This window comes from Pecten maximus, chromosome 15 (genome assembly GCF_902652985.1).
Source record: "Pecten maximus chromosome 15, xPecMax1.1, whole genome shotgun sequence".
NCBI lineage: Eukaryota > Metazoa > Mollusca > Bivalvia > Pectinida > Pectinidae > Pecten > Pecten maximus.
In genome coordinates, this window is record NC_047029.1 from 36,499,571 (window position 1) to 36,622,304 (window position 122,734).

A 122,734-nucleotide genomic window follows, 5' to 3' on the forward strand; every position below is an offset into this window, starting at 1 on the left:
TAAAAAAAAAAAGTTTATAAAAAAAAAAAATTTTTTCAATACATACAGTAACTACACAAAACCTACAATTAATAACAATGTATACTCATTACTATTATAACAAGTAACGTTCAAGATGATGAACGAAATCATCTACAAAAGTATTGGCATGCCATTCTGATTAAAGATATTCGGTGATGTCATTCATAGTCATTCCCATTTCTCGGTGAACCAAGTAATAGATACAATGTTGACCACACACTAGAGAGTTCAAATGCTGTACTGCAATGGGATTATAAATCCATGTTTTACATTGCTGGTTTAAGAAATTGATACAATCTAATTGAAAGGCAGACAATCATAAGGATCATAATATTCTCCACGTTTTTCTTCATCTATATACATAGCAATCCAATGTTGCCCTTGTTTATTATCTGGGTCAGTATTACAAACCATGAGACTAGGAACACTTAAAGGACATGAAGGTAATGTATTTCTAGCATACACTCCTGCAAAATGAGGAGAAAACGGCTTGTAGGATCAGTTCTATTTCTGAAGTATTCATCATGCACTATAATCAAAAAGAATTTGCCTGTTACGATCTATTTCTATGATGTTTTCAAAGTCAGCATACACCACAATGTTGATGGTATTGGGTAGGGCTGTCCCGAAATGCATTTCCAAAGACAAGTTTCCCTTTTTCATAAGATGAAATATGCCCACTTCTGAAAGGTCAGGTGTCAGATCGAATCGAAACAGGATAAAACCAGTGCCATATTCATTCTTTGAGATGTTATTACCCTCGTCACGAGACGTTTTGCCGGTAGTGTTAAACAGACACATGTAGCTTCTTACGCAATGTTTCTGAGTGAAATTTGGCTGCAAAGGCTTGGTGAGGACTTGTTTGCCATCCACGTTCAGGACAATAAAATTAACATCAAAATCTTTAAAATGAAAAGGATTCTTGGTGATGAGTTCACTATAGACATCAATGTCTACACATCCAATGACCAATCTCGTAGGCATTTGTCCTTTACAAAATTGTGATTTCCTCTTGGAACAGAAAATACTTTCATTACAATTCTTCTGATTGGGTATTTGGCAGGTGATATTTCCAAAGCTTTTGTATGGGCTAGTCTCACTGATTTTGAATTTTTATCACGTTTAGATAGACGTCCTTGATGACAATTTTGAATTCTTTGTCTTGCATTATTGACAAGATATCTTTCCTGATGCTGTTGACAATTTCCTATGTAGCCAGGGTTATCGTTTTCTGCAGTGTCCATTTGCGCAGCTGTGTCCTTATACCACATTCCACTGGTCAACTGAAATTCTTTAGCTGCAGAACCATAGCTGAGTAGCGTTCCCAGGTAAGCTCTGAATGGATACATATTGTTGGGTGATGAGACTAGTTTTTCTTTGAGACAAACGCTGACATCTCCAAAGAGAGAATGCAACCAAAGATTAACAGGTGCAACGTTTGCATCAGTTTGGTTGTTGCTATCATTATTGAGGATCTGTGCTTTCACGTAGAGGGAAGTATTTGCTAGATCCAAGTAATCATCTCCAGCTCCTGATACGTCAAAGACATAAGGGCCACCATCATTGACAGATGTGACCGTTCCAATTTGATGTCAGTATCCATCTTCCACACTGGTTTGAGTGGGTGGTGTATCAAATAAATCTAATTCTGACTGGACACATTCACAGGAGTTCTGATGAACTAAAGACATTTTTCAATGCCACTCTGTATAAACTACGCAAATGTTACACATACACACACATATATGCCTTTTTGGGTGTGTGTGTGGGGTGGGGTGGGGGTAATCATACACCAAAAATATCTTTTGCTCTATGCTGATTGGATGATTCTTTTCTTTTCTTTTACTTTTTCTCCTTCTCCTTCCAGCTTAAGCTGATCTCTAGCTTCAATGGCATATTTTCTTACATCAGTTTTGATGTATTTCCCTTTTAGCAAATCACTAGTCAATTTTATGCCAGAATCAATTGATTGTTTCCTACAAGTATCACTCCTTTCTTCACAATTGGAGTGATGCTCTTCATTCCAGAATGAAGTAAAGGCTTAATGGTTTTAAATAAACCTCTATACAGACCTCCTATACCATGACCTCCCTGCATTCTTGATCCTCTAAGGACATTTCCACTACCACCTTCCCCAGCTTCATTCAAGTAATACCTGTCAAATAGGTTTCTATCACTTTGGTGAGCAGCTTTCATATTGATTGCTTTTCTTAAGTTTGAACCTAATAATAGTTTCTTATATAGACCTTTTAGTTCTGATAAATTGAACCTAGAGAATGCCTCTCAAAATGCAGGGTGACGACAACTTTCCACTCTCAAATGGAATTGGTTTACCTGTATCGTCTCTCAAAATTATTTCTATTTCTTGACATTGACGTTGTTGTAATGGTACATAATGAATTGGTTGGAATTTATTACTGATGCCATGTCCTGAAATATCCTCAATTGGAACTATTCTGACAAATGGAACCCTGGAATCACCCACCATCTGTGGTTAAACCAAAGGACAGTAGACATAAATGGAATAAAAACCTTGACGAACGTCAGCCATGCTCCTGCCAGTGTGTTTTCCTTCAGAAAACCGTGAAGACTTAAATCCTAACAATTTCGTCAGCATAGGACAGAGATTTAAAAGTGTAAAAGTTCTGAGGAGTTACGGCACTACTGTATTAGTTCCGACTCCTGAGACCAGTGTATCCTCGTATAGTGATTTTCAAGCTCGTCAACTCTGTGGTTCTGTCTCGAAATTTACAGCTGGCTACAGTTCAATGGAATGACAACACAGTTTATAAAGTTCAACATTTTATTATATGAAGATTAGAAGTGATGAAACATGATGACTGAATATATACACAATGCTCACGTAACCTAACTGTGCGTCCGGTCCATATCTCGTATGAAAAATATCCACCCCTGTCCCTCCCTGGGGATAAATGTACCCAAAAATACAACGACTAAAACATGCCTACAACGGGAAAAGACCACCCGAAATAACGACGGAATTACTGACTATATCATGCCTATAATTGAGAGAAAAATACCACCCAACCCGGGATAATTTAGAGGTTTAAGTCCGAAATCTACTGCATACCTGACTCTGTGAAGGAGAAAGACGAGCCGGCCAGCTACATGTAATTATAAGCTTCTGCCAGACTGTCGTATAATACTAAAATTCCCAGCTATATAGCTGTGGGAGAACAGGTCACTATAGCCTTACTATGACTTATCAGTATCAGTTGTTATACCGTTATCACTGTGAGTCCCTTTAATAGTACTATCCTTTAATTGCAACCAAACGGACTAAGACCACAATTAGCTTCGCTATATGTTTCATTGTAACATTAAAATTCATAATAAATTCCCAACATCTCATATGCAACTTTCCATCTCACCTGGCAAAGACCAACATCTGATAATTCTACATACAGCTACTATGTATATTTCTGATATCATGTGATAGATAAAATGAAACAGTTTTTTCAATAATTGAGATATTTCAATTCTGTAAACTGGTTTAGAAACTTTGATATTCCCTGAATATAACTATATATAGTTTGCTCCCAATTTCAAATTTTAACTTTAATTTTTAAAGAATTTAAAATTTTGCTTTAAAATATTTTAATTTTGTTATCAGACTGATTCATAACTGTTTCAAAGCATTAATCAGGTCTCATAAGGACATGAAATAATCTAAATGCAACAATAAAGACTTGCAGTGACCAACCACAGTTACTAACTAATTACAAATATAACTGTCAACAAGCATGTCAAATTTTAAGAGAATCGGCCAAAAAATGTGGATTTGTCAAATAAAAACATGTATTTCAGGGCCTATCATATAAGGACTAAGACCACAATTAGCTTCGCTATATGTTTCATTGTAAGTTGTAACATTAAAATTCATAATAAATTCCCAACATCTCATATGCAACTTTCCATCTCACCTGGCAAAGACCAACATCTGAGAAGCAAAATATAAAAGTTTCAACCCAGCATGTTGGGCATTTTCTGGAGATAGCTGTCAAAATGTGTCACCAACGTGGATTATATACATCCGGGTCAGGGGTAGAGGTCAAATCAGGACTCATCACACAGGGTCCTGGAGCACATAATAAATGATCAATATTATTATTTTACATCACAAAACATAGATTGACATCTCTGCTATGAATCCACATTAAATTCATCAACAGAAATCAAGTTCAAAGAGGCATTTGATTGGTTTTCCTGAAATACATACATTTTTGAGGGGACTTCATTCGTGGGGGCCTGAACCCGGAAGTACTTAATTGTGGTCTTAGTCCTATTATAGGACACTATTTTTGTCAAAAACTTAAAATAATTATTTTCATAAACTTTGAGCTATTTGAAATCATGCTGTGAAAACAGAATTACTCTATGACACATAAAACAGGAATTACAGAGATCTAAAAACACCCTATTGACACTGAAAATCAAGACACAATTCTACATACAGCTACTATGTATATTTCTGATATCATCTGATAGATAAAATGAAACAGTTTTTTTCAATAATTGAGATATTTCAATTCTGTAAACTGGTTTAGAAACTTTGATATTCCCTGCATATAATTATATATAGTTTGCTCCCAATTTCAAATTTTAACTTTAATTTTTAAAGAATTTAAAATTTTGCTTTAAAATATTTTAATTTTGTTATCAGACTGATATCATAACTGTTTCAAAGCATTAATCAGGTCTCATAAGGACATGAAATAATCTAAATGCAACAATAAAGACTTGCAGTGACCAACCACAGTGAGTTATCACCAATAGACACACTAGCCAGCACTTGTTTACAATTACTGTTATGCTGTCCAGCCATAGGCAGAGAAGAGGGGTGGAGGGAAGTGAAGCATAAGCTGGTTCAACTGAGCTCAGAAGAACTATACAGCAAAGTATAAACCTAAAATGAAAAAGAGAACTCTATCGCTACTAGTAGAACAGCACAAAGATCATGCGAGAGGTCCAAGTCTGCTCGGAAGTCTAACTACAGGAGTGGACAGCTAGATCCAGCAAATGCAGGGGAGACAATCAGCTTCAGGATCATCTATGTCGAGAAGCCAAAACAAACTGTTTAAGATACAGTGGGAAACCTGAAAATAAGACATTGAATTCAAAATTCAAAAACAAATGTGTAACAACAACAAAAAAGTTACATATACAAATATATATGACTACCTAAAGAGGGAGCCTCCCCGTGGCGGTGGTCGGGAATGTTGTGTCTCTGGATACAATAGCCAATACCCTCAAATCAATTAAAAATATTAAAATAAATATGTTTTAAATTTTCAAATCTAACAATCAGTCCCTATAGAATACATGACCATGTCAAATATTTAAATAAAAAACAATACAAAAATAATTAAAAAATTCTAAAAAAATAACATAAAAAATCATTTTAAAATCTAATTTGAAGTTAAATTCATGTTAAATTTGAAAAATAGCTTTACTAACTAATCACAAATATAACTGTCAACAAGCATGTCAAATTTTAAGAGAATCGGCCAAAAAATGTGGATTTGTCAAATAAAAACATGTATTTCAGGGCCTATCATATAAGGACTAAGACCACAATTAGCTTCGCTATATGTTTCATTGTAAGTTGTAACATTAAAATTCATAATAAATTCCCAACATCTCATATGCAACTTTCCATCTCACCTGGCAAAGACCAACATCTGAGAAGCAAAATATAAAAGTTTCAACCCAGCATGTTGGGCATTTTCTGGAGATAGCTGTCAAAATGTGTCACCAACGTGGATTATATACATCCGGGTCAGGGGTAGAGGTCAAATCAGGACTCATCACACAGGGTCCTGGAGCACATAATAAATGATCAATATTATTATTTTACATCACAAAACATAGATTGACATCTCTGCTATGAATCCACATTAAATTCATCAACAGAAATCAAGTTCAAAGAGGCATTTGATTGGTTTTCCTGAAATACATACATTTTTGAGCGGACTTCATTCGTGGGGGCCTGAACCCGGAAGTACTTAATTGTGGTCTTAGTCCTATTATAGGACACTATTTTTGTCAAAAACTTAAAATAATTATTTTCATAAACTTTGAGCTATTTGAAATCATGCTGTGAAAACAGAATTACTCTATGACACATAAAACAGGAATTACAGAGATCTAAAAACACCCTATTGACACTGAAAATCAAGACACAATTCTACATACAGCTACTATGTATATTTCTGATATCATGTGATAGATAAAATGAAACAGTTTTTTTCAATAATTGAGATATTTCAATTCTGTAAACTGGTTTAGAAACTTTGATATTCCCTGCATATAACTATATATAGTTTGCTCCCAATTTCAAATTTTAACTTTAATTTTTAAAGAATTTAAAATTTTGCTTTAAAATATTCTAATTTTGTTATCAGACTGATATCATAACTGTTTCAAAGCATTAATCAGGTCTCATAAGGACATGAAATAATCTAAATGCAACAATAAAGACTTGCAGTGACCAACCACAGTGAGTTATCACCAATAGACACACTGGCCAGCACTTGTTTACAATTACTGTTATGCTGTCCAGCCATAGGCAGAGAAGAGGGGTGGAGGGAAGTGAAGCATAAGCTGGTTCAACTGAGCTCAGAAGAACTATACAGCAAAGTATAAACCTAAAATGAAAAAGAGAACTCTATCGCTACTAGTAGAACAGCACAAAGATCATGCGAGAGGTCCAAGTCTGCTCGGAAGTCTAACTACAGGAGTGGACAGCTAGATCCAGCAAATGCAGGGGAGACAATCAGCTTCAGGATCATCTATGTCGAGAAGCCAAAACAAACTGTTTAAGATACAGTGGGAAACCTGAAAATAAGACATTGAATTCAAAATTCAAAAACAAATGTGTAACAACAACAAAAAAGTTACATATACAAATATATATGACTACCTAAAGAGGGAGCCTCCCCGTGGCGGTGGTCGGGAATGTTGTGTCTCTGGATACAATAGCCAATACCCTCAAATCAATTAAAAATATTAAAATAAATATGTTTTAAATTTTCAAATCTAACAATCAGTCCCTATAGAATACATGACCATGTCAAATATTTAAATAAAAAACAATACAAAAATAATTAAAAAATTCTAAAAAAATAACATAAAAAATCATTTTAAAATCTAATTTGAAGTTAAATTCATGTTAAATTTGAAAAATAGCTTTACTAACTAATCACAAATATAACTGTCAACAAGCATGTCAAATTTTAAGAGAATCGGCCAAAAAATGTGGATTTGTCAAATAAAAACATGTATTTCAGGGCCTATCATATAAGGACTAAGACCACAATTAGCTTCGCTATATGTTTCATTGTAAGTTGTAACATTAAAATTCATAATAAATTCCCAACATCTCATATGCAACTTTCCATCTCACCTGGCAAAGACCAACATCTGAGAAGCAAAATATAAAAGTTTCAACCCAGCATGTTGGGCATTTTCTGGAGATAGCTGTCAAAATGTGTCACCAACGTGGATTATATACATCCGGGTCAGGGGTAGAGGTCAAATCAGGACTCATCACACAGGGTCCTGGAGCACATAATAAATGATCAATATTATTATTTTACATCACAAAACATAGATTGACATCTCTGCTATGAATCCACATTAAATTCATCAACAGAAATCAAGTTCAAAGAGGCATTTGATTGGTTTTCCTGAAATACATACATTTTTGAGCGGACTTCATTCGTGGGGGCCTGAACCCGGAAGTACTTAATTGTGGTCTTAGTCCTATTATAGGACACTATTTTTGTCAAAAACTTAAAATAATTATTTTCATAAACTTTGAGCTATTTGAAATCATGCTGTGAAAACAGAATTACTCTATGACACATAAAACAGGAATTACAGAGATCTAAAAACACCCTATTGACACTGAAAATCAAGACACAATTCTACATACAGCTACTATGTATATTTCTGATATCATGCGATAGATAAAATGAAACAGTTTTTTCAATAATTGAGATATTTCAATTCTGTAAACTGGTTTAGAAACTTTGATATTCCCTGCATATAACTATATATAGTTTGCTCCCAATTTCAAATTTTAACTTTAATTTTTAAAGAATTTAAAATTTTGCTTTAAAATATTTTAATTTTGTTATCAGACTGATATCATAACTGTTTCAAAGCATTAATCAGGTCTCATAAGGACATGAAATAATCTAAATGCAACAATAAAGACTTGCAGTGACCAACCACAGTGAGTTATCACCAATAGACACACTAGCCAGCACTTGTTTACAATTACTGTTATGCTGTCCAGCCATAGGCAGAGAAGAGGGGTGGAGGGAAGTGAAGCATAAGCTGGTTCAACTGAGCTCAGAAGAACTATACAGCAAAGTATAAACCTAAAATGAAAAAGAGAACTCTATCGCTACTAGTAGAACAGCACAAAGATCATGCGAGAGGTCCAAGTCTGCTCGGAAGTCTAACTACAGGAGATGGACAGCTAGATCCAGCAAATGCAGGGGAGACAATCAGCTTCAGGATCATCTATGTTGAGAAGCCAAAACAAACTGTTTAAGATACAGTGGGAAACCTGAAAATAAGACATTGAATTCAAAATTCAAAAACAAATGTGTAACAACAACAAAAAAGTTACATATACAAATATATATGACTACCTAAAGAGGGAGCCTCCCCGTGGCGGTGGTCGGGAATGTTGTGTCTCTGGATACAATAGCCAATACCCTCAAATCAATTAAAAATATTAAAATAAATATGTTTTAAATTTTCAAATCTAACAATCAGTCCCTATAGAATACATGACCATGTCAAATATTTAAATAAAAAACAATACAAAAATAATTAAAAAATTCTAAAAAAATAACATAAAAAATCATTTTAAAATCTAATTTGAAGTTAAATTCATGTTAAATTTGAAAAATAGCTTTACTAACTAATCACAAATATAACTGTCAACAAGCATGTCAAATTTTAAGAGAATCGGCCAAAAAATGTGGATTTGTCAAATAAAAACATGTATTTCAGGGCCTATCATATAAGGACTAAGACCACAATTAGCTTCGCTATATGTTTCATTGTAAGTTGTAACATTAAAATTCATAATAAATTCCCAACATCTCATATGCAACTTTCCATCTCACCTGGCAAAGACCAACATCTGAGAAGCAAAATATAAAAGTTTCAACCCAGCATGTTGGGCATTTTCTGGAGATAGCTGTCAAAATGTGTCACCAACGTGGATTATATACATCCGGGTCAGGGGTAGAGGTCAAATCAGGACTCATCACACAGGGTCCTGGAGCACATAATAAATGATCAATATTATTATTTTACATCACAAAACATAGATTGACATCTCTGCTATGAATCCACATTAAATTCATCAACAGAAATCAAGTTCAAAGAGGCATTTGATTGGTTTTCCTGAAATACATACATTTTTGAGCGGACTTCATTCGTGGGGGCCTGAACCCGGAAGTACTTAATTGTGGTCTTAGTCCTATTATAGGACACTATTTTTGTCAAAAACTTAAAATAATTATTTTCATAAACTTTGAGCTATTTGAAATCATGCTGTGAAAACAGAATTACTCTATGACACATAAAACAGGAATTACAGAGATCTAAAAACACCCTATTGACACTGAAAATCAAGACACAATTCTACATACAGCTACTATGTATATTTCTGATATCATGCGATAGATAAAATGAAACAGTTTTTTCAATAATTGAGATATTTCAATTCTGTAAACTGGTTTAGAAACTTTGATATTCCCTGCATATAACTATATATAGTTTGCTCCCAATTTCAAATTTTAACTTTAATTTTTAAAGAATTTAAAATTTTGCTTTAAAATATTTTAATTTTGTTATCAGACTGATATCATAACTGTTTCAAAGCATTAATCAGGTCTCATAAGGACATGAAATAATCTAAATGCAACAATAAAGACTTGCAGTGACCAACCACAGTGAGTTATCACCAATAGACACACTAGCCAGCACTTGTTTACAATTACTGTTATGCTGTCCAGCCATAGGCAGAGAAGAGGGGTGGAGGGAAGTGAAGCATAAGCTGGTTCAACTGAGCTCAGAAGAACTATACAGCAAAGTATAAACCTAAAATGAAAAAGAGAACTCTATCGCTACTAGTAGAACAGCACAAAGGTCATGCGAGAGGTCCAAGTCTGCTTGGAAGTCTAACTACAGGAGAGGACAGCTAGATCCAGCAAATGCAGGGGAGACAATCAGCTTCAGGATCATCTATGTTGAGAAGCCAAAACAAACTGTTTAAGATACAGTGGGAAACCTGAAAATAAGACATTGAATTCAAAATTCAAAAACAAATGTGTAACAACAACAAAAAAGTTACATATACAAATATATATGACTACCTAAAGAGGGAGCCTCCCCGTGGCGGTGGTCGGGAATGTTGTGTCTCTGGATACAATAGCCAATACCCTCAAATCAATTAAAAATATTAAAATAAATATGTTTTAAATTTTCAAATCTAACAATCAGTCCCTATAGAATACATGACCATGTCAAATATTTAAATAAAAAACAATACAAAAATAATTAAAAAATTCTAAAAAAATAACATAAAAAATCATTTTAAAATCTAATTTGAAGTTAAATTCATGTTAAATTTGAAAAATAGCTTTACTAACTAATCACAAATATAACTGTCAACAAGCATGTCAAATTTTAAGAGAATCGGCCAAAAAATGTGGATTTGTCAAATAAAAACATGTATTTCAGGGCCTATCATATAGGACTAATTATATGACCACAATTAGCTTCGCTATATGTTTTATTGTAAGTTGTAACATTAAAATTCATAATAAATTCCCAACATCTCATATGCAACTTTCCATCTCACCTGGCAAAGACCAACATCTGAGAAGCAAAATATAAAAGTTTCAACCCAGCATGTTGGGCATTTTCTGGAGATAGCTGTCAAAATGTGTCACCAACGTGGATTATATACATCCGGGTCAGGGGTAGAGGTCAAATCAGGACTCATCACACAGGGTCCTGGAGCACATAATAAATGATCAATATTATTATTTCACATCACAAAATATAGATTGACATCTCTGCTATAAATCCACATTAAATTCATCAACAGAAATCAAGTTCAAAGAGGCATTTGATTGGTTTTCCTGAAATACATACATTTTTGAGGGGACTTCATTCGTGGGGGCCTGAACCCGGAAGTACTTAATTGTGGTCTTAGTCCTATAAACGGTACGGTAGGGCTATACATTCCGCGTATACTTCCGGTTGTGTATTAGTCGCTATCACCGGTGCTGTCTAGGTTTACAGGGGTGTTTACTTTGGAGACGACCGGATCTTGGTGAGTTGCCGGAAGAGGTTCCGACCTTACTACGCATATGCCATAGATTTGTCCAATCAGAATGGGTATGCGATGCAGGGATGCAGGCTGCATGTAGGACCAGGGGGCTGGGGTATAAAAGGGGCTGCACAGTGATAATCGGGGACTTGCATGGGCAGATAACCGGCCAACCTACCAGGAGGGGATACCCTCTCCACAAACCAGGCTTCGACAACGTTGCCACAAGGTGCTGAACAGCAGTGCCACACATGTGCTGACAACAGCACACCTACGTTAGGGGACGATAGGGTGTAGGTCACGTTAAGGGCTAGCCGGGGGATACTGGTAGGGCGTTGTTGGCTGGGTATATTAGTGCTCTACATTGTAGATTAGGCTCATTTGTTACCACGTGGGAGGCTACTGGGGCAATGATTTCTAACCATTTACTATCTGTCTACTCTACATATGTACATACTTAGCCTATATCTTTTAATATGTTTACTTAAATAAATCTTAGTTAACGTTATACAAAGTGTTGATTGTGTAGTGAAAACGGACTCAAGCGCGCCGGTGACACGGGTCAGCGTGCGCGAGCGGCTCACGTGCGCACTGAAAAAGAAGAGACTAGAAATTAGACAACGCAATCTACACCACGAGGTAAATTCGTAAACAGAAAAGCTTATCTAGCAAGACATCCCGGTAAAACGGTGCATACGTCGCTAGAACCCCCCTACCCACGGTTAACCCCGGTATAGGAAGTAGGGAACTGACCACCTGTAACAAGGTAAACGGTAAGCTGTCCTCGTGAACCACGCGTTGACACTTCAATGGCGACGAGGTAAAACTCGACTGACGGGGCCACTCTCCATCTCGGAAGTTCTGTCAGCAGGCGTGCAGGATTAGAAACCCTGTCATACGCTAAGTTTAATTGTTGTGATTTTAGTATTGGATTTGTATATCTTTTAAGAACTTTGGGGATAGTTTTTATAACCCTATCACTATTTTTTGTTTGTTTCTTCAGCGAACTTTGTCGATATTTTTTTTTTTTTTTTTAGGGGTAGCTGCGTGCGCCACGTATGTGACGTTATATCCCCTGCAGCATTGTCTTCCGGTTTTTCGGCAGATATGTAAACAAACATCCCCACGTGTTTCTAAATTGATACTTAGGTTTGATTCGTTGGTTTAATATATCAACCTGATTTTGTGAGCAGCTCTCATCGGAAGACACTGTGTGTTACATTGTTTGTGTGTTCATTTATTAATTTTGTGGCCGGTTGCTGGCTAGAATTTTGATACATCATTTCAATACACAGGTGTCAACTGTGTGTTACATTGTTTGTGTGTTCATTTATTAATTTTGTAGCCGGTTGCTGGCTAGAATTTTGATACATTATTTTAATACACAGGTGTCAACTGTGTGTTACATTGTTGACCGGTCTCGGTTTACAATTTATGTACCAAGATAATATCTTACCAAGATTTAATATTGTTTTCCGGTTTTCGGAGATATTTAATGTTGACCCAATTACATGTCCAGGTTCTTGGATATGTGTTATGTTGATGCTGTTATAATTATTTGGGGATTTAATTCATTTCTACTTGCCTCACGTCTGCATCTCCAATAATATTAAGATTCCCCGCTGCATTTACGTTTCCTTCAGTACCTTACCTTATTTGCCCTGGTACAGCAAATATGGCTCTTAAGATCAATTGGTGTAAGGAACGTGAATTACTTTCATTGCCGGATGTTGGAAAGAAAGTAGCTGCCAATATCATGGACTACCGGTATACATACGGTAATATTACCAGCCATAATATTGGGGATATACCTAGAATCCGTCTCACGGACAGGTTAATGGAAGCGATTGATTTGGCCCCCAATCCACATTTGTCCAATGACCAGGATTCAGGTCAACCATCAAGTAATGTAGGGAGGGATCCGTGCAAGACTGTTGAGCAGCAGCCTGCAGACCAAGCGGCATGTACTCAGGAAGCTATTAAGGAAGTGCTTCGGCTGATAGAGGAACGACAAGGTGCCCTCTTACCTGAGTCATTCCGAGCGCAGGGAGCTAGTGCTCAACCGGATTACAGGGAGTCAGAGGAGGAATGTGTTACTCCACGCCGGTCAATGAGGAAAACTGAGCCCAAACATAGGTACGGTACACGGTCCCGAGGTCGCCTTAGTGAGGATTCAGATGAGGACTATGCCCACACCCGGCGAAGGCGTGGCAGGCAATCCCGACCCCCAAGTAAACACCGTAAATACTTTCGCGATGAGGAAAGTGACGACGATTTGTCATTTACTGCCCCATTACGAAGCAGCAAGGGGAGACCACCCATCCTGCCCAAACATCTGGAGTTTGATGGTCGGTCAAACTGGTCCCTTTTTAAGCAAAAATTTACACGGTATGCTGATGCGGCGGGCTGGACGATTGAGGAACGGAGAGATGCCTTATGCTGGGGGTTGACAGGGAAGGCTGGTGATTTCTACCACCTGTTGACGGAGATGAATTCCTCAATGTCCTATCGCAAACTGATTGCTGAGTTCGACAAGCGCTTCCAGGCCTCAGAGCTTCAGGAAACTTTGCAAGCCAAGTTTCAAATGGCTAACCAGGACCTGGATGAGACACTGCACGATTGGGCAGACCGGGTACTCGGTCTAGCTGTCAAGGCTTACAAGGACTTACCAGAATCCTGGATTAGGAAGCATGCCATAATGCGGTTTTGTCTGGGCTGTAAGGAGAGGGAAGCCGGAAAGCATGCCTGCATGCAAAAACACAAAACCCTTGAAGATGCTATTGAAGAGATCGAGTGGTATAGGTGTATCCATCATCCACAAGATTCTAAAAAGAAGTCCCGCTCGGAAGCACTACCAATATATAGGACGCAGCATTATGAAGACTCGTCAGCGTCATCGGATGAGGAAATAGAGGTACGGGAGGTGCGCCGGTTTGCGGGTGCACCACGTAAGGAAAAGAGGACTCCCTCACAGACAAAAACGCCTCCGATCTCTTCCATCTTGAAGAAATCAAGCAATTCTCCTACGCTGGAGCAGAGGGTAGCTTCTTTGGAGGGAGGTGTTTCATCCTTGCAGTCTCAACTATCCCAGCTCACCCTCAGGATGGATGCACAAAACAAGGACATTGGAAGCAAGTTTGACATGCTTCTCACGGAATTCAAATCCCGGGGACGGAGTCGTAGCCCATCACCTAAGCATAGCAATTGCTTCAAGTGCAATCAACCTGGGCATTATATGCGAGACTGTCCAGAGGCTAAGAAGGAGGTTACCTTTAAAGAGGAGGGATCTTTAAACATTGTGGGGTTGGAGAAGAAGGACGATTCCTCAACCCAATAAAGCACCAAAGTCCTTCCAGCACTGTCCCAACTCAACAGCCAGATACAACAGTCTCTTGGGCTCAGGAGAATCTACCCATACAAGGGGTGCAGTCCATGGAGTCAGCTGTCTCATCGGATAAAGAGGACAACGGCAGAGATGAAGATTTGGATGTCATGAGAATAAACAAGGTTAAGTCCAATTCCCTGTACCATACCACAGTGCGGGTAGGAAATGTGACGGTGGATGCTATTGTGGATACAGCAGCAGAGTCAACCATCCTTTCAGACAGGATTTATCAAATGATGGACCCCAAGCCTCCAACACTGTGCAAAATGAAATTCCTCACGGCAGCGCGGGATATGTCTATGACAGGACTTAAGATAGGACCGGTAAAACTCCAGATTGGGGCTTCTGTGTATAATGAGGTCATTCACGTTGCTCCTATTGAGGATGATATGCTCCTAGGGTTTGACTTTCTAATTCGTCAAGGAGCTCATATTGACATGGAGAATCATTTGTTAAAGGTTGGTTCCACCACTACCTCTCTCAGGGTTGGTAACAGCGAGGGTTTACCCAGAGTGAGTAGGGTCTCTGTAGCAAAGAGACGAATGATACCCCCACGTTCAGTGGCACGGATAAAATGCCAGCTGGATAAGGTCCTCCCAGATTATGTTGTGGAGGCAGAGGAAAATCCCCGATGGGTTATTCCCAGGTCAGTGCACCGGAGCTCGGATAGCCCAACAATCTGTGTGGTTAACTTCTCGGATAAATTTACTGTGCTCAAGAAGGGTAAAGTAGTCGGAATGGCTACAGGAGTAGATATTCTCCCGGAATATGACGCGGAGAAACCCACTCTGGACATTAGTGAGGTGGAGGACCCTAAAGGCCATGATGACAAAGCAATTCCGGAGCATGTGAAGGATATGTTGACCCGGTCGCGGGAAAACTTATCTGAGGAGCAATGTCAGAAATTGACATCGGTAATCTGCGAGTTCCAGGATGTGTTCGCTTCCCACATGTTCGACATAGGGACCTTTAAGGAAATTGAACATCGAATCGATACCCAGGGAGCACCGTCGGTGAAACAGCGGATGAGGAGGACCCCTATCCACTTTGTGAAAGAGGAGGAGGAGGAGTTAAACAAGATGCTGCAGGCAGGGGTTATCCAACCATCTGTCTCTGAATGGGCGTCAGCTCCAGTCTTAGTCCGGAAACGTGATGGGTCGGTTCGGTATTGCATCGACTACAGAGCTCTAAATAATTTGACGTTGAAAGATGTATACCCTTTGCCTCTAGTTGAAGACTGTGTGGATACACTATCCGGAAATCGGTGGTTCTCCAAGCTCGATGCAGTATGGGGCTATTGGCAAGTGAAAATTGCAGAGGAAGACCGAAAGAAAACTGCCTTTATTACCAAATATGGACTGTTTGAATTTGTGAAGATGCCATTCGGTCTATGTAACTCACCAGCAACTTTCTCTAGAGTCATCAACTTAGTGCTGTGTGGCCTTAATTGGAAGACTGCCCTGGCCTTTCTAGATGACATAGTGATTCTAGGCAAAGATTTCGGAGATCATCTTAAGAATTTGGTAGAGGCTTTGAGCAGGTTCCGGTATTACGGAATAAAACTCAAACCCAAGAAGTGTGTCTTCTGTCAGAGAAAGGTGGAATTTCTTGGCCGGATTGTTGGGGAGGACACCTTAGCCATGTCTGAGAGCGACATAGAGGCCATTAAGAACTGGCCAGTACCCTCTACTACCAAGGAAGTAGAGAGATTTCTGGGTTTGGCGAATTACCACCGGTTGTTTATACAGAGTTTCGCAGCGGTTGCTATTCCCTTGTATAACATAACGGGAAAGAAGCCTTTCAGATGGGAGAGGGAACAACAGCAGGCATTCGAGACGCTAAAGGCTAAGCTAATGCAACCACCAGTACTAGCCTTGCCCAACCAGAATGATGATTTCGTATTGGATACCGATGCATCGGACGAGGCTATAGGAGGGGAACTTCTGCAAATAGTAGATGGGGAGGAAAGAGTGATAGCATATGCCAGCTTTGCTTTAACCCCGGAACAGAAGCGGTACTGTACTACACGGAAAGAGCTGCTGGCCATTGTCCGGTTAACACGGCAATTTCGACATTACCTCTTAGGCAGACCTTTTAAGGTAAGAACCGATCATAATAGTCTTACTTGGCTGTTACGGTTTAAGCAGCCTCAGGGTCAGTTGGCACGATGGATAGAGGAGTTGAGCCAGTACAACATGGTTCTGGAACACAGAAAAGGTAGTTTGCACACAAATGCAGATGCATTGTCCAGGATGTCTGCAGAGGTCAGCCATTACATCCATGGGTCCCGGCTTGAGGATCTGCCTTGTGGTGGTTGCCTTTATTGCCAACGAGCTCATGATCGATGGGGCGAATTTATAGAAAATGTGGATGATGTGGTCCCCATTGCAGCAAAGGGTCCGGTAAATCAAGGCCAGGAAAAGATTTCCCCGTCAAAGACCTGGGACCCTGGTGGAACAGAAGATAAAACTCCCATATACATTGAGGTGTGCTCACGGTTGTGTCAGGTGCACACACTGACCGAAGAGGGGGAGGTGGTGTCCTTTGTGCAATCCGCGGAGGATAGAGAGATGTGCTGGGGTTTTTCCCGAGAGGAAATCAGACGGGAACAAAGCACGGATCCTGATTTGACGCTGGTGCTGAATTGGATCCTAAAACAGGCGACACCGGCTAACGAAGAGCTATTTCTTTCGAGCCCTGCGTCCAAGTTTTATTGGATAAACAAGGAACGATTGAGAGTGAGGGAAGACATCTTATTTTTGAAAGAAAAGGATTGCGGGATCCAGAAGCTTGTAGTGCCAAAAGGTCTGCGGGGTACTGTGCTGCATCTTCACCATGATCTGCCATCTGCCGGGCACCAAGGTATCACACGGACACGAGAAAGAGTGAAGGAGAAGTTCGCCTGGTATGGTCTTAGTCAGGATGTTGAGAGGTTTGTTACTACCTGTGAGGTCTGTAATAGGAGTAAGAAGCCAAATCGACATGGCCGATATCCTCTAGTGAGACACCATGCGGGAGCTCCGATGGAAAGGGTTCATATCGACTTCCTGGGGCCGTTACCAAGAACAGAAAATGGGAACGAGAACATTTTGATGATGGTGGACCAGTTTACGAAATGGGTGGAAATTATTCCTACGTCCTCTCAGACAGCTGAAGTCACAGCCAAAGCGGCGGTAAACTCTTTCTTCTCGAGGTTTGGGATGCCATTCCAGTTGTTTTCTGACCAAGGACGAAATTTCGAAAGTGATCTTTTTACTGCCATATGCGATATTCTGCGCATCCATAAGGCCCGAACCACTCCATATCGACCATCCTCCAACGGACAAGTCGAACGTTACAATCGGACTCTGATGGACGCAGTCAGGTGTTTCGTTGGTAACCGACAAAAAGACTGGGACGTCTTACTTCCTCAGCTTGCGGGAGCAATGAGATCGACAGTAAACCGGAGCACGGGGCAGACACCAAATATGATGATGTTGGGCAGGGAGGTTAATCTCCCAGCAGATCTTATGTTCGAGTCCTGTAATACTCCCCTTCAACAGGGGGTTGCACCCTATATTCATCGATTAGTAGGCGCTTTGCAGGAAGCTCATCATATAGCTAGACAGAAATTGAAGGAGACACAGCGCCGGATGAAGAGGAACTATGACCTCAGGGTATTGAAGCGGTCTTATCAGAAAGGAGATATTGTCTACATCCTGGATAGTGGGGCAACTAAAGGCAGATGCAAGAAGTTGTGCCCTCCCTGGAAAGGGCCCGGTATAATTGTGGAAAAGATCACACCATACTTGTTTCGGGTTCAGCTTAACAACAAGGTCTTGGTCTTAAACCACGATAAGCTCAAGCCTTGCAGGGACCGCCAAATGCCTGCATGGATAAACAATTTCACATCCAATCTTCTGGTGGGTAACGAGGCAGAGGGTGAAGTTGATACGGAGGCAGATGATGAGGCTTATTGTATTTGTAGAAAGCCATGGAATGGTCAATTTATGATACAGTGCGACTACTGCGGGGAATGGTACCATGGGTCATGCATCAATATAGCCCCTTCCGATGCCCTGGATATTGACCGGTTCAAGTGTTCTTCTTGTAAGAACAATGTGGTCACTCAAGCATAGTTTCTCTCTTTCTGTTCTTCACAGGTGAAGGCATGGCGTACGGAGGCAGATGGACTGAGGTGATGTCTAAACACCTCAAGACAGTAGAGGATGCCACCCGAAAAGGTGACACCCTGGACCCTCGAGATGTCATGAGCCACCTGTATAGGACCAACATCTCCGATCGTAGGATGAAGGAAGCGGTAATGGGGCAGGTCAAGATCGCCATCAAGAAAGGCAGGCGGGGTTGGCTAAGGCGCATGGCAGAGGAGGCTCGCAGCGCTGGATTGTTTACAGACGAATGGATTGAAGGTAACATCTTCAAATTACAGGGTCGCCATCATCGTCGTGACAATCGCCGAGAATCCATCGCGGAGCAGGCGGTGTTCGAGCCTGTGAGGGACTATCGGCTTCAACAGGACCCGACACTCCCAAAATATGTTGAAGAGGTTAGCGCTCAAGATGGCCCGACTAGGTTGGATCAGCGCTCCTACAGAGATGCCTTAATGGACTGCCCTAGAGAAGAGAAGAGATCGTCTCCGGAAAAGTATTCGTCGGACGTGTCCAATCATTCGGGAGGGGAATACCAGGAGGAGTTGGCCGGCGAATCTTCAAGGGAGGACCTTTATGTTGACAATCAGTCAACCGGTGAGGGTCAGGATTCCCAGTTACGGGGAGGAAGCTCGGAAGGCAAGGATTCCCGGTTCTCGGGAAACACAGACACGCAACGTGTCGTTGTATTAATGCCTGCAGAGAGGGACATGCCGGATCAGGGCAAGTCGCAGAGGGGTAGCCCCCGTTATCAGCGACAGTCTAGCTCACGGCTGAGGGGCTCGGATTCGAGCAGGGGGAGGAGTATGGCACGTTTCTCACAAAAACGGAGACCCTCCCCGAGGAGTTATCAACGGAACAAAGGAACCTATTCTACAAGAGAGGCAAGGTCTCCGACCCCACGTATACAGAGTACGAGGGGAGCCGGACCAAAGGTTCATTCAGTCCGGGTACGGACAGATCATCAGCAAAGTTCGGGGGTTGGACAAGTACCAGTACGAACTAGGGAAATATGGAATTCGTCTTATTCCCGTAAGAAGGAGTCTTCCAAGCCGGAAGAACAGCCCACTCCAACAAGGCACCGGAAACGGAAAGCTAAGTTGCAAGGTCAGGAGGGTCAGCCACCTGAGAAGAAGTCTCACAGAGGTCATCGGAAGGGGGAGATTTGCAAGATAGGCGGTTGTGGCAAGGAAACTTGGTATCCCAAGCGTCATCTAGTCGAGGCTCACCTCCCCAATGTCTTAGAAGAGCGTCATCCGTTGACAGTGGACCTACACCGGACCCGGTATTCGTGTCTGGCCATGTTTGCTGTATGCACTGTGGGGCCAACAGCAGGGCTGCAAGACCTCTGTGATTGGATCAACCGATACAGGTTCATTGAGCCAGGTTGGAAGATCACCGATAGACAGAGGGAGTTGATGGTAGGACTGTGTGAGGAGCAAGGCTGGGAAGTTCCACAGGATTTCAGCTTGTCCCCAATAAACTCTCCCGCTGCACTCCTGCATTGGAGGTGCCTGAAAGCTATTGCCAATCAGATAGCTAGGGGGACGATGAACGAGCTGAGGGAAAGGTTCACCTTTACCTCTGAACAGGTTCTTGTGGAGCCGGAAGCTGAGGTCCAGGATACGGCTGGTGTCGACGTGAAGGATCCGATAGAGGCCATGGAGATGTCATCAGGACTTCGGGTATCCACCGGTAGATCGGCAGAGGACCCGGGGTTAGAGCATCAGAATCCTGCTGGGGATTCGTTGGAGGACATATCAGTACCAGAGTCCAAGCGAATGGAGGAGTCCAAACCGACGATGAGCGCTTCGATAGCCATTTCCATCTGGATAGGATACGAAGGTACCTGAAGCTTCACCATGATGCGTCAGTGCATGATGTACTAGCAGCGGTGCCAACAACACCAGGGGAGTACCAGCTAGAAGTCTCGGGAGGTGTCGCGGTATACTGCGACCCCGAAACCTACCCATCAGTCGACGAAATATCTCGATTAGTGGAGGAAGGCTTTAAGGCGGTGATTGGAGTCCATCCTAAGCACTGCATTTCCAAGGTTGACAAACAACGCCTGGTGGACTTGCTGGTGGTACCTGGAGTGGCTGGACTCGGTGAGGTCGGTCTCGATCACACCTGTCGGCCTGATACTTGGTATCCTCAGGAGCAGCTACTCAAGGATCTCCTGTCCTATCTGTGTCCAGGCATGGTACTGGTGCTGCACATCAGGGGAATGAAGAGGGATGCTGCAGGAGTGGAGGCCTTCATGCGCTGCCTGGATATCCTGCAATTGCAGGGAGTATCATCACGCCAGAAGATTCAACTCCACTGTTTCTCCGGTACAGCGAGAGTAGTGGAAAGTTGGTTGGAAGTCTATCCAAACACCTACTTTAGTGTGTCGGGCCTGGTGTTTCACTTCAATGATGCCCAGAGAAAGGCTATCAAGTCAATTCCCCTAGATCGGCTCCTTTTAGAGACAGATGCCCCTTACTTTCCGGTAAGTGCGGAAAGTTCGTGCAGTGCCCCCCACTTAATTGATATTACAGCCAGGAAAGTGGCAGAGATACGGGGAGGCATTACCGTCAGAGAGGTCCTTGGAGCCACAGAGGAGAACGCCCGGACCTTCTTCTGTTAAGCTTGAGTGTGGACCGGTAGCAGGGCCCCCATCTTGATTAGGCCATGCCGGTGTGAGGGTTAGTGCCCGTTCGGAGATGGCTATGGACTTTCCCAAAAAGAAAACGGGGGGGGAATGTAGTGAAAACGGACTCAAGCGCGCCGGTGACACGGGTCAGCGTGCGCGAGCGGCTCACGTGCGCACTGAAAAAGAAGAGACTAGAAATTAGACAACGCAATCTACACCACGAGGTAAATTCGTAAACAGAAAAGCTTATCTAGCAAGACATCCCGGTAAAACGGTGCATACGTCGCTAGAACCCCCCTACCCACGGTTAACCCCGGTATAGGAAGTAGGGAACTGACCACCTGTAACAAGGTAAACGGTAAGCTGTCCTCGTGAACCACGCGTTGACACTTCAATTGGTTTGTGACTTGTAAACTCCTCCACATCCGAGGGACTTGGGTTAGGATTGAAGCTAACTGTAACAGCAGGGGTAGTTCACCGGACATGTCCGCTGGCTACTCCTATACGTATATGAGGTCTTATTCCACCTGATTACATTGGTGGATATTGCGACCTCATATCCCCTCAGCGTGTTTTTCTTGTAGCTGCCAGCGCCCTGATTCTGGGGCGCGACGAAAAAGTGTCATAAACCATCTAAAACGATAATTCATGTTAACAAATATGTGTACGCTTACTTGTTGATGAAGTATCAATCCATTTATGCACAAACTGTTGATGGAAACCTCTTAAATATAATTATATCCACAATAATTCACTTGCAACCTACTGTGTTCAAATACTGGGTCACTAAAACAACTTTGCCGTTCCGGTTATTATAAAATACGGAATACAAATAAAACGGAAAGCGTAACGTAATATTTTCACAGCGTTTCGTTTGTTTCGTCTATTTCATTTCCAAATTTGGATAAACCGGAAATAACCTCGAGAGGTCACAATCAAAACAAGTATGGCGGTATATACAAATGGGACCTTCGCTTAAACGACAAAAGAGGCTAATAATCACTGATCTTGGATATAGATATGGACACACGTTGTGTAACTTTGTGTATTTATGATAGATAAATAGAATAAGGTAGGTCAGATCATATGAAATGTGAGTAAAGATAACTTTTAAACGACTTTAATTAGGTGGGTCACAGCAACAGGTTTTATGTGCGGTGGTGCACGTGATTAGAGGTTACATGACAGCCTGTCAAAAGTTTCCTGTCGTGTAAACTTCTAATATTATTGGAGTAGTCCGCTGGCCAGTGTCGGTAGATTTGGTAATTTAAACACTATACGATCACTTGGTTTTGTCTCGCCGATGCTGGCCCGGAACGGTCGGTCCGGGCGGACCCACCCTAGATCTATTACATAGCTAAATTTAATTGTATGCCTCGAAATACACGTGCAGTTTGTCCCAAGACTATAGATAGACCGATACCTGAGCGTAGAGTAATGTACAGGTAAGGTGATTATAAATAAACACATACCCCGAACATTAGCCAATCAGAAACGTCGACAATACAATCGGAAGGGATTTCCCAAAGGGAATACCCCGTATAAACAATATGGACCGACGATCACAACAACACGCGCTCTGATTTACAGGATGTAAATATGGTACTATATACAACAGGTAAGTGTTCAAAACCCAAATCTTTTACAAAAGTAAGCCAGTCGATATAGTCAAAGATACTCTCTGATCAATTTTATAAGTAGAAATCCTGACCATATCTCCATGTGATACCATTGTTTGCCCCCCCCCCCCCTAGGTATTCCAAGATATCAATAACATTTGGATAATGACCTGGTTTAACGTGAAGTTTTAATGCAGCTCCAGGATCAAATTCAGCATTAGCAACATTTTCACTGCCACCAACGATCATCTCCAACCACAATTTACCTTCATGTACGTTGAACCGAGAGTGGGGTTATTGAATTTCAGCTAAACCCATCTCCCAGGAAATCTAGAGGTTGAGGCAAACGTGTCTTGTAAGTTGTTAATACTACGAAGGGTTATGTAAAACATCTTTCATTTTCAGCGTAGGACTAGGTATAAGATAGCCGATGCCACTGTTCAACAAAGACACCCACAGAGGCTCTAGTGGATGACCTATGCTGAGATGATAGATGCTACAGCAGATGATGATATAGATGATGCACACTTGACAAAAGAAAACTTTTTTTTTCTCTTGGCAGTTTGGTATAAAACAATAACCAATTAGAGTTTCCACTGGTATTGTCAGTCATTTTATTATGACTTAACTGGAGTGTATCGATGACTTTTATACTTTTTCTGTGCTCTAATCTGTAGGCTTAATTTTTTTCCATTTCTTTAGCATGTCTGAAACTGGTTTTCTAGGTAACGTTGATCGTGAAGTTGGTGTAGAAAAAGTGTTGTAGCCACTTTCATTACTGTATTGCGTTTTATCAAGGTAAGTTTACTTATTATACAGACTGGAGATTCTAATGAGTTTTATTAAGGTCAGGTTTACCTACAGTTTATGTCATCCGGGGATCAAATATATTAGACTCTTGGGAGTTGTTCTGTTCAATAGTTTTATTTACATTCAAGACAAAGACCTGTAAGACAAAAACAAACATGTTACTCAAATATTAACTAAGATACACACACTCACCGACTTCGTACCCATACACAAGTATACACTAGATCGAGCACACCCTCACTCCCATTCGCACCAACACTATGCTTACCAGGCTTCCCGATCCCCTCAGCTGGATGATATATATATATATTGCTAAAGTGCTGACCATCAGGGTGTTACAACTGATCCTCACGGATAGCAGTTATAGAATGACCAGTATATACAGGGTAAATTATTTACCAAGAAAGCTCAGTGCGCAGTGAAAGTAAAGAGAGAAAGTCGTGCCGCTCGGCGAGTGTCGTGTCCACGCTCATCTGTCAGATGAAGCGTGCATGTCCGAGGTCAGAGTTAACATCACAATACAATACATGAGTACAACTCATAACAGGTAACAAGTATGGATATAACACCACAATACGATTCACAGGTACAAAAGTACAGGTCACGAGTATATTGCACAGGGACCTGACACATACAACGTACAACAATTACCCTGGGTTACACCTATTATACAGACTGGAGATTCTAACGAGTTTTATCAAGGTTAGGGTTTACCTATTACACAGACTGGAGATTCTAATGAGTTTTATCTTCATTAGTCCTGCCCCACTGGACACTGATCATGATTACATAAAACATCTGTCTGTCTCGCAGAAATAAAAGACGATTTGGCTCCAGTGTTAAGCTTAAAATTTGGTATCAATTTTCGCAGGATCTTCTAGCTCGACAGATTAAACTTTAACTGTATTTCTCCCTCGCTCACTTCATTGTTATTTCTCCCTACAGAACCTACAGCGCATCCTTATCCCGTGTTTCTACCTCGCTCACTTTATATTTATTTCTCCCTACAGATCCTACAGTGCATCCTTATCCCGTGTTTCTACCTCGCTCACTTTGTATTTATTTCTCCCTACAGATCCTACAGTGCATCCTTATCCCGTGTTTCTACCTCGCTCACTTTGTATTTATTTCTCCCTACAGATCCTACAGCACATCCTTATCTCGTGTTTCCATCAGGTGTTTGAGGGTGGTGATGGTGAGAAACTGATTGGCGGGCCCCCAGCTCCAGACCAGGACAACATGGAGAACATCATCAGTGTCTTTATCAACAAAATCATTGCCCCCGACAACCCGTCGCTACTGGTGGAGCAGGCGTCATCTCACATACACGACGCTGCTAATAAGTATGGGATTCTACATGTAACTTAATACAATATAACTACTGGTAGAGCTGGCGTCGTCTCACATACACGACGCTGCTAATAAGTATGGGATTCTACATGTAACTTAATACAATATAACTACTGGTAGAGCTGGCATCATCTCACATACACGACGCTGCTAATAATTATGGGATTCTACATGTAACTTAATACAATATAACTACTGGTGGAGCAGGCGTCATCTCACATACACGACGCTGCTAATAAGTATGGGATTCTACATGTAACTTAATACAATATAACTACTGGTGGAGCTGGCGTCATCTCACATACACGACGCTGCTAATAAGTATGGGATTCTACATGTAACTTAATACAATATTACTACTGGTAGAGCTGGCGTCGTCTCACATACACGACGCTGCTAATAAGTATGGGATTCTACATGTAACTTAATACAATATAACTACTGGTAGAGCAGGCGTCATCTCACATACACGACGCTGCTATTAAGTATGGGATTCTACATGTAACTTAATACAATATAACTACTGGTAGAGCTGGCGTCGTCTCACATACACGACGCTGCTATTAAATATCAGATTTAAAGGTCATTAATTCTTATTTAATTGTTCCAATTTTTTTCTGACTATTTACTTCATTCATTAAGTCTTCGTAGGATATAGGATATCCATGATACACATAAAAAATCAGTCTACATTAGGATGGATTGAGGCTTTATCAATCCTTCAACTCTCCAAGAGATTTGTGTCTGCTGGGGTAAGAGTATACATATAAAATGATAAATGAGGATGTAATAGGTATAGAAAATTGCTTTAAAGAGATTGTTTCCAATATTCATTTAAGGGTTTGTATACCCACACCTCTTTCATTTAGATAGAGTTTTAAGTATTTCTTATGTTTCAAACAAAAATTTAAAGTAGGAGTTACATTATTGACTTTTCTAGTGCTATTAACTTACATTTATACCTGTTTGGTAGACAAGAGTATTTGTTTTATTTTTTTGCTATTTTATCTTATCCTCCCAGGAAACAAGGGAACAAACTCCGCCGACTGATGACCTTCGCCTGGCCTTGTCTGCTGTCCAAGAACTGTGTCGACCCGGCCACAAAGTACCATGGCCACCTTCTACTGTCGCATATCATTGCTAAGTTTGCCATCCACAAGCGAATCGTTCTTCAGGTGTTCCACAGTTTACTAAAGGCTAATGCTGTGGAAGCACGCACTGTTGTGAGACAGGCCCTGGAGATCCTCACACCAGCCATGCTAGGACGTATGGAGGATGGAAATGTATGTATCAGGTGATGATAGGTCGTTTGTAGGTCAGGGTTTGGGCTTTGTCTTAATAGAATCAGGCAGGATATCTGAAATGATTGCCACTGTCCGAGACTAACTGAAAAGGGCCCAATATGTTTGAATTATTTAATTGACAGTGTGTAGAGGTATTGAAAAGCTTTGATGTTTAATTGTATCATTAGATATTGTACTTGTGTTTTTGTTAATATTTTCTTGAATATGGTACCTGTGTTTTAAAATGGAAAATTTAAAAGAAATGATAAAGTTTTACAGTATTGTATGATAGTGGGATGTATGTAGATTTCCTGTAGGTTGTATGGTTTGTAAGGATATTACATATACATGTGGCTGTTGTACTTTACAGGGAATGTTGACTCACTGCACTAAGAAGATCATCGTAGAGGAAGGACACACAGTAGCTCAGCTTGTCCACATACTGTACGTAAACTAACCTTCACTTCTGGAGATTTTCTTTGAGATGTGCATTGATTTCTACCATATTGTCAATGAAAACAAAAAAGTTCATATCGGATGATAAAAAAAGAAAAAAGAAAAAAAATGGTTACTCTAAGCTAAAATAATTTTGTAAACACCTCCCGATATTGATATTTCTCTGCATTGAAGTTAATAGGTATATTAGACACATAATAATTCATCTGTCTATCTGTATGGATGAATTTATTGAGTATACTAGACACATTACAATTCACATTCTGTATGGATGAAGTTATGGGGTATATTAGACACATTGTATTTCATCTATCCATCTGTATGGATGAAGTTAAGGGGTATATTATACACATCATAATTCATCTTATTGTCTGTATGGATTAGACACATAATAATTCATGTGTCTATCTGTATGGTGAAGTTATGGGGTATATTAGACACATTATATTCCATCTGTCTATCTGTATGGATGAAGTTATGGGGTATGTTAGACACATAATAATTCATCTGTCTATCTGTATGGATGAAGTTATGGGGTATGTTAGACACATTATATTCCATCTGTCTATCTGTATGGATGAAGTTATGGGGTATGTTAGACACATTATATTCCATCTGTCTATCTGTATGGATGAAGTTATGGGGTATATTAGACACATTATATTCCATCTGTCCATCTGTATGGATGAAGTTAAGGGATATATTATATGCATTATAATTCATCTGATCGTCTGTATGGATTAGACACATAATAATTCATCTGTCTGTTCATCTATATGGTTGAAGTTAGGTGGTACATTAAATTGTGGGACAACTATGAGACGTCCAATCTTTAATTCTTATATCTAATGTCCACACTATATGTTGTGATATTAAAGTATGGCATGTTTTCTTTCAGACAATTAGTGGTACGTCATTTTAAGTTACTGCTCAAACTGGTATTATACAAGTTAACCTTTGTGACCTCTATAATTACTGTTTAAGGTCTTTGATCAGACATTATGGATGATATTATTTTGGTGTTCTTTTTGGTTTAATATCAGAACTAATGATGAAAATGTCATGAACAGGTGTGTTTTATTCAGTTTACCTCTGTTGACCTTTGGCACCATATTAGTGGTTGACCTTTTATTGGTTCCCCTCTGACCCCTCTGTCAACCTATGACCCCATAACTGTTGACCTGTTGTGTTTTTCTATGACCTCTAACCTGTAGTCATTTTAGCTCGTCTCTTCGAAGAAGAATGAGAGATTATGTTGTCACTCTGGCGTCGGCATTGGTTTTCCAAATGTTAAATTTTTGGTGCAAGTGTTGAAAGGCATAGTAATTTATGGTAATATGGTCCCTTTGGAGGCCAAACTATCCCCTGCCGGAGTTAAACTAAAAGATTTTTTGGAAAAAAAAACATATTTTTGAAAATTTTTGGGCTTAGAAAATGTTTGCGTTAAGTTTTTGGTGCAAGTGTTGAAAGGTATTAATACATCACTTCATAATTGTACTAGGGTGCTGATAATTGGTAATATAGTTCCTCTGGGGTTAAACTATCCCCTGCCAGAGTTAAACTAAACGATTTTTTTGGGAAAAAAAACAGAATTTTCAAATGTTTGGACTTAGAATATTTCTGCGTTCAGTTTTTGGTGCAAGTGTTGAAAGGTTTTAATACATCACTTTATAATTGTACAAGGGTGCTGATATTTGTCAATGGAATCCCTATGGAGTAAGACAATCCCTTCCTGGAGTAAAACTTTTAAAAAAATTTGGATTTTTTCTTTTTAAATCTTTGTTTTTTGTTTTTGTTTTTAAATCTTTGGATTTTGTGTTAAGTTTATATTGTGAGTGTTGAAAGGCATAGTGATACATGGTATTGGGTTCCCTGTGGGGGTTAAACTATCCCTTGCCGGAGTTAAAATTAAAATACTTTTGGGGAAAAATCACATTTAAAAAAAAAAATTGTGCAAATGTTGAATGCTATCTAACACATCACTTTATGATTGTACTAGGGTGCTGATATTTGGTAAAAGAGTCCCTATGGAGTTACACTATCCCTTCTTGGGGTGAAACTGAATATAAAACAATATGAAAACGTCACAATAGACAATTTATACCGGTCTACATTTTTCAAGGGAGACAACTCATTAGGATAATATGTTGTCAAAAAAATTGAAGAAATATGTCCAAAAGCAATTAAATTTGTATTTAATATCTTCATTTAAACTACAACAGCATAGCTTGTCTCCCGAATGTTTGTCAATAAATAATTCATATATATATAAATTGGTATGGTTTTGAAATTGGATGAATTCACAAAACATAATCTGATCAATTAAACAACATAAATATTATTAATGCAATTTGCGAAACCATTCCAATTAATATTTTAATTATTTATTAACAAACATTTGCGAGACGAGCTATGCTGTTCTCCAACCGCTCTTGTTGCTTATGACCCCTGAACCATGATTGGTTTATTAAGGGTTAACCTATAACCCCTGACCTATGATTGAACTATTGTGTGTATACCTGTGACCCCTGAACCATGATTGGTCTATTGTGTGTTAACCTGTGACCCCTGAACCATGATTGGTCTATTGTGTGTTTACCTGTGACCCCTGAACCATGATTGGTCTATTGTGTGTTTACCTGTGACCCCTGAACCATGATTGGTCTATTGAGGGTTAACCTATAACCCCTGACTTTTGATTGATCTATTGTGTGTTTATCTATGACCCCTGACTTGTGATTGATCTATTGAGTGTTTACCTATGACCCCTGACCTATAATTAACCTGTTGTGTGTTTCCTTTTGACCTCAGGCATCTATTGAGCACCGTAAGCTGGCAGTAGACTTGGCTGAGGTAGTCATTAAGTGGGAGATACAGAGGATCAAGGACAACCAGGATCCGTCGTTTGTAGAACCAGCCGGACAGGAACTGAGTCAAGCTCTAACCCAGAACCTCCCAGTTAAACGATCGACATCTGTTGATTCACCTCAGGAGGCCAAGAGATCACGTCACTCCTCAGGAGCGGTGAGTAACCTCAGTACCTCGGAAAAGGGAGATAACTCAGTATCTCAAGTAAAGGGAGATAACCCAGTATCTTGGGTTAAGGGAGACAACTAAGTACCTCTGGTGAGGGGAGCTAGATAACTCAGTACCTCGGGTGAAGGGAGGTTACTCAGTTCCTCATGTGAAGGGAGATAACTCAGTACCTCAGGTAAAGGGAGATAACTCAGGTGAAGGGAGATAACTCAGTACCTCAGGTAAAGGGAGATAACTCAGGTGAAGGGAGATAACTCTAGCCTCTACTAGAGTCATTTTACAAGTATCATATATTACTAGCGAGGTCAAAGGACAAAGAGGTAACACACTCTCCTGTCACAAAGACAGCCACCGTTCAATTCCCAGGTCAGACATGAAATGGGATCACCTGGCCATATGGGATTTCTCTTGGTATTCCAGTCAACTCTCGTAGTAAGACCTCATGCACCCAGGCCAACAAGAATGGTTAATTTGAAGTTGATTCACAGTTGTCTTAAAATAGATAATGTTTACGTAACAGGGGTAACATATACATATTGTGTAACAATTCTAAGAGTGAAAATGTGGACACAGCTTTAATACAATTAAACACACATTTTCTCAGTGCCTAATTCGGATATTTAACTAAGTATTTGGTGTTACAGAGTACACGGAGTCAGTCGGACCTTACTAAGCCCATTGAGAAGAATTACTGTGATGCTGTTGTGAATTTCTTACTGCGAATAGCATGTCAGGTAAAGTCTCCAACAACACCCACTGGTAACTGTAAAAGTCTGAATTTTGGCGAAAAATCTGAGTTTTAAAATACATATCTGAATTTCAGCCGAAAAGTCTTAGTTTTTCAGATATACATTTTATATTCTGATAAGTTGGGGGAAACTCAGATAAGTATTATGAAATTCCGATTTGCATGCTGGAATTCAGATATGTTGGGTAAAATTCAGATGTTTTCTTATTTGTGCCCTCGGGCACCCCTTCTGGCCGGCGAGAGCAGCACGGGGTTTCACACCTCCCGCGGAGCCGGGTGTTCATGGTCCACCGGCACCAGCTTATATTACCTTTACCTGTGCTGTATAAATCATCCGCGTGCGACTCGATCGGTCACCAATATAGACTATCCTACATCGGTCGCTGTAAACTTCAACATTACGGCCGGTAAAGTGTTTTAATTTGTGATTATCTTCGTCTGTTTTTAGTGTAATGACCAGTGTCGTTGTTCCGTGTGTTGCGTGTGTTTGATACTTTTCTACCTCCGATAAGAAAAGATCTGACTGGTGCGGTGATGCAATCGGACCGACGACGTTTTGTACAAGGGCATATCACAATCGACAACCAATATCTCTTATTTCCAATTGGTATCTAAGCTTAATTAAAATGATATTCTCAATAAATCTGTTCACGTGTTGTGATCTGTTGAAACAGTCGGTTCGTAACGTAAGTAGCCGCCCATATGTTCAGTACTGTGCAGTGCGTAATTAATAAAAATCGTGTGTTGATACCGATATTCACACTGTTATAGACCTAATGTTAACTATATATGCGCTGATCAGCATACATTTAACGTAAAAAACGGACCCAAACCCACATTGTATCTTTATTTTTGTGTGTATTTTTCACCCGTTCGATAGCTTGTTGTCACATGACTAGTTATACGTCTGGCCGAACACAGCGCCAGCAGGCGGTCTATTTTAAGACCGATCAAAATGCATACTTACGCAGTGTGTCGCCGTAAGTGTCCTGTTCTCTTTGATATTTTCATAATTGTCTTAGGGAGCAGGTTCGTTATATCATAATTGTTTTTACGTTACTATAACACTATTGCCATTTTCTTGTTTCAGGTGTCCGAGAACTGAAAACATCAAACCAACTTTCTTACCAGTTGCCTTTCCTGTATCTAGCCCTGGCAATTCTGACTATCTTTGTTCAGTTCAAACACGCTCTTAGAATTTGATCATTTTTAAATAAGTTGATATGTGCATCGTGTAAAATTTTGACAAATTTCTTGATATACTGGGACGTATATTCTAAATAAATGGTATACGTAAATATTATACCGACACATATAATGTATCATGCTAATTTTCTGAATAGAACTTGCATGTGTATCGTTTATCGTAATGTTAATACTTTTGTGAAATGTAACAGGACGGGATATATTGTTCATCAGGATAACTTTCTATTAATAATGGGCCGTATTTTACCATATTGGGTCACATTTTGATAATTCATTAAGCAGAACAGGACGAAGCGCACAGCGTACGACTATTAGATTATTTCTTTTATATACATGTATTTATATAACAGGATATGTGTTGCATAACATTTTGACAATTTTCTTCATATACAACAATTTGATAAAGCTCCACATGCTAACGATGTAATGTAATTGGTCTCTAGGCCAATATAAAGGAATGAAAACCAAAACATTATTTTATGTAATGATTCGTCGATGCACAGGACTTAGAATATGCCGGTCAAGCTGATGTCCATCAGAATATGCCGGTCAAGCTGATGTCCATCTTCCTCAAAACCATTCTTGAAGTGGAAATATTTATCAATTTATGACCAGCAAGAGGGCATCTTCGTCATTTCGTCAGCTGAAAGACCGTAAGGTCGTAATACAGCGGACGTAACACCTGTTAAGTAAGTAAGTAGAACGAGTGGAAGCAGTCAATGCAAATTCTGGCAACTTGCAACCACATTACTGTATGATATCGACTGCACATGCATCATTTAAACCAGCTATTTGACAACTTCGTTAAAGCTGAAATAAATGCATCTTCCAAATCCGAAAATAATTAAGGAACGACTTAACCAAATGTTGGTATTTTTTGTGAGTAGAGTAAACCACATCTGTATAGATTTACGGATACGAGTCGGAATGGGTACGTGTCGTCTGATAAATTAGTCTTATGGGATTTGAATAGGTTTTTAAACGAACATTAATGTTCGGTTATTGCCATCAAGAACTGGGCTGAGAAATATGACCATATTTGGTAACCACATTCACCAATACGCCATCTACTGTCTGTTTCAATGAAATATGACTGCCCCCATTGCCTTACGCTTCAAATAATTTACCTGCAAAAACATCTTCGTTTTATATTGTAGTTTTACCGAAAATGTTTAAATATATTCAGTAGATGTTTTCAAGATGCATACGATTTGAGAAATGCATAACGCTAGCGAAATGTTAAGACTAAATGAACCTGAACTTTGCGAATAACTCCAGGTCAATATATTTATGTAAACAACTATTGCGCAGGCGCATTCGTCTCCGGATGTTTAGAAAGTTTTGCTCTTCCGTGTTCATTCCAAAACGGCTGACAGTATAGCATAGGTCAGCAAATATGTCTGCAATTTACTTAAATGTGTAATATGTATATTCTAGAATGTTACATCATTATCACCTAGGTGTGTATTTCTATAATTTAGAGAAAGAAATATATCAATAACGGCATACGAGACGATACATTGTATCATACTATAGGTTACTGTACGTGTTAACGGTGTTTGCGAGAAAGAACTGTACATATGTATAGACTTACAATTAGGTGGCATTTGTGATCAGGGTGACTGGTCATAGCGTTAACGTTGTCATCGATTTCCATATACACTGTACCATTTTCCTTTGACGAAAATGACCAATAAATCAAATGCAAATGAAAATATCTTGTTGTTATGTGCACGGGATTGCTTGTTAAAGGCGATACTTGGAACGTATTTACTGTTGTAAGGGAGGTAACTGCAAGATTACGGAAATCAAAAGTTAAACCAATTTGATTGGTCGATTCTTCCATGACTTTGGCAGGGGGGTTTACAATCGAAGTGACAGATAATTACGGCAATATTCAGATGATATCAACAATAACATATTTGGATACGTGTGGTTGGCAGTTGTCATGTTTAAAATGAACAATTATATAGCTTGTTTTTATTTCGGCAAAGACGAGAATATTTACTAAAACGGACCACACGTGAAGCGGACTTGGAAATACCGAAACGAAAAAAAATGGGGCTTAATTATAATATAAACTGGCATTATTTTCAGAGGATTGACCAAAATATATGTTCTGCAATGCCAGATTGTATCATATATAAAATATTAGAGGTTTATTTGACCGAATTTTAAATCAATTATTCATTTGCGAATCGCGGCCCGATGGTCGTTAGAGTTGAATTACCGAAATGGCCGATAGTGGACCCAAAATCGATATTTTTACGAGAATTGTTTTTTCATTTACCTTGAAGTATTTTGAAATAATTTGCAAAATACCGAATTCACGACCAAATTTTCGATTGTGACGAACTACTGAGACGGTGTTAAATTCATGTTAAGTCAATCTGATTAAAATCAGCTGTTACATGGCTACGTTTACTATGCACTACGTCTACTAGGTAAATTTTTTCTAAAGACGGAAATCCGCATTATCTAAAAACAAATGCAAAAATACTTGTGATATTCACTTAATTTGATATTCGGCCGTTAATTATTATCTGTAGTTTTATAACTTCTGATATATTGTGATTGATACTCTATATAATATTGCTGTGGAACTTGTGTTATTTTTCAAACAAATTCATTTTAATAATTTGTTAATTTAGAATTTTCATCAAGTCATGATCAAGACTTGAAATTCTCACTACACCATACTTCAAACACGGAGTAATCAATGGATTGATAAACTGAAAATTGAAGTCAAGCAAATGAGTTAATAAAATGTATTTACCTTAAATATTTTTTCAATATACAACAAATGTTCAGATGACTATTTGTGCCATGCTGTTACAAGATTCAGTTACAATTCTAAAATTGAATTAGTATGTAAATATATGTTATCCTGTCAATATCCACAAAGCGAGTGTAGTCTACTGTACTCAAAGTCATGCCAGTAGATAACGGTACATATACTTACTGCTTACATCTAGTGCTTACTTGTGTGAATTATAAATCAATAATAAAATTGTTCATATATTTCTATATATGACTTCACAAATTATGTTGTGTCTGAAGATCTGAATGAAGTGAATAAACGATGTATTAAATTATTTTTATCAAATATTCAAGTCACAGATCATTCTCTTTTTAAAATATTGTTTTCAGGTCCATTTTGGTAATTCAACTATGACGGCAATCAGGCCTCGAATGGCGAATAATTACAAAACATTTAAATATGTCTCGGTCAAATAAACCCCTAATATTTTACATATTATTTATTTTGACATTGGAGAACATATAATTGTGTCCATTCTCTAATATAAGCACTGGTAGAAAGTACAGAATAGAGCTTCATAAATATATTATCAAAATTACTAATTACCCCAATAAATATAACATTTTACATAAACCTCCTATGACTGATGGTGAACTTAAACTTGCAAATCTCCTGTGTCATTCCAATTTTGATATGTGTAAATATATACACGTACGGTATATATATAGATATAGATATGGAATGATTCACAAATTTGCACACAGTTATGGAATCTTATAACACCCCCGAAAACTGTTCTCTCCACATAAAGGATGTGATTTGTGCAATAACATTGCTGAACTGTGTGGTTCACTATGATTGGATGGTCAACATTGGAAAGGGACAATAAATAGGGAATGTGTCATCCCATCGAATGGACTGTATCCGTTATCAGCTTTGAAGTTGAAAATGAAGCTTGAAGTTTTCTTTTCCTGTTTGCTGAATTATTTGATGAAGATAGTCTTTGTATGGTTGTTATTCTTTATCACATTGTGTACAATACTGTAATTATACCAGAAGTATATCTTTTCATATAAAGATTTATTAACATCAAATGATTCCTGAACAAAAGGAGTCAAGTTTTTTGTTTTGAAGTACCATACATGCTTGAGTACAGTTTCAATAGGATACATTCCTAATCCGAGCCTTGATTAGCAGCTCTGGTTTTGGTTTTCAGTAGTTCTTTATGTGTGTTTCATCATATTAAGTTGAAATATGCTAAACTAACGATGGAACTAGCCTAAATTTAGTGCATATTAGAAGTTGGCATCAATAAGGTCACAGAGTCCTGGCTGTATTATAACTGATGATGCCTTCCCGAAAGAAAGACATATTTTAATTTCATCCATCCAAGATAGATCAACAAACTTCCAATTTCAATTAGGACCTTACAGAAACATGCATGTGTTCAATCATATCAGAACAGCTGCAAACATTTCAAATTATTTGCAATTAATTCCTAAACCAATATCAGTAAATTTACCGACTTTAAACTTAGAAGATTACTGATTTTGCATTAAACAATAATGTTCGTTTACAGTACTTCCAGTACTTTGATTGAATGCCTTTATTTATCACCGTTAGTTGTTACGTCAGTTGTTCCACGGACTTTTGATTAGATACGTGTCCGTAATAGAACATAAAACATTAGAAACACAAATTAACTTGCCGAACTTGTTGAATTATTATAGTGTTCCATTTTGCAAGTATTATATGATCGATGTCGCAAATGTCCACTTTTTATTAGTGTGAAGGGCTTTCGTCCTAGGGGCTAATGCCCCGGGGGCTAATGTCAAGTGCGGGCTTTTGTCCGTACCCCGTTTGTGTACATAGCAGGGAGCGGTAAAACGGCTGTGAAACGTCAACATTGAATCGTCTGATATATGTGAAAATATCCCGTTTCACAAATGATGTAAAACTAACAAAAATATGTTATTTTCGTGGTTATATAAATAACTCTTGCTGCAGTTACGAAAGCGCCAACGCTATCAAAAATTACGTTTACATCAGGTCAGAAAAGAATGTCTACCGGACGTACCTGACACCTGCACATGGAAAAGAAAAGGTTAGAATTATTACTTCAATGCAAGTGCTCATGTGTACACATACTTTTTAACATGTAATTACATAATCATAAATATATGAAACTTTGATGAAACGAATATAAAAATACACTCTCCAATCATCGTTGTTTATCAGCCGTTCCACGGTTGAACCTGTATATATATGATTTTGTGAATTATGTTAAATAATATGTCTGTACTCTAAACTGATGAGCTAATTCGCTCAAAGTCCTAAAGAACTTGAACTGGATGTACCTGACACCTGCACATGGCTAATGTGGCCACCCGTGGATAGCGCTTTGACAGGTAGGTAGAGTACCTTTCTAAAGGACGCCTCAAGTCTGTTTGATCTGATTCGAGTACAGGTAAGGGACATAGCTTGGAGCAATCAGATAATCAAGATGCTTATTGATTAAACACAGCAGTTGTTATTGATGATACGCAGGTGAGTTAAGCAGCTCGATATCAGCATCTCGTTTTCTTCTTATGTAACATTGATCAAAATATATAATCCACACATGCATATACATGACCCCTCCCCGGGTCCTAGATTTCGTTTGTCGATAATTAACAGTCGATTCAATTTACGTTAAAACATACTATTTTCAGTCAGGAGTATGGAATTTGCCATGGGGACTGTGGAGAAAAACAGAAACATTTGCTTCGTAGTAAACTTTTTATTTGGCTATTTAGATATATCATTTTTACACCACCTAAGATGTTTTCTAATTAATTACAAATTACAATAGGCAAATTAATAATCGACCGAAGAGTTCATAAACATAAGCAACAATAATGTTCCGTTGTTTATCTACTAAACTTGTGTAACTATTCCGTGTTTTATGTCTATATGTCATCGTTTATAATTTTAATTGTGTCAAGACAGAGACGCGTTATCTGATATTCACGTCTCGGGTCCAGGTAAATTCGTGCAAAATACAAGTCTTCATACACGCACTCTTTCTTATTCCATCACTGTCCCTAAAAAAAATAAAAGATAATACTAAATACTGTTTAATCACTTTAACAGTTCGCATTTATCTTAAGTATTTATCTCGGTTAAATACTTACTGTAGATTATCGTAACGAATGTTTGATCAAAGTATTACAATGGGTCCTTGCTATGGGAATCCACGATACATCCTTAATTTGTACCGGTTTGGATATCGGTCGTCAATCCATAATTCGTTTTACCAATTTTGCGAACTTTATTGTTAAGGTGAGGAGTTTTCATAAGCAAAACGTTCATGTACTAGATCATTGTTTCAAATATGGTGTGGTCACTGCCCTAGTCAGTTACAATACACAACCTCTGCTAGTCCAGATGACACTTATTACAGGTCAATTATCTTGTTCACTGGACCGTTGAGAAGTCGGCGTGCCATCGACAATGTCGCGGTGTCGAGTTCTACAATAATATAAATATAGGGACAATTGTATAGGCAGGAACTCATTACACACCCATGACATAGGAATGCATATTTAAACAAATTTCAAGACCATGAGCTGTGACAAGACTACTATATTCTGTATGTATCCTGGAATCCTTCATACTGTGTTGCTTTTGGAAATGAATTGAATTACGTAATATTATATCTCGAAGGTAAAATACAGAAGAGTCCTTGTTGAGCTACGGGGAGAAATGGGTACTTGCTGTGGCGACATCCCGTAGGGAATGGAGACCCATATTTTATCAACTAAATCAGTATCCCAGGGTTAAGATGAAATGTTCGTTCATGTAGTGTATGAATAAAAAGATAATCTACACGTAACGTTTCGGATTTTATTAGAAGATTTGATATCGGTAAAATGATTCCGGCTATGATTTTATGAGTTTAACTTTATGAGGGTCGGGAGTAAAACACGTAAAATGAAAGCAAAATGACGCTTATAAATCCAGATACATTTAGAAAATTATATATAAAAAAAAACGTTAAACAATTTATACGTCCCATTCTATTTAGAAAATTATCGAAATGTTGCAGGATATATCAAGAACAAAATCTACATGGCACACCATTTACGTCTGTCCAATTATCTTAAGAAAATGATCAAATTTTCACCACTCTCTACCCTCGATTATATTAAAAATACAAAAACAAAACAAACAAAAAAAACGCCCAGCTATAAATCACGAAGAATTATCAAAATGTTGCCGATATATATTCGTACCGATACATTAAGAAACTTTGATGCTCGAGTTCTATTCAGAACATCATCAAAATGTTACACGATATATACGTGCGATTCAGAAAATTATCGAAATATTTTTCCACGATCTAAAATATATATTTAAATGTGTATCTCTGTTGTATTCGGCAAAGTATAAAACATATTGTACGACATACATGTCGTGAAATGAGTCCTTATATGCCCCATTATTTTATAAGCAGAGACGTATATAAAGGTCACATGTATGCGATATATACGTCTACGTATTTAGGAAATTATTAAAATGCGACAGAGTAAATATGTCAAATAATGTTAACGGATATAGGTATACAGTATATATCAAAGTCAATAAATAGCAAGCATCGTTCAGGCCAGGCACAAAGAAGAAAACTGCAACTGGTTAGAAATTTGGTCTAATTTTTCTGCAACCGTATTACAGCCATGGGATACCTGAAACAAGAATATAGTAACTGTGTTATATATACGTCAAAACAAATATACGATTAAGTTGTTCACAAAGACTAACATTTTCCAATCTCGCCAAATAATCATTAACAAAACGATGGTTCTGTAAGAAATATAAAGGAAAGCAGCGACACTTACGGTAGGTGATTCTTTTTGTACTGGTAGCTAGCTGGTAGCCCATGACAGACGTACGGCTTTTGATCGGTCCTAAAATAGACCGCCTGCTGGCGCTGCGTACGGCCAGACGTATGACTATCATGCGACCACAAGCCATCGAAAGTGTGCGAACAATTTATACACAGTAGGCTAGTAATGTTGATTTGGGTCCGATTTTTCGTCAAGTGCACATAAATAATGTTTGGTCTGTAACAGTGTGAATATCGGTATCAACACACGATTTTTATTAATTACGCACTGCACAGTACTGAACATATGGGCGGCTACTTACGTTACGAACCGACTGTTTCAACAGATCACAACACGTGAACAGATTTATTGAGAATATCATTTTAATTAAGCTTAGATACCAATTGGAAATAAGAGATATTGGTTGTCGATTGTGATATGCCCTTGTACAAAACGTCGTCGGTCCGATTGCATCACCGCACCAGTCAGATCTTTTCTTATCGGAGGTAGAAAAGTATCAAACACACGCAACACATGGAACAACGACACTGGTCATTACACTAAAAACAGACGAAGATAATCACAAATTAAAACACTTTACCGGCCGTAATGTTGAAGTTTACAGCGACCGATGTAGGATAGTCTATATTGGTGACCGATCGAGTCGCACGCGGATGATTTATACAGCACAGGTAAAGGTAATATAAGCTGGTGCCGGTGGACCATGAACACCCGGCTCCGCGGGAGGTGTGAAACCCCGTGCTGCTCTCGCCGGCCAGAAGGGGTGCCCGAGGGCACAAATAAGAAAACATCTGAATTTTACCCAACATATCTGAATTCCAGCATGCAAATCGGAATTTCATAATACTTATCTGAGTTTCCCCCAACTTATCAGAATATAAAATGTATATCTGAAAAACTAAGACTTTTCGGCTGAAATTCAGATATGTATTTTAAAACTCAGATTTTTCGCCAAAATTCAGACTTTTACAGTTACCAGTGACCGATGTCATCCTCTAGAGGTCATTAAATTAACATACATTGATGATTGGTTGAAATATCATAGATTTTATAGCTTGGTTTTATTTTCTTAATATAGATTTATTTTTTACATAATTTTGCATTTCAAGTAAAATTCAAATAATTCAGTTCCTATAGATATACCGTTTCAATATAGAATGCAGATATATCTTGATAAAAGTTAGGTCATGGCGACAATATTTGACTTCCAACCCTGAACAAAACACTTAATCCATTTAATTTTTTTGCCTCATCAAATTATTTTTATGGCTGTAGGTAAATGAGACACCAGGATCCCCGGAAGAAATTTTATCTCGGCGATGTGTTGGATTACTGAAGATGGCACTACGCCCTGATATCTGGTCGAGCACCGAGCTGAAACTTGTCTGGTTTGATAAGTTACTGACGACCGTTGAGAACCCTCTACCCAATTTTAACAATATCTGTACCGCCCTGGAGCTGTTGAGTTTTCTTCTCACAATACTGGTATGTGATGGCTTGTTGGAAAGGGAGAAAGGGAACTTATTATATAAGCTTCAAACGTCTTAGTTTTTAATTACTAAATCTTGCGCCATATGGCTTTCCGATTTCAAATAGAATTTCGTCAGAAAAAGATTCTGATTTTTATCATCAGTTGGGGGGGGGGGGGGGGGGGGGGGGGATGTCCATTCACAATAACACAAATTTCTCTTTTGTTTTAAGCTTAAGCTGGGGATTTTTCAACGTCATTCATTGTACCAAATATGACAAATTCCAATTTTTGTTAAGCAAATACTTTCATAATCCAGAGTGTTAGTAAAAACAGGTTTATGATCTATCAGTTAGTTTTTCTTTTTGTTTTGTTTACAGAAAAAGGAGACAATTCTGACAAGCTTTAAACCCCTCCAGCGTGGGATAGCTGCCTGTATGACGTGTCCTAACACCAAAGTTATACGGGGTGTACACAGTCTACTGTCCCGTCTCATGAGCTTTTTCCCCACAGAGCCTGTCACCTCCAATGTGGCCTCCAAGTATGAAGAACTAGAATGTTTATATGCCTGTGTCAGCAAGGTTGTGTACGAGGGACTCACGAATTACGAAAAGTAAGTTACAATTTCGTCAGTTATGAAAAGTAGGTCACACGTCTCGGCTATGAAAAGTAGGTCACATTTTAGTTAGTTTGTGTCAGTGATGTGAAATGTTTCCTTCTATTCTCTGAATAAGTTAAATCTGTTTAATGTTAGATCATTATTATATACATCTAACTACAGAGGTTGAAATTTTTTTTTATCAGGGCGTCAACTGGCTCTCCGTCTCAGCTGTTCAGTACCCTGATGATCCTGAAGGCGGCCTGTATGCACAATCACTGTTACATAGACAGACTCATCACAACATTCATGAAGGTTCTACACAAGATGGCGCGAGAACACCTGGTCCCCACCTCCCCCGAATCTAGTCCAGGTATAGCCATAACAATTGTTTTGTTCAATGAAGTTTTCTTTCGAAGAGGTTTTAAAGTTTTAAACTTTTTACATTTAAATTATTAAATTATTGGGATATATATTTCTATCAGTATTTAATAAGTACAACAAGGTATCAGTTCCATTAACAGTAAATTTATTCTCCCAACATTGACTACAGTTATTAGCTATATATGCTAACCATTCTCTGGTTGCTCTGTTGACAAGTTATAAATCATTAGCTATGTTAACCATTCTGTGTTGCTCTGTTGACAGTTGCCAGTGAGCTGATGATTCTGAGTCTTGACCTGGTGAAGAACAGGGTCGGGGTGATGAGTCTGGAGATGAGAAAGAGCTTCATCGGACAAATCCTTGTTGGTCTCATTGAGAAGACGACTGATGCCAAAGTGATGAAAGCTATTACTAAAATGGTGGAGGACTGGGTCAAAACCAAGGTATGGGTTTCAGAGGTCAGCTGTCAAAATAAGGGTATGGATATCAGGGGTCAGAGGTCAAAATAAAGGTATGGATATCAGGTCAAAATAAGGGTATGGATGTCAGAGGTCAAATTAAGGGTATGGATATCAGAATACAAAAAAGTCAACATACCTTATAGAAAGACTACCATGTGTTTTTGTCATTTTCAGAACTTGTACTGAAAGATATTAAGTGTCGTTATCCATAGTGATGTCATAACCAATAATAATGTTATAACCCATATTAATGCTATTTTTTTTTCCCTTTAGACACCTATAGCTATTAACCAGTCGCCCAGTATCCGAGAAAAAGCCATACTGTTGGTGAAACTTATGCAGCATGTGGAGAAACGGTTCCCTGACGAACAAGAACTGAACGCCCAATTCCTGGAACTAGTCAACTATATCTACCGTGACGAAAGCCTCAGCGGCACAGAGCTAACATCCAAACTGGAGTCCGCCTTTCTCAGTGGTCTACGCTGTAACCAACCCACTATCAGGCACAAATTTGTTGAGGTAAATAAAGAATTGAGATGAATAAATATTGAATTGTCTTTTCTTTGTGAATCAGGGGATGACTTCCTTTGAACTTTATTGATATAAACAATGGGTGCAATTTTTTAATGCTAATATTTTATGTTATATATAGGTATTTGTGAATTTGATTCCACGTTTGATGGTTATAACAATATTTTGTGTTATACAGGTATTTGAGAATTTGATTCCACATCAGATGTTTATATATTATTTTGTGTTATACAGGTATTTGAGAATTCAATTCCACGCCGGATTTTTGACCGTCTCCTCTATATCACCTGTACACAAAACTGGGAGGCCATGGGCACTCACTTCTGGATCAAACAGTGTGTGGAGGTGAGACATTTTATACCCCACTGACAGGAATAGACTATCAGTATTATACTACTGTAAACCTTTACCATTAATTATAAGTTAATTAGTTGTTAATTAGACAGTATATTATATTTATATTTACATACATGCCATACCTCCCGGCGTGAGACAAAATCTCCCTTATTTTCAAGTCATTTATTTCCTCCCGGGAGGAGAGCCCAAATTCCCGTATTTTGTAATTCCCTCCGGTATTTTGCCGACGCCATTTTTGTTTACAATTCAGTAGTTTTCTCGCGAGATTTGGCTAAATTTAGCGATCACGTGATCCATCTGTTCACGTGATCACTCAATCAAAATGGCGCCTGTTGGACACGGCTTTCACACAAAGCTCTGGCTAGTGTAATGTTTGCGCTAGAATATCTATCACCATGAAATAAAGGCAAGTCGCTTGCAAACAACTTTAACCCCCTTAGCTAACAGACTTGAATTATTGTTTGTTTTCTTTTAGGACCATACTTTGATGATGGTAATTGATACCGAGTCTGGTCAGACGCAAAATCACACGTGTTTTTCATTTACTATGTGTATCGTTGATCAGTGATAGCAAGATGAAATCCGATATTTTTCTTTTAGAAAACTATCAAAATTAGCACATCTGTTGGTCGTTACAAAGTGGTCAATCATGGTGTTTACAATGACTGTACAGTCCATGACAGAGACAATATACAAAATCTAGAATGATCGTGATAAGATTTACTGCAGTCTCCGGGATCCTAACATGAACATCTTCCGTTCTCATGATTTCATGTATACACTTGCACACTTGGAATATTTTTATATCTAATTGGTCCAACATAAGGTATCCCATAGAACATTTCATGGTGATTTTTACAACTGATGTGTTCCCTCAGAGTGGATCAAGCTTTCTAATTTTAAAAAAATCCCAACTGATAAATGAATAACTTGCTTGTCTTAATCTTTAGCTACATGTAATTATAATATACCCTTTTCAAATGCTGTTATGCAATATGCATAAAGCTGTAAAACTTTTTGTGTTGCATAAAAAAAAATCGAAAAAAAATTTCATATCATGAGAATCTGAATGTATACTTATTGCATTTTTTACCTTATACAACTTTTTGTGGTTTGCATATACAATATGATTAATATCCAAAATAAATATAAATATTCTTTATCACTTTCAAAATGAGTTAATTGCTTAAAAATTGAGTAAAAATGATGATATTCATGCCGCGCACAAATCTCCCTTATTTTAGGCAAAACTCCCTTAAAATAATCATCAATCTCCCTTATTGGTCTCCCAAAAATATGGCATGTATGTATTTAAATTGAGTTCTTTGATTGAATTCTATCCCCAAAAGCAATGAAAACAGAGCCCCTGGAAATAACAACACCTACTTAATTAATAGATATAATAAATCACATCACTCACTCAGTCAGTATAGAAAAACCAACAGAAGTATGTAGATTGCAAACATTTTTTTCTGTTTAGTCGAAAAATGTTAGACAAAAAAAATATTTTTTGAGATTTTTAGTCAATTTCTTTCTTGAAAATATCAAATCTTTGGTATTGGTATTTTATAGTAATGACAGGAGTTGATTAATTGCTATCATCAATACAATTTCTCATAGTTGTGAATGCCATGATTGTTTTGCAACACATAATCTGATTGGTTTTTTCCCAGTTACTTCTGTCGGTGGCTATGAATGGCCACAGCATCCAGAGCTCCTCGTCCCTGAACCTGTTACCATCAGCCAGCTCCATTGTGAATTTAGCAGACAGCCAGGACCGCGCGGCCTTCCAGACCATCATGAAGATGAAGGAAGAACCGATGGATGTGGAATCCGTGGACTCCAACAAAGAGGAGGTAACTCTATACAAAGTTTTGGTTTGAAGAGATTATTTCATGAATAATTACACTGGTTTCTCGGACTACAGAATCTGATATTTCTCTACAATTAGAGAACATTTGGTTCAGACCTGATTATTTCATGCTCACTTTGATATCAAAGGGAAAAGTTCTATTTGTCCATGTAATTTGTTTACACATGCAAAGGTTAGGAAGGAACAAGGCCATTGTCCAATATAATTAAAATTAGACTTGTAATTTCCACTCCTCTAATTATATAAGCTCAAAGGTCATGCTGAGATGACCTACGGGGTATCATTAGATCTTGTATTGAAGTGTATCGTAGAGGAGCGGAAATTACAAATCTAATTTTAATTAGATTAGGCCATTGTCTACATGAACCTAAATGTTTTAAAGGGCCAAAGAAAATTTTAAATATCTTTTCTGGACAAAGAACAAAGGTCGATACCATTACTTACCCATCCTCTAAACCTTATTTTATCCACAAATTGATACCAGAAACAAAAACAGTTTTTATATTAATTACAGTTAATTCTAGAAAAGTTCAAACATACCAAACTCAACAGAAATAATCTGACACGCTCAAGTTGTGAATGTCCACTTTTTTTACTTTTCTGAATATTTCTGTAACCCAGACATTGTAGGACATACACTGTTGCCATGTCTAAATTTCTGTTTGAAAAAAAAATTCTTTATCCAAGCTTTACTGAGTATGATTTTCTTCCATCAGGAGGAGATAGACATGGAGTTAAGTGGGGTGTCATCAGACGAGAGTATTCCCAAGGAACCGCCCAAAAAGGAGAACCTGGACCCTCGTCAGAACATCAATACTCTGTTACAACGTCAGGCGAAGTTCTTAGAGAGTTGTCGAGAGGTCAAGGTTAGTTATGACCGGTCAGAACATCAATACTCTGTTACAACGTCAGGCGAAGTTCCTAGAGAGTTGTCGGGAGGCCAATGTTAGTTAGTTATCACCGGTCAGAACATCAATACCCTGTTACAACGCCAGGCGAAGTTCCTGGAGAGTTGTCGCGAGGTCAAGGTTAGTTATGACCGGTCAGAACATCAATACGCTGTTATAACATCAGGCCAAGTTCTTTGAGAGTTGTCGCGAGGTCAAGGTTAGTTTCCACCGGTCAGAACATCTGTGTCCTGGTACGCCAGACCAAGTTCTTGAAGAGTTGTTGCCACTAGACAGAATTTTCAGGTGTTATGATAAACGACAAACTTCTTATATAAACTCAGCACTTTACTTTGGTTTTGTTTGACGTCCTTTACACAGCTGTTGATATTGAGGACAGCACCTTATATACACCTGGTGTGTAAACATTTCATCAATTGGATTGTTTATACCATTTATGCATTCATGTTAATTTACATTTTATATGATTTATATTTTTATATAACTCAGGTGACCGTTAAGGCCCATGGGCCTCTTGTATGATTTATATATTCCCATGTGTACTAAAAGGATTATTAAAAATAAAATGATAGCATTCATATATATGTCACGTGACTCCGGGGATTTCATTCACGAAACAAGTCTTGAATATATTTCATCATACATTTATTCATTCTTTCCTCCCGACAACCTATAACAATAATACAAATAATAAGACAATGACAAACTCTAAATACAGAAATACATACGACGACTAACACTAGGTATATCGCGGTACATGTACAAAATCACGCGGACAAAGTATTAACAACTTACAGTACGACAACGAAACTTATCATAGCACTCTACTTAGCTTATATTCTGAATATATTTGTAAAGACTATCACTTACCCCAGCACAGCTGGATAATCTCATCTTGCGCGAGCATAGATATGAGTTGACTGTATTTGTGACTACGGTGTAAGAACGTCCGTACAGGTCAGTCCCAGGCTTCAAAGTGACAGGGAAAGGACAGGTAACATGCATGCACGCACACTTACATTAACAACCAATCAAAACTCATTCCCAATATGGACAAATATACAACCATACCCAATCATCACCCATACATGGACACACGTCACACCTAAGACTGGACACTGCGACAAGACTGCGACAGGACACTGTACACGTACATAACATACAATATATATAGACACGGGTCACTACACACGATACCCGATACGAACTCTATACGCACATTCATTATGCCACACGGTGTTTATAATAATAAACAACCTGGTGACATCCTCCCCCTCCTAGAGTAAATGCCTCCTGGCATCTAACCTGGAATCTAAAAATGTTCGGTAATCAAGCACAAACATGATTTTGTACCAAAGTTGAACCTGTGAGTAAACAAAAATAAATGTTTATTTGATTAATATAATCAAACTTTACTGGCTCTGAAATGAAAACAAGAAACCGTCATTAATGCAATTACTAACAAACACACCCTGTAAATGAAAATGGAGAATTAGTTAGAATCGAAAATTAGTGTTGTCACATAACAAGGATGAACTTAAATCACACCCAACTGAGTACAGTAGATTCCTAGCATCTACGCTGAAAAGGAATTATCTATACCTCACTTAAACACTGTTACATTCAATTAAGGAGTTTGCTGTGGAATTCATCATACAAATCCACCACATCATAATCATATCCACAAGATATAAATGTACCTGCCTGCTTCCCTAGAAAAAGAAACAGCAAAATGCTTAAAACCTCGACATCGTCACTTAAATAAAACAACAAGTACTCTTGTACTCTTATACTACAGGAAGCCTATTTACACAAATATCTCCTCATTGTCAGACACGTTACTCTGACCAACAAGTTGTTGTACCCAACTTCCAAGTCTGTCTGGCTGACGAGTATGCCGTACTGGTCTTACCCGTAAATTTCCAGTTTCCCTCGCAAGTGATCTCCGTCGGGCCGGAATGACATATCGGGGTATATCAATTTCGTACTCACCATCTGTTGTGTCCTCCGTTGACTCGCTGCTATCCACTTGAATAGTTTGTTCTCGTCGCGTCTGCAATCTGGACTCAGATTCCCCATCACTCTGGTGATCTTCCCTGGGAATAGACATAAATGGCAGTAGGAAATTCCTATGAAGAGTTCTTACAGGTCCTTTACCAGACTCCTTCTGCACTCGGTACACCGGAATATCCCTATTAGGAATCTCCAACACTATGTAGGGATCCTTTTCCCACCGGTCCGCCAGTTTATGCTTTCCCTTTACTCCTACCTTCCTCACTAGAACTCTGTCCTGGACATCAAGTGTTGACTCCCGCACTTTCGAATCGTAGTTCTTCTTATATCCTTTCCCTTTCCTCTCAGCCTCAGCGCTTGCAACCTTGTAAGCAAACTCCAGCCTTGTTCTCAAATGTCTTGCATAACTCTCCCTTCTGACAGTCTCCTCAGTGTCTGGTACACCCAGATATGCGTCTATGGCTAAACGTGGATACCGGCCAAACATGAGATAATGTGGAGAAAACCCAGTAGTATCATGCCTGGTTGCGTTGTACGCATGTACTAACGGCGGTATATACGTCGTCCAGTCAGCTTTTCTCTCGTCATCAAGAGTCCCAAGCATCTGAATCAAGGTCTGATTAAAGCGTTCCACTTGGCCATTTCCCATGGGATGATAAGGTGTTGTTCTCGACTTGACCACTCCTGCAATCTTACAAAGCTCTTTGATAACTGTTCCCTCAAAGTTCCTTCCTTGGTCGCTGTGCAGTCTCTCCGGAAAGCCGTAATGACAAATAAACTGGTTAAATAGTGCTTTAGCTGTTGTCCGTGCTGACTGATTGCGTGTGGGGATGGCTTGGGCATACCGAGAAAAATGGTCCGTAATCACTAGGACATTCTCATATCCACCCGAAGACCTCTCCAGTTTCAGATAGTCCATGCACACCAATTCCATTGGACGTGATGAGCGAATGTTAACTAGAAGAGCTTTTGGCTGCACACGCCTCTTGTGCCTAATACATCGTCCACAGTTTTCCACCTTCATTATAACATCTCTCTCCATTCCTGGCCAAAAGAACCGTTTCTTTACCAACCATAAGGTCCGTTCTATTCCCTGGTGTCCGACATCGTCATGCAACCCTTTTAATGCTACGCTCCGGTGGGTAGAGGGAAGCACAAGTTGTTTTGTAGAATTTCCATCAAGGTTAGTCCGCCTGTACAAAATCCCCTGGTATAATTCCAGCTTCTTCCACTCACGAATCATCTTCTTTACTTCAACATTATCCGCCTGCAGATCCTCAGCCTGTGGTCGAACTCCGTCTTCCAGTAGACCTATGACTCTGGCTAAGATGTGATCCTTTCTTTGCTCCGCTTTCCAATTCATATGGCAAAACTTACGGGGTCCTGTCGGTTCCTCACTCGGTTCAGGTTCCAAACGGGTCTCGCCCGTGATAACAAGGCTTTCCGCGAGTGCTAACGCCCCCTTCTGTACCAACGCCGAGCAACACACTGCTTTGACCACATCGGAAAACATCACTTCCTTCCTGTCTATACGTCGAGAAAGCCCATCAGCATCAGCATTGTTCCTGCCTGGTCTATAAACGATTCTGAAATTGTAGTTGGACAAGGACGCTAGCCAGCGATGTCCCGTAGCATCAAGTTTTGCTGAAGTCAAAACATATGTGAGCGGGTTATTGTCGGTTCTTACCTCAAAAGTATTCCCGTACAAATAGTCGTGAAATTTGTCGCACAAAGCCCACTTCAGACATAGGTACTCCAATTTGTGAGCGGGATAGTTCTTCTCACTATTTCTCAATCCTCGACTGGCATAAGCTATTACCCTTTCCTTTCCATCCTGCAGTTGATAGAGAACTGCTCCCAAGCCATCAAGAGATGCATCGGTGTGAACAATGAATGGTTTTGAGAAGTCTGCATATGAAAGTATAGGTGGAGAAGAAAGCATCTCGATAATCTTCTCAAAAGCCTCCTGTTCTGGTGTTTCCCATTTCCATGGAACTTTTTTCTTCGCCTGAGCCGTCTTCTTGTCAGTAGGATGTCCAACTAGCAAATCATTCAAGGGCTTCATTATTTTGGCGTAGTCCTTCACAAAACGACGGTAATATCCCGTAAATCCAAGAAATGTACGTAAGGACTTCACAGATGTTGGCACGGGCCATGACTTCAATGCCTCTGTCTTCGCTGGATCTGTCTTTATTCCCTCTTCCGACACTATGTGTCCGAGATAGCACACCTCCGTGTGAAAGAACTCGCACTTCGAGGGTTTCAACTTCAGATTATATCGTTCAAGTCTTTCAAACACCGCCTCAAGTCTGTTCAAGTGCTCTTCAAATGTCTTCGAAAATATCAATATGTCGTCTATGAAGATTAGACACTCCCTCAGGTTAAGTTCTCCCATGCATGTTTCCATAAGTCTCTGGAATGTAGCTGGGGCATTGGTAAGACCGAAAGCCATTCTGTTGCACTCGTAAAATCCTAACGGTCCTACAGAGAATGCTGTCTTCGCTTTGTCCTCTTCTCTCATCTCAACCTGCCAATATCCCGATCGTAGATCTAGTTTGCTAAAATATTTGGTACCAATAAGTGTGTCAATCGTATCATCGAACCTGGGCAAGGTATAAGCATCTTTCACCGTTCTGTTGTTCAGCTTCCTAAAATCTATACAGAAACGTAATGTTCCATCTTTTTTCCTTACCAGCACCACGTTCGAGCAAAATGGACTCTTAGACTCACGAATTACTCCAGCATCCAACATACCTTTCAGGTGTTGACGTACCTCCTCATACATAGATGGGGGAATTCTACGATACGAATCCTTAAAAGGCGTGTTATCAGTTAGGTCTATGGCGTGCTCCACAACAGTTGCTCGTCCAAGATCATTCGCTGACTTCGAGAATATGTGATCCCACTTACCTAGTATCTGGGTGGCTCGTTCCATCTGCTCCTCAGTAAGACTTTCCTTGTTGATGTGAACCCCTAGTTCCGCAAAGTCTTTGGTGCCCGCCGTACTCCTCTCAGATGAACCCTCTGGTTTCCAAGTGTCCATCACCTTAACCTCACTAAGGGAGCATAATGGCGACCTAGGTGGTATCCGAATGGTACGGGTAGTCATGTTACAAACCCGCACGGGTACTCTAACTGCTTTACCTGAAGACGCTCCTAAACGGACTGCTCTAGGACAGATCGTCAAGTCATTCTTCATCGTGAGACTGGGTTCAGTCACAGCGGTTTCCACACCATCTACACCTCGGGCCATGCCATGGATTGTCATCACTCTATTAGGAACCAATGTAATTGGAACATTGTTCGTAGTCCTCACTGCTACGGAAGGAATGTTTGTCATGGTATCAATAGCCATTCTCCACGCAGCTTCCATCTTTGTATCTTCATGTTGCACCCCAGACTGGTTACATATTCTAAGTAGGTTAGTTCCCACAATGACAGGTACACCGGAGTTGAAATCCGTAGGTGGGGTAACTAGTACTGGTACACAAAATACACCATTTGAAATAAATGGAACAGCGATGTCTGCCTCAACGTAGCCTAAGTATGGTATGCTTGAACCAGCAGCTCCATATATTTCCAAATCAAAATCGGAAATACTCCTGAGTCGCGGTTTAGGAGATAAAGTTTCATAAAAATCCTTGGACATACATGTCACCATCGACCCACTGTCAATGAGGGCAACAGTTGTCCTCCCACATATATTAACTGTACCTACATTAACGCTACCAACCATACGATCATGCAACACCTTACCTTTTTGTGTGTTGTTACATTTAGGGCTCTTCAATTCCTCCTTAACTTCCTCTGGTTGCCCTTCTACAGAGGAAGTCACTCGTTTGGGTGACGAGTATCCTGGTTACCATGGAAATTGCCGCGTCCAGCATTCCTTCCACGTCCCCTGGACCAGTTACCACGGTGAGTTCCGGGCCCAGAACCCCCATGTTGGTTACCCTGAAAGGAATTGTTATCCACTTTCTGCTCTAAACTCTTCATTTTATCTAACAACATCGACATCTGATTGGTGAGTTGTTCGATTTTACCATCACATGAAGGTGACAACTGTACTGGTTGGTGTTGTACTTTCGCTGCAGGTTTACTATTCTTACCACTGTCCTGGTTGATCTCCTGATCTACTGCCCTAATTTCTCTAAGTAAAGAATCAAAAGATTTGATACTGTCATATTTATGTCTTGTCTGATTTCTCAGTTTCTCACTTCTAAGTCCAGTCCAAAACTTGGACCTAAGCATCTCATCTTTAGCTGTCATACTCACATGACCATTGTCCACAGCAATCTGTAAAAGATTCTCCAGCTTACCTGGATATGACGTCATACTCCGAAAGTTGCGCGTTTGGCCAAATACGTAGTATTCACAAATATAAAACACATATGGTACCACACACGGAAAATTACAAGAAATGTTAATCATCCATCCAAATACAAAACATCATAATCATATCCACAAGATATAAATGTACCTGCCTGCTTCCCTAGAAAAAGAAATAGCAAAATGCTTAAAACCTCGACATCGTCACTTAAATAAAACAACAAGTACTCTTGTACTCTTATACTACAGGAAGCCTATTTACACAAATATCTCCTCATTGTCAGACACGTTACTCTGACCAACAAGTTGTTGTACCCAACTTCCAAGTCTGTCTGGCTGACGAGTATGCCGTACTGGTCTTACCCGTAAATTTCCAGTTTCCCTCGCAAGTGATCTCCGTCGGGCCGGAATGACATATCGGGGTATATATTCATGGGCTACAGCCCTTGAACAACATGAGATACTTACTAATGTGTGATGGATATTGATTACATGAACTTCTGATCGGGCTGTCTTCTATATGACCTTGACCTTGAACTTATTACCTATTTTTCCTGTAGACTGTGTCGTATCTAAATGCCCTGTCCCAGCTGTGCCACACCTCCACAGACCTGGGCCATGCCTCCTGGGTTGACTCTTTCCCACGGATCTGGAAAATTCTCTCCGACAAACAACAACAGGTAAGTCGAAAGTTTTCTTCTCATCAAGGTTTATATGACAAAACATGGAAAAATTAGGTCACATGTTTGAGGATTTAACTCCATATTGCAAATGTATTTTAACCTTTTCAGTGTTGCATCATCACAAAATTAAGATATGTATGTCTATTGAGTAATTGTGAGTGTTAGACATTGAAATCTACAACAGACATGATATCGTATGTTTCAGATGTTAGGAGGAGAGCTGATACCGTTTATGTGTAGTGGAAGTCATGTTATACAGAAAGACTGCCATCCATCTTCTATACACACATTCCTGGAGGGACTGTCCCACTGTGTCCCCCCGGTACACATACGTCCCTGTGTCCTCAAGGTAATTATAGATCCCCCAAAACCTTTATACACACATTCCTGAAGGGACTGTTCCACTCTGTCCCCGTGGTACAAATAGGTCCTCAAGGTAACCATAGATGTCCCTTAACCTTATGACCCTCAGGAAGTATATATTTTATACGTTGCTTAGAGGTTTAATTGCCAGATAATTGAGTATGTCTGTGTGTTTTATCACTCTATAAACAGCCAGTCATTGATGCTGTTTCTCCACGTAGTAGCTGGTGGCTACATACACTCCGAAGCAATAAGGTTAAGAGTGTGTGTGTTTTCAGTCATACTGTCATTGTGTTTTCCTTTTGCAAGATAAGTTTTTTTCTGAATAACAATTATAATCTTTGATTTAAAACGTAATATATACATATATATATACATATGTATGCACGGGCATTATGCATACATTCTATGTACACATATATAGATAAATTTTTTTCTGTGTGCTTAATTCCTTCTCATTGTTCTAGAGTTCAAGCTTTGCTTGTAGTCTCTGATGGTATGATTCCATATTTCAGTACCTGGGTCGGACCCACAATCTATGGCACAGAGCCTGTCTCCAACTGGAACAGATTGCATTTGAGAATAGTCCAAGTCTTCAGGTGAAAAACCGTCCGGTCAGCGAGTACGAGTTTGAACCGGTCACTTCCCCACAACAGGTAAATCTGACATCTTATAAATTATCTACAAATTTGAGATGTGGATTGTAAGGGCAGTAACCTTGCCACAGTTAAATCAGAACTGTACTTCCTTGTATGACGGCCATACTGGTAACTATCTGTCAATAATTTTCATGTTAGAGAAACGATTTGAAAGTATGTTTATATTCCTTTGTTTGTTTGTACAGGAGACATTGGACGGCCTCTGTGAGCTCTACTCTCTACTCAAAGAAGAAGACATGTGTGCTGGTCTGTGGCAGAAACGAGCCAAGTTTGCTGAGACAAACATTGCTCTATCTTATGAACAACATGGCTTCTTTGAACAGGCTCAGGCCTCTTATGAACAGGTCAGTATTGGTGTATATTTTGTTGGGGCTCATCACTTCATCTGCTGCTTGGCAGTTACAATGTTTAGATGTTTATAAGGCCAGGCATAAGATAGGGCCCTTGATGATCTGTGTGTTACAGATACATAAATATTTTGTTCTGTCAACATGGCCTATACGGGGACATTCTATATGAGATTGTTTTGTTCAATATAACGAAGATGTATTTAAAACATTCTCTGTTTTTAGGCGATGAGTAAAGCACGTTCTGACCACAACTCTGGCCCTGCGTCCCCGTCCGTCCTGCCTGAGTACCGACTGTGGGAGGAGCGTTGGATACGGTAGGTATTATTTACATTATCTAAAAGGTGGACTCAGATTTAAATAGCTATCATCTGTATACAATAGACAATAGTTGAGCCACCTTAGTTTCCAGTGAAAACGCCTGGATTGTGATGAATAGATTTTCAGGTGATTTTGTATAGAAAACTTCAATATGTCCTTTAAAATGTGACTAAGTAATGAAATGAGATTTGATGACTGAGTCAATAATATAATAATTGTCTTTGTTTATTTGTATTTCTTCAATGTATCAACACTCTAACAGCTGTAATACATTGATATCTCCCCCTGTGTGTTAACAGGTGCTCTAAGGAGCTGAACCAGTGGGACCTATTGAAGGAGTATGCCGGGGCCAAGGGTAACACCAATCCTCACCTTGTCCTTGAGAGTGCCTGGCGGGTCCCTAACTGGGCGCTCATGAAGGATGCCCTAGCTCAGGTAACCATATACATATTACTAATTCCTCTCAGGTAACCATATACAGATTATATTAGTCTCAGGTAACCATACACACATCACTAATTAGTCTCAGGTAACCATACGCACATCACTAATTAGTCTCAGGTAACCATACACACATCACTAATTAGTCTCAGGTAACCATACACACATCACTAATTAGTCTCAGGTAACCATATACATATTACTAATTAGTCTCAGGTAACCATACACACATCACTAATTAGTCTCAGGTAACCATACACACACCACTAATTAGTCTCAGGTAACCATACACACATCACTAATTAGTCTCAGGTAACCATACACACACCACTAATTAGTCTCAGGTAACCATACACAGATCACTAATTAGTCTCGGGTAACCATACACAGATCACTAATTAGTCTCAGGTAACCATACACAGATACCTAATTAGTCTCAGGTAACCATACACAGATACCTAATTAGTCTCGGGTAACCATACACACATCACTAATTAGTCTCAGGTAACCAAACACACGTCACTAATTAGTCTCAGGTAACCATACACACACCACTAATTAGTCTCAGGTAACCACACATCACTAATTAGTCTCGGGTTACCATACACACATCACTAATTAGTCTCAGGTAACCATACGCACATCACTAATTAGTCTCAGGTAACCACACATCACTAATTAGTCTCAGGTAACCATACACACATCACTAATTAGTCTCAGGTAACCATACACACACCACTAATTAGTCTCGGGTAACCATACACACATCACTAATTAGTCTCGGGTAACCATACGCACATCACTAATTAGTCTCTGGTAACCATACACACATCACTAATTAGTCTCGGGTAACCATACGCACATCACTAATTAGTCTCGGGTAACCATACACACATCACTAATTAGTCTCAGGTAACCATACACACACCACTAATTAGTCTCTGGTAACCATACACACATCACTAATTAGTCTCGGGTAACCATACACAGATCACTAATTAGTCTCAGGTAACCTTACACACATCACTAATTAGTCTCGGGTAACCATACACACATCACTAATTAGTCTCGGGTAACCATACACACACCACTAATTAGTCTCAGGTAACCTTACACACATCACTAATTAGTCTCGGGTAACCATACAAACATCACTAATTAGTCTCGGGTAACCATACACACATCACTAATTAGTCTCAGGTAACCATATACAGATCACTGATTAGTCTCAGGTAACCTTACACACATCACTAATTAGTCTCGGGTAACCATACAAACATCACTAATTAGTCTCGGGTAACCATACATACATCACTAATTAGTCTCAGGTAACCATATACAGATCACTGATTAGTCTCAGGTAACCACACATCACTAATTAGTCTCAGGTAACCATACACACATCACTAATTAGTCTCAGGTAACCATACATCACTAATTAGTCTCAGGTAACCATACACACATCACTAATTAGTCTCAGGTAACCATACACACATCACTAATTAGTCTCAGGTAACCATACATCACTAATTAGTCTCAGGTAACCATACACACATCACTAATTAGTCTCGGGTAACCATACACACATCACTAATTAGTCTCCATTGTTTGTCACCTCGAGTATCATCACTGGTCACGTGTCTGAAGTACACACTCATCAAGTCTCCCCTTTCTCTCTGTATCAATATGAAACTTCTTCATTTGCCTCCTTGGTATAAAACCTTTAAACTCCAATTTGTATTGAAAAAACTTCTGTATCTTTATACAATCCTTTATATGATTCCTTATATATGATTTATATGATTTCTTATATACCCCCTACTGTATGGAATTATCTCCCTTGTATTTTCCAGGTCGAGTTGTCCTGCCCAAAAGAAATGGCCTGGAAGGTTAACCTGTATCGTGGATATATTGCCATATGTCAACCTGATGACCACCATCTCAACACTGTCACCATGGTAACGGAATATTTCTGGTTGTATGATAGGAAAGGGCCAAAATTTCAGAAGGATGGAACTTTTATTTTCATACCAAGTTTTTCTATTTACCATATAATTATGTTTGGTGCAGCATATTTTTTTTTGCAGTGCTTGGTGTGTTGTAGATTCTGATAAAAAATAAAAATTGGTGTTTTTAGCCCACCATCATCAGATGGTGGGCTATTCAAATCGCCCTGCGTCCGTGGTCCGTGGTCCGTCCGTCCGTCCGTCCCTCCCTCCCTCCCTCCGTCCGTCCGTCCGTCCGTCCGTCCATCCGTCCGTCCGTAAACAATTCTTGTTATCGCTAATCCTCAGAAAGTACTGAAGGGATCTTTCTCAAATTTCATATGTAGGTTCCCCTTGGTGCGTAGTTATGCATATTGCATTTTGGGACCGATCGGAAAACAACATGGCCGACAGGCAGCCATCTTGGATTTTGACCATTGAAGTTTGTTATCGCTATTTCTGAGAAAGTACTGAAGGGATCTTTCTCAAATTTCATATGTAGGTTCCCCTTGGTGCCGTAGTTATGCATATTGCATTTTGGGACCGATCGGAAAACAACATGGCCGACAGGCAGCCATCTTGGATTTTGACCATTGATGTTTGTTATCGCTATTTCTGAGAAAGTACTGAAGGGATCTTTCTCAAATTTCATATGTAGGTTCCCCTTGGTGCGTAGTTATGCATATTGCATTTTGGGACCGATCGGAAAACAACATGGCCGACAGGCAGCCATCTTGGATTTTGACCATTGAAGTTTGTTATCGCTATTTCTGAGAAAGTACTGAAGGGATCTTTCTCAAATTTCATATGTAGGTTCCCCTTGGTGCCTAGTTATGCATATTGCATTTTGGGACCTGATCGGAAAACAACATGGCCGACAGGCAGCCATCTTGGATTTTGACCATTGAAGTTTGTTATCGCTATTTCTGAGAAAGTACTGAAGGGATCTTTCTCAAATTTCATATGTAGGTTCCCCTTGGTGCGTAGTTATGCATATTGCATTTTGAGACTGATCAGAAAACAACATGGCCGACAGGCAGCCATCTTGGATTTTGACCATTGAAGTTTGTTATCGATATTCTCGAGAAAGTACTGAAGGAGATCTTTCCTGAAATTTCATATGTAGGTTCCCCTTGGTGCCGTGGTTATGCATATTGTATTTTGAGGACTATCAGAAAACAACATGGCCGACAGGCAGCCATCTTGGATTTCGACAATTGAACTTGTTATCGCTATTTCTAAGAAAGCTAATGAAGGAATCTTTCCTGAAATTTCATATGTAGGTTCCTCTTGGTGCCTTGTTATGCATATAGCATTTTGGGACCGATCGGAAAACAACATGGCCGATAGGCAGCCATCTTGGATTTTGACAATTGAAGTTTGTTATCGCTATTTCTCAGAAAGTACTGAAGGAATCTTTCTCAAATTCCATATATAGGTTCCATTTGGTGCCTTAATCTTAACTTTTATATATAGGTTTCCCTTGTTTGAAAAGTACTAGAGGTTTCTTCTGAATTTACACAGATTAGTAAGACTTAGAAGAAGAGAAAAGTAGAGAAAAGATCAATCTGACATGGAACCTATGAAGAACATTCAATGGTGGGCGCCAAGATCCCTCTGGGATCTCTTGTTTTAGTGTATGAGGGCTTCAATATATGTAACAAGGTTTCTACTGACTCTGATTTATAAATATTTTTAGATTGAGAGACTGGTAACAAGGTTTCTACTGACTCTGATTTATAAATATTTTTAGATTGAGAGACTGGTAACAAGGTCACTACTGACTCTGATTTATACATATTTTTAGATTGAGAGACTGGTAGAGGTGTCCAGTAACCTGGCTATCAAGGAATGGCGACGTTTGCCCAGCATTGTTTCTCATATCCATGTTCCCCTGTTACAGGTATGGTACAAAGCCCTGGCTAACTTCAATCCAATAAAATATCTTTGGTTTTCTGTGATATAATTCAGTTCCACCTTTCTGATGCCTTGTACTTGACAGTATAAATATATATACTTTTGGATTTTTTTTTGACATTTACAGTTTACTGTAACAATGGTATCGTAAGCTGTTGTTGCAAAAAACAATTTGATGATGTGCCTACTGACATGTGCTCTTAATACAAGCTAGTATTGATACATGTTAAAATAACTTGTGATGGGGTATATGTTACACATGGCTAGATGGTGAATGAACTGACTTGTGATGGGGTATATGTTGCACATGGCTAGATGGTGAATAAACTGACTTGTGATGGGGTATATGTTACACATGGCTAGATGGTGAATGAACATGATTTGATATATTTTATAGGCCGCTCAACAAATCATGGAGTTACAGGAGGCTGCCCAGATAAACCAGGGACTCCAGCCGGCCAACATCACCCGCAGCTCCAGTCTCCACGACATGAAGGCCATTGTCAAAACATGGAGGTAGGCTTCAACACTGTTATCAAAGTCTGGTGACACTCGGTCGTGTGTTATAGATCATGTTCTGAGGAGTAATGTGATATCTGAAGACATGCAGAGACAAAATGACATCTTTTCTTCAGATAAAAAAGTCTTTGTGATGTAATTTCAAATTTTACAGTTCTAACTTTTGTTTTAAGATAAAGAGTACTTGTTTTAACACACAAACTCTGGTTTTTATTTGTGTGTAGAAATCGTCTGCCGATGATCTCCGATGACCTGTCCCACTGGAGTGACATATTTACCTGGAGACAGCATCACTACCAGTTCATAGTTGATCACTATGACAACCACTCACAGCAGGATCCTGTAAGTGTTTGATTTAGATGGTATGATGACTCATAGACAAGAGTGTGGCTGATAAAGATTGTATATCATTGCGACAAATAGGGGATCTTACAGGAATACTCACGTTATAATGAATTTATTTAATGTGATCATTAAGGTTGTATATCGGAAGGCTTTATGCATGTGGTCATATCGAATTATTGAGTTTTAACAAATTCATTACTTTGTTTATATCATACAACTGATATTCATAAGAAATCAGAGTAAGAAAAACCCACTTCAGTCAATCTCTTTCTCCCTGAAAGAATTGATGAGTTTCACTGACTTGGTTAGTGTATAAGTGTATTACATGGTAGAACAAGGGAGATGTGTGATAAAATTACTTTGATTCTGAGAATTGTTCATACTTTGACATTTAGAAAGTGAATTTATCTACTGTGTTTTTAGTACTTTTAAGTATCAGGTGTAATGTGGATTATAATTATTATGAGCAGTGCTGAATTTACCCTGTAAAAATAATAATTGACAAATAATTTGGAATTTTATGTACTGCTATACCACACCAACATAGCTGTCTCTAAGTGGTTCACAAATTATTATCCGTGGTTATTTGGCCTTCAGCACCCAGTCAATGTCTTTCTCAACTCTCTTGGGAGCATACAGCCAGAGCTGCCATTTCCGTGCTAACAACTTACACACGATATTTCTTGCACTGCCCTACCTTATACATGGCACTCATTTACAATTGGGACTGAGAAGTCGTGACCCTTTTGTGATCTGGCCCTACGTCCTACCACTAGACCACCACACATCTATAATAAGCCCAAGGGCCCTCCGATAACACTGTATCGAAGTAGGAGGGTGGGCTTAATGCTGGTCAATGACAAAGCTTGTATCTGTATTTCTACTTTGACATGATTCATGGCTGGATATATCACCAGACATGGGCTGTAGATCTGTAAATAGGATAATTATAATTATAATATATATAATCAGCTCTAGCTTTTATCCCATTACTCTTCACTGAGACAGATTTACGATTACATTAGTTATGTGTATTTATCTCAACTTCGTGAATTGCGGGTAATGCCACTTCTGAATCCATTTTTACAAAAATCTATAATCACTGTTATTAATTTTATGATTTTAGCAAAACAGTAACCACTCCATGTTGGGGGTACATGCCTCTGCCCAGGCTATCATACACTTTGGCAAGATTGCCCGCAAACACAACCTGACAGGCGTGTGTCTCGACTCCCTCAGCAGGTATGTTGTCAATCTGTCATTTAGAGATCGGTCTATTTAGATGTATCTCGACTCCCTCAGCAGGTAAGTTGTCAATCTGTCATTTAGAGATCAGTCTATTTAGATGTATCTCCTTTAAACAAACCTATGACTTGAAAATATGACCAAAATGTTGTAAACTAAATGAAGATTGATCATTGTTTCCACAGAATCCACACAATACCCAGTGTACCCATAGTGGATTGTTTCCAGAAAATCCGCCAGCAAGTCAAGTGTTACCTCCAGATGTCCGGGGCAATGGGCAAAACTGAACTCAATGAGGTACATAACATTCAGCTGTAATGGTCAGGTGTAACTGTCAAGTGTAACGGGCAGGTGTAACAGGCAGATGTACTAACACCAAGGTGTAACGGCCAGGTGTACTAACACCGAGGTGTAACAGTCAGGTGTAACAGCCAGGTGTGACAGTCGTGTGTGACGGTCAGGTGTGACAGTCACGGGCAGTTTGTCTTTCGTTCAGGTTCAGTTGCTATTGAAAAAGGTTAAAAACATAGATTTCATGTGGAGTAGAGATCATGATAAATTATGTATATTTCAATACCTCTACTGGGGATCTAACCTGGCTTCAATATTACGTTCAACTGATCAAGCTCAATAGAAGTTCTTTCTAGCCGCGCGGTATATTGATAATAATATTTACAATGGTTACAGTTGTTAAGGAATTGACATGTTGACATTTTTTTTCGATATGCCTGTATTGAGTGCCGAAAGTCTTCATCAATAAAATGTTCATACCCCTGTAAGTGTAATACAAAGCTATGGATAAACAGGTCACATTTTCTTGAATGTGCCGCATTTAATTTTCTTTTTTTTTCTGCAGGGTTTGGAGGTGATCGAATCAACAAACCTCAAGTATTTCACTAAAGAGTTCACTGCAGAGTTTTACGCTCTCAAAGGCATGTTCTTAGCCCAGGTTGGGCGATCTGACGACGCCAACAAGGCATTCTCTGCGGCTGTCCAGATGCATGACACTTTGGTAAAGGCATGGGCACTCTGGGGCGACTATCTCGAGACTGTGTTCACTCGGGAAAAGTAAGTTCATTGTCGGATGAATTTCATTTTTGTACATCAGGTGGCCACATATGTTATGAAGAATTTAATGAAATTAATGAGAATGAATAAATGCTTATTTTTATGTCCCTGCCATGAAATGAAATGGGGTGGGTGGGCATATAGTGGTACCCATGTTTGGCCCATCCCGTCCTGTCCCGTCCTGATGCAATGTAACTAGTTAATCTCAGGAACTGCTGAGATTTGGGGTATCAATGGCAGAAGGGGCATTTATGTCATTTTTTAGTTTTCAAAACTGTGATGAACCTGTTCTTACATTCTATATTTTAAACATTCGTAAATATCAACAGACAAATGAACCTGGGTGTTTCGGCCATCACGTGCTTCCTGCATGCCTGTCGTCACCAGAATGAGAGCAAATCCCGTAAATATCTCGCCAAAGTGCTTTGGTTGTTGACATATGACGATGAAAAGACTACGTTGGCTGAGGCCGTCGACAAATACTGTGTTGGGGTACCGCCCATACAGTGGTTACCATGGTGAGTTTACAGGAGATCACTGTTACTATAAATATAATTTGTGAGCTGTGTGATCTTATTGACGGGGGGGAAAATGAACAGGAAAAAAAATTGATTAAAAGACATTCACCGAGTTTTGTTTTGTCATTAAGACAGTTGTGTTATATGTCGATAATATTTACTGAGTTTTGTTGTGTCATTAAGACAGTTGTGTTGTGTCATTAAGACAGTTGTGTTGTGTCATTAAGACAGTTGTGTTGTGTCATTAAGACAGTTGTGTTGTATGTCGGTGATATTTACAGAGTTTTGTTGTGTCATTAAGACAGTTGTGTTGTATGTCGGTGATATTTACCAAGTTTTGTTGTGTCATTAAGACAGTTTTGTTGTATGTCGGTGATAAGACACTTGTGTTGTGTCATTAAGACAGTTGTGTTGTATGTCGGTGATAAGACAGTTGTGTTGTGTCATTAAGACAGTTGTGTTGTATGTCGGTGATAAGACACTTGTGTTGTGTCATTAAGACAGTTGTGTTGTATGTCGGTGATAAGACAGTTGTGTTGTATGTCGGTGATAAGACAGTTGTGTTGTGTCATTAAGACAGTTGTGTTGTATGTCTGTGCGATATCTTGTAGGATTCCTCAATTGTTGACTTGTCTGGTGAGAAATGAGGGCCGACTTATCATCAACCTTCTACATCAAGTCGGACGAATGTATCCCCAGGCCGTTTACTTCCCCATCCGCACACTGTACCTCACACTGAAGATAGAACAGAGAGAGCGCTGTAAGTATTCTTGTTTCTACAGAAAAATTAAGTCAGGAGGCAAGTGATAGTAAGGAGTTTATAAAAACACATCATTTTTCATTCAGGAGATATTAAATTATAAATTCTTAGGAGAAATGTCTCACAGAAGTAAGGTGATGTAAGACAGATATAATACTCCTAAGATGGCTGGGAGGGAAGATTTCATCACTAAATTTACTAGAGATTTGTTTATAGTATGATGAACTTCCTGTAACAGTCATCAATCTTCCTTTTACAGTCAAAAGTGGAGAATTCAGTTTATCTCAAGGACGAACAACGTCAGGTCAGACTTCAACATCAGCTACCATGGCAACAACAGCAGCATCAACTACCACCACAACTGTGTCTAATCCACCGACACCCTCAACACCCGCTACGCCAGGTACACCAGGTATGTACCTCGTATCTAATCCTCCCACACCCTCCACACCCGCTACCCCAGGTACACCAGGTAGGTACCTCGTATCTAATCCTCCCACACCCTCAACACCCGTTACCCCGGGTACACCAGGTAGGTACCTCGTATCTAATCCTCCCACACCCTCCACACCCGCTACCCCCGGTACACCAGGTAGGTACCTCGTATCTAATCCTCCCACACCCTCAACACCCGCTACCCCAGGTACACCAGGTAGGTACCTCGTATCTAATCCTCCCACACCCTCAACACCCGGTATACCAGGTAGGTACCTCGTATCTAATCCTCCCACACCCTCAACACCCGCTACCCCCGGTACACCAGGTAGGTACCTCGTATCTAATCCTCCCACACCCTCAACACCCGCTACCCCCGGTACACCAGGTATGTACCTCGTATCTAATCCTCCCACACCCTCAACACCCGCTACCCCTGGTACACTAGGTAGGTACCTTTAATCTAATCCTCCCACACCCTCAACACCCGCTACCCCGGGTACACCAGGTAGGTACCTCGTATCTAATCCTCCCACACCCCTCAACACCCGCTACCCCGGGTACACCAGGTAGGTACCTCCTATCTAATCCTCCCACACCCTCAACACCCTCTACCTCCGGTACACCAGGTATGTACCTCGTATCTAATCCTCCCACACCCTCAACACCCGCATTCCCTGGTACACCAGGTAGGTACCTCCTATCTAATCCTCCCACACCCCTCAACACCCGCTAACCCCGGTACACCAGGTAGGTACCTTGTATCTAATCCTCCCACACCCTCAACACCCGCTACCCTCGGTACACCAGGTAGGTACCTCGTATCTAATCCTCCCACACCCTCGACACCCACTACCCCGGGTACACCAGGTAGGTACCTCATATCTAATCCACCGACACCCTCAACACCCGCTACCCCGGGTACACCAGGTACACCAGGTAGGTACCTCGTATCTAATCCTCCCACACCCTCAACACCCGCTACACTAGGTAGGTACCTTGTATCTAATCCTCCCACACCCTCAACACCCGCTACCCCCGGTACACCAGGTATGTACCTCGTATCTAATCCTCCCACACCCTCAACACCCGCTACCCCGGGTACACCAGGTAGGTACCTCCTATCTAATCCTCCCACACCCTCAACACCCGCTACCCCCGGTACACCAGGTAGGTACCTCGTATCTAATCCTCCCACACCCTCCACACCCGCTACCCTCGGTACACCAGGTATGTACCTCGTATCTAATCCTCCCACACCCTCAACACCCGCTACCCCTGGTACACCAGGTAGGTACCTCCTATCTAATCCTGCCACACCCCTCAACACCCGCTAACCCCGGTACACCATGTAGGTACCTTGTATCTAATCCTCCCACACCCTCAACACCCGCTACCCTCGGTACACCAGGTAGGTACCTCGTATCTAATCCACTGACACCCTCAACACCCGCTACCCCTGGTACACCAGGTAGGTACCTCCTATCTAATCCTCCCACACCCCTCAACACCCGCTAACCCCGGTACACCAGGTAGGTACCTTGTATCTAATCCTCCCACACCCTCAACACCCGCTACCCTCGGTACACCAGGTAGGTACCTCGTATCTAATCCACTGACACCCTCAACACCCGCTACCCCGGGTACACCAGGTAGGTACCTCGTATCTAATCCACTGACACCCTCAACACCCGCTACCCCGGGTACACCAGGTAGGTACCTTGTATCTAATCCTCCCACACCCTCAACACCCGCTACCCCGGGTACACCAGGTAGGTACCTCGTATCTAATCCTCCTACCCCCTCAACACCCGCTACCCCGGGTACACCAGGTAGGTACCCCGTATCTAATCCTCCCACACCCTCCACACCCGCTACCCCGGGTACACCAGGTAGGTACCTCGTATCTAATCCTCCTACCCCCTCAACACCCGCTACCCCGGGTACACCAGGTAGGTACCTCGTATCTAATCCTCCCACACCCTCAACACCCGCTACCTGGGTACACCATGTAGGTACCTCGTATCTAATCCTCCAACACCCTCGACACCTGCTACCTCGGTACACCAGGTAGGTACCTCGTATCTAATCCACCGACACCCTCAACACCTGCTACCCCTGGTACACCAGGTAGGTACCTCGTATCTAATCCACTGACACCCTAAACACCCGCTACCCCGGGTACACCAGGTAGGTACCCCGTATCTAATCCTCCCACACCCTCCACACCCGCTACCCCCGGTACACCAGGTAGGTACCTCGTATCTAATCCATCGACACCCTCAACACCCGCTACCCCGGTACACCAGGTAGGTACCTCGTATCTAATCCTCCGACACCCTCAACACCCGCTACCCCGGGTACACCAGGTAGGTACCTCGTATCTAATCCTCCCACACCCTCAACACCCGCTACCCCGGGTACACCAGGTAGGTACCTCGTATCTAATCCTCCCACACCCTCCACACCCGCTACCCCCGGTACACCAGGTAGGTACCTCGTATCTAATCCTCCCACACCCTCAACACCCGCTACCCCGGGTACACCAGGTAGGTACCTCGTATCTAATCCTCCCACACCCTCAACACCCGCTACCCCGGGTACACCAGGTAGGTACCTCGTATCTAATCCTCCCACACCCTCAACACCCGCTACCCCGGGTACACCAGGTAGGTACCTCGTATCTAATCCTCCCACACCCTCAACACCCGCTACCCCGGGTACACCAGGTAGGTACCTCGTATCTTATCCTCCCACACCCTCAACACCCGCTACCCCCGGTACACCAGGTATGTACCTCGTATCTAATCCTCCCACACCCTCAACACCCGCTACCCGGGTACACCAGGTACACCAGGTAGGTACCTCCTATCTAATCCACCGACACCCTCAACACCCGCTACCCCGGGTACACCAGGTCGGTACCTCGTATCTAATCCTCCCACACCCTCAACACCCGCTACCCCGGGTACACCAGGTACACCAGGTCGGTACCTCGTATCTAATCATCCCACACCCTCCACACCCGCTACCCCCGGTACACCAGGTATGTACCTCCTATCTAATCCTCCCACACCCCTCAACACCCGCTACCCCGGGTACACCAGGTACACCAGGTAGGTACCTCGTATCTAATCCACTGACACCCTCAACACCCGCTACCCCTGGTACACTAGGTAGGTACCTTGTATCTAATCCTCCCACACCCTCAACACCCGCTACCCCGGGTACACCAGGTAGGTACCTCCTATCTAATCCTCCCACACCCTCAACACCCTCTACCTCCGGTACACCAGGTATGTACCTCGTATCTAATCCTCCCACACCCTCAACACCCGCTATCCCTGGTACACCAGGTAGGTACCTCCTATCTAATCCTCCCACACCCCTCAACACCCGCTAACCCCGGTACACCAGGTAGGTACCTTGTATCTAATCCTCCCACACCCTCAACACCCGCTACCCTCGGTACACCAGGTAGGTACCTCGTATCTAATCCTCCCACACCCTCGACACCCGCTACCCCGGGTACACCAGGTAGGTACCTCATATCTAATCCACCGACACCCTCAACACCCGCTACCCCGGGTACACCAGGTACACCAGGTAGGTACCTCGTATCTAATCCTCCCACACCCTCAACACCCGCTACACTAGGTAGGTACCTTGTATCTAATCCTCCCACACCCTCAACACCCGCTACCCCCGGTACACCAGGTATGTACCTCGTATCTAATCCTCCCACACCCTCAACACCCGCTACCCCGGGTACACCAGGTAGGTACCTCGTATCTAATCCTCCTACCCCCTCAACACCCGCTACCCCGGGTACACCAGGTACACCAGGTAGGTACCTCGTATCTAATCCTCCCACACCCTCAACACACGCTACACTAGGTAGGTACCTTGTATCTAATCCTCCCACACCCTCAACACCCGCTACCCCCGGTACACCAGGTATGTACCTCGTATCTAATCCTCCCACACCCTCAACACCCGCTACCCCGGGTACACCAGGTAGGTACCTCGTATCTAATCCTCCCACACCCTCAACACCCGCTACCCCGGGTACACCGGGTATGTACCTCGTATCTAATCCTCCCACACCCTCAACACCCGCTACCCCGGGTACACCAGGTAGGTACCTCGTATCTAATCCTCCCACACCCTCAACACCCGCTACCCCGGGTACACCAGGTAGGTACCTCGTATCTAATCCTCCTACCCCCTCAACACCCGCTACCCCGGGTACACCAGGTAGGTACCTCGTATCTAATCCTCCCACACCCTCAACACCCGGTACACCAGGTAGGTACCTCGTACCTAACCCACCGACACCCTCAACACCCGGTACACCAGGTACACCAGGTAGGTACCTCGTATCTAATCCTCCCACACCCTCGACACCTGTAACCCTGGGTACACCAGGTAGGTACCTCGTATCTAATCCTCCCACACCCTCCACACCCTCAACACCCGGTACACCAGGTACACCAGGTAGGTACCTCGTATCTAATCCTCCCACACCCTCCACACCCTCAACACCCGCTACCCCAGGTACACCAGGTAGGTACCTCGTATCTAATCCTCCCACACCCTCCACACCCTCAACACCCGCTACCCCAGGTACACCAGGTAGGTACCTCGTATCTAATCCTCCCACACCCTCCACACCCTCAACACCCGGTACACCAGGTACACCAGGTAGGTGTACCTCGTATCTAATCCTCCTACTCCCTCAGCATGCTCGTTGACCCAGTGGGACGATAGGTTTCCTCCCCATCCATCTTTCTGTCTGTTAGTCAGTCCGTTTGTTCGTCTGTCCGTCTGTCCGTCCACTCCGTTTTCTGCATTTTCCTCAGCCATACTTCAAGGTATGCTGGTCAAAGTTGGTATGTAACTTCAGTATGAGTAGTTACATATAAATTTGAATTTCAGGGTACATTTTCGATTCAAGGTCAAGGTCACTATGACTATTTTTAGTGAGGGCAGGTAGATGACATGTATTTCTTTAGCAATTCTCTCAGAATGCTTGTGATTAATAAATTCCTTCTCAAATCTCTTTCTGTTTTTTTGAAAATCAATATTTCCCAATGTAAAAGGATCTGTTATTATTACGAATTTGATTTAAAAATTTTGTTATCAAAGACAAGTTCTTGAGAGTGAATAAAATTGAAAAAAACTGTGGTAAAACAAAGTTGTTATCTGGATGATATTGTATCAACAGACAGCAGTGGTACAGATAACAGTGTTCAGCCAACACAGCAGACATCTCAGGCCTCGTCTCGACAGAGCTCCACCACTCAAGGTGACGCCGGACCCATCAGGGCACCTGCTCCCATGTGGCGCTGTAGTAAGATCATGCACATCCAGCGTGACTGCCATCCCACAATTCTCAGTTCCCTGGAGGGCATCGTAGATCAGGTAAACAAACTATTGTTATAGTTAAAAAATGGGAACTGAAAACGTCTCAAAATTTCATTTTAATAAATAAATTAAATTACATGTCAAAAATATTTTTTTGTGATAGAAATAAGCTATCATGTTTAAGACCTGGATTTATAGAAATCTTTCCTATACATTACCGGTAGTTTGAAATGACAGAACCTCATTTCATATCTGGAAAAAATGAATCCATTGTTTTTTGTTGTAGATGGTGTGGTTTCGTGAAAACTGGTATGAGGAAGTCTTACGGCAGCTACGACAAGGACTTGCCAAATGTTACGCCGTCGCTTTTGAAAACAGAGGAGCAGGTATGAATTTATAGTGTCATTTTAAGTCCATTTGGTTGTAAACATTTCTCAATCAAGATATTACACAATTTGGTGACTATTTAAATTGTACCTTTCTCTGCTTGACTTCCTTTTACGTCTGTTACAGTGGCTGACGCGACCATCACACCCCATACCCTGAACTTCATGAAGAAGCTAGTCAGTACATTTGGTGTGGGGATAGAGAATGTTTCTAGTGTGACAACAACCTTCTCCTCGGCAGCATCCGAATCTCTGGCACGACGTGCCCAGGCCACCGCTCAAGACCCAGTGTTTCAAAAGATGAAAAGCCAGTTCACCACAGACTTTGACTTTAGGTAAAGCCACAGTTGTTAAAGAAATGGAAAAAAAAAAGATTAATTGATGAAAAAAGTTGATGGTTTCAGATGTATTAAGTCTTTTAACACTTGATCTTTTGATTTTCTCATGCAAAAATCTCATCTTCATTTGTTTAAAAAAGATTTTACTTTTTGGATTATTTGCTCAGATTTTACGGGGCCATATGCCATATTTTATATACTAATTATATGATACGTTAAATATTACAGAATATTGCACTAGGTATCAAATGTTATACCATATATTAAATACCTGGGCTACATATGCTTTATATGTAATTGCTTTATCCAATCAATACTCTGGTTTTAGAGATGTTCTGAAAATCCAAAAGACCACCATTCAGATATTTCACCTGCCACTTGAAATGTAGATGTACAATATGTTCTCTTTTTTTTGTGTCAATCAAACATTATCAAGGTCATCTGTTAAGGTCAAACTTTGTATCTCTTTACCAGAAAATAGTAAGTCATCTTCCCAGATTTCCAGGTCACATTACATCAACACATTTCTCACATTAATGTTAAAGCTGATAATTTCATATCAAAGCTTATCTATCATCAACTATTTTAAAGCTTTGACTGTATTTAGTATAATGTTTGACCTTTAATTATTTTGATTTAAGTGTTCCTGGGTCAACCAAGCTACATAACCTCATCAGTAAACTCAAAAAGTGGATCAAGATCCTGGAGGCCAAGACCAAGTTACTGCCGAAGTAAGATACAGTACCATTGGGTGATGATCTTAGCATCATAGTTACAAATGAATTCTGAAACATTATCTTCAACCTGAAATAGCTCACGGTGTCATATGTCATGATAGCAATAATGGCTTCTGTTTAAAGCTTGACATAAATAATGAGAAATTAAACTCCTGTTCCGATACCTAAAACTTTTCTGAGTTACCTCCCCCTTACACGTTTACTTGTCATTGTAGGTCGTTCCTGATCGAGGAGAAGTGTCGCTTCCTTAGTAACTTCTCTCAGCACACTGCTGAAGTCGAACTGCCAGGAGAGTTCCTGCTACCAAAAGTAAGCTAGTTATTTACTCTCACAGATATTATAACAGATTTCACTTGGTTTTATGATCAAAAAGTTGTTAAATCAACATTTGTTGTAGATATGACATGAGGGTGCATGTATGTAATGTGTGGGATGTAATAAAATATTTGACGTAATAAAAAAAAACCAACATGGTTCCTTTAATCTTTGTTTACATGCTACATAATAGATGTCCTTGTACCCAACAGCACAGCCATTACTATGTGAGAATAGCACGCTTCATGCCACGTGTGGAGATTGTCCAAAAACACAACACAGCTGCACGACGGCTCTACATCAGAGGCCACAATGGCAAGGTAGGTTCAAGATAGATTCTGAAAGTTTTAAACTCTAATCTCTGATACACAATCATATATCCAGATATTGCTGAATCTGTTTAAAAACATGGCCATGTCTTTCTTGTCAGTTATTGAAACTGAAGACAGGTAGTTCAGAAAACAGTTTTATCGCCAGTAGGGTCTTGATAAAGAGATAATTCTATTTAAAGCTTCCACACCCTATGAATCTTTGTGTATTGATCATTTTTATAGTATCGCCAGTTAAGTCCTCATAGAGAGGTACATGTCGAATTTGAAATCTTGACCTTATCAATGAGTTTGTCTATCAATTTTACAGGTTTATCCTAACATCCTAACATAGTATTCATATCATCTTATAGACGACTTCCACTATGATCATGTCAGGGTATCGGGCCGACCATCACTGCGCCATTGAAACGTTCTTGGCGCAGCGGTATAAGCTGCAGGTATTTCTGGCAAAGTGATTGGGTGTCGTAGATCGTGAGATCGAGGCCCGGTCAGGTCACGAGTCAAAAAGTTGTCTTCCTTCGTCATTTGTATTACTATGTTATACATTACAGATATATAGTATATATATTGTACGATGTAAATATTTTATCTGGAATACATGTTTGAGTTTTCTGTATAACAACACCAGGTGACCTGGATGCCAACCGCCCTGTTCCATTCCGCCTCAGCCCTAACATCGCAGACTTCCTAACAACAACTAGTGTGACTGGACCTCTCACAGCCTCGATGGTGGCTGCTGCTCGGTGCCTCGTCCAGCCTCAGTATAAACTACCCAGCTTCCTACGAACCATTCTCCGCGACGAGTACATCACGTGGCATAAAAAGGTACAACCTAGATCTCTCACACAATGTTGGACTTGATTTAATGAAAATGTTTTCCCCCAGGAATCCTGCCTCAGACATTACAGAGTGGATATTCAAGTAGAAATAGTTGGTGGAAATTGATGAATGTGTTTTACCTCAACAAAATCTCATTAAGAGAAAGGTTACTTTCTCAGGAATTGTATAGAGCTTATCCTATAAGCTACTTGTTGAAGAAAACATTTCTCTGAATTTCGGAAAGTTTAATCAGAAAAAATGGGCAAGTACTGTACTGGCAGGAGCTTGTGTTTTTAGACTGAAAAAAAAAATCACTCGACATTTCATCTAATCAAATTATATTTTAATAACAGAAACAAGAGGAGACAACTCCAGGGAGCGAGCCATCAGACATGGATGGAGAACAGTTGATTGTAATGGTCAGCAAAGCTGTACAAGCCATTACCACTCGCCTACAAAGTGAGTAGAGTACTCAAATTACACAATTACTACCTCGCCTACAAAGTGAGTACAGTACTCAAATTACACAATTACTACCTCGCCTACAAAGTGAGTACAGTACTCAAATTACACAATTACTACCTCGCCTACAAAGTGAGTACAGTACTCAAATTACACAATTACAACTCGCCTACAAAGTGAGTACAGTACTCAAATTACACAATTACTACCTCGCCTACAAAGTGAGTACAGTACTCAAATTACACAATTACTACCTCGCCTACAAAGTGAGTACAGTACTCAAATTACACAATTACTACCTCGCCTACAAAGTGAGTACAGTACTCAAATTACACAATTACAACTCGCCTACAAAGTGAGTACAGTACTCAAATTACACAATTACAACTCGCCTACAAAGTGAGTACAGTACTCAAATTACACAATTACTACCTCGCCTACAAAGTGAGTACAGTACTCAAATTACACAATTACTACCTCGCCTACAAAGTGAGTACAGTACTCAAATTACACAATTACAACTCGCCTACAAAGTGAGTACAGTACTCAAATTACACAATTACTACCTCACCTACAAAGTGAGTACAGTACTCAAATTACACAATTACAACTCGCCTACAAAGTGAGTACAGTACTCAAATTACACAATTACTACCTCACCTACAAAGTGAGTACAGTACTCAAATTACACAATTACTACCTCGCCTACAAAGGGAGTACAGTACTCAAATTACACAATTACTACCTCGCCGACAAAGTGAGTACAGTACTCAAATTACACAATTACTACCTCGCCGACAAAACGAGTACTCAAATCACACCGATATTACACAATTACAACTTGCCTACAAAGTGAGTACTCAAATCACACCGATATTACACAATTACAACTCGCCTACAAAGTGAGTACTCAAATCACACCAATATTACACAATCACAACTCACCTCAAAGTGAGTACTCAAATCACACCAATATTACACAATCACAACTCACCTCAAAGTGAGTATTCAAATTACACCAATATTACACAATTACAACTCACCTACAAAGTGAGTATTCAAATTACACCAATATTACACAATTACAACTCACCTCAAAGTGAGTACTTAAATTACACCAATATTACACAATTACAACTCGCCTACCAAAGTGAGTACTCAAATTACACTGTTATTACACAATTACAACTTGCCTACAAAATGAGCACTTATATTAAGCATATTTTACACGATTTTATAATATTTAGTATACATGTGTAAACTTTTTATGATGTCTCTAAACTGACATTTTTTATTTTCAGACCTGGCAAAGTTTGATGGTGCTGAGAGCAGTGTTAGTACCTTGGTTGCTGCTGCCAACAGCCACGACAACTTGTGCCGCATGGACCCAGCGTGGCATCCCTGGCTCTAATGTGTCATAGCAACAACCCAGTGACATCCCCATGACTGTTGTGTACCATCAATGACGATATCTATAGTCATCAGTTCAGGATCTACATGTGTTTCAATTGATTCTATTACTGATAAATTTGACATCCAGATACAATGTTACTCATGTGGTTATTCTGACAGCCCTTTCTCACTGTCAACGCATTCCACTGAGATTTCGTGTGATGCTTCAAATTTTTGGTGTATTTCTAATAGATATGGGCAGTCACCAGGATAAGTGATTTGTCTGACAAACAGTTTATAGTGCAAGGAAGATGGGATATTCCACACAAGCTGGTGGGATGATTGAGATTGAACATTTTTTACTGGAATCAGCATTAAGAGCTTTGGTTGGCTATATATTCTTTTTAGACATGTTCCTGGAATTATCTTTGATCAGATACTTTCTAAAGAGTAAAAAGTTAATGATGTTAGCAGATACATTTTCATCAAGTCTGGAACTTAAACATCAAATCCAATTGAAGGGATTTTAATTCTTGAAAGTGATTAACTTACTTTTCAAAGTAATTATCAAATTACAGCATACAAATCGAGGGACATCACGCGTATGCTGTATATATGCCCCTACCTAATTCTACCCTAGGGTGAACTAACGCATAGAGACAGTGGGATGAGGGACGAATCGTAACATTGGCTATACAATATTTAGGGTGGGTAACATCCTATGTAAATGTCAATGTCAGAAAATTTCTGTTTCATTTAAAGTGTTGTTAAGTATTCATTTGTACGTTGATAGATCACAATTGTAAGAGGCAGCAATATTGGTAATGTATTGTCGTTTTGTTTAAATTTGGTACATATCGGAATAGTGTTTCTGATCCTTGATCATGTTTTGAATTCATATAGTTAGGTTTATGTAAATTGGGAGCCAAACATTTACTAATTCCACAGTGGAAACGAGAGTTCTAAGATGGCTAAATGGCTAATTCCAAGGGGAAAACTTTTGTCCACAGTTGTTATGTAATAGATATGCATGTGTGTAGTTTTGATTTCATCAAGGTTCCTTAGGAAAGCATCATTGGATTTAAGGAAAATAGGTGGACAAATAGTGAAAAAGTAGAAAATTTAATTAAGATAATTGAAATGGAATTATATATACTTACAATTATAAACAGCAAATTTATACATATTCAAAGGGAGATAACTCTTATACATATATCTATTTAATTTTGGAGATACACATACAGATACACATACAGACACACATACAAACAAAACATACATTTGAATTGATAAGGTATGACAAATTTAATTAGCACATATCAACATAATTATATGTATGTAATAGTAGCATACTTATTTAGTAAACAGTTTGGTAGATAGACCAAGTTATGTAATGCCATCCTATGGACAAATTTGAATTAAGAAACATTGGGTTCGAGGCCCCGTCAGGGCACAAATGATAAGGGCAGTAAGGGTTACGAGTGATAAGGGCAGTAAGGGGTAAGTGTCTTGCCCATGAATACAATCACAACAACACAGACAGGCCTGTTTCTTAGTTTCCAGAGTAAAACAAATCGACACTAGTAGGGAGTGTCAAACTTGGCACCTCGGATCTTCAGCTGAGGTTTATTTGTTATGTTATGTGTATGTTATGTAAATAGTGTAATATAAGTATTATGTAAATATACAATTAGTGTTCTATGTAAATACAACTGTAATGTAATAAATGAACAATGTTATTAAAGACAGATCCGAGATATATAAATGTTGTTGTTTCACTTACAGATTGAATATTTTGCTGGTCAATTTTGGTTTTAAATTTTTATGGTGCAATCTTCTTTCGTCTTAGGGTACATGTCCACACTTCTGACATAACATCTCCGTTCAGATTTATTTTACCTGTAAACCGAGGGCTTCTTACGAAGCGACTACGGTAATCACACCTGAACCCCACTCGATTTACGAGTTGGTAGGCCTTTGTGAATACAAAATTTCCATTTTCAAAAGAAACACAGGTAAAACCATAGCTTATAATCTCGCAAACATCCTGGTGTTTCATTAGCAAATAATATTTACTGGAAGTCTGGTCATGAACCTCAAAATGACCTTATTGTGTTAATAAATTAATTAAAAATTATCATTACATGAGTGAGGTGATAGCATTGTATCATAAAGCAGCCACAAAAACGAGTTTCAAACCTTTGTCACACGTGCATCTCTTGTCAGAAACATCCTTGGGGGAAGGGGACCAGATTTTGTATAAATGGGGGCTGTGACACCCCTGGGGCCAGAGGGTTAGGGCCAAATAGAGAAAAAAGGAGTAAATTGTTTAAATCACTACAAGTCATATAAAACTACTGCATGAATTTGAACCAAATTTGGTCAGAAACATCCTGGGGAAAGGGGAACAGATTTTGCATAAATGGTTACTCTGACCCCCCTGGGGCCCAATAGGGGAAATAGAAGCAAAGCCTTTAAATCGCCACTATAGTCACAAATTACTGAATTAATTTGAACCAGAATTGGTCAGAAACATCCTTGGGGGAAGGGGAACAGATTTTTGCATAAATGGTGACACCTCCCTGCGGCCAGAGGGGCGGGGCCCAATAGGGGAACGTGAGGCAATTCCTTTAAATCACTACTAGTCATAAAGTTTTGAAACAATTTGAACTTAATTTGGTCAGAAATATCTTCGGGGGGAAGGGGAACAGATTTTGCATAAGTGGTGACACCTCCAGAGGGGCGGGGCCCAATAGGAGAAATTGAGGTAAACCCTCTAAATCCCTACTAGTCCTGAAGGACAAAATGGATATCTTAAGCATTATTGGGCAAAGGAGATCCAATGTTATATAAGTGGAGGGTAAGGGTTCCTTGGGGCTGAAGTGAGGGGGCCTAATATGGGAAATGTTGCAACCCCCCCCCCCCCCCCCCCCCCCAAAAAAAAGGAAATCGGTAAATCCTATCTTCTTGAAGAATGAGACTGGATTTGGTCCATATTTGGTTTAAACCATGGTTGGAAGATTCATAAAAACGTAGAAAAATAATTGTAATGTAACTTAAAATATTTTTGCTATGAATACTAAAATATCCAGGTGACCGATGCAGGCCCTCTAGGCCTCTTGTTACTACTCCTTGCAACTTCCATAGATTTCGGTAAGATAGTTTATGGGAATAGGGGAAGACAATTTGTCCAAAATGTCCTGATATCTGTTCAAATAGCCAGTCGGGCTATTGTAAGCTATTGAATACCTCCACTGACTGACATTCTAGATGCCAGATTCAATCCCAATATAAAATCTTAGTATGCTGGTATGAAGGGCTACCACGTTTGTTCAAAGAAATGACCTTGACCTTCATTCAAGGTCACATGAGTCAAATATGTTATATTCTTCAAACAACTTCGTCTCAATAACCAAGAGGCCCAGACACTTGATATTGGGCCTGTACCGTGCTGGGATGAAGGGCTACCAAGTTTGTTCAAATAAATGACCTTGACCTTCATTCAAGGTCACAGAGGTGAAATAGGCTATAATCTTCAAACGACTTCTTCTCAATAAGCAAGAGGTCCCTGAGGCTATAATCTTCCAACGACCTCTTCTCAATAACCAAGATGCCCAGGGACTTGATATTAGGCCTGTAGCATGCCGGGGTGCAGGGCTACAAAGTTTGTTCAAATAAATGACTTTCACCTTCATTCAAGGTCAAATGGGTCAAAAAGGCTGTAATCTTCCAACGATTTCTTCTCAATAAGCAAGAGGCCAGCGACCTGATATTGGACCTGTAGCATGCTTGGGTGAAGGGCTACCAAGTTTGTTCAAAGAAAAGACCTTCACCTTCATTCAAGGTCACAGAGGTGAAATAGGCTATAATCTTCCAACGACTTCATTTCAATAATCAAGATGCCCAGGGACTTGATATTGGGCGGTATCATGCTGGGGTGAAGGGCTACCAGTTTGTTCAAATAAATGTCTGACATTAATTCAAGGTCACAGAGGTGAAATAGGCTATAATCTTCCAACTACTTCTTTGCAATAAGTAAGGGGCCCAGGGACTTAATATTGGGCCTGTAGCATGCTGGGGTGAAGGGCTACCATGTTTGTTCAAATAAATGACCTTGAACTTCATTCAAGGTCACATGGGTCAAATAGCTATAATCTTCAAACAGCTTCTTCTCAATTACCATGAGGCCCAGGGACGTTATATTGGGCCTGTAGCATGCTGGGTCGTAGGGCTACCAAATTTGTTCAAATAAATGACCTTGACCTTCATTCATGGTCACAGGGGTGAAATTGGCTTAAATCTGTACACAATAATTTTGCGATAGCCAAGAGTCTCTGAAACCTGACATTAGGCAAATATTATGCTGGAATGAAGGACTAGAAAATTCATTGATATGAAAAAGCAAGCATACACTGATATTTGAAAAGAGAGGTAATCAGCATAGTATGTGTAGAAATTACCTCAATCAACGTCAAAGTTGGTGTAGAGCCAGGTGAGCGATACAGGCCCATTGGGCCTCTTGTTTGAGAGGTACAGTATGTATGATGTGGACAAAATTGAGATATCTTCGTATTCTCTCATGCATGTAAAGACACATATATATAGAAAGGGTTTATTTTTTGGAAATTAGAAATATGTCTGCAAGACATGGAAGTCCTCCCTCCTCCTGAGGATTTCAGTCTGTCGAATTTGATTTTGTGACGGGACATTTAATCCCGATGTGTCCCTGCATTCCGTTGTGCTATTTTCGGCAGAGTCCTAATGCCTACATTGTACATGACAGATCTGTTACTTTGCCTATGAGTTAAAAATGTTCTTGACATTTATAGCAATTACTTGTTGCAAACAAAGAAATTAAAAACACCAATTAAAATAAATCACCTGTTTCCGGCAGAAATGTGTAGAATGTTGGAATTTGTAGCATAAACCACCTACTGCTTGCACTATCAATATATTATTTTGGTATTAATGTACCAAGATATTGCCTAACAACAAATTCAGTACGTTAATTCACCAGTACACTATGTTGATACATATATATATATTACATAATCATTATATTTGTTATATATCTATGATAGCCAAGATGTAATCAACACAACAAGTATTGTTTGCTTATGAGTGTATATATTGAAACAAATGTGTGCAACCCTTACAATCCATATAGTACGGAGTTACTTCCCCTTTAAATATGCTAGAGGTGTAAATGCCATTTCTAGTTTTCCAATATAAGCCAATTACCATTTTATCATATTAAAAAAACATTTTGAATCCATGAAATAGTGCAATTATTTTCATTATCATAGTCACGAAAATAGTATATGGGTGAAGTAGAGTTCTCGACTTTTCAAATTACCTTACTACATCTTACAACACCCAGAATAAGCTCCGCCTACCTCTCTCATTACTGCAAAAAAAAAAAAAAAAAATGAGCACCCCTGTGTCTTCAGTACTTACCGTACTTTGATTTGAATGTTATATGTCGTATTTAGAGCTAACTTCACACAGCCAGTTTTTATTGCTATTTCTAAGAAAGCTGTTGAAATTAACGGGTCTTTCCCAAATTTCACCTGTAGATTCTCCTTGTGCATGTTCCATTTTGAGATTGGTCGGAAAGCAAGATGGCTGACACACAACCATCTTTAATTTTGTAGAGAGTTGAAGATTATGATTATTTTTTAGAGAATTGTTCATGGATCTAGCTTTCTCAAACTTCATAGATAGGCTCCTGTTGGTCCTTTGTTGTGTGTGTATTATTTTGAGACTTATCTGGAAATAAGATGGCTAAGACGCGACCATTTTGAATTTTGTCAGTTGAAGTTGTCATCTCTACATGTATGTCCCAGAGAATCTTGCTCAAATTTCACCTGAAAGTTTCCCCTTGGCCCCTATTTATGTATGGGTCGTTTTCAGGTTGAAGATTGTAATCACTATGTACAGGAGAATACTTCATGGAACTTCCTTAAATATCACATGTAGGTTCCCCTTGACACCCGGTTGTGTATGTTTAATTTTGAGACTGATTGGGGGAAAATAAGAGATCAACAGACTGCAAGTAATTTACTCATGCTTATTTTGTGTTAGCTGAAGAGAGTACTTGGATCTTTCTCAGATTTGATATGTAGGTTCCTCTTGTTTTTAGGTCACCTGAGACAAAGTCTCAAGTGACCTATTCTAATCCCCTTTTGTCCGTCGTCGTCCGTCGTGCGTCGTGCGTCCGTAAACAATTTACATTTTCGACTTCTTCTCCAAAACCCACAAACCAAATTCTATGAAATTTGGCAGGAAGCTTCTATGGCTAAAGGTCAACCAAAATTGTAAATTATATGGTCCCTACCCCCCAGGGGCCTGAGGGGCGGGGCCAAAAAGGGTCAAATTGACTAAAACTTCAAAAATCTTCTTCTCTACTCTCAGATATGCTGGAATCAAACACTCTTCATAGATGGAAGGGTCTTAAGGTGCTTTACCAAAAATGTAAATTTCATGACCCAGGAGTTTCACGTTTGTCCCTGGGGAGGGGCTAAACTTTACTATAGTTTATATAGGGAAATTACATTTTTGACTTTAATTTATTTTATTTCTATTGGAATTCATTCTAATTTTGTAAGCATTGTCAGCATGGGATGGCAGTTTGATGGCATGCACATGTTGGCCCTGACTGACCCCCAGGGGCTGGTGGGCAGGGCTTAAAAGGGCCAAATTGACTGGAATTTCAAAAATCTTCTTCTCTACTCTCAGATATGATAGAATCAAATACACTTCATAGATGGCTGGGTTTGAAGGTTCTTTACCAAAATTGTAAATTTCATGATCCTGGGATCTCAAGTTTGCCCCTGGGGCGGGGCTAAACTTTACTATAGTTTATATAGGGAAATCACATTTTTGACTTTTACTTGTTTTACTTCTATTGGAATTCATTCTAATTTTGTAACCATTGTCAGCATGGGATGACAGTTTGATGGCATGCATATGTTGGCCCTGACTGACCCCCAGGGGCTGATGGGCAGGGCTTAAAAGGGCCAAATTGACTGGAATTTCAAAAATCTTCTTCTCTACACTCAGATATGATAAAATCAAATACACTTCATAGATGGAAGGGTCTGAAGGTGCTGTACCAAAATTGTGAATTTCTTGACCCTGGGGTCTCAAGTTTGCCCCTGGGGCGGGGGTAAACTTTACTATAGTTTATATAAGGAAATAACATTTTTGACTTTAATTTATTAAATTTATTAATTTATCAGCCCCCCGGGGCTGATGGACGGGGCTAAAAAGGGTCAAATTGACTGAAATTTCTAAAATCTTCTTCTCAAGACTGATATAAGGTGGATTATACCATGTTTGCTTTGCAACGCCAGTTTTGATTGGTTTAAAACCATGTATTATTTTCCAATAATACACGCTCGTGCCAATAATACACGCTCGTGAGTCACGGCTGTTATAATTTTATATATCTAATATTCACATCTTTTATATAAGGTTACTGTAGCCGAGTGGGCTAATGGGTTAGTCTTTCATTAAATTTTTATCACGACGCAAGTTCGAATCCTACGGAGGCTCCCTTTTTTTCTTTTTTTTTCTTTTCTTTATCCTTTTTTTTTTAATTTTCATAAACAATGCCATATTATAGATGCTCTTGATCGTAGTACTGTAGTGCCTGTAAAGATATGTATATTTCATCAACAAATAATGCAATACTCAAGAAATAAATTACAAGGTTTTCCCGGGGTTTCTTTGCTGTTTTTCTATTAGAAAGAGGTCGATCTCAGAACTAAACAGTACATGGTAGAATAGAAATAATCTACTTTGACTCGTGTATTGTTGCAGGATATACAGCTCGGACTCGGATATTTTGCAATTTTAATTAATAACTCAGGCCTGCGGCCTTCGTTATGAATTTTATTGCAAAATATCCTCGTCCTCGTTGTATATCCTGCAACAATACACGAGTCATCGTTAATTATTTCTTAAATCAAATACTCTTTATAGTTTGAAGGGTCTTATGGTGCTTTATTGAATTTTTAAATTTCATGACCCTGGGGTCACAAGTTTGCCCCTGGGGAGGGGGTAAATTTTACTATAGTTTATATAGGGAAATCACATTTTTGACTGATTTGTTTTATTTCTATTGGAATTCATTCTGGTTAACATTTTCAGCATGGAATGAAAGTTTGATAATATGCATATGTTGGCCCTGACTGACCCCTAGGGGCTGATAGGGGGCGTGGGGGGAGGGCAAAAAGGGTCAATTAAATAAACTGAAATATTTCAAATCTCAGGTGACCGTTATAAGGCCCATGGGCCTCTTGTTAAATGATTAAGAGGAAGAAGAAAATGTACTTTAAGACAAATGATTAGTGTAACAGAGATCCAATAATGAAAAAAGGTCATTCAATGATATGGTGTCAACATCCCTCAGTGATCTCATTGCATATATATAATAATAGGGATTTCTTGTTATTTAACTTCAATTTAATGCTAAGCAGTCTGCTGTACTGTTTAACAGGTTTTTTTAAGTGACCTAATAATTACCTAGAGAGTAGAAATACATGGTTCCTCATTACAATTAGTACTTGTTATTAAGTCCCCCAAATGAAATTATTGGTCTTTATACCGCTGCAATGAAGTAAGGGGTATACTGGAATCACCCTGTATGCCGTCTGCAAATGTTGTCCGGAGGACTCTTCCAAAACTTGTGAACCGATTTCAATGAAAATTCACAAACTTATAAAATACCCTATACAGTATATATATACATATATATATGTGTTTATGCGACTTTTTTAGGACACCTGAGACAAAGTCTCAAGTAACCTATTATAATCGCCTTTTGTCCGTCATCGTCCGTTGTCCGTCAGTTAACAATTTACATTTTCAACTTCTTCTCCAAAACCGCTGAACCAAATTCAATGAAATTTGAAAGGAAGCTTGTATAGCTAAAGGTGAACCAAAATTGTGAATTATATGGTCCCCACCCCAAGGGCCTGAAGGGCGGGGCCAAAAAGGGTAAAAATCTTCTTCTTACTCTCAGGTATGGTGGAATCAAACACTCTTCATAGATGGAAGGGTCATAAGGTGCTTTACTGGAATTGTGAATTTCATAACCCTGGGGTCTCAACTTTTCTCCTGGGGAGGGGGTAAACCACAATTTTTACTGTAATAATTATTTGTTGGATTTTTGTTGGAATTCATTCTAACTTGGTTAACATTATTAGCATGAGATGACAGTTCGATGGTTTGCACATCTTGGCCTTGACTGACCACAAGGGGCTGATGGGCGGGCTAAAAACGGTCAAATTGACTGAAATTTCCAAAATAATTTTCTCCCAGCCCAAATATGCTAGAATCAAACACTCTTCATAGATGGAGGGGTCTTATGGTGTTTTACTAAAATTGTGAATTTCATGACCCTTGGGTCTCGCGTATGCCCCTGAGGAGGGGATAAACTTTACTGTAGTTTATATAGGGAAATCACATCTTTGACTATTATTTGATGGATTTGAATTGGAATTCTTTCTAACTGGGTTAACAATATTAGCATGAGATGACAGTTTGAAGGTATTCACATATTGGCCCAGACTGGCCCCTAGGGGCTGATGGGCGGTGCTAACAAGAGGCCCAGAGGGCCTGCATCGCTCACCTGGATTTCACGAGATATGAAACAAGAATGATGATTAAGTATATTTGTCACTGGTATTGCTATGTCAATATATCATAGGCATTTTATATGGGTACGTGAGGTTTTTATGCCAAAAAATACATTAATTCATGAAATGAAATTGACTTTTGGCGCAACCTCATAGGGAATCTGCTACCACACAAATGTGAGTGATATCCATTGCTTAGTTTCAGAAAAGAAGTTGTTTAAACCAATTGACCCCTTTTGACCCTGCCCTCTGCACCCCAGGGGGTAAGTTCCTTCCTTTATAAAATTTTGAATCCTTACCCAAAAGGGTGCTACCAGTCAAATATGAGCTGTTTCAGAGAAGTTGATCATATCAATTTAGCCAAATTGACCCCTTTTAGCCCCACCCTTCAGCCCCCTGGTGGGGTCAACCTTAAAATTTGTACAATTTCGAATCCCTCGACCCATGACCATGCTACCATACAAATGTGAGTGATATCCATTGCTCGGTTTCAGAGAAGAAGTTGTTTATATCAATTTAACCAAATTGACCCCTTTTTGTCCCACCCCTCAGCCCCAAGGGGGTTGGCCGTATCACTTGTACAATTTTGAATCCTCACCCCATAGTGATGCTACCAGGCAAATAGGAGCAATATCCTTTGCTTGGTTTCAGAGAAGTCATTTATATTAATAGAGCCAAATTGACTCCTTTTGGCCCCGCCCCTCAGACCCCTGGGGGGTCAGCCCCACCATTTATATAATTTTGAATCGCCACCCCATAGGAATGCTTCTGACCAAATTTGGTCAAATTCTGATTAGTAGCTATGAAGAAGTCAATTGTTGACGGACGGACGACGGACGGACGCTACGGTAAGGCATACGCTCACCTTGGTCCTTCGGACCAGGTGAGCTAAAAACGGTCAAATTAACTGTAATTTCAAAAACCTTATCCTGACCCAAATATGGTAGAATCAAACACTCTTCATAGATGGAAGGGTCTTAAGATGCTTTACCAAAATTTTGAATTTCATGACCCCGGGGTCTCAACTTATCTCCTGGGGAGGGGGTAAACTTTACTATAGTTAAGTTTATATAGGGAAATCACATGTTTGACCATTATTTGTTGGATTTCTATTGGAATTCATTTTAAATTGGTTAACATTATTAGCATGAGATGACAGTTCGATGGTTTGCACATCTTGGCCTTGACTGACCCCCAGGGGCTGATGGGCGGGCTAAAAACGGTCAAATAAACTGAAATTTCAAAAGGCTTCTTTTTAAAACATTAATAAAGTAGAATAAAAAATCTTCATAGATTGAAAGGTGAAAAGGTGCGTTACCAAAATTGTGAATTTCATGACCCTGGGGTCTCAACTATTCCCTTGAAGAGGGGTAAACTTTAGTTTAGTTTATATAGGGAAATTACATTTTTGACTATTATTTGTTGGATTTCTATTGGAATTTATATTCTAACTTGGTTAACATTATTAGCTTGGGATGACAGTTTGATGGTATCCACATATTGGCCCTGACTGACCCATTGGACTGATGGGTGGGGCTAAAAAGGGTCCGTTAAATTATCTGAAATATTTCGAAACTCAGGTGACCGTCAAGGCCCATGGGCCTCTTGTCTTCAAAATTTTGGTAGCCATTGTAACTGGTCATACGTTTCAAGTAAATTTGATATGTAGATGGATTAGGGATACCAAATGAATATTGCCCTCTGATTGGTACGAGTTTCATCATGACAGAAATGGTATATGTCGAGGGAAATTCATAATGTATACATTTTGACGGGTCAGTTTCTTATTTTCAAGGATAGTCTTTTACTTTGGTGTGGATGAAAAACTTTGTATATTGTTGGTATGGTTTACAGCGCCAGTTTCGAAGCTTATGCCATGATGTACTAAAATCAGAAATATATACATTCTTAATGAAATTGTATGCAGAAAATGGCCAAGAACAATGTTGTGCCAAATGTTCTTTTTGCATCAGATCAGTACTTAGTTTTCTTGTCAAACATGAAACCATAAATATTAGGAAATAACTGTTTGTTGTGTTTCAGTATGTTTGTCATAGGTAGGTTAATATAATACAATGTATTTACATAATTTTGTGATGATATATCTGAATTATGTCATATGGTAAAGAACAAGAATAATCTGCATTCCATACATGTTATGTAGATCTTCGATTAGTGTAGTATTAAGTTTATATCCGGAAAAGTATATGATATATTGAGATGGCATTTTCATTTTATTGGTTAAGCTAATGGTTGTAACTCATCAACGCATTTTAAATACTGTATATTCTTTATCAACATGTTTAGCCATTCAGTATTTTGAGTACTTTGATTTCCTTCTGTTTATAACTGCTTCCTTTTCTTTTCTTCTGGAGTGTCAGATTCATTACTATACTGCTGCTGGCAAGGGCTCCGTTATATCTCCTGTCTTCTGTCTTAGGCAATGTCACATATATGGTCAGTGATTTTAATCAGATAAACTGTTAAGATATCTCTGACTTGTTGAGTGTATAAAGATAATATCAGCAAATTGCCAAGGTCTAAAAGACAGACATAAAACAAATGATATTTTTTTCTACTTGAAAAATAAACCTTTAATATTCTCTGTTTACATGATACACACTTCACTCATGAAAATATAGTTAGAGCAGAATGAGGTTATGACTGCTAATTTGTTCAGATCAAATGCACAGGGGGTAGCAATTTTATTCAATGATAATTTTGAAGTAAATGTATTGCCGGAAAAAAGGACTTGACTGGGAATTTTCTAACACTTGGTTTGAGGATAGAAGGTAGAAAAGTAACATTAATAACACTATATGGCCCTAATTAAGACAATTCAGATTTTTATGAAAACTTAACTGAAACTATTAATTTATTTGGCAATGATTCTTAAATAATATGTGGTGATTTTAACTTAATTTTGAACCCTACATTTGACTATGATAAGAGCTATAAAAATATAAATAACCCAAAAGCCAGGGATAAAATAATTGAACTTATAGAAGAGTTGGGAATGGTAGATATATATAGAGAACAGTATCCAGAAAATAGAAGATACGCCTGGAGGAGTAGTAATCCTGTTAAACAAGCTCGGGTAGATTTTTTTCTTATTTCGGACAATTAATTTTTCATTATTCAAATATTGAACCAGGCTATAGAACTGATTATTAACTTCCTGTAATTGCTTTGAAGTTTAACGAATTCAAAAAGGAAAAGGATTATGGAAGTTTGATTATCAAGTTTTATATGCTTTAGATTACTAAGAACTTATAAATAAACTTATTTTCGACATTAAAAGACAATATGGTCTTCCAGTGTTCATTAAGAAAACATCAACAATATACTCGATTCTTATATACAATTTACGATAAGCAATCAATTTTTTTAAAATAACACTCTTAAAAGAAATTCAAGAAATAACCATTTCCCACTCGTCATATAAAAAAGCAGCAGGATTTGAATAAAATTAATCTTATAGAAAATATATGTGAACTAGAAGACATTAATGATGTTGATGATAAAAAGTATTTATGTTGATAATTTCCTATTTTACTGCCTCAATATGCGGATGACACTTCACTGATCTTGGATGGAACAGAGGAATCCCTTAAAGAATCTATTGACGAATTAAAATCTTTTGCAAATATATCTGGATTTAAAATAAATGTATCTAAAACCCAGGCTATTTGGATTAGAAGCAAAAAGATAGTGTTGAAGTTGTCTACCCTGAATTGAATCTACAGTGGGGAATATTTACACTTTTAGGAATTGAGTTTCATGTTAATCTACATCGTATACCTAAACTAAATTAACGAAAACATTTTTGAGTAAAGTTAAAGGCACTTATTAGAACTTGGGAAAGACGAGTTTTAACTCCAATAGGTAGATCTCATATTATAAAGGCATTACTGATTTCCCAGTTCAATCATCTCCTTGCCAAATCCAGATAAGAATTTTCTGAAAAAAAATAAACACATAACTGTACTGTTTTGAAGAATTTCAACAGGTCTTTGATATTGATACAAACGTCCTTAAATATAGAGGACTTATTTCAGCTGTTCGAAAGTCATATTCAGAAACATAATATCCTATCTACCAATTAATACCAATTTATATGGAAATACTTTTTCGCAGTAAATGATTGTAACCGTTCTGTAAAAAATATCGAAAACCCAGAAATAATGTTTTCTTCAGAATTATTTCGACTACCTATGTTTCAGTTAGTCAACTAAAGTGTTAAGTCTCCAGGATAAATTATACGGAAACTAGTGTCAGCTTCATTTAGACGTAAATATTTCGTTCCGTAAGGAACGATAACTTTGTTATCACCCATCACTACACTATAGGTTACCCAAGAAGTTCCGAATAATTCGGTTCTCGCTGAGATCGCTATGAGTAATGTGTTGAATCAACAATCCTATTATATATTTCTTAGTCAATTTTCGATATGCAAAGGCAAATAATTAATTCATATAATTATCACTTCTTTTCGCCAAAAGTGAGATATTACCAATACAAGTGACGATTTTCGTGGGTAAAAGGTCGGCAAAGAGAGAAAATATATATCCTATATTGTAATTATGGTGCAGGTTGATTGTGGTCTTATTCAGGATCATAGAACGTAACAACCAAGGGGCTAGAGACAATGTAATGATTTCTTATTCCCTGATCTGTCGGGGTCAATTTCTTGCAAAAGGATTCCCTGACCAACTTCTATTTATTTTTTAAAGCAAGCAAACTGTTATCACATCCGACCATTAATATGATACGGAATTACAGGTCTACTGAATACAGGTCTACGGAATTACAGATCTACTGAATACAGGTCTACTGGATACAGGTCTACTGAACACAGGTCTACTGAATACAGGTCTACTGAACACAGGTCTACTGAATACAGGTCTACTGAACACAGGTCTACTGAACACAGGTCTACTGAATACAGGTCTACTGAACACAGGTCTACTGAATACAGGTCTACTGATTACAGGTCTACTGTATACATGTCTACTGAATACAGGTCTACTGAATACAGGTCTACTGAATACAGGTCTACTGAATACAGGTCTACTGAACACAGGTCTACTGAACACAGGTCTACTGAATACAGGTCTACTCAACACAGGTCTACTGAACACAGGTCTACTGAACACAGGTCTACTGAATACAGGTCTACTGAACACAGGTCTACTGAACACAGGTCTACTGAATACAGGTCTACTGAACACAGGTCTACTGAATACAGGTCTACTGAATACAGGTCTACTGAATACATGTCTACTGAATACAGGTCTACTGAACACAGGTCTACTGAATACAGGTCTACTGAACACAGGTCTACTGAATACATGTCTACTGAATACATGTAGGTCTACTGAATACAGGTCTACTGAACACAGGTCTACTGAATACATGTCTGCTGAATACAGGTCTACTGAATACATGTCTACTGAATACAGGTCTACTTAAATGAAATTATATCGGAATATGCGTATCCAAATATGTCGGCATCCTTTTAAACATGTATTCATATGAATGATAACTTGGAAGTAGAACAAATGATAATTTAAAACTTACGAAGTGTCCTATTGGAAGTGGCTCGACTACATCTTATCTGGCAATCCATCTGTAATTGATGAATTATAGATTTTAATAAAATCATAATAATTAATAATAATAATTATAATTATAAAAGAATACTTTGTAGGGAATCTTTATTGTTCTTTTTTGTTACAATATAAGAATCATCAATTTTATGTTTTTGTTGTTGTTTTTGTGTGTTTTTTTTGCCATTTAATTTGATAGATATAACAGATATTTGTAGCATACGAAAGACATTCCACTTATAAGAAAACCAAATGTATAAAAGAGGTTAAAATCAGTATAACAGTAAATACTTAGATGATCATAAGAATAACAATAGCAAGGTTACAATAAGTGAACATAAGTACAGGATACTTCATAAAACATGCATGCATAATATTGCATGAAGTGTTTAACACGTTTTGCATTACAATGTATTTAAAAAGATATTTTTCATACATTCGGATGGAGTTAGACAAGGTGACATAACTCCCTGTAAAAGGTGAACGACCTTGACACACTTAAATCATCAACAAACGACATGTTAACTAACCTCAGTATATCTACTTTCACCAAATGATATATGTACCAGAGAGCATGATATATTAAATTTGTTTCAATGCTTACGCAAGAACATGTAATCGAACCATTGGCATCTGGATTACTAGGCTTACGCCCTACCGATCGAGCTAAAGGAAATATCTCTCTAGTCTATATTGTGGCTAGTATTTACAAGGTTATTATGTATAAAAATTGATCCTGATATAGCGGTATATCAAACTCTAAATTATTAGTATTATAACTATTATCTATAATTACGTTATTTTCAGAAAAGTTTCACTTGGCATTCTGGCTATCATTATCTTAATTTCGTGGATAGGTGAGGTTAAAAGGGACAGCTCATAAAATATTGACAACTTTGCCAGATGGTGCCAGTAGCGAGCTCATAACGTAGAAATTGAAAGGGTTTGGTAATGTAGCTACACATGAGGCAACATTACAGAAAGTCTATTCCAAAACTCAGCAAGAAGTGAGTCTGTAGTAACCTTTGCTTGTTGACTGCATTACAATTTCCCATGAAAAGTGGTCATATTGAGGAAACTGCCATTCTCTGTTATTACTGTTATTCTCAGATCGATATTCTAAAGAACCACACTAGGCATTGGTATGATGCAGCAGGGACATTCGAGACATTGGTCAGACCAGGTTACTGAATTAGCCGGTAGATTTAAATATCTAGAAACTAAAGTTGATTGCAATTCTTTCGGGAAATATCCAATGTCATTACCAGAACAAAGGATCTTGGAATTAGAAGGAAAGGGATGAAAACCCTACAGAAGAAAAAAAAGAAGGTAAGCGTCCTACAAAAACCAAATCAAAAGATCAACCTCCACTGTTGTTGGGAAGATAGGGGAGGTGATAAAGTGGACCCAGGGAGAGACAGATTAGTAGGTGAGGCTAATGAAGATGAGATACAAATCTGTGGTACATCTGTTATGTGTCTAGTGGATACAGGATCAATGGTATTTACATGTAGTAAGAATTATTTATGTCACTGACAGGAGATTTACAGCTGAGATCATTGAACGATTTTGAAGTATAAGTATATTGTGCTGATGGTTTAGGCTGAAATAGAATGTCTAATCAAGCACGACATTGTTTTTTGTCCCTATGCAGGTAGTATCCGAAAATGCAACAAAGAAGTTCCTGTAATCATAGATTCAAGTGTCCCGAGATTTTTTTGGTGTCTATGGTCGATATAGATGCCAGAGATTTGCAAACAATCATGTCATATTGTGCTAGCTATCTTATTTTTTTTCATTTGATGTTTATTGGTTTGTAATTCTATTTGATTTATTGGTTGTTTTTTTTTGTTTTTTTTTCTTTTTTGTGAGAGGATAGTTAATCATAACTCAAAATGAAGTTTAGATAAATGAATATAAATAATGATACACATTCATGCATCTTTTTTAAAAACAAAAATACAAAAATGGATATGACTGACGTTACGATTGATGTACAATGTATGACTAATTAAAAATTATTGTTACAGCATTTAACTCTCGATCGTGACGGATTTCATTTGGGTATGAACATTTGCACGTGCTTCAGACAGGCTAGTATTTGGATCTTGACTGGAACGATAGCTTGAAAATAGGAAACTGATAATGTAATACTTACGGTCACTTCCAAGTATAGGTCCAGACGGCTTATGCATATCTGGGGGTGGATCTGTAATTGATCATTTATAGATAAATGACATGACGAGTTTGTAGGAAATCTCATTATTTATATTTATTATCATCTGTTTTATGTATTTTAAAGAGAAATCTTCAATTTAATTTGATAAAACAAACAGGTATTTGTAACATACAAAAGGTTTGTTTGTTTGTTTGTTTGTTTTCGTTAAACGTCCTATCAACAGCAAGGGTCATTTAAGGACGTGCCAGGTTTTGGAGGTGGAGGAAAGTCGGAGTACCCGGAGAAAAACCACCGGCCTACGGTCAGTACTTGGCAACTGCCCCACGTAGGTTTCGAACTCGCAACCCAGAGGTGGAGGGCTAGTGTTAAAGTGTCGGTACACCTTAACCACTCGGCCACCGCGGCCCCTCCATGGATAATTCATTTTACATTCTCGCATACTATAACATAAGATATGTAACACATATTTTGAATTACAATTTATCTAAAAATGAAATTTTTCACAAATTCTGATTGACGAAAATAAGGTCACATAACTCCCCGTAAAAAATCACGTTGCTCGTGTGAACGATTTTGACACGTCACAACACATCTCAACTAAACTAGGTATATCTAGATTGACTCTGCTTTCAGCTGAGGATATGTGTAACAGAGAGCATGATAAATAAAATGTATTTCAATGCCTCCGCAAGGGATCGAAGCAAGGACGTCTGGATTTCTAATCTACAGAAGATCTCAATTCCAAAGTATTATTATCATTAAATACAATCATTATATTTTCAGGAATGTTTCACTTGGCATTCAAGTATTTTCTTATTTATTGGTGACTTAAGTATATTTTCTAATATTTTAGAGATGCATAATTAATTTAAATAGCTGTCAATTTTTCAACATCCGGATTTCCATTTTCCGGCTCCTTCATTTAGTCTTTCCCGATGGGAAGTCGTGAATTGTTTATTTTCAAAAATTACTATTATGTACTTTCAGGTAAAATGAACAAATGTCATTTTAAATATGACCACACACAAAGTTCAGGAATACTATAATGTGTCTACATTCTCTACAGGCAATTGACCATTTCTGGTCCATCCATTTGATAATTATAAAGTATTTCCAGGTAAAATAAATCAAAAATATTTTACATAAGACCTCTATATATACACCAAGGAATACAAACAACAGGTCCATTCTCTTGTAAAAATATCGATTTCAGGTCCATCTTCAGCCATTTCAGTAATTCAACTGTGACGTCAACCCGGCCAAGAATCGCAAATGATTGTAAATTAATTCAAAATATTTTTTGGTCAAATAAGCCCCTTATATTTTACATACGATACAGTTATGACATCAAAGAACATATAATTGGGTCCATTCTCACAAAATAGTGGTATTTGAGTGAATTGTATGTGTATTTGAGTATCATTTAATAAGATTTGAGTTTGAGTGTATTTGAGTAAAAAGTCAAGCCGCTCATGGGTGAATGAGTTCCATTTAATTTTGATCTGTCTTCGCTTACTGGAAGCGACCATCTTCATTCAGCTGTTCAGCTGCTACATGTATCTACTACTCATAACAGTTAAGCTCTTTGTAATCTAGGAAAGTATTCGCAATCAAGCTTGTACTACGGTCAAGATTCCAACCTTAATTCATTTTTGTTTTCAATTACTTTGTCTTTATTACTGTTCAATATAATATAATATAGTCACAGGGCTGCCCATATTCACAAAAACAGTGTTTTTATATCTAGAAACTGATTGGTTACCCCTTTCGAAGAGAAGATTGTTTGTTTGTTTGTTTGTTTGTTTATGTTTTACGGCCCACCGACAACTAGGGTCATTTAGGGCCAAACAATATACTATCGGTTTTTATTTTTTAAGTTACTTAATTGTCATTTTTAAAAGCATTCGTATTGTATATTTAGATCATTATGATAAAAAAGTTGTTTAAAAATGGTAAAATATATATATGTATGAATAGATTATGTGAGCTTTGTGACACAAATAGAACGTCAAAGAGAGTAACGTAAAAGACATCAAAGTCTATAAAATAGATCGATTTCTTTCAAGTAGCTAAATATTGATTTCGAATCCACGGAACTGAAAAGGGCCTTCATATCCGGGACTTGAAAGTATTTATCACGAATGTGCTTGAAATCGGAACATTCTATAAAAAAATGCTCCACTGTTAATTGAGCATCACATGCATAACACACCGGTGGAGAAGAGATGCTCGAAAACTACCCTTATTCTATTCCATAGTCAATAATATATGGCACCTAGTTTTCTTATCGACCTACTACCATTGTATATTGGTAACACATCTCCTTATAATTTGCGAAATGCAGATTTATTTAGGGAACAACACTTTCGTCTACAACTATTAAAAACTTGTTGGAAAGATGGCCTAATATATGCTATTGTAACAATGTTACGCTAACAATGACAAGTGTAGTCCACAGTCACGCCGCACAGTACGAATATACGTCTGTACGCTTGCTTGACTATGTGTGAACTACACGGACGAGTGATATGGCCTCAGACCACAATTATACTTCCGGGTCGTTGTACACGAATGTAGTACATATTGAAATTTCAGGACTGTTGCTAAACATTTTTTCCTGACTTAGCCGTTACAGATATGGACATAATTTTAGCATAGATTTATAGTGCAATATTTAATCTAGTGGCAGAATTTTGTTTTGACACCATTTCCATGTTTGTTTGTGAGGCAGGACACGGGGAGTTATAAGGCTTGAGTAGTAATATTTTGTGATTTTCCGGATTTTCCTACAATATAATAGGGTGGTTACACTTAAATATAAATAACTTTGTGTTAAATGCCGGTCATGGGGTACTTTCCAGCTCACTGTATGTTCAGCTTGAATAGTTCTACACGTGATGTGAAAGCCAGATTTTTTGCAAACTTCTGAAATATTTTAATTTCGATTTTTCTTTGGTAGAACAAAGAGGGAAATTAATTGTGCCATATTCGCTTTACCACATCACTTCCGGTCCGAGTTAGCGAAGACTCATCTCTAAATGATACCAACTCGGACCAATTGATCACAACAAACTCTTTCTTTCCTTCTACTTCAAAACTTTGGAATGACTTACATAACACTATCAGAAACTCGCCTACTTCAAGTTCCTTAAAATCTAATCTAAAAAAATCTATGATAGTAAAAAGTATATAATTATGACAAGCATTTTATCAGTTATGGTCCTCGAAAACTAAATATTATTCTACCATTTCCTTCCTTAACTGACCCCTGTACAACAACTTAAGAGGAACTCTTATTGCTGATTTAACCTGGTACGGTCCTGTTAATGTAGATGTACTTTGCAATGGTGACACGAATATCTCCTCATCTGACAATATAAAAATCGCCAAAGTTGTGCAAAGCTTCTTGCGAAGGTCGGGAAGATTCGACTAATTTTCACTTCCTATCCCCCCCTCTCCCCTTCTTTTCATGCCATTTTCCTATAATCAATGCAAAGCAACTTCATCGAAAATGCTCCATTTATCCATACATAAAAAAATCTAATTGACTAAGTATATTTGAATTCATTCCGAACATTTATAGGTCGTGTTCCTGATCCTTCCCGATGCAGTCATTTAGCTTTATATGTACCTGTCTCCGTAATCCTCCCTCCCTCCCTCTCTCTCTCTCTCTCTCTCTCTCTCTCTCTCTCTCTCTCTCTCTCTCACTTCATGTAGGCTCCTGTTCAATATATATAAGTACACAATATAGTAAATTAAGAATTCAGAGACAAAGGCGATTTTATTATTTGTTTTCTTGCCGGCTTTTGTCGGTAATTAGTGAGACCCGCTGCGTGCATGGGGAGTAGAGCAAATGTAATGGTTTTTCATTACCCGACTTTTCGGGAAAATTTTCTGGGAAAAGGATTATCTGACTAACCTTGTTCTTATTTTTTATTAGCAAACACACTTTTATTATATCCGGTCATTGATATGATACGGAGATACAGGTCTACAAAATACAGGTCTACTGAGATGAAAATTATTTCGGAATATGCGTCTCAAAATATGTCGACATCCTTTTAAACATTTATTCATATGAATGATAACTTGAAAGTAGAACAAATGATAATTCAAAACTTACTTATAGTCTCCTGTGGGTAAATCTGTCCAACTGGCTCACGAACTGTAATTGATGAATTATAAATAAAATGACGAGTGAAAGAGGAGCAAACAATTAATACTTTATTGGGGATCTCTATTGTGTTTTTGTTTTCGTTTTTTTTTTTTTTTATAATTTAAGCATCATACATTTTATTGTTTTTTTTTTCTCATTTCATTTGATAGATATAACAGGTATTTGTAGCATACGAAAGACATTTAAGAAAATCAAATGTAAAAAAGAGGTTAAAATCAGCATAACAATAAAAACCTAGATGATCAGGAAACATAAGAATAACAACAGTACGATATAACAGGTGAACATTAATACATGGATACTTCCTAAAACATTCACCCATAATATTGCATTAGAAGTTTAACACGTTTTGCATTAAAATGTATTAAAAATGATATTTCTCACAAATTCTATTAAAATAAGTTCACATAACTCCCCGTTATAATCTAGATTGGGCGACCTTGACACATCTTAAAACATCAACAGACAAGATGTCAGACGAAATATCAACTAACTTAGGTATATCTAGATTTACTCTGCTTTCAGCAGAGGGTATATGTAACAGAGAGCATGATAAATTAAATTTTTCAATTCCTCCTCAAAAATCAAACCAGGGACCTCTTGATTACTTGTCGTACTTGATTACAGGAGAAATAATTCATATTTATCAATGAATTATGTTTCTAGTGCTTAATTCGTAGATCGGCGGTGTTTTAAATGTCCATCACTTGCACGTTTCTTCATCCACTCTATGTCGATAATTTTCCTGCAATATTTCCGGGAATTACTATCCAACATATTTTTGGTCTTGTTTTAGTGGTTTGTTTTTACTGCACATTCATGTCACACATATATACAAGCATTTCATTATCAACTGCCTTACACCATACTAACTCTTTATTTCTATCGGAATCTTCGTTGCAGCACCTCGTATTCATTCATTTCGATCAGATCAATTAGAACGGTCATTATTTGAATGTTTGATACCTTCTCTTTCGTCGTTTCTGGGGTAAGCACCCGATAACATCGAACGAAATGACACCAGAACCAATCAGGAACATACTACTCTCACGTAAAGACTCATTGTTTTTTGTTTATAAATATAAAACTGTATCAAATTAAACTTCATAATTCCTTATGGATTTGTCTTCATTTAATGTCCTTCAAATCGAATCAGTTACGTCAACAATTTATGAGTAATGTATATAATGAAAATCTAAAAATAGAACATGAACAAAGCTGTGCACGTCTAGCTACATCCCCAGATGATAAACGAAAAAGAAAAAGAAAAAAGCTTGTTGATCAAATGCCGAGAAGATTCACTGCAAATTCATGCTGGTTTTTCACATTTAACCTATCTTTTTTTTATTTAACACACTCAGATTGGCTATGTAAACCATGGATGATGTTGTGATTTTGTCCACTCCTTTACTTTGCTTTCGCGGTAGTAACCAGTACGTTGGATCTGCTTTTGGGCTACTGATGCATGGCATTGATCGCCAGTCCGCCATTCTTTAAAACAAAGCAGACTACGGATTCGTATATGACATATTTTCCGCTGCTCATTTACATAGAGAGTTGAGCACCGCATTAGAGCTTCACCGTAATATGTTGGTAGTTTCTAAGTTTCAATTTCAATTATCAAAAACTATGGCATTGATTCTCGCGTTATATCATCATTAGGGTATATATTATATCATTTAACAGCTTTTGGTTGTAATTTTGTCAGATTTCGCATGTTACGAAAATATAGAGAGGCTTTAAGTCTAAACATGGACAAAATCGAAGGTTTCACTTCCAGATTACCAAATACGAGTCCAAAATGGTATTTAACGGGAGAGGTCAATTTCTCAACAAGCCGTGCGGTAGGCCATTCATATTGCCTTTTATTGGTGACTTTTCAATGTCTCAACAACGAGAGTATATGCAAGTAACTCCTCTTGTCTATCTTCTTGATGAGTTATGCAGAAATAGTGTTTAATTAAATAATAATAATTTTCTTTTTTTCCATTTTTTTCCATTGCTAAGTTAATCAAATCTACTGAGTCAACCCCTGGTGTACCTTACTTTAATGATATAGCACTACACAGTATACCTGAATTATCCATTTTGTAGATAATTACACTAGTCCACATTTATTGAATGTTTGGGAAATTAAATGTTCTTATATCACTTGTTTAATACCTTCGGGATGGAATTGGCTTAGGGCAGTTTTGATACTTGTTTCGAATATGTTTTCTTTTCTTTTTCTGTCGCTTTTTTATGATATAACCATCAATATGAAGGAACTGCTTTCGATTGGATTAAACAAAAATTATCATATTACTTGCAAGAGTTGGTGTAACCCTACTTCAAAAATAATAATCTATTTGCTGAAATATGCTTTTGATCCTCATCAGTGGATGGCCAGTGTTATACATATGGACTGTGTGGCCTATATCTGTTGGGGGATAAATTCAATATCATCAAATATTTATGATTAACAGTACATTTATTTGAATATTAATATATTAAATTGCTTTTTATTATTCACCGATAACAAAATAATCCAGTATTCAAAATTAAGCACCCTTAGCCAAAAGGGTTACTCTCTTAAACAACATTGAATAAGTCTAACAACATCATGGAGTTACTTCCCCTTAAGTGAATTTGTCATATCAATGTGTACATATACATTATACTTGTCTGTATTTCTTATCACCTGTTGTTTCTAGGGAGAAGAGTAAGATAGGCTATGCCTGATGTCTAATCCTATTGACGTTCTATGTCAATACAATTTATTGAAATTGAAATTGAATATTGCGCAGTTAGAAATAAAGTAAAGAAATTAACGGGAAAATTAAGAAAGAATTTCATCAATAAATTATTGGCAGACGCAAAGTGGAGCACAAAAGCAAATTGGAGATATATCCGTTCGAATTCAAAAACAAAAGCTGATATCGGATACAGCTACAGCTAAAAGAAAATGTGTACCAGCGTAAAAAAATAACACTTACTAAAAGTGACTTGGCATTTTAACAGTGACATTGACAGTTGACCCAGTGATAATTATCTCTGGTCAGCTGAACCAAGACTGAGTTTTGTTAAAAAAATAAACTAAAATCATTCATTAAAACCTGGAGTCACTAATTTTTGTAGATATCATATATAATTAAATCACTGATGATAGATCAATCACGTTTTTATTTCACTCCACAATCCAAGTGAAACAAATTCTGAAGAAGTTGAATTCTAGTCTTCTATCATATTATTTGTTTTTTAATTAAAATTAAATTGAATTAGAAGATTGTTCCAAACTACTTAAAGATTTCTGTTAATTACTCGCCAATAAATAGGATTGATAATGAAATTACCATTATAATTAAGCAGTATCTATACAGAATGGGGTGTTTTCACAACTCAATACATGTAATCTCTTTAATCCACACAAAAAAGGACACTTATAATAAAGTTCAACAATATATTGCTTCTGGTAAGAGTGACTGTTAAGGAAAAGTTTGAAGTAAAATGGAGTAAATGGTAAAAAAATTAGTTAATTTATAAATTGGGTATTTGGTTTGAATTGGTTTGGTTTGATTTGTTTAACGTCCTATAAACAGCCAGGGTCATTTAAGGACGTGCCAGGTTTTGGAGGTGGAGGAGAGACGGAGTACCCGGAGAAAAACCACCGGCCTACGGTCAGTACCTGGCAACTGCCCCACGTAGGTTTCGAACTCGCAACCCAGAGGTGGAGGGCTAGTGATAAAGTGTCGGTACACCTTAACCACTCCGCCACCGCGGCCCCTGGTTTGAATTGTATGATGTTATAACTATTATTGATATCATTTTTACGCTTCACAAGAAGCACCCTTTTGTACTTATTCCCAGCCCTTGACAAAGCCAAACAAACTTTATCCAATCCACTCCCCACCTTTAGTATTACTAGTATTTATTTGTCCTTTTTTCCCCACTACCTATTCTATCCTCTCCCCTCTTTCACACTTTCCTGTCTGTCTTATCAATGAAGTGAAATAGTTTTTATAATCAATAATGTTTAACATTTTTATATACAATAGACAATAACTGCCCTCAAGCAGATGTGAATGACGTTTGACTGAGAAAGTTTGTGGGGGTGTAAGAACCACGCCCCCACCCCCTTTTTTCCAGAATGTATGCCATGGTAATAACAAATACAATTGCTGATTTATATTTTGATGAATATGCAATGACATGTTGTTTTGATGCCAAGATTTAGTTTGCAATGACAAACAGTGTTAATGAGGCTGATGATGAGGATGAGGATGTTACAATCAGGTATCTTAACAGTATATGTCAGGATAGAACATTCACATGATGATGATAATGATGAGTATGATAGATTGTTGGTTGTACATGTGAAAGTGAGAGATGCTACATAAGAATTTGCCAAAATTTGTGTTGATATATCTTGTACATAAAAATAAAGAATAAATTATATACATGTACAAGTAGTAATTCTCTGGTCAGCTGATGTCTTCTTCAACTAATTCCTTTGCTTGATAAATAAGATTCATAGTGTTTTAACAAAATGCTCAAAACAAAGAATTTGACTTTTTAAGCTAGAGACTTTGACAGTTACACAGTGGATCTGTATGTTTTAGAACACTTCCTTACAACTGGAAAAATGGTAATAAATGCTCAAGTTGTCACATGAAAACAAAATCTGGACAGACTAGAAAATAACAGCTTAACTATAACAATGTTTTTTTTTCATACTGGGTACATTAATCATGCCCAATCATATTGTATGTGATGCAATCCTTATATTCTAATATCTTGACAAAAGAGTGAAAAAAAAAGATTAGATTCAAGCTATTATTCGAATTGAAATTTTTTTATGATATTCAAGTTGAATCTCTAAGATAACCTCACAATCTTCAAATTAAATGGTTCATCTGACTACTCACCACAGTCATTAATTGTCAACAGATTTACATATCATGCTTGACAGAAACATATAAGTGCCCTCAACAAATCAAACATAAAAACTGCCAGGGAAAAACTAAGAATTGACAATATACCATAGAAATTGTAATTAACTCAGATAAAATATACCATTACTTGATAAAACAGAAATTATACACAGGTGCATGGGTTTGGGAACCTTTCTGTAATATTATTTTGAAAACAACCACTTCACTAATAGGTATTTTTTAATAAAGTTATATATATATAGGTTTCAGAATCAATTCAGGTGGCTACCTTTGAAATAATGTATATATAAAATGTATTTCAAACAAACAAAATCCACTGCAAAGTCTTTAATGGCCCGAAAATGTAGTGTCGAAGTGTTTTAGAGTATATTTTTATTCTTACAACCATCATATCAATGACACTTAATTATAAAACATCTACCAGTCAAATCAGTATATTATTTATGTGCATTCTGGGCGAGTCAATTGTGGATGAGTCAACTAACATTTCTGACATTTGATAGACAATATGACTTTTTGAGGATCATTTTGTTGATATAATGAATGCATCGCTGTCGATGACAAATAAAGAATGGATCTACACGTAAAAAAACAATAAAAACAATAACCTGGCTGTAGATGTTACATGTACCGGTACACTCATACATACCTACATTTGTATACACCATATTTTGTGTAGTAGTAAGATATCTATAAACATCATCATTCCTTCCATCTCATTATGACAGCCACATTTTTATCAATTGCAAGATTTGCAGAACATCATGATCACCTTCAAATATGATATTTTTGTAGATATATATATATATGTAAAAACACTGTGTCATCCACAAAGGCAAATGAACCAGGATGTTTTTTTTAGGAAGGTGGTTATTTCGAGCATATTTTTTCTAAAAAGCAAATAAAATTCCCATTAGAACATTATTTCAAATAATACAAATCCCTTTGAAGAATGAAATACAATATGTTTATGGTTTATTAGGTATAAAAATACGTAGTTAACCCTGAGGCATATCAATTTGGTATGCTTCTATTAATATATTATGATAGAGGAAAGTTTACTAATGGTAATGTTCTGTTACCCTTTGGTTATTGGTATACGTAGATTATGATGTTTGTCCTTTTTTCTTCCAGGTACTTTTAATGTAAAAAGTCAACGTCAGCATTAAGAGTTACCTCGCTTGGTACTGCGACGTATTGTTGTCGTTCTAATTACTTTTACTTTCGGTTTCGATTCTTGGAAGTACCCATAATTCCAAGGTGGAAAAAAACCAACATGTCAACCAGACGCACATGCTTCGTCAGGAATCAATATAAGGAAAAGTCCCCATAGTGTAAGTTTTTTCCCTTTCCCATACTGTATTCATTTGTATTATGATTATATGTATATCGATCCATGTTTGTTAAGTTTCTAGAGGTGAAATGATGCTGATATTTTGATGTCATACGCATTGAACTAGAATCATGCTATTTTTCACAGGAAGCACATGGTTTAAAAAATATTGTAATTTCATTTGACAACCCTTTTTTGTACTTTGTTACACCTCTATAACAGTTAATGACTCAAAGTTTATTTTTTCGGGACTCTTCATATTTGGCTCGAGATTAATAGAAATATTTCTAGTCATATAGAATAAATTTATAGTCTGTGAAATGGTATTAATTTACAGTCAGGTTAGGTCGCATGCTATGTTTATCACAATGTATATATATAAATAAAACAACCTATTTGTCAGGCATGTGTGGCCAGGCACATTTCATTGTAAGATATTAAAATTTCTTCTTCTTGTGATTTGTGAAAACAGAATCTCTTTAGTCATTTTATTATTATGTCTGTGTTTACAGCAAACCATGTAAACAATTTTGCTATAATCCATTTCAATTTAAATCAAATTAGAATAAATTTGATAACATGCATATTGTATATTAAACTCCTTATTAATTAACATGTTTGATAGGCATATATAGGCAAGTCCTGAACTTGTATTGGCAATTGTTTGCATACTTGGCAATTTTGTTAATTGGCAATTTATTGGCAATTGTATAGCTGGCATTTCTTGGCAAATGTTGGCAATTTTAAGGAAAATGTTTGCAATTTTAGGTAATTTCTTGTGCTATAGGCAATAGTTGAGATCTATTAATTTCTCATTGTAGGTCTCTACCCTCAACTCAACTTGGCGGTTTGTGTTTGTGTGACATAAAATGGAAATTGAAATAAAGGAACTATTCGAAAAACAGAACTTAGGCTTTTACTGTCCAGAACAGCACAGGTAAAATCATTATCCAGTTCTCCAAATTTTATTCTATCATAATATTATATGTCTCCAGAAATGTGGTTTTTCTTATCTTCCAGTGTTTCTTTTTGTTTAAAGTTCAGGAATTTGATTTTTCTTTATGATTACATCCATGTACATACCAGAAAAAAATATTTTGATGTGATGGAAAATTGCCTCCTAGGCCGGTGAAGGAAAGCTTGGACTAGTCCTTTATGAAAACCTGAACATTGACAAGTCAACTTTGCCTCATGCTACATCTAATACAAAATGAGTACCAGCGTAAAAAAACAACAACTAAAAGTGACTTGACATTTTAACAGTGACATTGAATGTTGACCCAGTGATAATATCTTTGGTCAGCTGACCAAGACTGAATTTTGTTTAAAAACATAACCTAAAATCATTCATTAAAACCTGGGATAGAATGTCATTAACTGTTATTGTTAGATATCATATATAATTAAATCACTGATGGTAACACAGTCCAATCACCTTTTTATTTCACTCCACAATCCAAGTGAAACAAATTCTGAAAAAGTTGAATTCTAGTCTTCTATCATATTATTTGATTTTTAATTAAATTAGAAGATTGTTCGAAACTATTGAAAGATTTGTTAATTATTCACTTATAAATAGGATTGATAGTGAAATTACCATTAGCATGAAGCAATATATATACAGAATGAGATGTTTTCACAATTCAATAAATATCATTTCTTTAATCAACACAAATAAAGGACACTTATGTGGTTAGGTGACTGTTACGGACATGTTTTAAGTAGAATGGAATAAATGGACAAAAGCGTGAAAAGTACAGATTACATCCAGGCTATTATTGGAATTGAAATATTTCATGATATCCAAGTTGAATCTCTAAGATAACCTCACAATCTTCAAATTAAATGGTTCAACTGACAACTCACAACAGTCATAATAAATTGTCAACAGATTTATATTTCAAACTTGACAGAAACATATAAGTGCCCTGAACAAATCAAACATAAAAACTGCCAGGGAAAAACTGAGCAATGACAGTACACCATAAAAATTGTAATTAACTCAGATAAAATATACCATTAGGTGGTAAAACACCACAGAAATTATACACAGGTGCATGGGTTTGGGAACCTTTCTGCAATATTTTTTAAAACATTCACTTCAATAATAGGTAGTTTTTTTTATAATGTTATACATAGGTTTCAGAATCAAGGTAATAATGTAATATTTAAATACATATATAAAATGTATTTCAATTGGTTTGGTTTGGTTTATTTTGTTTAACGTCCTATTAACAGCTAAGGTCATTTAAGGACGGCCTCCCGTGCGTGCGACATGTATGCGTGTAGCGAGTGCGTATGTGTGTTTTGGGAGGCTGCGGTATGTTCGTGTTAAGTCTCCTTGTGATAGGCCGGATCTTTTGCCGATTTAGAGTCCTACCACACTGAAGCATACTACCGAAGACACCCAACAGCACACCCCACCCCGTCACATTATACTGACAACGGGCGAACCAGTCTTCCCACTCCTTATTTGCTGAGCGCTAAGCAGGAGCAGCAACTACCATTTTTAAAGACTCTGGTATGTCCCGGCCAGGGGGACAGAACCCAAAGCCTTCCTCACAGGGGCAAACGCTCAGCTAAAGGCCAAAAGTGAGGCATTGTCAAGGGAGACATTAGGCAGAAGAAAGTTATCAAGAAAGAAGAGAAAAGATAAGATCCCAAGTTTAGTCGCCTCTTACGATCATGCAATGGGGGCAGCAGGTACAATTCTTACGCCCTACCTGCATGGGCAGTAAAATGTATTTCAAATAAACAAAGTCCACTGCAAATTGTTTGATGACTCAATGATGTAATGTCTATGTTTAAGAGTATATTTTTATTCCTAAAAATATCATACTGATGATACTTAATTATAAAACATCTACCAGTCAAATTAGTCTATTATTAATGTGTATTCTGTGGGTGTAAAATTTGGATGAGTCAACTAATATTTCTGACATTTGGTAGACAATTTGACTTTTTGGGGATCATTTTGTTTATGTATGCGTTTATAATGCGTCGCTGTCGATAACTGATAAAAACAATAACATGGGTGTACATGTACCGGTACTGTACACACATACATTACATGTAGTAGATGCTCTAGTTCTGTTAATCTTTTCAATTACCGTTGGATCACAAACATAAAACAAAACTAAAATGAAAAACATGTCAATAACATTTACTTAACTTTTACTCTTCACATTTACAGCGAAATACTTCAAAACCGTATGGAATAGACTGGGTGCTTACCCTATCGATAACTATAGTTCGCGGTAATTCGGTCATCGTCCGGCGAATCACCTGGACCCATCATTTTATGTGTATTCATACACTTACCTCCGAGCCTACGTTCGCAGACGGAGGCGAGGCATTCCGATTGGGGGGCGAGGTGTTCCGATCGGGACAATACCCGATGAGTTCAGGATGGTACGTTACCCGATTGTCACGCACGAGCGGAGGTCGATAACCAAATACTAACCTTTGTAAGTGCTTCAAACAGACCAGTAAAACAGGTCAGTATTTGGATACCAACCTGTGCTCGTGCGTTGTATGGAGTAATACGTCAAAAACTAACTCTTATCAAACAAAGGAACCATGCGGTAAGTCCGTATACAAGCTTGGCCAGGTGTAGACTACGTCGCATTCTTGTTACGCACGACAGAACATCACCTTCGGGACGAGCTGACATAAACACCTTCACTTAGAGAAGTCAGCTCGTCACATACATTCACAACAATTCTGAAGTGAAAATTATCTCGAAATATGCATATGAAAATATGCCGATATCTTTTAAACATGTATTTACATGAACGATAGCTTGAAAATAGGAAACTGATAATGTAATACTTACAGACAGTTCCCTCTGGCAGTAAACCCGGCCCCATCGGCAGCAATGGGGGTTTAACTGTAATAGATCATTTATAGATAAATGATATGACGAGTTTGTAGGAAATCTCATTATTTATTTTTAACCATCATCAGTTTTATGTATTTTAAAGAGAAATCTTCCATTTAATTTGATAAAATAAACAGCTATTTGTAGCATACAAAAGGCATTGTATATATCAGAAAACCAGATGTATAGAAGAGGGTAAAATCAGCAAACCAATAAATACTTAGATGATCATAAAACATAATAATAACAGCAGTGCGATATAAAAGGTGAACATAGTAACATGGATAATTCATTATGCATTCACACATACTATGACAAAAGATACGTAACACATATTTTGTATTTCAATTTATCTAAAAATGATATTTTTAACAAATTCTGATTGACGGAAATAAGGTCACAATCATTATATTTTCAGGAATGTTTCACTTGGCATTCTAGGATTTTCTTATTCATTGGTGACTTAAGAATATTTTATAATATCTTTGAGATGCATAATTAATTTAAATAGCTGTCAATTTTTCAACATCCGGATTTCCATTTTCCGGCTCCTTCATTTAGTCTTTCCCGATGCGATGACGTGAATTGTTTATTTTCAAAAATTATTATTAGGTACTTTCAGGTAAAATGAACAAATGTCATTTTAAATATGACCACACACAATGTTCAAGAATACTATAATTTCTCCATTCTCTACAAGCTATGACCATTTCTGGTCCATCCATTTGATAATTATTTATAAGTATTTCCAGGTAAAATAAATCAAAAATATTTTACATAAGACCTCTATATATACACCAAGGAATACAAACAACAGGTCCATTCTCTTGTAAAAATATCGATTTCAGGTCCATCATCAGCAATTTCAGTAATTCAACTGTGACGTCAACCCGGTCGAGAATCTCAAATGATTGTAAATTAATTCAAAGTAGTTTTTGGTCAAATAAGCCCCTTCATACGATACAGTATATGACGTCGAAAAACATATAATTGGGTCCATTCTCACAAAATAGTTGTATTTGAGTGAATTATATGTGTATTTGTGTATTATTTGATAAGATTTGAGTTTATTTGAGTAAAAAGTCAAGCCGCTGATGGGTGAATGAGGTCCATTTAATTTTGATCTGTCTTCGCTAACGGGAAGCGACCATCTTCATTCAAACTTGTTCAGCTGCTACATGTATCTACACACAACAGTTTAGATCTTTGTAATCTAGGAAAGTATTCGCAATCAAGCTTGTACCACGGTCAAGATTCCAACCTTAATTCATTTTTGTTTTCAATTACTTTGTCTTTATTCAATATAATATAATATAGTCACAGGGCTGCCCATATTCACAAAAAACAGTGTTCTTGTATCTAGAAACCGGTTGGTTAGCCCTTTCGAAGAAAAGAGATGCTCGAAAACTATCCTTATTCTATTCCATAGTCAATAATATGGCACCTAGTTTTCTTATCGAACTACTGCCATTGTATATTGGTAACAATTTTCCTTATAATTTACGAAATGCAGATTTATTTAGGGAACAACACTTTCGTCTACAACTATTAAAACAAACTCTTTCTTTCCTTCTACTTCAAAACTTTGGAATGACTTATATAACATTATCAGAAACTCGCCTACTTCAAGTTCCTTCAAATCTAATCTAAAAAATCTATGATAGTAAAAAGTATATTTGACAAGCATTTTATCAGTTATGGTCCTCGAAAACTACACAACAAAATAAGAAATCGAGCAAGTGCAATAAGCTATGATCTTTATAGAGCCAATCTCGTTGATTCATCTGCTTGTCAATGTGGACATCCCTGTGAAGATTCCCATTATTTTCTTCCTTAAATGTCCCCTGTACAACAACTTAAGAGGAACTCTTATTGCTGATTTAACCTGGTACGGTCCTGTTAATGTGTAAATCGCCAAATTTGTGCAAAACTTCTTGCGAAGGTCGGGGAGATTCGACTAATTATCACTTCCTACCCCCATCTCCCCTTCTTTTCATGCCATGTTCCTATAATCAATGCAAAACAACTTAATTCAAAATGCTCCATTTATCCATATAATATATTTAAAAAAAAATCTAATTGATTAAGTGTATTTGAATTCATTCCGAATATTTATAGGTCGTGTTACTGATCCTTCTCGATGCAGTCATTTGGGGGAAGTCGTTTATAAGTTGGTAAAACTTGCTGACTTATCCCTTTGTCATTATTGTATGTCAATAAAATATGTTTAAACTAATATAATATTTACAGTTGATAGTTCTAAGTTTAGTCCGATTAGATTATTATCAATTAAAAAATCAAAACAATTTTTTTTTATTCATCTTTCCTCGTTGCGGTAATTCTAACTTCTTATAGGCTCCTGTTCAATGACTATAATTGCATAATATAGTTAAATAATGAATTAAGTAATGAAGGCGATTTTATTATTTGTTTTTCTTGTTGGCTTTTGTCGGTAATTAGTGAGACCCGCTGCGTGCATGGCGTTGGCCTTTCAACCAGTTCAAGCTACAGGGGTTGGCGCGGACCTTGAAAAAAAAATTAAAAAAATGGTTGTCAAATAAAACATTAGCCTCTCCCGTGTATGACCCTTGACGTAGGTCCGCGCCTACCTCATGGCTGAAGCAACTCGATGTTGGCTGCGTGGTTTTCCGACGGAAATGACAGAGATACACCCACACATTGTTTTCGATCTTTACTTCTTACAGCAGGTTATATAGCTTGAGTTTGAACGTGTTTTTGTATGTGTAACTGTCTTTATACTGCTAACATAATGCGTAAAGCCGTCTAACTGATCTGCCGCCATTTTTTTTAACATCAATAAAGCTTAACTTTTGTGATTTTAGTGCAAGAGTTCCAGAATTGATGGGACAATCCATTTGCAAGAAACGGACAAGATTTTTTTTTTGTTTTTGTTTTTTTGTTGTATTTATGTTCAACATAGTGGCAAAAGACGTTTTTTGGCATTATGTGGGATTTGCACTTAAGTGCAAACGTTTTTTTTGTGATTTTGTTTTTGCACTTAGGTAATGTATGTATTTTGTCCTACAACGGCCGCCCATAGTTAACAGGGTTAATGTATTGGACGTCTAATAACAACTTAGGATGAAAGACGTCAGGCCCTGGTGATTTGTTGGGATTAAGTTTGTATGGCCTTTTTATTTTTTTCTTTGTTGATGTCAATATTGGATAATGCAGTCTGGTGTGGTCTCACTGGGAAGTACGGTGAATCATCGTCATCTGGTTTGTTAAATACAGTGCCGAAATTGTTGTTTAGTTCTTCAGCAGTTCCTTGGTGGGAATTGGTGATAGTACCGTCAGTTTTGTCCACGTTAGTTACAGACATACCTGTTCGGGTTTTTTCTTTTACGTACTTCCAGAATAGCTTGCTGTTGTTATTGATGTTTTTTTTCCGTGCTGATAATAAGAATTCCGAATCTTGTTGGTTGCGACGTTCCTACCTAGTTTGTAGGAATTGAAATTCTCTTTTGTTTTGCAGTGAAGATAGTTTTTCCATTTTTTGTTGTTTTATTCGAATGGATTTTTGGGCCTCTGTATTTAGATGAGGCTTCCATCTGGATTTGTTCGGAGAGGTCTTCTTCACGGGTATTTTGTCTTCTATTAGTATTGTAATGGTGTCAAGAAAGACATTCCAAGACTGGTCCGGTGACTTGTCTTCAAATATTCTAGGCCAGTTTATTTTGTCTAATTCTGCACGTAAAGAATCGTATTGCCCCTTGAAGTAGTTTTTTTTCACAATGTGTTGTTTGTGTTTGGCGTGCAATGATAAAGTTAAAACTAATTACAACGTGGTCGCTCTTCCCAATTCCTGGTAGGTAATTAATATCTTCGACCATTCCTTCCTCGTTTGTAAAAATGAGATCTAGTAAGGACGGTTGTTGATTTTGTCTATATCTCGTAGGTTGTAGTACGTTTTGATATAGTAGGTATCCCTAATACATTCAAGAAATTCGGTTGATATGTGTGTCTCTGATTTGGTTGTTAATCAATTTGACCAATTTATTTCCAGCAAGTTGAAATCTCCCGCTACGAAGACATGACTCGCTTTAATTGAGGAGAATTCTGACATGAAGTTCAGTAATTTTTGAGAGTTGTCGTTAGACCCGTGGAGGCTACGGTAGATATTAAGGATCAACATGTTTTCTACGTTTTTAAATTTTAGGTCACAAACGATATATTCTTCAAAGGATGATTTGAGTTGAATTTCGTCAATGGTGATGTCTAAATTTTCCGAGATGTAAATAGCAACGCCTCGCCCCTTATCCTTTCCTAGGAAGGTCCTGTATCCCGCCATGTCGTAGAAGGCACTGTTAACGGGGAGAGTCTTGAATTTCTGGTGTATTTCTGTTAAAATGAGTATATCAGGTGTCTTTTCCTGCATCAGTACTTTTAATTCTTCTTACTTTACAGTGGTCAGAGTATCGACATTTGAATGAAGTACGAGGAGGTTCTTTTGTAAATTACTGTCGTTCCGGTTAAAACTTGTATCCTATTGATTGTTGTTGATTGAAACATTTGGGTTGGAGTTTTTAAACAGTTGAGACTGTGGGATACCTCCAATAACAGTTTGGTCGGGGTCTCCGTCTGTAATGAATGTATCAATGTAATAATCAGCGGTGGCATTGAGGTTAAGATGATGGGGTGAAGCGTTACCTCGTATAGATGATTTTTAGCGGCCGTTTTTCGTCACGTCAATTTTACCTAGGCGGAAATGTGCTGTAATTTGGAGGTCATCTACACCTAGACTGGAAGGTCAGGTTCATCTAATCTTTTCTTGTGATTGCCTGCACCTGATTTCTCTGGCACGTTGAATAGAATGGTGTTTGTGTTTCTTCTTTTCCTGTTATCTAGTTCCCTAACTCGATTATCGATTTCTTTTGTTAGGTCGGTTTTGACTTCTTGGACAACTTTTACTCGCATGTCCTTGACTGCCCCCTCTAATGTGGAGATTTTTCTTCATGAGTGTGTTGAAGCTTGCTAACTTGATCTTCGAGTTTCCCTAGTCTGTGGTCGTTAGACACTTTGACCTCGTTAAGTGTTCTACTTATGTTTTCAAGGATTAGCTGCGTGTTCTTACAGCTTTTACAAGACCAGGTGAATCCCTCTAGTCTACCACTTTCTATTAAGTTGAACACTTATGACTTTAGTTTTGAACATTCAGCACAAAATAGCAAGCCACACCCATCACATGTTATGAATGGTACTCCACGTTCTAGGTTCGTGACACACCAGGCTCAGATGTCATCTCCCGAAGATCTGTGTCTTTTCGATTTCCATTATTGCTCAAAAGCACGTTTACCATGCAAAATTGAGTATATCGGATTTCAGTAATGTAGTGAATTGTATTAACCAGTATGTTGGTACCCCAGTAAATAATTTACATCAGACTAGATATTGTTAATAGTGTACATGTATTTTCACACAGTCTTCAAATCGTCAGAATGGTTGACGCTCTAGTACGATTACCATGCACAGTAGTATACCAGTCCTTTACTGGTAGTATGATGCACGATACGACAATAACACAGTTTGGTTGGTTTCAACTTCACATATATCATGTTACAATTTGTGTAGCAAATTTACATCAGTATTGCTGGTCTTGTATGTTTGGTTGTGTGTGTCCAGTCCGGTATAGTAACTAACATTGATATATAATATTTACAGGTTTATAAAGCGCACCTATTGGGATAGGATAGGCCAGCACGGTTACCATGCCAGGAATCGTTATGATAACTATTGTCGTAGTATAACTAACATATCATATAGTGGTATAGATGGTAGTATTGATGGATGTGTATATTTGGTTGACTACCAGCACGACTTCCATGCCAGTTTGTATTTATACAACATTTTGTTATAGATCATTATTGGTTTAGTCTGGATTATTTTGTTTAACGTCGTTTAATGTCTCAACGACGAGAGTATATGCAAGTAACTCCTCTTGTCTATCTTCTTCATGAGTTATGCAGAAATTGTGTTTAATTAAATAATAATAATTTCCTTTTTTCCCCCATTTTTTTTCCATTGCTAAGTTAATCAAATCTACTGAGTCAACCCCTGGTGTACCTTACTTTAATGATATAGCACTACACAATATACCTGAATTATCCATTTTGTAGATAATTACACTAGTCAACATTTGTTGAATGTTTGGGAAATTAAATGTTCTTATATCACTTGTTTAATACCCTCGGGATGGAATTGGCTTAGGGCAGTTTTGATACTTGTTTCGAATATGTTTTCTTTTCTTTTTCTGTCTCTTTTTTATGATATAATCATCAATATGAAGGAACTGCTTTCAAGTGGATTAAGAAACTATCATATTATTTGCAAGAGTTGGTGTAACCCTACTTCAAAAATAATAATCTATTTGCTGAAATAGGCTTTTGATCCTGATCAGTGGATGGCCAGTGTGTTATGCATATGAACTGTGTGGCCTGTATCTGTTGGGGGATGAATTCAATATCATCAAATATTTATGATTAACAGTACATTTATTTGAATATTAATACATTAAATTGCTTTTAATTATTCACTGATAACAAAATAATCCAGTATTCAAAATTCAGCACCCTTAGCCAAAAGGGTTACTCTCTTAAACAAAACATTGAATAAGTCTAACAATATCATGGAGTTACTTCCACTTAAGTCAATTTGTCATATCAATGTGTACATATACATTATATTTGTCTGTATTTCTTATCACCTATTGTTTCTAGGGAGAAGAGTAAGATAGGCTATGCCTGATGTCTAATCCTATTGACGTTCTTTCTATGTCAATACAATTTATTGAAATTGAAATTGAATATTGCGCAGTTAAAAATAAAGTAAAGAAATTAACAAGAAATTAGGAAAGAATTTGACCAATAAACTATTGGCAGACGCAAAGTGGAGCACAAAAGCAAACTGGAGATATATCCGATCGAAGTCAAAAATAAAAGGTCATATCGGATACAGTTACAGCTAAAAGAAAATGTGTACCAGTGTAAAAAAAATAACACTTACTAAAAGTGACTTGGCATTTTAACAGTGACATTGACAGTTGACCTAGTGATAAATTAAACCTGGAGTAGAAGGTCACTAATTTTTGTAGATATCATATATAATTAAATCACTTAAATTACCTTGGATGGCGTCATCCGTCGTCCATCCTTAACAACTCACATTTTCGACTTCCTCTCCACAACCACTGAACCAAATTTAATGAAATTTAGCAGGAAGCTTCCATGGCTGGCCAAATGTCAACTACAATTGTAAATAATGTGTTCACCAACCCCCAGGGGCCACAGGGGCGTGACTAACATTTCAAAAATCTTCTCAACTCCCAGATATGGTAGAATCAAATACTCCTCACAGGTAGCAAGGTCTTAAGGTGCTTAACCAGAATTGTGAACTTCATGACCCTGGGTCTCATGTTTGCCCCGGGAGGGGGTAAAATTTACTAGAGTTTATATAGGAAAATAACATTTTTGACTATCATTTGTTTCATTTTCATTGGAATTCATTCTAATTTGGTTAAGATAATATCAGCATGGGATGATAGTTTCATAGTATGCACAAGTTGGCCCTGACTGACCCCCAGGGGCTGATGAGCGGGGCTAAAAAGGGTCAAATTAGCTTAGATTTCAAAAACATCTTCCCAAGGCCCAAATAAGGTAAAATCAAATACTCTTCTTAAATGGAAGAGTCTTAATATGCTTTACCAAAATAGTGAATTGCATGACCCTGAGGTATCATGTTTATCCCTGGGGAGAGGCTAAACTTTACTGAATTTTTTACAAGGAAATCACATTTTTTGAACATCATTTGTTTCATTTTTATTGGAATTAGCAGTTTTTGAAGGCAATTTGCTGGTATGCACTTTTTGGCCGAACTGACCCCCAAGGGCTGATGGGAGTGGTAAAAAAAGGGTCAGTCACATTTACAAAAATATTGCAATGCTCAGATGAACGATAACGCCCATGGGCCTCTTGCTGTTATGTTTTTTTTCGGGTAAGACATTCAGTTCTCAATACATGGAATAGGGTTTTAATCAGAAATGTAAACCTAAGGTTAAAATAAAAGTTACTGACAAGTGGAATGATATTATCCAAACCTCATAAGGACAAACCAGTGTGCAGTGTCAAGCTGAAACATAGTGTGCGCTCAGGTAGAGTTTGAACTGTTTATCGGAACATACTGTTACAATTGCACGAAATGAGGCGGAGCCAGATGAATCAATTGTACGATCTTTGAATGATAGAATGTGTGATTCAAGTTCGAACTCGAGGGTGGAGTAAGTGTCATCTTACGTACCTAGGGCCACTCGACAAGGTATCAGGGTATCTATAAATTGGTCTGACAATCTACATATCAGTGTAGAGAACAGTGATTCTCAAAATCTTTCTATAGTGGATATAGTGACAAAGTAGGGACTAGACACAGGGATAAAACGGACTGGTTTGAGGATATACAGGCAAGTCCTGTAGGAAACGAATTTGTAGTAAGGGAACAAAGCCCAAGGCACTCTAAAAGATTGCGTAAACCTCAAGATCGGTTTAGGGAATTGTATATGGGCCAAGTTGTTGAAGAGGACGGGGTTTTATGATAAAAATGTATGAGCAATTTTCTAATTTCAGTAGCTTGTTTTATTAAATGAAATATTTTGAATGATTTGGTTTCAGACTGGAGATTAGGAGAACAATTCTGATACACGTTCTTCTCAACCTTATTGTTTTCCCCAAAACCATTATTTGATGATTATTTATGTACTTATAGTAATGCAATTTTATTTGCTAATCAAACTGATACAAATTTGTTAAAAACGAGTTGAAAATTATTGGATTTTTGTTGTTGATATTCTTGTTTTCTTGTACTGAGAAATTACGAAATAAGAATGTCGGGACGACATTTTTAAACAAGGGAATAAGTATTTACTAAACTCATTCATGAAAATTATATGAATCTATTGTGATTTATATGTTGACCTCTAATACTCTATACATACTTCAATTATATCGGAGATATTCAAAAAGTAACAGTATAGCAATAATGATATCACTAGGAATAGTCATAAAGGTATATTTGAGTATAAATAAGTAATACAGTAAAACTCGGATAAGTTGAAGTCGACAGGACCAAGCAAAATATTCGACTTATCCGTGTTTGAATACGGTGACAAAATACCCGACTATCATCGGTTGTATGCAGAACAAGTGCTTGATAACATAGTCAAAAATAAGCAATTAATAATAACAAAGAAATGAATTAATGGTACATGATAACAATTATTCCTTTATCTAATAAACAATATTGTGCACGGTTATAATTACAGATCAAAACAAAGTTCATGCGTAAAATCATCTTTGACATAGACACACGATCGATTTACACACGGAAGTCGTACAATGACAACATAATATTCTATGAAAACGTTACATACATTATAAGAATATAAATGTATATATTGTACTCATATTATTTATGTTAAAATCCATTTACATGTATATTGTTCTACAATTTAACAATATTAAACAATTAACAGTCCGGGAAAATTGATCGACCGTACACATGCTGATTTTGTATCAAAGGTGAAGGCTGCGGTCAGTGTTTTTCGGCTGCATAGCATTGCCACGATCTTTTGAACAGAGTAAAAACATCCTGCATATCATTGTTACTATTGGATCGTCGTATTCAGAAGTTAGGCATATAAATAAATCAATGACAGACAGGTATTTTTTCTTTGTATTTTTCGATGGAAGATATGTAGTTTATCGTTTACTTTTTCCTTATTTTTTTCGGCGGTCATGTGTATCAAAACAGTAAACAGAACACATATTGGTTTGTAGACTAAAACGTGCACATTTTATTCTTAGTAGTTATGTATACCTGAACGATTACGTCACCTGTGCACCTGTATAAACAATGGGATAGTGTGGGACCGACAGCCGGAAACTAACAATAGGCTCTGGTAACACCGTTACGGGTGATCGGTTACACTCGGTCAATCAGACGAGGCCAGCAAATTTTACCTGAGACAGTATGACGCCTTGATGTTCGACACAAAAATGGAAATGGTATAGTTTAGAAGGAAGGGACCACAACCGCAGTATTCGATTCAACAGTATTCGAATCATCCGTGCTTAATTTACTAAGATAAAGAAGGGAAAAAATCGGGACCGAACGAAATGTTCGACTCATCCGATGTATTCGATTCAACCGTGTTCGACACAAGTGAGTTTTACTGTATTTAAGTTGGTTTACTAAACGGAAACCTAAGTCTGATGTTAACTGTAAATCAAAATTTGATATTGGATCCAGAATATTCTATCAAAGTGATGAAAACACAACAACTTTCTTTTGTATTTAATATTAAGAAAAATATAAACTGTTGGAAGTTAAGTTTTTGAAATATTAAAAACACTTCGAGTACAAGATAGTTCCAATCCATTTTCAGAGACCAATATATTTTTGTTTGTTCCCAATTTCTATTTCTTATGTTGTTTTTTAAAAGTCTTTATATCAAATTAATGCTATCATACATTTTCAATGAAAAAAAATAACTTGAAGTGCCAGATCTATTCAGCTATTTTATATAAGGTTTTCGAATAAAACAATCATTAACCCTAATTAAAAATCAATTATATTAGATGCATTGTTAGTAAGCCAATTAAAAATGAACCCAAAAATAATAAGATGATCTATACAAAGATAAAACAGTAATACCTAACTTATTGTTATATATATAGTCTAAATATATATACATTTATCTATACACAATATGTTCTATTTGCGCGTTACTGTTTACAGAAAATATCCTCTGTCTACCTGTGAAGACTATTTCTAGGTATTCATGTATATACATAAAGTTAAATTGCGTCTATGTCTATCTGTAACCTGTTAAAGGGCATATAGTAGTATACAATATGGCTTTGGCATTCACATGGGTTTTATTTCCCAGTACGACGATCCTGAACAATAAAACGATAGGGGCAAGCAATGGGTTGTTGTTTCTTTCAAATGATCACAGTCTGTTTTTATTTCCATTTATTTGCTGCTGTTATCACGATTATACATCTGTATATTTGTTACGCTTTTATAATAATACTAATCGACGTTATCATGATCTGAATTTAGCGGTCATAGAGCTGCGAGTTGTAACAGGAATAGCTAACGGGACCGGATACTTCCTCCTTACTAGATAACCTGCTGGTACCACGCATTTTTGGGTTAAAAATTATAAATGCATTTTCCAAAATTCGATGTGCACCAAGTCGCAAGAATTGTTATAACTTGTCAAATGCACAAAATTCTACGTGTTATAGTTTTTCCTGGGAAAGTTGCACAAAATACTCAGTATTTGTGAGTTGTTTTTAATAGCAAACACACAGTTATAACATCAGGCTTTAACTTGATAGGAAACACTTACTGCTCATAATCGTTTGAGGTTGCGTTTTTCTGGCTTTGTTTTTCTTTTCACTATATCTCTCAAATCTTTCAACAAGTGACTTTTGTGTGACCGCTAGGGTGTACACAAACTCCACAACGCAAGAGTTTAGTTCCAGAAGTCTCTAGAAGCCTACAATTGCAATCAAATAATACAAAGTCCTTTAGACAGGATAATTGTAGGATATTAGCAGACAAAGTTACTGTTATATCAGAATTATAATGTAAACTATGTAAATTATTAAACTACTATATAATACTCCGACATATATACAAAACTATAGATTGTTAGACTGCCTTACCAAATTCCAGGGTTCCTGTTCAGCAGTGCGAGTGGTTGGGGTGTGCCTGCGCATGCGCCTAAACGATTTATCGAGATACATGCGCAGTCACGGGTGTTCGATGCTCACACATTCGATATTTCTAGGTTAGGTAGTATGTACACGAACTTAGGTAAGCGTTAATTTCCTTATTATGTGTGCGTTTTATGCATCACTAACCTCTACACAAAATATGTAACGTTAGACATGAAAAATTTTGCATCTAACGACAGCTAATTCGAATCTCCCACTAAGGTGACATCACCATGTACACTTGGAAAGGCTTGGCCCGGATAATGTACAGAGAAATACATAAGGTAATGAAGGTGTAGAGATATAACACAATAATTGGTTATGTATGCTGACGACACTGTTCTGTTCTCCGAGTCCGAGGAAGGATTACAAACTATGTTAAACAAACAAAAAATGTTGTATTTCGCAATGCTTGTAATTTGCCCAATACCAATAGATTGACCTTGTCTGTTGATGTTTTAAGATGTGTCAAGGTCGCCCAAAGTTGCGATTTTAAAAATTTACCATGGAAAATATATTACTTATATTTTCACATATCATCGCAATCAGGATAACATGAAGCTTTTTAAGAAACTGTGAGGATGCAATACGTGTATATGTCACTTGCCTTAATTCATGTTGAAAGCTTAATATCTGTGATTATACTGCCTGATAAATATTCTATGATGTTTTTGATGATGTCTTTCTTATTATGCATTTCATCTTTGTTTAAACTGTGAGGAACATTGGAGACCCTGAGGCTCTATATCTGGGATATTAACATTTTATTTTTAAGATAAAAAAAGCAGAAGCCTTCCACCGTGGGGGCGAGCTTCAATTCCAGCCGGCGAAATTTTTTATTATTACTTCTTTTTTTTTTTTTAAATATTTTTAATGAATATATTTATTATATACATATCTATATTTTAGAAGGGGTATATATATTCACCCACACATGTGTCTATAGTTGTTGTTATTGAGATTTGCTCGGAATGTAAATGGTTTTTAAACACAAACACCAGTAATGCTAAGCTCTACAGTATGCTAACGATACATTTAGTATTATCTTTTCGCAACTCATTTGCAAATATAGTGATTTGAGAGAAAAAGACTCTTTCATTATTTGTGTTTGTAGGATAAGGATATTCCACATTCTGTGACCCCTCGGGAGGAATTTCCCTATCCTACATATACACATATGAAATAGTCATAGTATTTGTTCAAATTACAACTGAATTTTCTAATTGTTATAATCAATTAGATATATTGAAACAATGGAAGGTAAATTCAATTGCACTAATGTTTTTGAAAAAATGAATATTATATTTGATGATCATGATAACATGTACTTTGTCAGTTACAACAGCTGTTCATGTAACGGTTAAAATCTCTATTATAAAGCCAGTTTTATTAGTTGTGGATATACCGAAGTAACGTGTGCTAAAGTAATGTGTACTATGTCAGTAACGATGATGATCAATAAATCTTCAACAACTTTAACTTATTATTTGTCATTACTCTTTCGGATTCCTGTTCATGCAATTTTGGACTAAATCATGTTCCTTTGATCTTTGATCTTTTATAAAGCCGGAGTTCTTTTTATACACTGATATATCACGGTCTCTCCCAGTAAAGCGTGCAGGCAAGTGATCATTTTAATGTTAGGAGAGAGTGAATGAAAATCTTGGATGGCCATTCATACATGTGTTCAACTTGAATTTTAGGTTACTTGGGGGAATGTGATTTTAACTATTGCGAGAGGTTTCCAACAAACTAAGTAACATATTTCAATCTGGTTTTTCTCATCCTCTAGGGTATCTAAGACACCTAGGATAGTTCCATTGAACATTTCGGCGGAGCAATTACCGTAAGGGTGGTTAGGAGTAGTCTGGTCTTATTAACCCCTGCTAGCTTAAAGTGTTCTGTTTTAACTTTGGACTCAATAGGAACCAAATCAACAACAGCATTTACTGGTGTCTTACGGAGAACACACAGCGCTCGCAACCTTTCCTGTCTTCTTCTGTGTCATTTCCTTACCCTGATGACTTGCATCATTCTGAGCATATAGGGATTCACTTTTAAGTGTTTTCACCCTGGAAAGAATACCGGTTCTCAAAGAGCTCTGAAACTTGATAATCCGTCTACTTATTTCTGCCAATCAATGGTACCTAGTGTTTCAGATAAAACTGCACACCCACTGGCAACACCAGGCACAGGGTCGGCCGCTTTACAATCAATGAATATGGCTACAGTAACAGCAGATTTGCAAACAGCCTTGACAACTTCTGAATTCATTTTTGAGAAAACATCTGCATTATGCAGTCAAAATGAGCGATTGAAATCGCAGTTGTTTTATATGGCAAATCTATACAAATCCTTCACCTGAGGGTGGTTCACTGTTATCAAGGATGCACATCTCAGTTCAAAATAATCATTCTGAATTGATGTCTTCATAGGTTTGATCATTTAAAGGTGTTGTTTTGTTGCTAGAAATAAAAATACTACCATGGTAAAATGCTTTCACTTTCTATTCCCGGAACTTTCTATACTGTGACGTCACAGCCATAACTGTCAAGAGTATTACAGAGGTTATTTTTATGAATTACAATAGATTTAAGTAGTTTTTATTGTAAAATGGAATCATGTCAGTTCAAAATAATCATTCTGAATTGATGTATTCATCTCAACAGTGAAATAAAGGTGTTGTTTTGTTGCTAGAAATAAAAATACTGCAATGGTGAAATGGTTTCACTTTCTATTCCCGGAACATTTTAGACTGTGACGCCACAGCCAAAACCGTCTTGAGTTGTACGGAGGTCATTTCTTTTCATGATTTTGTCATTATTTGTAATTTTTTGTCATGATTCTGTCATTATTTTTCTGAGAGGACAAACATTCTTCAATTACAGTGATCTTGGAGATTTTGTGATGAACACCAAACATTGAAACCAATACACCTGAAGTCAAAATGAGCGATTGAAATCGCATTTGTTCCAAATTCCCAGGACCAGACGTGTCCTGAACAGTTGCTAATCAGTATTGCTCTCATAGTCAACTACTATACCAAGTTTTTCTAGTACATATTTTAAAATTATGCTTTTTGTCAGTTGGCAGATTTGAAGCCAGATTATCCACAACCTTCACTGAGCTAGCAGTGTGAATAGTGTTTTTAGGCTGAATGAAAATATATTTACTTGTTAAAGTACATACCTTGGCTGGAATTTTGATGATACGAGGGCAAACTGTATACTTCCGGTCAAAATTGCGGCATTCTCGGTAACAAGATTTTGTATATCTAGGTCAAGTCCCCTCGCGATGTCAGTAATAACCATGGACTCATAAGGATCAAAGGTGATTGGCTTCCTGCTCAAGGTTCTCACAGAGTAGTATCAAATTATACAATGTACTGGGCACAGCGATTTCCCTCTCAGATAGGAACATGACGCCATCCAAGGCTAATGATTTTACAACACTTATTACATTGTAGCCCGAGTTTTCTCTGGCCCTGTCACCATGTCTGGTGTAGGGCCAGAGCGCACTACTATATGAAAACGTGGAATTATCCGACACCGTTTGGTGTCGCTAAGAATTTGATGCAAAAACAATAAAATCGGGTGTGACATAACACCTACCTTACATATATGGATAAATGAGATATTTATGTACCCCAAAACACCCATTTAGTCTCATATAGGTGTTTTATTCCGTCCGTATAGACCCTCGCTTTACGCTAGTCAAAATTTCATACTTGACTCGACGCCATATTGCTAACTATGTAGGTCGCGGTCCGCCTAATTACCCTAATCTGTGCGCGATGGAGCGAAAAGAAAAAAAAATACAACATTTATTTTTATATATTTTACCGCTTATAATTTATAAATAATGATTTTTTTAATGGAATATAACATCTTTTGGGAAATAATCAACTTAGTTTTCATAATTTAAACTTTGTAAGAAGAAAAACACAATAAATGATATGTGGTCTTTTCGGTCCATTGCGTTCCGATTTGGGTGGTTAGTCGTACTGTCACTTACAAAATGGCGGGTCAACAGTATGAAATTTTGACTAGCGTAAAGCGAGGGCCTGTACGGACGAAATAAAACACCTAGATGAGACTAAATGGGTGTTTTGGGGTACATAAATATCTCATTTATCCATATATGTAAGGTAGGTGTTATGTCACACCCGATTTTATTGTTTTTGCATCAAATTCTTAGCGACACCAAACGGTGTCGGATAATTCCACGTTTTCATATAGTAGTGCGCTCTGGCCCTACACCAGACATGGTGACAGGGCCAGAGAAAACTCGGGCTAATTACATTGGTACCTAACAGCGCTAGGCACTGCTGGCTATACTCTGTATCTGGCACATCAAAACTAGCACGAGACTAAAATGGTTGACTATGTATATTCAATGTAGCCTATATAATTCAGCAGTGAGTCATTAGCTACTTTTACCACTAACCGTAAGGAATTAAGTTCCTGTAACGGAGGGTTATCTGTTAGACTAATGTAAAATGAGACAGATATTGTGGAAATCATTGAACCAATGTCATTAGGCCATAAGACAGGCATCAGTTTTGCTACATGCAGAGACCGCTACTTTTGACCTTTGTCCGTATGACGTTTGTATCCTTTGCCACGACCTCAACGTCTATATCCTGATTTTGATCTATGATCATCTCTATTAGATCAGGCTTTACCAAGTTTGGAGATTTTTTCTCTCGTGCTTTAACTTTATGTGCATCTCATTACTAAGATAGGTATCGCACTGTTGGCCAACCTCACATATTGACAGC

The 122,734-nt window shown here is 38.2% G+C and overlaps 1 protein-coding gene and 3 long non-coding RNA genes across 4 annotated transcripts; 1 reads left to right on the forward strand and 3 right to left on the reverse strand.

Moving 5' to 3' along the window:
- Positions 1-24,901: 24,901 nt before the first annotated feature.
- LOC117343416 (transformation/transcription domain-associated protein-like) lies at positions 24,902-75,494 on the forward strand (the record flags this gene model as incomplete). Its single annotated transcript, XM_033905758.1, has 40 exons — positions 24,902-25,347; positions 26,376-26,637; positions 27,008-27,085; positions 29,905-30,117; positions 30,774-30,863; positions 41,006-41,215; positions 41,579-41,811; positions 42,003-42,169; positions 42,445-42,623; positions 42,915-43,160; positions 43,407-43,517; positions 45,203-45,385; positions 46,119-46,268; positions 53,213-53,332; positions 53,541-53,684; positions 54,214-54,354; positions 54,543-54,701; positions 54,930-55,021; positions 55,325-55,460; positions 57,320-57,424; positions 59,259-59,354; positions 59,766-59,884; positions 60,112-60,229; positions 61,359-61,474; positions 61,663-61,774; positions 62,334-62,545; positions 62,875-63,063; positions 63,675-63,823; positions 64,083-64,295; positions 67,499-67,855; positions 69,486-69,682; positions 69,912-70,011; positions 70,139-70,346; positions 70,991-71,080; positions 71,302-71,395; positions 71,614-71,721; positions 71,832-71,850; positions 72,341-72,558; positions 72,906-73,011; positions 74,316-75,494. Coding segments are annotated over 40 exons (6,396 nt in total), but the record flags the coding sequence as incomplete, so codon positions are not given.
- An 11,119-nt stretch (positions 75,495-86,613) lies between these two features.
- Positions 86,614-89,730, reverse strand: LOC117343699. Its single transcript, XR_004536063.1, has 2 exons — positions 89,631-89,730; positions 86,614-88,010 (listed from the first exon to the last, which is right to left on the reverse strand). It is a non-coding gene; the product is annotated as an uncharacterized LOC117343699 (long non-coding RNA).
- A 2,124-nt stretch (positions 89,731-91,854) lies between these two features.
- LOC117343701 lies at positions 91,855-106,213 on the reverse strand. The gene is made up of 3 exons (XR_004536065.1): positions 106,115-106,213; positions 95,962-96,003; positions 91,855-91,868 (listed from the first exon to the last, which is right to left on the reverse strand). It is a non-coding gene; the product is annotated as an uncharacterized LOC117343701 (long non-coding RNA).
- An 11,456-nt stretch (positions 106,214-117,669) lies between these two features.
- On the reverse strand, positions 117,670-117,939 carry LOC117343702. Its single transcript, XR_004536066.1, has 2 exons — positions 117,904-117,939; positions 117,670-117,734 (listed from the first exon to the last, which is right to left on the reverse strand). It is a non-coding gene; the product is annotated as an uncharacterized LOC117343702 (long non-coding RNA).
- Positions 117,940-122,734: the final 4,795 nt, after the last annotated feature.